General features: G+C 42.3%; 1 protein-coding gene across 2 annotated transcripts; it reads left to right on the forward strand.

Moving 5' to 3' along the window:
• The first annotated feature begins 27,313 nt into the window (after positions 1 to 27,313).
• On the forward strand, positions 27,314 to 110,176 carry ARHGAP12 (Rho GTPase activating protein 12). 2 transcript variants are annotated; one of them, XM_082498928.1, is made up of 18 exons: positions 33,566 to 34,249; positions 63,306 to 63,569; positions 70,494 to 70,634; positions 72,254 to 72,334; positions 80,770 to 80,895; positions 84,197 to 84,271; positions 87,035 to 87,096; positions 88,715 to 88,796; positions 91,409 to 91,531; positions 96,307 to 96,411; positions 96,759 to 96,857; positions 99,355 to 99,463; positions 100,480 to 100,599; positions 103,505 to 103,603; positions 105,760 to 105,837; positions 106,704 to 106,838; positions 107,121 to 107,223; positions 107,654 to 110,176. In XM_082498928.1, exons 1-18 carry the CDS (start codon positions 33,581 to 33,583, stop codon positions 107,826 to 107,828), a joined length of 2,646 nt encoding a protein of 881 aa, XP_082355054.1. In that variant the 5' UTR covers positions 33,566 to 33,580; the 3' UTR covers positions 107,829 to 110,176. The 2 variants fall into 2 exon arrangements, with proteins under 2 accessions (XP_082355053.1, XP_082355054.1); XM_082498927.1 differs by lacking the exons at positions 63,306 to 63,569; positions 70,494 to 70,634; positions 91,409 to 91,531 and adding an exon at positions 27,314 to 27,454 and having other exon boundaries at positions 33,496 to 34,249.
• Positions 110,177 to 144,179: the final 34,003 nt, after the last annotated feature.

Genomic DNA, 144,179 nt, shown 5'->3' on the forward strand with positions numbered 1-144,179 from the left:
GGAGAGTCATTTGAGCTGTTCACTCCTTTTAGTGTTCCATGATGAAGGTTGAAGGTGCAGAGGGCATCAGTCAGCTAGGCTATCCAGAGTAATGGGGAGAGGAAGAGTTACCTGAAGAAGAAAAATACATGCAAATGAGACTATTGTAATAGAGCGTATTTGGCCTGTTTACCTCTGAAAAGGAAAATAAGAAGATACAGGATGGCGTCTAGGCAGGTTTTGAATGACTCCAGAGTGGGAGAATCCACCACCTCTCTGGGCAGCCTGTTCCAGTGCTCTGCCACCCTCAAAGTAAAGAAGTTCCTTCAGCGGAAGAAATACAGGCCAGGCTGTGGAGTAATAAGAGTTTTCATGTTTGGCGAGTGGCACTTTCTAGGTCTGAGATTCTGTTTGTGATAAAAACCCAAAGACTTTCCTCTGTCATTGCTGGTGTCTTTCTGGCGGCTCTGGAAAGGGCTCTTTTGTCCACGAACCCGCGGGATGACGAGACAGCGTGAACCGTGCTTGGCGTGTCACTGCTTGGGGTCGTCAAACCAGGATTGCCCAGCGAGGGTTAAAATTTGAGCCGTGCACAGCTAGGTATGAACAACCGGAACGAACCCACCCAGTGCAAGCCCCTTCTGTGGGTGCCTTATTGACCGGAGACCTCCTGGATGTGAGAGGGAAAGGAGAGGGCAGCCGCGGGGGAGCGGGACCCGCCGCCCCGGGGACAGAGCCGTTGGGGCTGGCGAGTGACCAGAGCCCCGCTCTCGCCCTTGGGCCTACCTGCCGCCGCCGCCGCTCCGAGGCGCTGCCCGGGCCGCCCGCCCCTCGGCCCGCCCGGAGCCGGCGGCGGTGCCGGGTTCTGGGGCGGGGGCGGCCGCCGCCAGGGGGCGCGGCGGGGCTGAGTGGGGGGGACTCGTGGCTCGTTTGGGCTCTGCGGGCCTTAATCATGGCAAATGGCCGCGGGGGTCGCTTGAGTTTGGCAGCCCGGGGCTGCCGTGCCCGGCCGCCTACCCGCCGGCGGTTCTGTGGCTCTCTCCCTCACACACCAAAAAAAAGCTGCGTTGTCTCACACAGCCGTGCCGGCAGACAGGCCGCAGTGCGGCGCTCCTGGCAGAGGGCCGGCGCTTTACCGGCTTCCCTCAAGTTGCCGGGTGGTGTTCTTCCTCTGAACGCGCTTATGTTCGGTACGGGCCCTTCCCACCCCACAAACCGCCTCCCCGTCTCTGATTTCAGGGGGATGGCTTCACCAGGTAACAGAGAAATTGCCGTGGGCCGCCTCAGCGCCGAGCGCACCACGATGGTCGCTCGCTCCCCACCGTCTGCTGGCCCCGGCTTGCCCGCTGTGGCTGTTCGCCTTTTCCACGCGTTGTTGGCCCCCACAGAGCCCCGACGTGCCTGTCCGCAGGGAGCTCGGCTGCTTGGTTCCCGGCCCCTCCTGACCTACCTGTGAGGAGAAACCCCACGGGCGTCCCTCAGGCCTCAGGTGTCTGCGTGCTCCCCCGTGGCACGTCCTTTATCAAGCCGCTTAAACAAAACCTGCAGAATTCATACTTGTGCTAAGAACCCAACTCGCCTTACTGCTGTCCTGCAGAGCAAGGGCCATGTGTCACAAAGAAATGCACCGGGAGCAGATCCTGCGCGTGCCTTTCTGTATGGCGGTGACTGTAAAACCATTCTGTCCCACAGAGCTGCATACAATTGAATCCTGACATTAAAATATTGCATATTATATTTCTCAATAAGTACCAGAATATTCTCCTAGGAAATTTCCACTATTTATTTAAACTTTTTTTTTTTTTTTTTTGCAGGAAGACACTTGGAAATGTCACAAAATTTATTTGAACTGCAAAATAGCGATATAAGATGCAGAAAGTCAGACCTGTGCAGTGGGTGAATCATTATCGAATCCACTCATAGGTGAAGCTTTGAGACATTTTTGTATTTTTCTCTCATTTCCAGCTGACTTGTCTCCATTGATCCTCAGGCACATGAGCAGCACGAGAGAGGCGGGAAGAGTCATTCCTGATGAGAAATGGATTTTTTCCTCCCATGCTCATTATTGTAGAGGACCGTCAGTTTCCCTTGGCAGCCCGTACAATGGGCTTGCTCTCTAATAAACGCAGATAGCATTAAATTAATGTTTCATTCCCATGGTGACAAACAGTGGCATCCAGTTCCAGCGCAGGATAATTCAGTGACAATATGGCAGCAAACAAGTACCTCGCCTGTTATGGGCTAATCAGAGATGCAGAGTGTTCGAACTGGACTCAAAGCATCCGCATAGCTTGCAGTGCTTGGGAACCAATAATGAGACAATGTGCAAAAAAAAAAAAAGCCAAAGGACATAAAAATAAGCATTAAAGCATGATGAGTTTTAATAAATATTTTCCTTTTACTTTTCATCCAGCTCTAACCAGACCCTGTGCAGGAGCTGTCAGGGGAGGAAAACTGTATCCACACCCTAGTGCTGGAGTGTAAGTATGCATGGAGATAAAGAAGAAGATTCTTGGTTCATATGCTTGGTTGATGAAGCTGGTAGAGGTCGGGCTGGCAGCCTGGCAAATGGTGGAGTTTGGCCTTGTCATGATCTTTGGTTGGAGTTTGGCAACCTAGGATAAGGCAAGACTGTAGAGAACCAGACCCAGAGGTGTTTGGAAACCGTTGCATGAAGGAGCTCCAACAGCCAAGAGCAGATAATCCACAGCAGACAGACTCTAAGTGCCGTTGAAGCCTAAATGGTGACCTGAGCCCTTCAGCACTCTGCCATGCTGCGGGGAAGGGCAGACCTTGGGCAAGACCTGGCTCTAAGGCTCCTCTCTGTGCTTCTCCTCCATTGCTTTTGTCCCCTCCTGCTGAATGTATAGCTGTTGCACCTTCATTAGGCCCAACAGTGAATGCATCTTTCTTTTGAATTTATAATACATATGGGTAGACACTCTAGAGGGAACAAGATACTGAGATCTTGAGACAACTTGCAAAGAAGGAGAGATTTTGCAAGGACAGGGAATTCAGCCTGCATTATTACAGCTTGCCCCAGGGTTTTGTTCTGCACATCAGCGGTTCTGCAGGAGGGGAAGGACCGGCGTCAGCTTCTTAGAACAGAGGGTTCCCCTTTCACTTGCACTCAGCTGTACGTGCTGCATGTTTATGAAAGGCTGGTTTGCTGCATGTATTCTCAGTGACAGCAATGCTTCAGTTAGTGCTTGGGGTAAAATCTTACGGGTGCTAGCTGCTTTTTTCTTTTTGGCAGATTAGTTATTCAAAAGCATCTCATTCGTGTCCCCTAGAATTATTCTAAAGATTCTCATCACACTTGGGTTTTTTTTTATTAATGAAAGCTCTTGGAGCCACATCTGGCACGTTTTATTGATCATAATCTCATGGCTGGAAGCTCATCTTGGTAGCCATAGCAACAGAACTTTCTTTTTTCAAATGTCAACATAACTCCACAAAAAGTGGGGTAAGGGGGAGCAGATCATTTAAATTACTGAGCAGCTAATAACTCTTTTTTCTGTAACCAATTCTGAGTTTTTTAATTTAATACAGTAAATAATGGATAGGAACAAAATCTTTTGACAGCTACATCTGCTGTGGAAGCTCATGAAAGAGAATAACATGGATGCAGTTGGTGTCTCGAGAGTCCTTTTTGCTGGTCATGCATCGCTCCCATCCTCTGCTGGTCTGAAGGCATCCCAGGCAGGCTGAGGGCATGGACCCCAGAGGAGCAGCACCACAGAGCACGTATTTGCAGCCCTCCCTCTGCTACCCAGACAGGTAGGTGTCTCAAACAATTCCCACAGCAGCAGGGCTTGCTCCAGCTTTCGGGGGCAAGAGGTGCTCCCGAAATGTACCTAAGGTTAAGGTGAAATGATAGACTGAAATTATAGCTTTCTGTAAGTGCACTCTGGAAAGAAGAAAGTAGAATTGTCTCTGACCCTTGTGAGGCCAGCACCACCAAGTTCTTCTTATAATGGATTTTCTCAGGTATGTCTACTCTGACACAAGTCACCTCTGAACCAAGGGACCTGCAGGTAACCTGGCCAGCATCGTGGGATGGCTCTTCCCTCAGCTTCCAGCTCCGATGTTTGGCTCTGAGACCATTTGGAGCAGTGTTTCCTCATCCTGACTAATAGCAGCATCCTGCTAGCACTTGGATATGGTGGTGCTGGGACAGTTAAGTGAAACGGTGGGTGGATGCTGTTGCCTCCCTTGCTTTTCCTTAGGGCTTTGCAGCAAGGCAGGCGGAGAACCACCCTCAGCCTCCAGCCAGAGCAGAAAGGCAGATCCAGCTGTGGCTGACTGCCTTTTTCAGGTCAGCAAGAAACCACATATGGGTGTAAATGGTATTTCTAAAACATTTCTTGAGATTCAACCCTTGATATCATCTTTTCAACAGCTGAAAAAATTAGCCCTTTGGAAGTGCTGGAGAGCACAACCCTGAGAAAATCGCAGAGGGCGAAGGGCAGGGTCTTTCCCTGGGGCCCCCCACCGCTCCCCAGGTAGAGGCTGGACACTGTTCCCATCAGCTCCCTGGCTGGTGATCAGTGCGAAACACTTCAGTGGCCTCAACACGTTCCCCCAATTGGCGCTTGCGTTCCCCAGGTCCCACTCCTGGTGTGGGATGTCTCCCTGGGGTGCGCAGCCTTAGGCAGGGCTGAGGTTCTTGGCAGCACCCCTCAAAGGGCCTATATTTATTATTACTATTGAAATCAAAAGCGTAGCTGGAGGGCAAGTCACCCGGGTGCTCTGCCACTCTAAATATCACCTATTTGTCCCCCACCTCTGTGCGGTCCTCCTCCCCGCAGCCCCACCAGCAACGATGGTGCAAGGCTTTCCCTGCAGATGCCCTTTCCACTCAAGAAACCCCGTAGACCAGCCTCTTCTCTTCATCCTGCTCAAAACCCAGGGTGGGTTGGTTTTTTTTTGACAACGCCTTGCCTGGGTTATGTTATATCTCCATCCATCCCCGTGGGTGGCTGCGGTCGGGCATGAGTGGCCGGGGCAAAGGCGGATGCCTTTGCCCCGGCCACTCACGCCCGGCCACAGCCTCGGCATTTTTTCCCTGTGCAGACAGCGCAGCCGCTCATGCGTGTTAATCCCAGCGCCAGGTCACTGAGCGGGAACAAGGCGAGGATTGTTCCCCTGGAGTCCCATCGGAAAGCGGGAACGCAAGGGATGGGGAGGGGAGAGGAAAGACGCACCGCCCCATCCCAGACAGTGGCAGAAGGTGAATTGTGTCTCCATTTTGCTCTGGGTAATACCAAGGGCTGGTTGCTGGAAGAGATGCTGAGACCTTGTTGCTGCTGTATAAAAGGGTGAGTTGGCGCAGGTTGGCGCTGACTTGGTGGAACATGTTTCCCCTGTGCTGCACCCACAGAGCACCCCAAGTAAGGAGATAACCATCGGGAAAATATGTAGTTACAGCGCTGCCAGGGATTTGACGCAGCAAAATACTTCTGCCGTTATCGGTTTCTGCTGGTTGAAGCGTACCTCCCTGCCGGGGCAGGTCCCTCACTGCTTTAATGCTTAGAAATTTGGTGAGGCGAGGTGGTGAGTACAACGTCAGTGGGAAGGACCAGTCTGCCGCAGTTTAAGGATGGGCTTCGTGATGCCCTCCTTCAAGTTCAGCGAGTCGAGTGCATCACTGTGAGAAGTTTGCAGTTATATATGGTGAGAGCAGAAACGGAAGAGTAAAGTACGTCCATAGGAGTAGACAAAACCAATGTGGCTGGAGAATAGTTCAAAGAGAAGATGGCTTATGTGGCTGGGGGAAAGTCAAGGGCACTTCTTCAGAGAAGTGGGTGTTGTGTTGGGCTGGAAAGGAATGAAGGTTTATAAAGCTTTCCTTTCCTCAATTTCATTTCTTCCCCTGTCCCCACATTTCCTGAATGTTATCCCAGGATAAGGCTTTCACCTCAAGCAAATATTTTATTGTATTAGCATAGTTTAGGGCCTCTAGCAGAGCTGAGCTGCAAGAGTTTGCCTGCTGCTACTAGCAACGGGCAGCATCATTGGCAGGATCATCAACACAAAATCCAGCGCCCATAGGGAAGTTTTAGACTTGTATAGACCTCAGATATTTTAGAAAAGATTAATGAGACCACCTTTTATTTTAACTCCTGCTGTCTCTTTACAGCAGTGCAGGTTACGCAGCACCACACACATTTAAGATGAGCCTGAGACAACTTCAAAACCCACCATTTAGGTATACGCACAGCAACCTGCCCTAATCCTGTAAAGATCTAGTTCTGTTACCTCCTGCTTCTCCACACCCGAAGTCATCAAAGTCCCTACGTGTCAGTTGCCACAGTAGCATAGCTCTCCAGCGCTTGTGGGTGAAGCCTGGTGCCTCCCCGTGGCTCGTGCCAGACATTGTGTGGGTGTGAGGGCACATCTGGCAGGTTGTCTCACAGCTGGAGCTTCCCAGGCCACTGCAGCCAGGGAGAGGGGAGGTGCTGACCCCTCTTACACACAGGAAGCCTTGGTGGCAAGGAACATGCTGCAGGGAACATTTCAGTATTTGGTATTCAATAATTATAGGAGTGAGGATGAGAAAGGGCTTTTCCACCTCTGCTGATGAGTGGTGACCTTCAGACCAGAGACTCACACTGACTTGACCCAGTAAATACTTACGGCCAAAAAAGGGAGAGCTTCAGCAGGTGGAGCTGAGAGGGCAGCGAGAGCCTGCAACTGCCCTTGGGCAGGGGACGGGGCTGGACCAGGGTTTCCCACATCTTGGCTCACTGTTATAACCACTAAACCAGTGGGTGGAAGCAGCAGCAATGGAAACCAAACCCAGCACCTAAGTGAAGGAAACCGGAAAGTAATGATTCATGTAGGGGTATACAGAGAGGATTCCCTACTCCCACTTCCTTTATACCTTGAAAGAGCTCAAAACCCTCCCCTTTCTCTTTTCTAAAACATGGGATTAGAAAGAATATTTGCAAAGAGGTGTTTAAACCCTCGTGGGGGGCGGGGCTGGGCTCTACCCTCCCCAGGAGCTATTCCAGCGGCTGCCTGGGGCACGCTGCGCTGCCGCGCTGGCTTTTCACCTTGCGGGTAGCTATCTACCTCTTCCCTCCCCACCGTGTAATTGGGGCGCTAGGAATGCTAGCCGAAATGTTAAATATCACAGGGTGCTATTGCAGCCCAAATCATCCCTGTGACTCCAGTCTGTGTTTGTAGCTAGCTGGGTGTGATGATTGCAGCAGGATTGTTTTCTAGGCTTGGAGCCCAAAAATGCTGGATAGGGAAGGAGAGCAGGGCTGCGCGTTTAGCGAGTTAGGTTTATGTTCTATATCTATTACTGATACAAGCATTTACAGTTGACTCAGCATTCATTTAATACACATTCACTAATAAATACTCATTAAAGTCAGAGAGAAGCTGGCTGCTGTCTAATACCCCAAATACCTCAAGCTACTCACAGCACTGCACAATGTATGCAGTATTTATCCAGGTATAGATAAAAATGTTATTTCATTATTAATTAATTCCATATATAAAAATAAAAATATATAGATATATATACAGATAAATATGTATGTATGTGCACATACGCGTGTGTGAACGTAGGCATGCATATGTATGTTGGGATTTCTTACTCGAGACAGCTCTGGTCCGCTGCCCCTGTGACACAGAGGCAGCCGTGCAGATGCTCTCTGGTTGACATGACCTAATTCGGGTGACACCGTGAGCGTGGGGTCAGGCAGGGCCATCCCCCGCTGCGCACGCAGCCCCAGCCCATGCAGCCTGAAGTCACCGGCAGCCCCACCAGTGCCCGGGGAGGCTGCGGCTGGAGATCCTCCTGCTCCAGGGAGCAGAGCAGCCATGGCCGAGCATCCCTCTGGCCGGCGGGAAGGGAGCAGCTGCCCTGCCCCAGCAGGGCATTAGCTGCATAAACCGACTGGGCGCAGTCTGGGCCTGGTGCCAAGTGTCAGAAAATCTCACGTTTTATTTAATACGGCCACTTCCAAGGCAGAGCCGGAGTTGGCAGCAGTCCTGTGTTACAGGCTCCCACTCCATGGAGCGCAGCGAGCGTTCGGTGAGGAATGCACAGCGCCCTGAAAACGCAGCGTGTCATCCTAACGCTGTGGCTGGTCATGTTGCCACTGCTGGCGGCCACCACGCACTGGCTGCTCGTGCCGGGGCAGGCCGAGGGGGTGGCCAGCAGTTCAGACACCTTGCTGTGTGGTGGCATCGGTGGCTGCTGCCACATCTGCATCGGGGGGATGGCGGTAGGACGCTGCTTGCTGCCACCTCTCTTTCTCCACAAGCATCCCCAGAGCATCAATAAAGTGGATGATTTCGTCCTGTACTCTGATTTACTTGGAAAAAGATGTCACTAAATATTGACTCACCCTGCGATGAGACTCATACTTTCCAAACAGCTGCAGGTCTCTCCTACCCTCTGAAATATTCATGGAGGGGGGGTGACGTGGAATATGTTCCCCTCTAAAATGTTATTTTCATTTGATGTGTGTGCTAATGCATGTGCAATACTGTCACTGAGATTATCCCCACGCTGTCACGTGTTGGAGACTCTGCACAGTTTGTTACTATAATGGCACTTCTTACGGCTAAACATTTTAATTTATTTTTTTAAAAGTGAAAGGCAGACAAACAAATATTGGGAAAGTCTTGCTCGAGATGAGGAAAACAGCTCCTGGGGGAAAGCCATTTTTATTGCTCTTAGTTTATGAAACACTACACAGAGGTCAGACTTCTTTTCTGTGTAAAGATCGCATGTGGGGGTACAGAATGATTTTCTGAAAGTCTCAGAGTATGTTAGCAGCAGAGGTAGAATATCTGTTAATGATTAGGCATTGAGTAATTAATGTTAATAACTAAGATGCTGATGGAGGGGATGGAGCGGTGGGGCTGTGCTCAGACTAAAGCACTTTGCTCTTACTCTGCCTCTTAAACTGCTCTGAAGCGGATTTACACCATGTCTCACCTCTGCCTGTAGGATCCAGCTGCGCTAGCTGGGCTGCAGCCCGGCCCGCCCTGCCTCCCCTTGCAGGAGAGGGCAGGCCTTTGCCCACAGGAGAGGGAATTTAAAGAAAAAAAATACCACCCCAGCCCCCAAACCCCAGGAAAGGGCATTGGGCTTTGAAGGGAGCCAGCCCGCTCACTCGCTCCCCGGTGACTCACTTCCTTGGTGGCTGTGAACCTGAATCAGGATGCTGATGGATGCCATGGGCAGCCACGGGCATGTTGTGACCAGACGGGAGGTTGGGGTCTCGGGTAGCAGGGCTCCGGCACACATCGCCGCTCCTGTCGCAAAACAGGCACGTACCGGACTCAACACAGGCGCGTGGGGACACTGCGGTTGCTTTGCAGGCACTTTTCGAGCGCTCCCGGCTGTTTGTGACAGTGTCCAGGGTGTCACCTGTGCAAGAGCCATAACTTTAATTGCCCGATGGTTCGATGGTTGGGTGACTCCAGAGGTGCGGGAGGAGGAGGTGAGCAGGGAGGAGCCCCTGGCACCGGGGCGCTACAGGGAGCGGTGACTCAGCCGAGCGTGCTGCCGGCCCCGAGGCGCCCGGCCGCCGCCGAGCTGTGCCGCGGCAGGCGTGGGCACGCACTGGCCGCCACGCTCCTTCCTCCTGCCACCCTTCCTCTTTAAAAATGATGAAACTAGGTTGTTCGGAGGAGTGTTATTCATAGTCGTATTTCACTAGATAAACCTCGAAGTTGGGTGTGATGCCAGGCAAGGCGTGAGGTTAACAAGTCAGGGTGTCAAAATCCACTCTTCCTACTTGACGAAAGCGTGTATGGATTTCACTCTCACACCATGACACGGGCACGTGCCTCCAGCTGGTCCTCAGCCTTTTGCTGGCAACTACTTGCCTAAGATTCATTGTAATTTTATACTTCTTGAATGACTGGCTTGGATGGATCAAATCTTTGATGTATTCCTACCAACCCTGTGTGTGCGAACAGGAGGAAGTACAGAAGCACTCATCAGGACGACAGTAATTAGTTGCAACTTCCGAATTCAAATGCATAATTGATGCTGTGTCGCATGCCGAGTATCAGTCATGCAATGAGAGGGTTGTGACGGCAATTAGGAATTCCAGAGTTTCAGGGCAATTGCTGTGCCAAAAATCCCGCTCAGCTTGTAGAAATTGTCCTGGGCAGTATTACTGCACTGTGCAGCATCAGGCAGAGGGACTGTTTGCAACTCTCAGTAACTCTCCTGCAACCCGATCTCCAAAGAGATGGCAGTTCCTCTGTCCTGGAGCACATCTCTGGGTGAGAAAGTAACCCTGAGCCCAGGTGAGAGCCAGCTCTCTCCCTGCAAAAAACGGTCACTGAATACTGGAGGTCCTCCTGCTCACCTTTCCTTCCTTGAAGTCTTCTCCTATGCAACCTCCAAGAAGCCCCTACCTCCCTCATGAGCTTCTCCCCTTCCACACAGAGCGGGGAGCAGACATGCAACAGGAAGCCCAGGGCTCCCACCCATCGAAGAGGACAGTGGTAGCAGCGCCTGAGCAGCACTTCCCTCCACCACAGTCACCACCAGGCTATGTGAGTACTGCACACCCTGATGGTGAGTGTCTCTCCCTGACAGCACCTGGGAAGAGACCTCCTCACCTGTCCTTCAAACCCAGAGCACGGAGAGCCCTGTAGGTCCCATGCTCTGCTGTGCCCAAGGGGCTCGAAGCCTGAGAGCTTCACAAAATCATGTTTTCTTGCTCTTGGAGTCAAACACGGCCAGGTTTACAAATGCCAGGCCCCTTACCTGCTGCCTACCAGTTTGAGGAACAGATCTCGGATTTGCCTATGCCATTGGAGATGTGTGAACAAAACCAATCTGTGCCTGCCTCAGCGCCCGCGGCTCAGCGATGCCCTCCACTGAAACCACCGGGTCACGCAGTTTGTCTGTGGGTATCCTACCTTCATTATTGCACATCTAAAATACCTGTTCCAGATCTAAGGCACCTTTGCAATGACTAAGCTTGTGAGTCGCTTGCCATTTGCCATTGCAAACGACATTCCAAAGAACAGTACTGCCTGGCTGATGCCACCATGTTCATCCTCTGGTCCCATCAAAGGTTTCTGGCATCACAGGGGCACTGCCAGATGTGTTTGGTTTGGGAACTCAACCTGGGATTTCCTGGCGTTTGGGTTTTCTCAGTAAAGGTGAGTGAATGTTGGGGCATTTTCCTGGTCATTTCTGAATGCAGGGAAAGGCCAGACTAGCTTCCTCCTGAACACGGAGGGGACAAGCAAGCATTGTCATCACTGAAACTGAAGTTTAAAATCCCGCCTCTTTTAATATGCTAGGACACTTAATAAAAGAGGGAGCAGATGGCGCAGTGCCGCGTGCCTGTCAGAGGGAGGAGAGGGAAGGGGACGATGAGCTGCTCAGTTTCCCCATTAGTACCACTCTTTTTGAATTTCAAGAAAGCAAACTTGTTTTTTTTCACCAAATGCCTCCTGCCTCTATCCCCCAAACTCCTCATGGCCTCTTACTGTTTTTCCGAAGCATTTTGAACTGAATGCTGCTTTCAAACCTGCCCCCAAGCCCTGCGGGTACCGCCGGACCAGCTTGTTTAACCTTCTGCCCCTAACGGTCCCCTTACAATATTTACTGCTCCCACTTTGAATAGTGGAAGATTAATTTAATGCTGCATCTTTTTCACATAGTAATTGTATTAAAACTCTGAATCCTGACACAGTGTTATCAAGCAGCTTCTACCGCAGTAGGGCCTGATCCACAAACCACTGATTTCTTTTGTTTTGTGGAAGTCATACAGGACTCAAGAAGAACTAAATATTATATTCCCTGCAGACGTTCTACAGGTCACTAAACTGACGCCGGCAAGTGCCATTATTATTCTGAACAGGGAGGCAGCCCCATCCCAGCATTATGAACTGGTTTGAGAAAATGTTTTTTTTTCAGCTCAGCAGCTGAACCAAAATGTTAATAAAAGAGACAAAGAAACAAAGATCAGAGTGAACAGTATGCAAAATTTGCAGGTGTTTCTTTTAGGTTAAAAAAGCTTTGTCCACATAAAACATGCCACCTGACCCAAAGCAAAACATTTTCTGTCCCTGCATTTGTAAAAACAAAAATAAGGAGAGGCTCCATACGCAGGTCTGTTCCTACACACCCAAATTTGTCCCTCACCAATAGTACCTCATACAGCAGGTGGAAAAGATGGCAAAATAAGGGAAATTTAAACCCACATCTGCCATTTAGTGTCAGTGGACTTCCCTGGAGTGGGTTGGTCTAGAGGGGTTGGGGACAGGCACATATTTGGGGGCCAAATGCCGTGGGAGAGACAGTTGTTCCTCCAGCTCTTCTCCTCCCCCACAGCAGGTTTCCAGGAAATCATGTGAATAAAAGCCTTTGTAAGCAGAAAGGAGAGAAGGTCACGGAGACAAGCTGGAGAGGACGATGGCAGCCAGCGCCGCACTGACGAGTCCTCCTTCAGAAAGCAGCTGTGCCCCCATTGTGCTGGGTGAATGACAAGGCTCTGCCAGGATGTCACGCTGACCCAAAGCGTTCCTGCTGTGGCCAATTGACCAATAAATCATGTCTTGTTTGGGGATGCTCTCCTGAATAGCTGGGTAATCGCTGCTCCCAAATGGGTGAGGTTTCACTTGGGGTAGATGTGTGTCTCCAATGCCTAGGGGTGAGTGCTTTCCAGTGGTGCAAACTGGAAGAGCCTCTGAGCAGGGGCCAAGAGCATCCTGCAGCATCTCCCCTCCACAGTGGGCAGAATTGTCACCAACAATTAATCATGTTTTTGTTTGTTTTCCTAGAAATAACTATTTAGGTCAAATTTATGAAGAGTTTTGGGATGACTGGATAACTTTTTGGGGAGAATTTGCAATTTCCTTCTAAGAAACTGATGAGGTCTCCCTCTTAATTATTATTAGCAGCTCTGAGGATCCTTTGGGCAGGTTGAGACAATGTACAAGAGACAGAAGTGAGACAAAACATTTTCCAGGCAAAGATATAATTAGGGATTAGAGACACTGATCCTACTGCATAGTATAATTAGGAGATTATGGTGTGGCATTGGCCTGGATTAGACTTGACAGAAAAATCTCTACCCTGCTATATAAAACCTTCCAGGTTTTGAAATGGAAACCTGTGAACAAAAGGTCTTCACCCCCTTGAACCCATGTCCTACAGCAGCCTCACGCTGCTAAGGCTTGCATGTTGAGGAGTGAATGGAAACTTGTGTGGTCTCCTGGGTTAGAAGTAGAGAAACCTCTGATGGGAGGTGACCACCAGCTCCGTCTGCTGCTTCCCCTTTCCAACTGAGCCTCCTCTGGTGTCCCCAGCCCTCCCCGGCCAAGTCCTTCTCTGAGCCCCTCTCGGGTGTTGGCAGCATGGGGCAGTGGGCTTGAGGACCCCCTCCTCTGGCTTCTGGGCAGGTTCCTGCTCGGATCTCCCCTAGGATTTAGGAAGAAGGCTTGAAGGGTACCCACCAGCCCCCCCAGCCCTGGGCATCGCATGGGAGGACAGAACTGCTTCCCACACAGTAAGTGGGGCCAAGGAAGGCACCCGGTGGGCCGGTGGGCAGGGAGAGAGGGAGAAACCTGCCTGCACACAGGACTGCTATGGCAGAGCTCCGCATCAGCCAAGCCAGCCCCTAAATCAAATGAACACAAATAAAATTGTGAGAATCGGCTACACAAATTACATTCCCTTACCTCCTACCATAAAGCATTTCTAAAATCAATAACTCCCCCCCCCCCCCCAAATTAAATCATACCTCTAAATGGACCACCAGCAGGATTGGCTTGGTGGTCTCTTGGTACATTAATTGATTAATTCTTGCTAAAAGTCAATAAAACACTGCAGTGAAGTGTGCCCCAAATCAAGCAGTAAGACCAACGCTGCCGTTCAACCGCAGTATTTCGGTGGTGCCCAGAGCCGTAGACTCCCTGAGGAGAAGAGGGGAGTGGAGAAATGCAGTGCCCTCCCACAGCTCTGAGCACTTCACCAGGGGTTTCCTTGTCACACAGTATGTTCCCATGCCACCTTCTTCTCTACCCATACCACTTTTTTCTTTTATCTAATATTAATTCTTCAGCACAGAAGCCACCTTTTTAGTGTGTTCCATCTGTTACTTGCTCAGTATAGATTGTAAATGCAAACAACTCTGAGCACTTCCCTCATTATACACTCTCCAGCACACAGGTGGATAATAAAACAATATTCTGCATCTTATGGTCAATTAACAAGAATAAATCTGTGGATGAAACAGATGTGCCAAAAGCCCAGTGTGAGAAGGTGCTGCAGCCTCCCCAGGGCCATTCCCTCTTCCTCTTTCTGATGCTCAAAAATCAATGTATAGTAAAGTTTCCACAGCCTTCCTGTGTAACTGCCAGATAATAAGAGACATTCTTGACCAAATCAAAGGCTTCTTATACTTTGGGAGCATTGATTTTAACAAGGTCATTTGTCTTTGTCTTGCTGTGCAATCACAGAATGAAAAATTGCAGAATTTACAGAAAATAGATAGTCATCAGCACATCATCTTGTCAGCCTGTGATTTGTCTGGAGATGAATGACTGTCAGATTTCCTCAGCCTAGGAAGATAATCTGAACACTGTCTACGGTCTAGTAATTTTGCTAAACTTCCCAGCCCTCACACCAAGCCAAACATTCGGGATACTAAAATTAAGATATTTAAACATTTGATTTTAATTAAAAATTATTCCACAGCATGTGCTTGGATTCTCAGATCAATCCTCTTTTAAGGTATTATTTGGAATTGTTTTGCAATTTTATCCATAATATGAACTAAATCTTTGTGATACACCATAGGCTTGTTAGTAAATGTAATTGTCTTCCCTCTACATTGTATTTTCCTTGGTCAGGATTATTAACTCCTTGAGTGCCTTACTTAGCCTTTTGTTATCTGTCAACTCAATTAGAAAGTTATTTGAAGTTGTAAGCAAAGAAGTAAAGGAAGATTTAGAACTATAAAAACTTCTATAAAAGCAATTATCTGGGGGATATTAAACGACTGCAATGTACAGTCAGGAATAAAAGGTAACACAGCAAATTGGAGCTGTCATTTCATCTCCCATTAAGAGATTAATTGATTTTCCTTTGACAGTGATAGCAATTGAGCTTCAACATAACAACACATGATACAAAAGCATGAAAGCTTCTTTTAAAAGTGCATATTGATAGGCATTTGCTGGGATCCTACAAAGTACAGTAGCTTTTTCCCCCCACCTTTGGCCCAGTAGGACCATTAGGTGGTTCATCAGCGGCCACAGAAAGGCTCAGGAGCTCCTGAAATTGGAGTGCATCCCTAGTTCCAGAGTGGTTTTTCCTTTTTGTAAGATGTTGAAGATCTCTCTGTTCCTAAAATGCCTGCTTGCTTAGGGGAATTTTAAATGTGAATCTTCTCACCTGTGTTTGGGATTAATTAACCCTTGGGAGAAAAAAGTCTTCTTGTATATCTAACGAAATGACCTGAAAAGATCTGTATTTAAAAGAAAGCCTACCAACTGCGTGACAGCCTTGTTCTGTGTAACAATCCTGTGGCCGCTGCACGGTGGTTGCCTTGGGGATCACCCAGAGCCCCGGGTGTAACTGGTTCCCCCAACGCCCCCAAAGATGCCGCTTGTGCTGCAGCGAGCCCCAGCTCACAACTCAGCCACCCAATTTGAGGGGTCTGACTTTACTTCCAGGAACTGGGATGAGTTTCTCTGGCGGTCCACTCTGGTTTTCCAGCAGATGGCAATAACCCATAATGGGTGAACGGGAGGAGCGGGAACTTGTGCACCAGTGGGGCAGGAGCCTCCCCAGCAGCCCTGCTAAATCCCGGCAGCGGGAGAGAGGGGAAAAACAGGGAAGAGAGAGCAAGCCAATGAATAATAGATTACTAACATCTAGCCAGCTAGAAAGCGCATACACAGGAGAGGGGAAGAGTGCATAATTCATCTATAATTGCTTGGGGGGGATTTTAAATAAAGAAGAGGGATGGGTTGCACATTCCCTTTGTTTCTTTTTTAAGTTCTCCAGCGGTGGAAGTGTGTTCTTGTTCACCCACTGGGCCTTACAGCTCAAAGGTGACCCCGCTACAGTCCTGCCACCTGTCAGGTGATGCGGCTGGTCACACACGGGATGCCAAGGCGGGACTGAAGCATGACCTAAAAATGACTGTTGCCTGTAGCACTGCAGGGAAAAAGGGGTGAGCGTAGAGGATGCACCTTTAAAAAGACAGGGACAAAATCCTGGTACTGGCTTGTCGATGGCTACTTCATAGCTCCTGAAAATATTCTGCCTTGTGATTCACAATCATCCTGCTCACTTTGCAAACCATCAAATTTATGTGTTTTGTTACAACAAATGGAAACCTGTTTAATTTTCCTTTGTTTCTCCAGAACAAACAAGGGAACAGGAGAGAACAACACAGGCTGGCTAACCTGGAGTCTATAAAGGATGTTTCCTTGGGAATCGAGCATGTTTGTGTCTAGAAGTGATGATTTTACATGATAAACTTACAGCCTGCCTTTGTCAAGATTAAATGCCTCAAAATTCTTACTGGCATTACAGAAAGTAACGCAAATATAGACCCATGCTGTCAGCTTAGAGGTCTGCTTGTGCCGTCTCTAAAAGTCTAAAAAATCAAGTTCTCTTGGAGGAATAGCAAATGAGACAACATGCCCTGGTTTTCTCTTCACTGGGGGGAGGTACCAAAGGCTGCTCTGTGCTGTAAAACTTGAGCGTTTATAACCGCTGTTGTTCCCCAGCTACCTGCGTAGAGCTCCTTTTGTCTTCTCCTCTCGCTACACTCTTGGCCTCAGTGAAAGACTTCGGCAGCGAGTATCACGTTCCAGTTTGTGTGAAAAACTTTCTCACTTTCTACTTTGTAACATTTCTGTATCACTGAATGTTCTCTTCTTTTTTTCTTTTGTTTTTATGAAAAAGCGTAATTAGAAAATTTTAATCTGCGTTCTCCTTACCGTGATGTTACATTTTTGCTATCATGTTTCCAAAAATATTTTTTTTTCAATCTCTTAAAAAAAGACATAATAAAATGAGAAGAATGGACAATACCCACTCATAAATCATACAGAAAATTCCTGAGCTACTCTTATAAGAAAAGACAGTTCTTCCATTTTTATGTCTCCCTTATCCTCTTCCAAGAAGCAAATTAAAGGGGCCAAGGAAGATAATTATTTTGGGTGGGTATGTGATTGAGATCCTAATAATAACATAATTGAAACAGCAATAGTTGAAGACCTACATCTATTTAAAAATAGTAACTTTGTATTATTTACCCACCACTTCATCAGCAGAACTCTTAACTTCTGCTGGCACACGGCAGCTTCTCAGCCTCCACAGCAACGACCTATTTCATGATTATTTTTGAATTATTGTGTATTCAGCACCTAACGAGACACTCAGCATGCATGGAGGATGTGGTCCAGATTACCAGCTCTGTGTTTAATTTACTGTTTGGTAATGCCGAAGCTGATGCAGGCAGGTGAGCTCTAGCGTGTCATTCAGTGCCGGATGGACTGGCACAGAAAACCGCAGTTTGAGAGACCTGCTCAGAAGTAGCTATCCTGCGCTGTGTTTTCTGACCAAGAGACAAGATGCCTATAAATACCGCGTTGCTTTTAACGATAACTTGTAGTTATTAAAGCAGTAAATAATTTCCATTAAACAAGTAAAGAGTAGGAATGGATGATACATTTCCCGGTGAATAGCAAAATCACAACAAATACGGTCTCATTCATTCAAAAACTTCATAGATTTGATCTGAATGCATTTGAACGATGCTGCCTAGGGAGAGCAAAGGAAAAGCAATGTCACCGTATTCCCATCACGGAGCTGGGGGAGGGGGCCGCCGCTCTTTGAACATTCACTCTCAGACTGAAAGACGCAGGTTCAGCGCCTGCTTGAGGGGATTTAAGCCCCCTCCACCACCTCTTTCTTAGTCCTTCATCGCTAACTGCCGTGCCATTAGATATTCTGGGGTGCTTGCAATCCTGTTGCTGCTGTTCCACTTAGCATTAATAATTAAATCTTCACTGGCAGAGGGACTGGGCTTCAGATATCTTCCATCCTCGAGGAGTGCTCCAGGCTGAGAAGCATTCACGTCCTTTGTTGAAATGACTGGTTGTGTATTTTCCACACCCCAGAACGGTGCCAGCCAGAGGGGCTGAAGGTGCTCCACTTTAGAGTGACTGTCTCATGGTTAGGATGCTAATCTGGACGAGACGGTAAACATGATTTTAAATCCTGTTTCTGCTTCATTTGAACTAAACTACAAGGTCTTTGTTTTGTCACTAAAACTCTCACATTTAAATTTGTTTTGACCCAAGTCGGGGCCTGTTTTTAATTTTGTTTCCCCCCTTACTTTTTTTTTTTTTGTCTCCGCCTGAGAACTCTCCCTCCCTTTTCCTTAATTGCAAACATAGTGATAACAAAACTCTGAGCCAGCGAACACCTCTCACTTGGCTTTGGAGTTTATTCATCCCTAAGGTGTAGCTATTATTTCGTAATTGGAAGCACCTTCTAGGTATTCTTTTATCAGTACTATAATAGATACTTACAGCTCTGCTAATACTTCCTTGTGAACCTGCCTCGGTGGTAATAGCTTTTATCTTGGCTCAGCTGTTTGCAGCAGCTCTGGGGCTCCTCCCTTTCAGGACATAGTTTCATCCTGACCGAAACCATCATCCTACACAGAGTCACTCCGGCGCTCGGGCAGACAGGTGCTGCACCATATTTCCTCCCACTCTGCAGGAAGAGAGCATGAGTTATGTAAAACAGCGGATGGAACTCACATATTATGTACTGCTAAAGTCACGACCAAGGCTTCTAGACTTTCTAATTAGGAATTGAGCTAATTAGAAATGGCTAAAATGCCCGTATATCAGACTTGTTTTTATTTCACGGGCTTCAAAGGAGATACAAGCCTCTCCTCCTTCCAAAAATGTTTATACTTGCCATCAACATTTTCACTAAAAGATTTATTTGTTTGTTTATTTATTTATTTATTAGATTGAAACCTGACTTTTCAAATGAAGTCTGTGATTACAGGAATCAAAGGTTTTGATGAAAAATAAGAGTTTGGGGATTGACTTAAGGACAGCAACACAGGTCAGAAGTTTTCACGAAGGCTTTAGGGAGTGCCAGCGCAGTGAACGGCTCAGTCCAGGCGAAAAGCCATCAGACAACAGCTACGGTGGAGAGGTGCGACGCAGTGCCACAGCTAACACAGTCTTTCTTTTCCCCCTTTCTTTATCACAGAGCAATTGCAAAGTCAAGCTGTGATCTACCCGAAACATTCCAGTCCATCCTTCACAGCAGCTCGGGGTGTAAACCTATGCTGGTCCAGCCAAAACACTACAAATTTCCACTCTTTCTAATGACAAACCATTTTTACTATTTAAAAAAAAAACAACAAAAAACCAACATACAAATAATGAAGACCCAGCCAATCCCTTTTTATGAGTTTCTCCCATGGTTTGCTCTCTAGTGAAAAACTTGAATGACTCATTTCTGGCTGGAAGCAGCAGAGGCAACAGAACTAACGGCAGCATTGGCTATGTCACCTACAGCGTTATCGCTATGCCAGCCTCAGAGCAATGAAATACTTCGTAAGGGTTTCTTTTCCTTTTTCAATGGAAAACAATAGGGCGAACAGAACGAGCAAGGAAAGTCAGCACAGAAACTCGCAGGAAAGCAAACACAGGACAAAATGAGGATTCGGATTCCTGAAGATATCTCTATTTGAAGAAGGAGCAACGGGATTGGGAAGGGTTTGGTCCCTGAACTCCAGTGACTCCTTGGGAATGGCTATGATATGCTGAAATTACAAAGAACTCTGAGCCAGCACATAGTTTCCTTCATACCAGCCCACTCAGGGACTTGAAATAACTTTTTTGTCAGAAGCAAAACACAGAACTGGAAGAAAGGAACACAGCATGTCATGGAAATGTCATAACCTTTTACCTGACTCCTTCTGCAATAGCTATTGGCACAAAAGGTTTGTTTTCTCTCTTAGGGAGCAAAATTAAATAGAGAAGAGCTGGTGCAGGGCCTATAACAGAACAGAGGAACTGGAGAAGGAAGAATAAAAGGTGGCATCTGTACTAGTAAATTAAACATGGCCACAGGCACTGGAACTTGATCATCTGTACTGTGAAGCTGTTACAACAGTCTGTGCCGTGGTTTTGGTCAGAGGCTGGCTTGCTGTCTCCTACACACGTCCTGCGATGAGACCTTTCCCAATAGTAGTTTAGATGTGAACACCAAATTTTGAAGAATAAGAGCTCTATGGCTGTGGGCCCTTCTGGGCCGGTTGGCCTCACTGCCTGAGAGATGCTCGGTCCTGCTTAACTCCCTGGTGTAGGCACAGCCATAGAGAATTCAGGGACCTTCACATCCTTCTTCCTTTGACATAAGCAACCAAGTCACATCTTTTCTCTAAATGTATCTAACAGCATCTTGAAATGAGTTAGATTTTTCCTGATTCTAGTGCTCTGTCTGAAGTCATTCAAAATCTCCACTCTCCTGATGGCAAAAAGGTTGAAAAAAAAAAAAAAGTCCATTTGCATCTATTTTGCTTAGAGAGAAAAGCTCTGTTGGTGTTTTTCCTAATGTATTTATAGAGAGGGATCAAAATCTCTCTTCAGCTTTGTTATGTTCAACTAAATGCAAAATATGGAAATGGTTAGGGGCCTTGTGGAAGATGGAGTGCACTACTCACATATTTCAAATAGTCTCTTCCACGCTCAATGCTAAATAAAAGTGTATTTTACCCTTGCTGCTACTGGCTATTCCAATTCTTATTTCTGTTATGATTAGAAAGCACCTCCCAATTTCCAACTCACATCTATTCACAGCTGAAATAGGAGAGCCACCCTGCACATAGAGTATTTCGTGCAGCAGCAGCTTGCCCAGTCCCACAGCCAGCCCTGGACACTAAGGCTGTGCCTCTGCTAGTAAATAAAACAGGCGAAGGCTGTCCTCTGGCCCTGGTGAACTGGCAGCATCCGTCAGCTAAACTCCTTTACCCTCAAAACCGGGGTGGATGTATCCAAAGTGCCTAATGGGAACAGTCTCCGGTCCGTGCTAATTCTCAAACCGCTTGAACGTGGAGAGACTCAGTTTGGCCAAAATCATGTGCCAAAACCATGCCGGGGAACATGTGAACAATTTAACACGGTGGGTGGCCCTGTTTGTTTCCCAGCACAGCCATAGCCTGAAACTGGGGTTTGCAAGAATGTTTACTGAGTTGAATATCATAGTTACCAGGTGAAATATTTTTCTGAATCACCGGGATCCATAGAGTGAAACCTTTTCCTCCAGGATTGGTCTCTAGCTCTGTTGTCTTCAAGACCAATCCCAAGGTGACCAAGCACATCTTTAAGAGAAAATATCATGCTTATAGAACAAAAGATTCTAGAAAAAAATGAAATATAACACACATTTTTGTGACGATAGGTAGGATTAAATTCACTTTGGGCAGCTGAAAATTAAAATGCTAGTCCACTCATTTTTTTCTCATTAACTTGTCTAATTCTTTTGAATATAAAAATTTTGGCACTCACCGATTCCAGTAGCAATAATTTCCACTCTTTAACTACATCGGCTGACTCTAGAGTGCAATTGTTCTGATCGCATTTGGGAGCCTACTTTAAGATGATATGAATTATTCTTCAGATTCCTTTGACTGTAACAAATACAACTCCACTGATTCTCAAGGGAGCTTAGACATCTACCTTTGATGTGTATACATGCTAATAGACACCCAAAATACTTGGGCAGGATGAATCGCTCCCCTGACTTTTAGCTACACGTGTTAAGTGGAGATAGATCCCACCCAGTCTATCGGTTTCTGCTGTTCCTCAGAAACAGCATTCAGAATAAACTGGACAACCTCACACAACTTCACTTTGACCGTCCACTGGGAACCTTATTGGACCTTGAGACGCCCCTGTGGTTGCATGGGATTACTGACGCGCAGCGTGAGTTTGACCTTCTGGTTTCGGGAGCGAGCACGTTGCTCACTGAGCCACACTGGGCCCTTGCGCTGGGGTGAATTCTGAACTCGTGTGATTTGGGGAACCAGAAAGTCCCTCGTGTATCTTCTCTAAGCCCGGATTTTGTGCAGCGTAATAATGAATATGAATAAAACATTGAACATACAAGGTTTTATTTCATTCTTTTTGAACAGCTGTGTAATATCTTCATATATTTTTTCGATTCTGTTTATCAGTGGTTCATAAACACAATTCCTTTTCGATAGACAAAAAATAAGCTACTTAGAAATAAAAGACACTGGTGCAGGACCCTCTTTGATTCTCCAAGGTATAAGCAGACATTGACGTTGTGCTTTTTGAATATCAGTACCATTATAGGTTTATCCCAGGAAAGGGGTATTGTTGTTTAAAGGGTTAATTGTGCCTTCTGTATGTTTTGTCTGTTAGCTCAAACCACGGTGAGATAAAGACAGGACTAGTTGTGCAGAGCTGACTAAGATTTACCTTAGGCAAAGGTCTTAATTCAAGGTAGCACAACGAAATGTCCTCCTTCACCCGTTGCCTGCTTTAGCCATTCAGTCAGAAAATTGTTTGGTACCTTTCTCCACTGTTAAGTCTGTGCTGTGACTCAGAGGTATCTTTTCATGCTCAACGTAGAAGTGGCATCATTTGGAATACTACACTCAAGAGAAAAGAGACAAACAATTTAACTTCATAGGTAACTAGTGAGCCTGGTCTTAGCAAGAGTGGAATTAAAGGATCTGTTTCACCAAAACAAGTATTACTTTGTTCTTTGGTAATGCTTACAATCAGATAGCTGTAAAAAAATTGTTCTATACTTGCAAAGTGAGACTGCTAATACAAACAATAGGCACATTTGAATTTTTGTCACAGCTTCCCTTGGATGATCTGAGATACAAATGCTGAATACCACAATGACCATGTGGGCAAATGAATAGAACAAAGTGAAAAAGCGTGCGTTGACCACAGTCCATTCTGGCTAATATGATTTACAAAAAATCATCTGCTGGCAAGATGGAAAAATCTTACAAATTCCTCCCTGATTTTTCACAGTAAAACAAATTATCTCCTCCGAACTGTGGATAAAAGTTCCTCCTTAAGGCAGAGCACATTCCTTTGTAGTGTCACGGTGAAAGAAGTTCTTCACAGAACTTCTGAGAAATCTGGGTTCCTTTTTCTATATTCTTTACTTTCTTTGTTCCCTTTTCAATTGCTTTTCCTTATAATGCGCAGTTATATAAATAAAGATGGCTCATCTGTTAGTTGAGTCAGGAGATGGGGAGTAAATTGACAAGTTCATGCAAAAAGCCCACAGTATCTGCACTTTGTTAAAAAGTGCTTTTGTAGTAGTGAGAAAGAGCAGAAAGGAGGAATTGATTGTATGTATATGTGTAGGCGGTAAAAGTATTTTTAGATAGAGGTGAGAGGCTAGAAGCTGTCAAAAAACTGAGAGTAGGAGCAGAGGAGACAGGAGAGGCCCCAGGTAATGTGCTTTTACATCAGGCAAGTTGAACCATTTCATAAAATACACTTGTAAGTAGTATTTGAAGTAAAATAAAAATATTTTCTATTTATGTAAGAACTGCTTGCTTAATTAAGTGCATTTATTAGTCTAATTCAGAATAGTTTCTCTGGTGCATATCACTTCTGAGGTTATAAGACCAATGTCGTGGTTTGAGGTAAAACAAAACACATGGAACAAGTCTCTGAAAAAAGGAGCCAAAACCCAAGGAGACAGCAAAACGAGCAAGGTGGCTATTTGCAGTCTCTGCCTGTTAGACGTGAGAAAGCTTTTTCTATTTGCCTTTGCAGTCATTTCCGAAAGAAAGAATCAACAGAGTTCATAATGAGATTAGTCTGTTTGGTAAGGGGGGGTGGCAAACAATGAATAAACAACCCGGATTTAATAGTGATCGCGTTTTAAGCAGCGCATTTCTATTGGTTACCTAACATCAGTGCTGGCGTTATGAGTAACAGGACAGCAACGTCCAATCTCGGATTCGCTGTTCAAATTAATTAAAACATGACATGCATCTAGAATGACTGCGATTGAGGTATAAAATAAGGGACAGCTGAACTTGTAGAGATCTGAAATAGAGAACTCAGAAGAAAAAAAAAATAAAAAAAAATAAAATGGGGTTTTGCCCTTCAAGTTTAATAGGCTCAGACTATTATACACATGCCCCTGGTATTTCACAACTTTGAATCTAAGGAGAGAAAGCGTCCTTTCTATGTCTGCTTCAAACACCAAAAATGGATTTTTCCAAGAATGCATTTTCAGAACTATGAAACTTGTTTTCTACGGATTTGTGGTTTATGACAGATTTTAAGTATTGGGTCAACTTTTTCTCCACTGTTGCAGCATTTATAATGTCACTTTTTTTATGTGGCTTCTCCTGCACCTCTATATGGCTGCTTGCTTTCACAAAACTGGTGGGAGCTTAATTACCTTTGAGACAACTCCCTTTTGGCAAACGTAGTTAAATTTGGACAAAGGTTTTGAAAGTCTGGTGTAACAGGACAGACAGACACAGTTCAAACACTGCCTTTTCATAAGGAATCAGTTTACAAAGACAGAGGTGGATGTCTTTGTCTGTGCGTTAGGGTATAAAACGTTCAGAATGCAATGGACACATGAATTAAGATTCCTGTAGTTTCTACCACAGCTTACATAAACTACATAAAGCAATTGTAGTTGGCAATTTTTTCCATCTGAGATTCGTGAGGTCACTACATGTACCGGATCTTTCCACCTAACATATACATGTAGCCCCATCTGAGGTGTCAGTACGACAGCCATCCTTACATCTCCAGCAAAAACAAGTCACGGTGCGTAAAGGTTGCGAACTCTGGCTCTTTCTACTCCAGTGAAAGGATCGAGAAATCCTTCACAGGCAGAATACGCAAGAGATGCTAAAATTGGAACTTGGGCTGGACAGTTTATTTGTAATGTGGAATTTTTCATGACAGCACTTGGGCAGGGACTCAAAATTACATATCTTCTGGCACCTTCGGCTCTATTATGCACGTTGATATTATGTGGGACCATTGGTTCAACACTGACTCAGAGGGAAGAGTGCCTCAGACTGAATCACTAATGCCATATCCTGCAGCACTCCAGTGAAGCCTTGGCAGAAAGGAAGGATAATTACAATGTGGTTACTATGACTGATTTTTGAGATGCTTTTATGTATACCTCAGGCATGTCAGTAGGTACAATGCAGTCAGCCTGCTCAGAAATACCCAAGGGTCCTCAGTATACTATATTCCACCGCAAAACTGGGCATACAAATACAATCCTATTAGACAAAAACATCCAGCTGAACACCATGCCCTGAACTGCTCTGTATCTTCTTCACATAATTTACAAAAGAATAAGTATGAATACAAAACTACTGTCCTTTTACATGTTTCCTCTGCCTCTTAATGATAAATAATGGACATCTATATGCAAGACGTTGTTTCCTTTACAATGGGCATGCTAGACTCCAGTCTGTTTTTCCAGACTCTGTGAATAACTGCTGAATGAGTAGGTGTGACAATGGTACCGGCCTTACAACATCAACAGAATATTAATAATCACGTTTTCTGGACAGACAGCCCGAAGTCAAATGATCCTTGCTGTCAAGGGGATGTTCTCACAGGCTAAGATACACAGAAGCAAAGCTTTAAGATATTTGCAGTGTTTACTACTTGTCATGCATGTTGTCACATACCACCTGATATGAGGTATCGAGGAAATATCGTTATTGGAAATATCATTTAATATGAAAATGTGTCCACGTGTTCTGTCATACCTATTGACGCTATTTTTGTATTTTCCTCAAACAGAGTCTTTGTTTCACTCTGTCTCTTGGTTGCACTCCTCAGGTCCCTTCCCACTGTCTTTGTTTCCCTTCAGCAAACCTGTTCTTCCCACCTTTTGAGGATTTTACCGTCTCCTTCCTCCTTCCATGCCTGAAAATAATCAAAGAAAAAGTTAGGGCCAACATTAGCCTTGATTAGATGAACAGAGCGCCAGCAGTGCACACATGTCAGCACCATTGTTTCGGGATGTTTGCAGATTCATTCAGGTACCGCTGTATCAGTTACACCCAGTTCACGCTTTCAAGGTTATCTTCGCAACCATAAGGACTGAACACCATTTTTTTTAAAGAGAAAGATAAGATTACTTACAATTTGAAAATGCTGTGAAGGCTGCACAAATGTTCCCAAACTGCACGTTTGACAACTTTTACTAGTATAATAAGACATACCAAGCAAATTAACTCAGAGTAACTGAACAGGACTATTGGTTATTATTTCTTTTCGGTCAGACTGTTTAAAAATTGTGGTTTCTTCAGTCATCACCTATTGAAACACTCAGCCAAACCCCCAGTTGCCGCGAAGAATCATAGAATGGCTTAGGTTGGAAGGGACCTTGAAGATCATCGAGTTCCAACCCCCCTGCCATAGGCAGGGACACCTCCCACTAGACCAGGTTGCCCAAGGCCACGTCCAGCCTGGCCTTGAACACCTCCAGGGATGGGGCCTCAACAACCTCTCTGGGCAACCTCTTCCAGTGCCTTACCACCCTCAAAGTGAAAAACTTCTTCCTAATGTTCAATCTCAACCTGCCCTCTCCCAGTTTAAAGCCATTCCCCTCGTCCTATCGCTACATGCCCTGGTAAAAAGTCCTTCCCCAGCTCTCCTGTAGGCCCCCTTTAGGTACTGGAAGGCCGCAATAAGATCTCCCCAGAGCCTTCTCTTCTCCAGGCTGAACAGCCCCAACTCTTTCACCCTCTCCTCATAGGAGAGGTGCTCCAGCCCTCGGATCATCCTCGTGGCTCTCCTCTGGACACGCTCCAGCAGGTCCGTGTCCTTCTTATGTTGGGGGCTCCAGTTTTTGTTTTCCACCTGTTCTCTCTGTCAGGGGTGCAGAGGCCGAGGTACTTCGCATCCCCACGGGTACGGAAGGTGATGGTACCCCTCCGGCATCGGCGGGGCACCGCCTCGGCAGCCCATCACCCGCACGGACGGCGGAACGGGCGGACCGACCTGCGCGCTCGCCAGTGTCAGACCGGCAGCGACATCCCCCCGGGGGGCCGCACGCCCACCGCAGCGCTCCCCGGGGCCAGGGCCCAGCGCCGCCGGGCAGGACCCGACCGAACCGAACCGAACCGAACCGAACCGGACCGGACCGGACCGGAGAGGGGCGGCGGGAACCGGAGCGCGCTGCGCCCTCCCCCCCCACCGCCACACCCCCTCCCCCACCTCCGCCTGGCCCCGCCCCCGCGCGCCCCGCCCCCGGCACGTGACGGGGGAGCGGTGACGCCGCCGTGCCCCGGAGCTGACACTCGGTGCGGGGCGGGCGGGCGCGCGCAGGGGCCGCGGACGGTGGGGAGGGGGAAGCGGTGAGAGAGAGCAGCCGCCGCCGTAACCGGAGCGGGGCCCGGGCACGGCCGCGCCGCTGAGGCAGGTGAGGGGCCGCGCCTCTCGGCTTGGCGAAGGGGGGGGGGGGGGGGGGGGGGAGGGAGAAGGAGGAGGGGAAGGAGCGCGGCGCCGCCGCCGGGACAATCGGGCAGGGCAGGGTATGGGTGGCCCTGCGGCGGGCGGAGGGCAAGTCCGCGCCCGGGCCGGGGCCGGCTCACGGCCGCCGCCCGCCCTCCCGCGGGGCGCCGTCGGGGAGCGCCTCCCCTGCCTAGCCGGCCGGCGGGGGGTTTGGGCGGCGCCGCCCCGCCGTGCCCCCGTTGTGGCGGCGGCGGCTTCGTTCCCCAGGCGCCGCCGGGAGCGCCGAGTTGGCGGCGGCGGTGGGGGAGGCAGCCTCGCACCTGGGCGCTGCCGGTGGGCCCGCGGGGGCGGTGTCGGCGCGGAGGGCGGGCAGGGCCGCTCACCTGCCGGGGCCGCGGCCGGCAGGAGACAAAGGGAGGCGGCGGGCAGTGGCGGCCGTTCCCGGCCTCCCCCCCCCCCCCCCCCCGCCCCGATCCGGGGAGGGGGTATTTGCCGCCCTTGTGTTAACTTCAGCGCGGCAGCTCCGGGCGGTCTGGGCGGGGTGGGTCGGTGCGGGTTTGCTGCGCTGTTTATGGCCGGTGGTTGGGAGTCAACAACTTAACAAAAGCCCGCAGCGAGGGGGAGGGCCGGGGGGTGCGCTGGGGGCTCGGTAAGGTGCGGGGTGCTGCAGCGTGGCTTGGAAAGTTGTCCTGACAGTTGTTTAAAAGGCATCGCTTGTTCAGTACTTTGAGTCATAGGCAATTATTAAATGGTTACTTATTACGCCTTTAATTGTTAAGGAAGCGTGAGCTCTGAGAAGCTTGTTCACTTGGGAGTAGTGCTCGATATCTAACCTATGTTAGTAATCTCTGAGGAAACAGCAAAGGATTAAGCTTGTTTTCATCAAGCTTCTGAGTTGTCTGTGTTTTGTCTATATTTGTTGTTTACATTTGCATCTTTGCATCTATTTCTGTACAACTTTTGCATGCTGTAGATGTGCACTTTGCAGATGGTGGTTTTTACAGGCACTGGTGAGGAGGGCTGGTTGTCTGCGTGAAAATACCAGCTGAGGAGTTGTGCTGGATAAAGAGCGTTGCCCCTTGGGAAGAAAGATATAAATAGGGCTGAATCCTGATGAGGTTGTTGTGGGACCAGTCTCCCAAGCAGTGGTCATGCAGTACGGCTTGAACCCCTAAGAAAACTGCCCAGGAAGAAGCAGAATCACAGAATCTAGTGAGCTGTAGCCAGGGTATCTCATCTGTCTTGAACTGATAAGAATTTATCCTAATTTAGCTTCACTAATTGAGTTTATTTCTGTATCAGCACTGCGGAAGGTTTCATTTCAGTAGCGGGTGAAGTTTGATGCTGAAAATGGAAAAAGATTACACAAGTCAACTGCTGCTGCTTTGTAGGACACCATGAACAAGGTCACACCAAGAATTTTAAGGCGATCAGTTAATATCCTTAGTGGCATTTTTAATAACTTATCATCTGTTTGCGTTCTAAAGTAAGCAACAATTTCAAAGCCATGGTGAGTAAGGTTTGTTCCAAGAGGAAAATAAAAAGCAAAAAGTCTTTTTAGTATATCTCAAGTTTCAATTGCCTGGTTCTAGATGAGCAGAAGGAAATACTCTGTGCCTGGTAATTTCAAAAGAGAGGTATGAAACACCTATTGTGTATCTCCTGATTTTTATTCTTTTTTTGGTCTTGAGTGCTAGGATAATGGTGAAGTTAGGGGTGAGCATACCTAATATGATATATGATCATATTTTATACACATCGTGTATGATTTATACCTATACACGTGTGTCTGCGTGTTAGGACCATGTTTCTTTCAAGACCATTTGCATGTGCTTCAAGATCAGTTTAGTGAGCATCGTGCTGCAGTTAAGATTGATCGCTGTAAGGGTTGAGGTTGCCCTAGGAAAGGCACACTTGAAGCTCCCCAAACCCGGCCCCTCTGAGGCTGAAGCCGTCACTGCGGTTAACTCGGGGCTGATTCCAGAAGGTCCCGATTTGCGTGGATGTAGGTGAAGTCCAGCCAGAGGCAGGTGTGTGCAGGCAAACGCCCTGATGCGATGTTTGAATCCCCCGCCCTGGGGCAAGGCTGCCGGGGGGAAAGCGGTGCGGGCACCCCCCCGGGGGAGGCAGGAGAGGAGTGGGCCTTCCCTCCCCCGCCTTCCCCGGGGCAGGAGGGGAGCGGGCCGTGGTTCCCCTTCCCCGGGGCAGCAGCGGAGCGGGCTGTGCCGCCCGGGGCAGGGGCGCGGCGAGGAGGCCGGGGTTGGGGGGGGGAGGGGGCGGGGAAGGGAGGAGCTGACCTCTGCAAACACCGAAGGTTGCCAGCCTTACTCAGCCTTGGCTGAGTCAGAGGTGGGAACGGTTCCCATCGGAAATGGGAGCCCGCAGAGCTGGGTACCGAGTGAAGGATGCCCTGGCCCCTTGCTGGGCTGCTGCATCCCCGGGCCCTGTGTGTAATCACCCGTGTCCCCTCTCTTCCAGGCCGCCTGAACGCTTGTGAGAGGGTGGGGTGTGTTGTATCCCACGTGGGGATGTGGCCCACCTTAAATTAAGTACCCTGTAGCATTCAGGTTTGACTTTGCCAGAAGAAAAGTGTGGCCTGAGTCTGTTTCTTGGTATTCATGAGTAAGTTTTCTTAGGCCTTTGCTGTCAGTGGGGCCATTCATTGTTATTAATCTTTTAACGAGGCATTGAAGCTTTATTAAAGGTAATAAAGCTTACAGATGTCCTCTCTAGAAGTAAATAATTTTTCATGCTTATCATCCTCTAATTAAGGTTCTTCAACCTTTACCAAAGCGGGTGCCACCCAGCATTAATGATAAAGAAAAAAAAATACAGTGAGGTTGCACGGTCTGACGTGCTGTATTGCTTCAGTTGGTGACTAGTAGCACAATGAAGTCAGTACTCCGAATGTCGATATTGTGCATTCACATCTGAATTATTCTAAGCCTGTTAGAACAGAGGTTTTGCCAAGGCTTCCATGGCTCTTTAGCCTGAGTTCTACGAGAGAGATACATGGACCCCTGAAAGGACATCACAATTAGCTATCCCCTAGGCTGCACACAGGGGACGGGCAGTCTACCTTCTGTAGCGCAACGGCTGTGTTAAAAAATTAAAAAAAAAACCCCAAACCTAATGCATTTGGATCTGTGAAATAAGGCCATGGTAGTTATTTGCAGACCTGTAGACTTCATGTTGATATTTGTTAAACCTACTGAGAAAGACTTCCCACCTATACCAGAGGTATCTCTTGTTTCTCTCTGGGGTGGAGGAATAGAGCCTTGCTTGGTCCTGATGATGTGATCTGTTTATAAAACTGTTTTTGTGTTCTGGCCAAACACAGAACACAGCCTGTCTCTTTTTGATCGTATGTTCAACATTACCAAATGTTTGCTATTGACTTGATAATTTTGCAGCTTGGATGAAAGAACAAAAAAATTGTGCTGCTTTTTTTTTTTTTTTTTTGGAAGGGGATGAGGCTGCAAAACTGACTTCAAAAGTGGTTGCAGCTAATTTTGTAGCTGCTGTATTTTATTTAACTTGTATTTATCAAAATTCTTTTTTTTAAACATAAAATGTAACTTATTGAACCTATCTGTCTTGGAAAAAATGTTAAGCATGCATTCTCAATAAATAGTAATATGGAATTGGCAAAAGAGAATGAAAAATCCAAGCTTTTAAGTGCTTGGTAGCGCTGTGGGAAACCATAGGCTTATATTTTCTGTTTGGTTTCTGTATGGGAGAAGGAGAAACAGTCTGAATGGGTCTTCATCCTACATTTCAGCTTCCAAGGTAGCAGACCTTAGAGGTATACTGTAACTTGGAAACGCTTGCATTTTCCTGGTGTATGACCTTGAAGCCACGAAAGGGGTTGGTAGCAGCTTTGAAGAAATGTTGGGAGGAGTCAGGTTTAGTAACAAGGAAAAAATAACATTTGTATGGCAGAGTTTCCAAAACTAAGAGGAGAATGGGAATGGCTGCAATTTGTTCATGTTTACCTTCTGCGGTTGCTAAACAACTGCAGGGCTGCACTTAAAAATACCTATTTATGTAGAACAGCAGGTAAGCAAGTTGTTTTGTACGGAGGCTGTAAATAGACTGTAATGCTGTGAATTTCAGTGTACCATTTTGTGGCAGAGGGTAAACACCAGAATCCTAGCATTCTTTGCTGCTGCTTTGTGTTCCTACTGTCAGCTTCATTGAATGTGGTACCATCTTTCCTTCTGCCAAGTCCTCAATAAAATTTTAATTTTGGGGTCTTGTAAATGATGGTAGCTTTCAAGTTACTTTTAGGAAGTGCTTCCTGGAAGTAAAAGATGGACTGTGGGTGAGAGAACAACACAGTTTAAAGATGGGCACTTCTGTCTTGGCATCATACTTGAGCTTTTTACCTTCTTTTTCTACCAGTTATATCACTGTGTTTTGGTTTTTTTTTTTTTTTTTTTCTTCAAGGATTAGACCAAGTAGCAGAAATGATGAAAGAAAAGTTGAAGAACTGTTAGGGGTTTCTGCTTCAGCTCTCCCCAGAAGTCCTTTTTTTGTTGTTTCTGTCCTTAGTCCTGTTTAGGGTAACTGAGTTCTCCCTGCGTGTGTGTGCCTGCATGGAATTGCATTAGTTCCACTCTGTGGCAGGGTAACCGCTACGAATCTCACCACAAAGTCTTAACTTGCAGAGCTGCAAGTTTCTACATATTCTTTCTCATTTACGAGACATGTATTTTTTAAAAAAATACTTATTTGTTAATCTTTATAGGATTAAATGTGGCAGCATTTTACTTGAATTCTCCTACATTTATTTGAATGCTCCTTCCCCCTTACTTTCATGCTTTGATTTTCAAGCTTAAGAAATCATATCTTTCAGGTTAATTTACTATGTTGTGTTCAGTGTAAGCTGGCAAGACTGATGCTTATCCACTCATGAATTGTGACATTGATGCTACATGATTAAATAAAGAGAACTTGTAGTTCATGGGTGCGGATACAGTGGTGGTTGTCTGGATTATAAAATGCTAAAAGTTCTTTTCAAAATTGTCATGTATTACCTTCTCATTTATTACCCACTTTTGGTTTTGGTTCATAATCCTGTTTTGTTATTGTTGGGGTTTTTGTTTGTGTTTTCTGGTTTAGCCCTTAAACCTTTGGTTAGATCAGGTTTTCTCTAAGGTAAATAGCACAAAAAGCTCTCTTAACAGTGAAGTAACAGTGAAGGCGAATTTAAGCCACTGAAACCAAAGTATCTTGGAAATGTTAAATACTTTAATACTACCATGGTTATAGATGAAATTCTATGTTGTAGTTATACCAGCAATTTAAATAAATAAATGATTATACCACCTGTTTTATAGACAACAGCTAGATACAGAGGCAACATGGTCTGCAGCCTCAGCCAGCGTGTGTTGTGTAGCTCCCTTGCCTTCACCAGTTCGGTGAAGGTTAGCGGGCTCTGTAGAGCGTGCAGTGCACGTGGGTCAGGGATTGCCATCCCACGCTGAACCTAGTGACAGGAGTGTAGCACTGGAGGAAGATTTAAGGGGTCTCGTAAGGATTTTTTAAGCACTCTGAAGGAACTCTTGAACCGAAAGAGGAATTAAAATAAGCAAATAACAGTCGTCTTCTGAATGTTTTGGTTGAAACCAGTGTAGTAACACGGTTCCATGAAGCAATTAAGCCGGTGTGAAAGCAAGAGATTGACTCTGACTAGGCCCTCCACCAAGCCCCTGGTGATCAACATTATTCAGTAATAGAAACAACAGGCTTAATGAGCGACTCGATAGCAGGAGGTTTGTGTGAACAGGAGAGTTAAATTGGGGACTAAGTTGTTCTACCGACTTTCTGGTTTATCACTGAGAAGGGTATCTGAATGTCTTGCATTTTTCCATCAATTTATTTGTCTGAGGTTAACATAAATAGAATAGGCAGGGTTATTTTTGAAATTACTTTCCTCTGAAGTGCTCTTGGACAATTACTTTATTACATATACATGTTTGGGTTTTTTTTCTTTCTTTCTTACAGCTCTGATTGTTTACAGGAAAATAGCACTTCTTAAACAGAATGTGGCTTACCTTTTGCCTGAAAAGGTGAAATCTTTCAAATAGAAATGGCTGATAAAGGTGGGAAGATCCTTCCAGGACAATTGTACATTGAAGTGGAGTACGACTATGAGTATGAGGCTAAGGACAAGAAAATTGTGATTAAGCAAGGGGAGAAATACATCTTGGTGAAAAAGACTAATGATGATTGGTGGCAAGTCAAAAGAGATGAAAACTCTAAACCCTTTTATGTGCCAGCACAGTATGTGAAGGAAATACCACGAAAAGCGCTGATGCCACCTGTTAAGCAAGCAAGCGTGCTGCCAAATAACGCTTTGAAGTTGACACATGGATTACAGAGATCAACTGAAAATGTGAATAAGTCACCAGAGCTTTCTAGTTTTGGAAAATCTTCTCCAGTTCAAGTGTCTTGCTTAGTTCGAGATGCCAATCAAAATCTGGGACCGAACAATAGCCCCGGTCAAACTCTTGGTCTGAGTCTGGACCTTACCCAAAACAATGGAAAACTTAATAATGAGTTGCAATCTCCCAAGGTTTCCAATCAGTATAGAACCATCTCCATGGGTCATTTCCCATGTCCAGAGTTCTTGGAAATAGAGAAGACCAGCTTTTTGCATGAACAATCTTGTGATTCAGCAGGAGAAGGCTCAGAAAAAATTCACCAAGATTCAGAGTCTGGAGATGAACTCAGTAGCAGCTCCACAGAACAAGTGCAGGTAAGGTAAAAAATGACCTTTGTAGATTTGTGTGGTTTTGTTTTTGTTTTTATTTTTTTCCCCCTCCTTTTGTTTCCTTATTGCTGTTTCTTGGTGCTGTTTAGAGTTTAATTCCTGATAAATTCAGATTGTTTAAGTAAAAATGCTTTGCCTCAGTGTGAACTGGTTATTGAAGTTCAAACAGTTGATCTGTATAGCTTTATTCTTTGCAAAAATACTTTGCTTCGTGTATTAATTCTATTTGTTTTCCTGTGATTGAATGTTACACAAATGCTTTTGTTCTTTCTTTATTAAGATCATTTTGAGATGACACTGAATTTGGTTTATATCTTCTTCTAGAGGAAGGGAGCCTACTGCAGTAACTCCTCAGTTCTTGGCTTGTTGAAATAGTAGTGCTAGTTTCTGTCAGCTTTTCCTAAATACGTATATAGATAGTGTAAGAGCGGTAAAAAGATGTATTAGTGGGTTTAACAGTTTAAAAATGGTACACTTAAGATTTATATGGAGTTTAATTTCTGGCTTGATTATTTTATTTGTAGATTCTTTTTGTAATGAGTCAGCCTTGCCAATTCTGCTTCTCACAACTTTACTCTGGATTAAAACTCTAAACATGTGAGTTTGTTAATTAGTATGGAAGAACCTCAGGAATTATATACTCCCACTTCAGGCTAAAACTGAGCATTGATGACCTTTTTTCCTTAGTAAAGTGGTTTCTCTTGCTTATTTTTTTTTTTTTTTTTTTAATTCTTAGCAGGCCTCCCCCACCCCCAACAAAAGATTAGCGCTCTGACTTAGGTAATCAGGTCACTTCTCATATGGGTAGCCAAGTTAATTAGGCTATTGTAATTCCAGGTTTGTTCTTGAACCAGTGATGTATGCGTAGATACACGCATTTATGTATGTGTGTGTGTAGATAATACCCCCACCTCATGCCTCCATCTTTCTGTTGGGACATGTTAAATTATTTTAAAATTCTAAAGTTAAAAGCTCCCTACTCTTGAACTTTCGTACTCTGTAAAGTGAAACTGTTGCTTGGGTACAAACTGATCATTATAGTAAATCCCACTTGCCAGCATGTATTCAGAGTACCAAAGGAACTCACTCAAGTGTGGTATTCAAATAGAAGTTGATGCTAACTTTAGAAATAAAAATCTGGAGCTGTGAACCAGTACTTTGCTAATAAGACACAATTAAGACAAAGCTGCTTAGTTAATGAGTGAGTGTGGGAAGTTCTTAAAGATACAAGATTGATTGGGTGGTTTATGTAGTCTTGAACTGTATGAGCTCATATATATATTTATTGAAATGCTCCATATCAGTAGTTTTTCATTATCCTACTCTACTCTTGGCCTCATTCTTGAAATTCAGGGTTTCTCTAGTTATGGGACTTCATGCCTCCAATATTAGTATCTTTTATGACAATTTTATTTTAACTTTCCCCATCCTGCAAATAATAAGGAATAACTAGGATTAGTGAAATAAATTTCTTATTTTAGTAATTTCTTGCTTATGCAATGTGAATATTCATCAGTTTTCTTGCACTTTCTTTATGGTAGTGTCCTAGCTCACTGTAGTGAGCCACTTAAAACTTGGAAAGATAAAATATTTATTAGATATTTATTTTAGAAACGTGTAGTAGCCTATCTACTTCCATAGTAATCGATTGCCAAACAAATGATGAAAATACTAAGGAATGTTTAGAAAGTATATCCTACTTCAAATAGTTTACCACACTAAAGTTTATATTGTATGTTAAGACAGTTCCTTCTACTGTGTTGACTATAGTTTGATGCATCTCCTTAAGTGGATGAAATTAATGTTACGTGGGGGTCTTTTGACAAACAGTAAGAAATATGTGGCCTGCTGCTTGGTTTCCACTGGACTTTGACTGTTGATGCAGTGACACTTTGTCTTTTCACCTTTCTCCGCCTCTCCCACCCCCCCAAAATATATTTGACTCAATGCTACAACCTATTTAGTTCGGATTTGAGTGGGGCAGCTATGCATGTATTTGTGGATTTCACTGGGTTGTAGAAGGTCTGAAGATGGGAATTTTTCACAGTGGTTAAAAACTACAAATCCTAAAAATGGTACATTTTGGCGGGGGAAAAAGCGTAGCAGTTTCGGACTGGTGTTGCTGAAGAGCTTGTATTATTGCGGTCTTGGGCAGCAACAGTGCGGATGCCCCCTGCGCCTTGCAGTTGTCTTATTTTAAAACTGTGAAGTAACTTAATCTCATCGTGCGCAATCACAGGCTCTTTAAATACAATGAAAATATTTGACATTTAGTAGCCATGGGGATTAAAGCAGTAGTAGCATGATGTCACCGTTAGCTCAGTCTGGATATTCAGAGTGCCAGCCTTCTCACTGGAACAACCCCGTGCTTTTTTTTTTTTTTTTTAGAATTCTTTCAATAATGAGCATTGTTTGGTAGAAATCAGCTGTGCAGAAATTAATGGCTCAGAAAGCTGTTTTTATTGCTCTTAGTCTGTCGTGAGAACATCAAGTTCCCGGCTTTCACGCACAAACAGGATTTCAGTTCACAAGACTGACTGTGGTTCTCCCTCCCCGCCTGCTGTGGAGTTCAGCTTTATGCAGTCTGCATTATAATAAACTCTAAGCTACACGTATTTTCTCCTAAATTTGTAAGATTAGAAGCGAGAATAACTTTAGTAATACCTTTTGTGTAGGTGAGTTTTTGGGGTGATTGAGGTGATAGTATTCAGCCCTAGCCCAACCTTCAGTGTGTTTTCAGTATCCTGAATACGAATATATGAGTTGCAGAGGAATGTTTCTATTATGAGATTCCTTGGTTACATTATTCTTTGAAGATTATCCCCCTTTCCAGTAACGAAGTGCAGGTTCTGCAGCTGTACAGTCTCCAGCTCATAGGCTTGCTGGCCGTGGACATACCGGAATATCCAGAGTCTCCAAAGTACTGCATAAAAGAAGGAATTTTTTAGCAGCTGAAATACTATATGCAGTGGAGGATGGAGAGGTGACAGTGTGAGCAGGAGAATTTGCTAGTGAAGATGTCAAGAGAAAGATCAGGACTGGGTAACGAGTATTCTCGACATTTTATGCAAGGAAATTCCAACTGTTGGGTGCAATTCTGGTGCATAAGGCATTGTAAGAATCAGATGATAGTTTATGGACTTCAACTGTAGGAAGGCTGGAGGTAATTTGAGGAAGTAGGAATTGAGAGGAAACAAGCTCCAACTTAATGAGATTTAAATCTTTGGTGGAGATGGTAACTGCAGGTAGAATTGGAATTGAATGAAATGGTTCAGGAGCGCACAGCGAGGCATAAGAATCACTGACACCATGGTGGTGCCTGAAGCCATGAGAATTGATGAAATTCAATACAATTTTAGGAAAATGGTGTCAGGTGTGATGTCCTGATCCCACCAGGAAGGGCAGAAAATACTCCTCAGAGAGGCTAGAGATGGGGGTGGGGGAAGGAAAATTTTGAGAGGAGAATTCTGTAGCAGATGGACAGTAATTCAAAGAAGCAGATGGGAGAGGCCAGCAGTATGCAATAGAGCCCCAAGTAATTGTTCTGAAGACAAAAATTTACATGTTTAGGCATGCCTAAACAGGAAAGAAAAGTTGAAACAAAAATGGAAGACATTAAAAGTGGTCTTGAAGAGGAGCTTTGGGCAGTGTTTGCAGGGAAAATCTACTAACAAGTTTTGAGAGAGAAGGCGTGGAGACAGGGGAAGAGTTGGGGAAGTTCAGAGATCATGTAAAGAATGGTTAGGTGTTATCTTTATGAGGATGATGCTTTGGAGTAAAATCGTTACAAGCAAAAATTAAAATCTGCTCTCAGCAATGCTAAAGCATAACCTATGTGAAAGAACTTTTTGATGAATGTTACCTCCATTTCTATCATAGGAGACATAGAATATATTTAAGAGTAAAATACGTGCCCTGTCTTAATGTTACTTTTTATGCTCATTAAAAGTTACTTTTAGTAGCAGGCTGGTTTTAATCATTATAAATATAGACAGTGACCTATTTGTAAAGATTGTTCTGTCTTTCATCCTCTTTAGTAATTGACTATTGCATAAACTGTGAAGCACTAAGGGGGATTATCACTAGGATGGCTGTTTCGCTTTGATTAGTTCTGAGTAGTAAAGGTCTTGCAAAAAGATCTTTTTGTCTTACCTCTGAAACTTCTGTGGGATTGCTGTCACTTTTTTTTAACTGAGGAAACATTCTTTTGTGTTTCTGTAGAAGATGTGAGAGCGCGTCTTCTGGAGATCTTGGCATTCTTGACTTTGTCACTTGGTTGAAAGACTGGTGGCAAATCATTAGTGCTACGCTGCCTTGTTGGTCAAGTGTTAAACCTCTAAAATATATGGCTGTTGCTGGTTTTGTGGGGCCCAGAATTAATTTGCTTCTATTATAAGATATTTCATGCCGGTTTTTGTTTCATTTCTTTGCCCAAGGAATAAATAGTTTGACAGTATGAAGGAAGGACACTATAAACAAGAGGTTTTTTTCTTAATGAAACTGAGCACGTTTGCAGATTCTTGGTAGCATGTGTAATGTAATACTTTGAATTATATTTTAAGCACCATCTTTTGAATCTCTTAACTCCTTAAAATCAGCATTTGTTATTCTAATGATGTTAAATGCTGAAATATGCCCATTATAATGAAGTGAAGAATAACTTTCAATGACAAGGAACTAAAAGCTTTATAATTTAAGGAATTTTGTAAAACATTAAAACAAATTTTTGGTAGTTCCAGTAACTTCTGCTAGAACTTTGTAACCAGCTTGAAACGTTTCCTAAGTTATATCAGTAACTCTGAAGGTTTTCTATCCAGAACCTTTAAGGAACACTTTTCCTGGCTTCCGCCTCCTTCCCCCTCCAGGGACAACAGGTCTGGATACTTTGATACTTTTACTTTGCAGAGGTGCTGTTCGTGATCAGCTCTGTCTCAGTACTTTTAATATTTAACATCTGTGTAAGTCAGCTAGCAGGTGGTTATCCCTCTTGGTCCAAATGACTAATTCTGGATTTAGGTGCCCTGGAATAAGAAGGCGCTGTGTCCCACTAACACTACCACCTACAGCCTTTGTGCTCCTCTGAACTTCCCTGCTGCAAATCAGATTGACCTTCTTTAAAAAACAAACAAACAAACAAAAAAACCCCAAAAAACACACAAAAAAACAACCACAACAAAAAAAAAAAACCCAAACCCAACCAAAACACCCAAGTATTAACTATGTGAGGCAACTGTGGAAAAATCAGAACCTGGGAGACAAGTAGGCTTGTTCTAATATTAGTGTCTGAATGCTCAGCTGAGTAAGCTACAGATCTGCTTGGTACATGCAGTTTCATGTTGTGCTTTCAGAATTGAAATGGAGATCTAAAGCACTGTTAAAATTCTGCAAGTGCCACTACAGTCTTCTGAATTTCCACCTCTATTTATCTTAATTTCATGCAGAAAATGATAAAGTGGAACTTCCAAGGCATCAACTTGTATTCATAAACCTGTGCCTTTAATCCTCATTAGAACTACTTACTAGCTCAAATGAAGCTCAAGGTGCAGTGCTTAAGGAATAACAGTCATAATATGGAACTAGGTTTTCTGCTTTTTGTCTAGAAAAGTATAATTTCTAGTGTGCAGTGTGAGTTTTGCTGCTTGCTGTCCCACCTGCCTTTTCTTTTGAGGTAGTGCAAGATACCACCCTGGGCAGGGGTGACAGCAGAATCTGTATGGATGGCAGAGTAAATGCTTAGACAGAAAAGCCGTGCTAGGAAGAGGAGCGGGTGTTTTGTCTGTCTGCTGCCTGGGCTGAAAGTGGCTGGAGATACCAGGGACTTGCTTGTTCTTCGTTGGCAATGCTTCTGTTGGTTTTAAGTTGGGAACCTCCAGAAACAGAACAAACTCAAACTGCCTTGTAATAAACAAAAACCCCTTTGAGAATATTTGATCATATCTTGTTCTTGCACATAACTGAATATAAGCAATTGCATTTGGAATGTCTTTACCTAGTTACTATCTAGGCCGTTGTTTAATGTTGCAGTGCTTGCCTGTGGAACAAATGCGGTGTTATTTTGTAGAATTCTAAAGAAAGTATCATTTGTTTCACAGCAGTGTGACAAAATGGTAGGGAACGTATGACTCGGTAGAATAAAATGCAGAACACTTTTTTCTTTTTTTTAGGCAGCTCTCTCTGGAATAGTAGACATTTGTGCTTAAAAAAAAGGAGAGTAAAATCTGTGCGTATGTAGTACCCAAACAGCTGATATTCTCTGACGTGCCTTGCCAGATATGATTGATTTAAAAACGATAGAGAGAAACGGGTTTTGGGGCTTACGTGGGATTTGTTCTGATGCTAAAGGACAATATTTTTGAACAAAACAATCTTTCATGACAGTAAGAAATTGGAGATTTCAAGGACTGTCATGATGGTGAGTAATGGGGCAACATAGCTTTAGATTACATTTATCAATTTTGAATTTAGTCTGTCTTAGTATGGCTTCTGAGTTACTTCTTGGGAAAGATAGTAACTTTTTAGTAGATTGTTTTGTGAAAGTGCTAGGTTAATGCAGAGAAACAATCAAAAAAGTGTAGAGAATGCCAGTAGTAGGAAAAGGAGCAAAACAAAAATGCAGAACTCCAAATTCCATGGTACTTCTGTATTTTAAATAGTGTGCAGTGGCCAGGCCTCCCTCATCTTGAAAAGTACATAATAGTGCTGAAAATAGCATAGAAGAGGTGAAAGGTATGAGTAGAGATGTGAGATAGTTCATGTGTGGAGGCTTTGCAAAAACCTTGCATGCCAGTGGGTGCACATGTAGTACTGCATGCAGAGGACTCCTGATTTTTAAGTCAGTATTTTAGTTATTGATGCTGAAATGGCCGAGAGATTGTTGAGAAGTAAAGCAACCTTAACTTTGTGGGTTTTTTTCTTTTTCAAAATTTTATCTGTTTGTCCTGTCTCTTTTTTTTTTTTTTTTTTTTTTGTAAACTATTTTTACAGAGACTTAGAAGTTGTGTACAGTGATGCTCTGAAGACTGGTATAGTTGCTTGGAGTCTATATTTCAATTCATTCTAGTTCTCTGTCTGATAAAGCAGTTTTGTAAATGAAAGCTGAAAGTTGAGGAGCTGTCTGAATGGACAGAGCTTATTGCTTATGTTAGGTTTTGATGTTGCGTTATCTGGCTTCAACTTCTGCTTGTAATCAAATTTGTGATTAGAACTTACTGGCTCCTATCTTAAATCTGAAATTACATATTAAGTTTTGAATTTAATTAACATAGTTTTAATTGTTCCCTTTTAAATGGTTTGCCTGGGGCTGCTGGATGATCTTATCATACAGTTAAACAGAACACAGGGAAGCTACTTCATTTAAACACAGTGCTGAAGAGCAGAGTTTTACCTATGTTTTTGGGTGATGCCTAGCATACACAGTTGCCAACTTTTTTCTTGCTTTTGTGGATTATTGTTCAGTCGAATCACTTTGCTGCTCTAGTCACCACCTGGCTCCACAAATATTAATTGCCAGGACAGTGCTGAGATGCAGTGGTGCTGGCTTAAGTGGTGGTGTGATCAAGTATGTCAATAGCCCATACATACTTCTTTATTGCAACTTGAATAGTCATAAATGGTCTAGTGTGAAGTCTGCAAATCTGATGGATTGGAGGACACACCTACCTTTTTAGTGTCATTGTGATGGGACTTCTGCAACAAATGTAATAATGTAAAGAAATACTCTTAATAAAATATTATGTCTGATAAACACAAAAATACTGTTAACAAACTTTCTGGACTCTCAACTGGTTGTTCAATGTATCTAGTAGCGTTGTATACGCATTTCTTTTGTAGAGAGCTTGATAGATCACCAGTATATTGTTTAGAAATGATTCGTGCTAAACCAGAAGCTTTATATACTGTGTTGCACATAACCATTGCTTGTTCTTTATTTAGAAGAAGCTTTATCCTGTGGTAAAGTGTTGTAACACTAAATATGAGGTTCTTGAGTGACTTTGATTTGACTGCTTTTCCTGTTGAAACTGAATAAAGGTGCTTTCCCCCCTGCCAATGATCTGTCAACATACTTGGCACTGTCCATGTTAATTCCTGGTTAACTACATCCATTTCAAAGAGCTAATAGATGGCTGTCGTGCATAACTGCATTGTGCTTTAGACACAGGGAACTGTGTATGTGTGTATGCATATACATATTTTTTTTATATATATAATTATACAGAGAAAGGTATAAAAAATCAGGGGCCACTGTTCTGTTTCTTGATAGCACTTTGATCTTGATTTGCACCTCATATAGTGCAACAGCCAACTTTAAACTCCTTCACAAAAACTTCATGAGATGTACTCATCAGTATTGTCTTTTTTTTCTAAACATCCAAATTTGTTCTGGCTGTGACTTTGACATGATTGTCCCTCCCAGGTGCTGCACTCTAACTTTTAATGTCATCTTCATGCTACCCTGAGGCCCTGTACTTTTCATATCATAACCTGTGTTACTCCTTCCTGCTCAGGCCCACAAGCTATGTCAGAGGACTTCATCGCTTCCTCCCAGGCGTGTGTTTCACAGCCAGGCTCTGTGGCTGCCTTGCTTTAGGGGGATAGCTGGAGCCTGAGCTCCCCGGAGAAGAGGCAGTATGGCCCTGCCAGTGGCCCAGCTGTCACCCAGTGTGGTCCTTTGACCCTTTGCTCATCGCTCGCTCACTCGCTCAGCTCAGCCGTTTGCCCTTCTGCCCTTGGCAGACCCTAATCGGTCATCCACTGCTGCCTTCGCAGTAACAAGCTACAGCCTTCAGCTTCACTTGCTTTCCTTCCTCTTGCTTTTTCCAGTTTGAAGGTTACGTTCTTCATGTGACTGCCTGAGAAGAGAGGACATTTAGATTGAGGGAAGTAAAACTTCAGAGACTTTTTTTTTTTCTTGTTATTCTTCTATGTCCTTCTCACAAGGAGAGACCTGTCTCAGTTCCTTCTCTTCCCAAGTTTGAGAGCACTTGTTCCTATAGCAGGATGTGGGTTGTGATGCACCAAGATGTAAACTTTCCTTTAAGTTTGTCTACTTTTCAGTTAACTGTATGTAAAAAAAAAAACAAAAAAAAAAACAAAAAAAACCAACCAAACAAAAACAAACAAACAAAACACAAAAAAACCCCAACAAACAAACCCAGTATTGCATCCTTTTTTTGCTTTTTCCTAGTTCATAATTTGCTACTGTAACCATCAGTTGAGCAAAACCTGGATATGTTCTTGTGTTGTGTGTTGTTGTTTTTTTTTTTTTTTTATTGGAAAGCCAGAACAAACAAATCCCAAGTACTTTGCTAAAGTCTAGCCCTCAGACTTTGTCCGAACTTATGGTGTGATGATACTCCATATAGCATTTATGAGGGCTGTAAGACAGAGTACTCTCTACCTGCTACACGTGTTTGGCATACTGTTTATTAAAACAAAGAGAACATTGTGAGGTAAGAAGATGTTACACTGACAATTTATTTCTTTGCAATTGGTTTCTGAGAAAAGTTTTTTTTTTGACTGGAGCTTAAAGGGCTGTATTTAAATACTGCATCCATAGGTGGTCTCTGGAATTCTATATGCTTATCCTGCTCTTATGTCATCTTCTCCTGGTGCCTCCTTACTGTCTGTCCAGAAACTGCTACTACTTTGCTTCACTATGTATTATGTTGCAAACTGTGATTTGAGGGCTGAGGATCAGGCTTCTGTGTTGTCATCGGTATGGTTGGATCTGGGCTTGAGTGCAGCCTCAGAATTGTTGTAAAGTCAATACAATATCACAAACACGACATCTTTTTATATCTTCTTAACTACCATCTGAAAAAAAAAATATGCTGGTTTAGTACCTAATTTTATTGAAGTGGTGTTTGCAGACTTAATTTTGTGTTTCAACATTAGAACAGATGTTAAAATAAAGTTACAAAAGTATTTACTCTAGATACTGAATTGCCAAAATAGTCGTTCTTAAAAATGAAAGAAATTCTTGCTAGTGTAAGGAAAATAAAGGGGAAGAAGGACTGCAGAAATGCATGGCTGAGTTTCATGCTTTCTGCCCTGAAACTGGATGCCAACAAACTGTCTGCAAATACAGAGGACCACAGTAGGAAATACGGTCAAAGGATAAATATGTATATTTTTAGTTGTTGTAGGGGGGGAAAAAAGAGATGCAACGTAGTTAAGATTCCTACAAGAATTTTATTGCTTTGCTTAGTTCTGCTGTAGGCAGTGCGTATAGCCTGTTGCTGAGTATTTCTGGGACTTTGAGATAGTCTTTAACAGTACAATTGCATCCTTGCCTTTAGCATTTAAAAAAAAATCCACTCAAAAGTGGTCTTAAAAGAAACCCTCTAAGTTCTTGAAGTTATGCACTGGTTGTATTTCTAAAACTATTCATCCTACTATTTGGTATAGTTTTGCAAAATGGAATCACGATATTAAAATTAGCGAATGTAGCCTATTCTAGCTTAGTTAAAAGTTGAGAATTAAAAAAATATCTTAGAAGCACTGTGGCATAATTACTTACAGGCATTTTTGTGTGGTCTTAAACAGCTACTAAAGGAAATATTCCTAATTTGCTCAGATTTTGAAATAACTTGTATGAATGTGCCAACTACTAACACTTTGTTCATCCTACTGTGTCTTTTAATGCGGAGTTCTAAACTGAAGTCTTGACTTAAACTGTTGTGTGTGTATGTCTTGCCTGGCATGAGACTTGGCTTCTACTTTGTCCTTCATTACCAGAAGAAAATGTTATGCATGATGTAATACTAGATGTTCTTTGTCTTAAGTCACTAAAATACACGAGCTTGAACATGAGTTCAAGCAGCCCTAACAAAACTTAAAAGTTTTGATTGTGTGCTGGAACGCGTATATTGTGGAGGCAGCGTTATCCGAATTTAGAAAGACTTGTGACATTTTGTCTTAATTCTTCATATCTTCCCTCTCCCTACCCCCCCCAATGATGTAGGCTGATACTTGTGGGATTTTTATGGTTTATTTGGAAACTTTAACATGCAAAATAAACAGCTGAGTAAGTATGTATACTGGAGGTGACAATACATAAACAGCCAGCTTCTGGTCCTGTTCAGAGCCTGACTTGTAATGGGAATTTAATTTTAAAATGCTTTTCCAGTGGAGCTGTGAACTTCATTTCTGTGAGTGCCAAAATCAGAAGTATTTTTCCTGGCCAGAGGGGCTTTAAGCACAAAACGCATCTAAAGTATTGGATAAACAATATATTCATTTCAATGCCAAACATTTTTCCTTCTTTTGCTTTTTGCCTTAAGGTTTGTTTGCTTCATGCAGGCTGGGGAATGTCCCTTTCCACGGTGCTGGGAGACAGTGAGGATGTCAAAGAAATGCGGTAGCCTAAAATACCAAAGGCTCCTTTAGACATTAAATTGCAATCTCTGCTCTTAAGTTGTTCTATAGTAACTTTATCTTGCACGTTCTACAAAATCTTGCTGTCTGTCACGGAACCCACTAATTATATTCAGTGTTACACAGTAAGTGTGAAAGAGTACTGGATCTGAATGCAGATTGAGTAAAGGATGATCCAGTACAGGGACTGGTGGCTTTTAAAGACAGGAAAGTCTAATCTGTTCACTGTTGGTTGAAACCTGCCAGGTGAAGATGCGCTTTGATGTTAAAATAATGAAATTTTAGGTAATGACCCCAATGAATAAGTGGGAACTTAACATATAATTTTAATTTAACCATTCAAAAGTTTAATTGTTAGTTTAAATTATGTTTACCTATGTGAAAAATGATTAATACTGTGTGAAAACGGCTTTTTGTATAATCTGTAAACTTCAATGATGCTTGAGGGAAGGTTTATGTGGAAGAAGCAGCCTGTGGAAACAAGCTATCAAAAACATATCAAACAGCTGCTTGTTCCAAATCCTTTTCCAGTTGGGGGATCTTAGCACAATAAATTAATATGAAAAGCATCTCAATAAAGCTATCCTTTAGAACAAAAGTGACTTTTTTTTTAATGGATATTTATAACTTCTTGATGCTTCTAGATCTGTTTTGTTACGATATGCCAGTATGGCCAAAAGCTCTGTACTGCCTTGGCGAAAGGTGCCATAAAACTTCAGTGCCTGCTCAATATAGATGGTTCTGTATGCTAAAATGTAAAGCATGCACCTGTGTTCTTAGCAGAGTTTAGTAGTTTAACATCTTTCTGTAACTCTTCTTCTGCGTTTCTCTGGGAGGAACGTTGGCTGCAAGGCTCATCATACCTTAAGGCTTCATTGTAGGTTTTGTTATGATTGCTGGACTGTCCGTGCCGGACCATTTGCCCATCCTCTAATCCTCCATTTCAATGGCATTCCAGAAGGCACAGCTATTAATACTTCCAGTAACTGTTACTTAAAAGGTATAGCTAATCACCCTATATACTCAATTGCTGCTCTTGTGAAGAGAAAAGCATTTGGAGCCTAAATGTAGCCTAAAACCTATTCAGGTATTTAAAGCTTTCCAATAAGCTTTATGTTTTTAATATAGCAGTTGTACTGGATGTGACTGAAGGGCAGAGCCTTAAGTCATCAAGCCGAATAAGCTCTGTATATTGAGAGCAGCGTGGCGGAAGGCTCTCCGGGCAGCTGGCTGCTCTGCTGGCAGCACTGGCACTGTACGGACCCTCGTGGGACCTGGAACCTGGAGCTCCTACAAAGCCTGCGGTTGCCCGTAATTCACCTTTTTAGAGGAGCTCAATGGAAATGTCTCTAGAGAACAGCATGGAAATCGATGACACAGTATTCTTGTATACAGTAATTTTAAATACACTTGTTTGTCTGCTTTATTCGTGACAAATTATTGTTTTTTTCCCAGAAATAGTAATGCTTTAAATGCCACTTGTTTGTGATACTCTGCTGTAGCTAAATCATCAGACAAGTACCACTGACATCTAAAGGTGCATAATTTACTGATGACTGTAGTAGAAAAATAACACGCCCTTTACCCTTGTATGTATTTTTCTTGTAGGCTCCCAGAAAGTTCAGCTTCCATCCAACCTGTGCTTCCCACAGCTGAACAGCTGCTTTCTGCCAACTTTCAAGAACAGCTTTATGCGCTGAGCTTTGCTATATACTTTAGTGTAGAGATTTTTAATGCGTACATGTCCTTAAGAGCGTTTTTGTGGTGTGGTGTGTTTTGTTTTGTTCCCCCCCAGTAGCTTGGCAGACGTGCTGCGCTACTTTATTATACTTGTAGTTTCAATGAGAATGTTCTCCAAAGGCTGGTGGCTCCAGCTGATCCGCCGAATGCTGAGCATGGAGTTGGAATTGAGCAGCACGGGGGAGGGCTGGGTTTGCCGCAGCCAGCGGCCGGGCGCCGCTTACGGCGTGGTGCTTCATCAGCACGAAACTATTAGCAAATTCTTGCTGTCTCAGCTATAATGTACTGCTAATTGGTTTGCTTTATTGCATAGGGTAGTCAAAAAAGCTTGGAATGTTTTAGTAGTTTTAAGTAGCATAACATTCCTCTTAATGAAGTTCGACAGCATTTTCTAAACTCCCTCACATTGTATAACAAGAATACCATAAATGCATTCCTGTGTACAAAGTGCTGGTAACTTATTTGTATCTTTTCCTAATGGAAGTTTTCTTACATGAAAGCTTTTGACGTAATTTCTGATGTATTATATAAAATGGATTCCTGGCAATAAAAGTGTCCGTATAATTAGTCCATTTTAATGTACTCTCTTAATTTTTTTTCAAAGTTTTATATTTGTCAGAAGACTCTGTAAATCTTACTGCAGTCAACCCCCCCACCCCCCCCAAACTTTTGTGACTTTTTTTTTTAAATTACCCCCCATCTCCAGTATTTTAGGACATGCTTTGTAAGCTGGGATACCGAATGCCTGGGGGATTAGTGTGGCCTCTTTCACTTGGACCATCAGCACTATGTTTCAGAAAGGGTTAGTGCCAGATACCTGAATCTGACTTTTTCTTTTTCCTCTCTGCCTTTTGCTTTAGAGGCAGTATTAATTTTTTTTTTATGGTAGTTTAATAACTTCTTCATTTTACTGATAAATTGGAATTGATCTCTGATATCTAGGGATTGGGACAATTTTCATTTTTAGTTGTCAGCTGTGAAAAATGGTGTTGTATGGCAGAAAGCCAATTCAATTATGTCAGTTTATTTTACTACTTTTAATAATTTGTGAAACTGGTCACAGTTTTACAATCATGGGAGAAGCAGAAAGGGTCACTGTGTTTTCCTATTTCCCACCCTGGTAATGGGCAGACTGCACAGACGTGGCGAAGAACGCAGCTTCTTATTTTTATTGCAGAGTTTGGTTCACTTACAGCTGTGTTCGCTCGTTTCCTCTCATACATCTGAGGGTCTTATCTCGCTCCTGGAGCCAGACTTCCAGAGAGGTTTTTACAGTCTTAATCCAGCAGTGCCGCTCATAGTCAGGATGCCTCTAGTTTGGATGCAGTACCATACGTGGGAAGAGCAGATGCCATCTTTATCATCAGTGCATCTTCAGCAGACCCTGTCTGGGTTGGTCTGACTGTGACAGCAGGCCTTTGGAGTTGGAGCTTTTACTTGAAATATCAAAATGTTTAATCCCCCCCCCCCATTATTTCTGGCAGGCTGTACTTCTTTGTTTCAGCTCTTCAGAAGAGGTCTTTCATCCTATGAAAACTTTGCTTGAGAAGGACCTGCAAACAAGAAGGGGGATTTCTGTTAAACATTTAATTACGATTAGTTGCTGATACTTGTCTGAAAATCAGCACAGAAAGCTGGAATAAGTTGTGTTTTGTTTTGTTTTTTTCTTACTCTTTTCTGTCCTGTTACTTACACAGTTGGCTTCTATAGCAAACAGCATTTTATCTTGAACAGATAGTTCCAAGCCTTTATGTGAGAAAATTCAACTTAGTATGCCAGATGTTATGTAGTGGGGTAACTTCTTTTCTTTTTGAGTTATCCAAGAACTCAAAGATATCACAGTCAGGGATAATTGTGACTAATTTCATAGTCTGATTTATACTGAAAGTTGTAGAAAAAGTTACAGTGAAACAGGAAATATTTCTGTTGACCATGTTAATTGTCAGTCCAATCTATAAATGTTTTTACTTCAATATACCTCCCTAAAATGGGTGCTTAAAAAAATAAATCCTGAACCGTGTTGTGAAGAACTTGGCTGGCATGCTGTGCTGTTTAACCTTCCCGTGTTTCAGTTTTCGTACCAGTGTACAGCTGGAAGTACTGAAGTGGTGCTATTTCCTATTAAGTAGATCTGGGGAATCAGAAAATAAAACATACGTTTTATTTTGATTACTGAAAGCTTGATGAGATGCCAGTTCTCAAAGCACCTAATTTCTTTCTGGTAGCTTTTCTATGGAGGGGACCTGTGACCTCTTGGTTCTCATGGTGCTTGACCACTAATCGTAGGGCTGCCTGTTCAACAGTAGTCATACTAGTGTGGCAGTGGAGATAATTTTCAGTGTAGTTTTTTTTTTTTTTAATCTTTGTTATAATTTTTAGTTGAACGTTAAGGTTTGATTTATTTTTATTTTTTTAACTTGAATTGCTCAGTACATGTAGGACATAAGGGACCATTAGAACCTGTTCTGACATCTCTTTTGTGACACATACAAGTGAACATCATGCAACAGTTTTCTGTGTGAAACATATAACTGTTATGTTTAAGGAAGATTGTTGGAGGAAGGGAGATACTTGGATTTAGTTTTGGCTTTTGAGGGTGAATGGCTATGCTGAGCTTCTGGGGATAGGCTTAATCCATTGTTGAGGAATGCATTTATTATTATTGTTTGAATATTCTAGCATACAGTTTTTTTGTAAAAAGGTAAGTTTCTAGACCATGTGATGCTGCCTTAGAGTCCCATCACCAATTCTTTTATTTAAGATACAATAGACATGCTATAGGCTGTATGCTCTGATGCTATTTTGCGGTTCTTTCTCAATTACTGTAGCATGCAATCCACAGGTTTGTTTTTTTTTTTTTTTTTTTTTTTGTCCTAATGGCCACACTGAAATAATACTTAAACTGCAAAAATTAAAACTAACTGCTTCTGAACAAATCAATGTTGAAGTTTAGATTGCACTGCAGTTACCCAGAAGCTTAAAAAAAGCCCTAAAGCCAAGTTCACTTAGTTTACAAGACCTCTATTTTGTATTACAAAATCCAGCTAGTTTCATCATTTGCTTATTTGCAACTTCTTAGGGAAGACAAGTGACTTTAAATTTCCTGTCAGTGCTGCAGCTGTGAAAGCAAACCAGGAGGACATGGCCACAGGTCTCAGTAAAACTGCTCTTCATTAAACGTGGGGGGTTTGCCATCTAACGCATAACTCTTTTGGATTTTTTTTTTTTTCAAATTCTACCTGGGAATTGATTTAGCAGCTCCATTTCTGAGGACTGTGAAGTGACAATTCATAGTCAAGGAAGAATAATTGAAGCATAACCATTTCCAGTTGTCTGACACACCTCAGGATATTGCTTCGGGTGACTCAAATTCTGCACTGGAAAGCTTTTTAGTATAGAGATGATTTCACTGCCTTTGTGATCATCTTCCAACACAGAAGTGGGTTTATCCATTGTTGAATTTACCTGCTCTGAAAAATCTGTGTATTAATCCCACAAAGTATAACATTGTGTATATTTTCCCATCTGGTTTGGTTTGCATCTTATTAATATTTTGGTTTAACCAGTGAGCAGGACAGAAGTCAATATGGGGTTAATGTGACTGAATGAGTGAAGGGGGCATATCCTTATTTTTCTGAAATCTAAGAAGCTTGATTCTCCAAAACTCATCTCTTGGATATGTAGGAATGTCTGAAATTGGAAGCATGACTAGATCTGGTGGAAACTTCTTGTTTTATCCATGTCAGTTTTGCTACAGGTTGAAGAAAATTGTCCTCAGCTGTTTTATTGGGGGGAAATCTCCCTTTTCCTTCTGGTATGTTTCTGAATGTTTTATAATTCTTCTGGGTTCTAACTTTAAGTATTGGTATACCCTGGAGGTTTGCAGAGGAGAGGCAAATATAGCATCTTTTCTTGCTTAAGATCTTTCCACCATACCTGACCCAGGTTTTTCTACTAAAAATTAATATTAGTAATATTTTTTCTTTAATTTTGCAAGAAATGACTATAAGCACTCTGAACAATGTACTGTTCCTGTTTTTCTTAAAGAAAAATAAAAATTGACAGACAGCAGTCCAACATAGCTAAGACTATATATTAGTCCTTTGCCTGACTACACTTTCTATTCAATCTCATTTGATGACACCTGTGGAAAAAGTATCCCTTTTCTTTCTAATTCTGTAAGGTAATATATTAGATGCAGAGTGATAGGCATTTTCTTGTGCTTGTCCGCACACACTGGTGAAAAACCTTTAGCTGTGCCAGAATTGGTGAATGCCTCACTGGTAAGTGGGCAGCTCACACCCTAGTCTGTGCAACAGGTGAGTTCCCTAGATGTGCTTATGTTGCAGTTACCTTGGTTTACCTGTTGCCTGAGATCGTTATTACAAGTAAAGTTATTATCAAGTTTTATCTTGTAGGTGTATCAGCCATCACTATGATACCTTTTTCCTGTGGTCGGGAGGGATTGGGTGGCTGTAAGGAAAATATTTTACTTTATATATGCTATATAGAATATTGCATGTATTATATTTTATGTTAAAATAGTTTTTCTCAAAATACTAACAAAACCACTTTTTCAGAGATCAGTTTTTTCACTCCAAGTGGAGGAATTAATCTAGTGAGCAAAACTGTGTTTCCTCTCTTCACTCCTATTCATACGTAGTGTTAGTGTGCCCTGTACTCGGAGGTGATGGGAAGAGCTGTCTTTACTCAGCTTAAAAATCTTTGTTATTCTCTCTCTGGCCTCTTCTCCTTCAGGTATGTTCTTTAATGCTCTCATCACTGTGGTACTGTGTTGATAGTTCTTACAGGCTGTTGATTTTTCTTATGAAAAAATGAGGACTTAAGCCCAACATCAGTTGTGCATACTTGTACAATAAACCAGCTTCTTACTGTACATTTTTAATAGCTTGCTCCATTTGTTTCAACTTTGGATGTGAATGTGCCGCTTTTCAGGATGCGCAAAGCTATACAAAACCTTGTGAGAGTAAGAAAAACAGAAGAACCCCAACGTGGTTGTTACTGCGTAGGGACAGAAGCAAGAATACCAAAAGAACTATTGAAAGTTATTGACTAACCTGCACTTAAACCTTCAGGGAAAGTTCCCTATTTTCCTGATCAGGCTGTTGCATGGTTTCATTCCTTATACCTTGCTTCTCTCTATACATAAGTAACTTCTTTTAAATTTAGCCATTTTTTTTTTTTGCCATCCCTGGCAGAAATAGACAACTCTTTATTTAGTATTGTCTAACTGATTCCGTTTTAGATGTTTGAAGATAATTACTTCTCCCAGCCACGTTTGGGGTTTAATGATGCAGCGAAACCTCCCTAAGAGCTAACAGTTTCTGAAAGAGAAGGTCCTGCTCGCCTGTCTCCTCAGTCAGACACTTTAAAGGCATCTCTGACTGACCTTGCGGTGACCTGCAAACACCTAAAGGGGTCCAAATATGGGGGGGGAGGGGTTGTTTGTTTGCTTTTTTTTTTTAATTTTAAAAGTCTCAATGGGGTTAATTTACTGCCATTCTACTTTCTTCCATGAGCTTGCTGCAGGGTCACATCAGCATCACGAGGGCGGAGGGGAAGGGAGATGGGGTTGCGAGTAGACAGTAGACCAGCTTAACTATATCTTAAAACTGTGTCAGTAGTCTTTTATTTTCCGAAATAAATTTGTGCTTTCTTGTTTTCTAAACATTGCATTGTTGGCAGAGTCCTCTGAACTGTATGCTTTATTAATTTGGTGACAAACTGAATTAGCAAAAGCATTTGCTGAACTTTTGGTTTGAGCAGAAGTGTCAATGTGGCTTCTGCCTTTCTGCACAAAGGACATTCTTTGCTTGTGTGCATGGGGAGTTAGGGTAACTAACTCATTTAGAACAGCAAACTACTTTTCTCTTGGCTTCCCTTTCTGATAAGATAAGAAAACCAATTTTTGAGAGGAAAGAACAAAAAAGTTGTATATTTTTTAATAGTAGATATTCTGATGTGTTAAAAAGGATAGCTGTTGGAAAAACTTGCCTGAAATTAGAAATAAGGAAACAATCAGCCCTTTGCGTGTACAGAATTAAGAATAATTATATCCTGAGATTCATATTTCCCTCTGGCTTGACCCTGGCTCAATGCCAGGTGCCCGCCAAAGCTACTCTATCACTCCCCTCCTCAGCTGGACACGGGAGAGAAAATATAACAAAAGGCTCGTGGGTTGAGATAAGGACAGGGAGAGATCACTCACCAATTACTGTCACAGGCAAAACAGACTCGGTTTGGAGAAATTAATTTAATTTATTACCAATCAAATCAGAGGAGGATAATGAGAAATAAAACCAAATCTTAAAAACACCTTCCCCCACCCCTCCCTTCTTCCTAGGCTCAACTTCACTCAACTTCTCTCCCTCCTCCCACCCCAAGCAGTGCAGGGGGATGAGGAATGGGCTCAGTTCATCACAGGTTGTCTCTGCTGCTCTGTCCTCCTCAGGGGGAGGACTCCTCACACTCTTCCCCTTCTCCAGAGTGGGGTTCCTCCCACAGGAGATAGTCCTCCATGAACTTCTCCAGTGTGAGTCCTTTCCATGGCATGCAGTTCTTCACAAACTGCTCCTGCGTGGATGTCTTCCACAGGCTGCAGTTCTTCAGGAACAGACTGCTCCAGCGTGGGTCCCCCACAGGGTCACAAGTCCTGCCAGCAAGCCTGCTGCAGCGTGGGCTGCTCTTCACAGGTCCACAGTCCTGCCAGGAGCTTGCTCCAGTACAGGCTTCCTGTGGGGTCATAGCCTCCTTCAGGCACATCCATCTGCTCCCGCGTGGGGTCTTCCATGGGCTGGACGTGGATATCTGCTCCACCATTAACCTCCATGGACTGCAGGGGCACAGACTGCCTCGCTATGGTCTTTACCATGGGCTGCAGGGGAATCTCTGCTCTGGCACCTGGAGCATCTCCCCCTTCTCCCTTCTTCTTTTTCTAGGCTTTGGATGTATAATTTGATTTTTTGGTTTGTAGAGGTATAGAGATAGCATGACATTATTTAAAAAGTAGTTCTTCAAATCATATATTTTTGGAATTGTATAGCCAGTCAGGATCCCTAGAACGTACTTTTTAGATGTTGCTCTCAGTTTATAAATTGGGCAGTACTGAAACTTGTTTCTCAGGTTTTTAATATACTGTTTATGGAAGTTAGTGTGAATAGCTACACTGGCTATTTTCTGAAGGGATTGCCCGTTTCTTCCCAAGTGGGACATTCTAATCAAGGAAACTGCCCACTGGAGATTTGGAGCGCATATGTAGTGCAGTACCTTGGGAACAGTAGTTGCAAATAAACCCAGGGAAAGCTCTGAGAAGCAGATGTGGAGGGTAGCAGCTGCCCATTAAATGGTGTGAAGTACAGCTGCCTGGCTGCTCAGGAAAGGATGGAGCCTACCGGTCACACAACAGAATATATTCCTGTTAATATATTAGTAAGGCAAGTCAACAGAAATTATTCTGGTATCTGATTTTGTACTACACCATGGTTGTTTCCTAGGCCGGTTAGCTATGTTACTCGCTGGGGTTTGCCTCCTTAATTTATTCTCATAACATGTTTCCAGTATACCAGTATGTATACTGATACATTGGCATTTCTCATACTATTTGAATAGTTGTGATGTTCTGCAGCTGCATATGTTATTAAAAACTTGTAAAAATTGCAGTTCATAAGCTCAAGAAGGTATTTTGAAGTTATTCTAACACCTAACAAAGAAATACTAGCATGACAAACGTTTGCAGAATTTGCTGCCACAAGCAACATTAAGTGAAGCAGAGTTTCACACAAGTGAAATCTGCTTTTACAGCACAGTAAAAGGACAACAGCTGTAAATTGTGTGGGAGTTCTGCATTTTCTTGTCAAGTGTTTGGAATTAAATACCCTTTTTGACAGAACACAGATTTGATGACTGCTGTGTTATAGAACTGTCTCTTGCAAATTGTTCTTTTTTCTATTTAAAAAAACCCCACCTTAATATTTGGTAAGTGAGCCAGTAATGTACACATGTATAGTTTTAAAATTCTTAATAGCTCTAGCTTTTTCCTTCTCTTTCAAATAGTAGAATATTAGAACTTTTGTTCTGAGTCATGGGATTTTGGTAACTTGCATGGTAGTAGTTAGACTTCATTCTGTTTGATCAAATGGTACTTGAGCTATCTTTTAGGCTTTTGAGCTTGCCTAGTAATACAACTTCAGTAATTTTAGAGTAACTTGGGAATCTTATCGGAGGTGATGTTTACTTTCCCATCTTCACTTTCCATGGGTGCCCAGCTTCATGCGGCTTTGTGTAAGCACTGAACCCTCAAAAGTACACTTAAATGCTATGGGATCTGTACTTTTGGAAATGTAAAGTGTAGAAAAAAAAACTGAAATTCAGTTTGAAATGACTTAAAGTAATGGAAACTGTTTCTTCACCTTTAAGCTATTATGAGTTCAAATAACACCATTGCAACCCCCCCTATGATATATCATAGGAGCTAACATTTTAGATATGCTACGGTACTGTAATGGTGACAGCATAGAAGTATTCCATGAAGATGTTTATAATCTGTCTTAAAAATTACTTTAACTTCTGTGAGGCAAATGAGACGTACAATTATTCATTAAATCAGTTAAAACAGTAAATGGCTTGTTAAGTGAGGGTTCTCCAGTACTCCTGAAACTCTACGAGATTATTCTGCTGCATTGGTTATTCTGCTGTAACACTTCTAAAACAACTGAAGAATTTGTGCTCTGATGATACTGCCCTTCCAAAAAGCAGTAGCTGTTGGCGTATTACAGGACAGTTTTCCACTGGAGAAAGGAAGTTAGGTTTTTCTGCTGTTAGTGTATTTCGTTTTTATAAAAAATAATCCTTGAGAGACATCACAAGTGATTCCCAACAGCTTTATCCTTCACAAATCTGCATTCAGACATGTACTGCAGGTTCCCTAGAGGTCAAGAATTGACAGCAGTTAAACTAAAACACAGAATAAACTTGGTGTTTCTGCTACTATTGTTGAAACATCCTTTCTACAGAACCTACTTTGTACCACTTTCATGAAGGTGGGAGGAAAAATAAATGTGTAAATCTACTACTGCATGGCATGTCCAGGTTGTTCATGATGCCGGGTAAGCTTGTGAAATAGGTTACAGATCCTACATTAGGTTTGGTTGAAAGTATCACCGCTTTATATGGTGAAGTAGACAGAGTTAAAAAAGGAGTGAAGGAAATTTACTGGCTGACTTTTCAACATGATAAATTTGGCCATGCTTTCCTAATTGGGATAAGCTTTCTGTGTAAGCATGTATGAAGTAGTGTTTCATATGGTATTTAAACTTCCTACTATAGGCAAACCAGCTTTGTCTATATCCTTGGACAAAAGCTTTTTTATGGAAGGGAGAAGCTAGATTGTGCAAGTGGCAAAGTACAAGTACGGTAAACACTGTCATCTTTGTGCATGTTTTACAAAGGATCCCATTGTAAGATCTTATTTCCGTTTTTTAAAATATTTGACATCACTGTTGCAATCCTTCAATCAATCATATACTTTCTTTTATTGCTATAAACTTCCGAAGTTCATATGTAATAGTTTTGCTGGCTGAGATGGTCATAAGCACTAAACGCGAATGGGAAATCTGTAGAGTGTACAGGGGAAAAAAGGCTTTCCATCAATTTTCTTTGATCGGTCACTTATGATGGATGATCTGGGAGGGCTGTCTCTGGTACTCAGATACAGCCACTGCTCCCCGCTGCAGCAGGCCGGGGTGTACCAGAGAGCCCTCCTGCTGCAGCCGCTCTCCTCTCCTCTTCTCTTCGGAATTGCTTGTGCATGTGGCGGAAGAAGCCACCTCTTCAACTTTCCGTGCTGCAGGATTTTTGCAGTACAATTTAATGAATCATTGTCTTCATGAGTATGAAAATCATTTAAGTCGCTTATTGTGGGCTACCAAAAAAAAGGGAATGTATTTAGTTTGAAGCTTTTTGCTACACATGTAGGTTTTTTTTTTTTAATTGATAAGGCATTACGATATCACCAGGAAGATTTTTATATTTTCATCCACTCTGGGATTTTTTTTTTTTTCTGTGTTATGGGAGAGCTAAAGCAGAAGGGAACTTAAATGGCTCAAATAACGCAAGTGCTTTCTGGCAGAACATGGTGTCCTATGTACTAAGACTCTTTGTTTCATAATCTAATTTCATAAAACAAAATATTAATGGATGTATTTATATTAAAATGAATTGTATGTTAAAATCTCCAGAAATAGAAGAAAGTAATAGTTCAGCCTATAATTCAATGTAAGTAAAGTGCAAAATTGACCAAAGGATAGAATTAGCAAAAGTAAATAAGATGCTTAATTTTACTGTTTTCAATCTGATGGAAAGTTATTGGCTAGCCATTTTAAAAAAATCGCTTTGAGTGTATCTGCTTAATTTTCAAGTGGGACATTTTAAATAGTTAACTCTTGAATGGCCTTTACTAGACAAATATATTTGAATGATTTTTATGGCATTATTTTAGTTCTGCATTGCTTTGCAATGCGATTTATTTTTTCTTATCGCTTGATAACAGCAAATCAACTGAACATGAGAACTTCAGTGCAGTTAAATAATATTTGCACTACTATAGGTTGCCTGAAATTCATAGTAATCTATTAACAGGCTTATAATATTTAGTCTTCTTTTTATGTGTTCCTTAGACTTACAGAGTGAATTATCCAGTTAAGTGTTAGGTTGGAGAAGGTTAGTGCATAAAAAATTGTTTAAGTTCCCATTTCAACTTCGCTGTCTTCACCTCTGAGGTAGTAGAGGACTTGCTGAAAAAGCTCCCTCATGGAGTAATACCCAAAGAATCCAAGTTTTAAATATATGCCTGAATGCGTTAGAAAGAAAGTACGATCCAGAACATGTTTGTAAAAACATAAGCCAAGAGCAGAAAGAGGAAGGAGGAGATGAGCTAATTATTCCAGTTGAAGCTGTCACTTCGTGAAAATGAAACTGTAAGTGTTTTTGAGATTTCTTTTGTATCATTCCTGTTGAATAAAGCTGGTATTGAAGTCCCAGGCCTTCCTTAAAAGGACAGCGGCAATTCCTTGGCGAGAAGCTCTGTTGTTGAGGGAACTGGGATGCTTCGTTCCCTGTCTTGGGCTGCTGTGGGATGTGCCTCTTCTCCCTTCTTCAGCTTGCTGCTGCAAAGAGCTGGTATTCCCTCGTTTTCCTTCAGTGTAGTGCTGCTCTTTTGCATGAGTATGGACAATTGTTGCATGTAACTTCATAAAGAGTTTTAAGGCAAGATTTGCTTTCTTTTAATTTTTTTTTTTTTTTTTTTTTTTTCATTTTTAGCAGCTAGTTTAAGAATGCTGCTACTGAAATGGAAGCTTTTAATTTCAAGTTCATAACACGGAGAAAAGCTGAAAACGGAGGCAGGGCAACTAAAGAGATTTATTTGTAAAGGAGGAAAAATCCTCCTTTGTGTGGTAGGCCATACTTTGCAGGCTAGCATTGCAGTTGTTCTTTAAGCAGTTGTTACGTTCTAGAAGTTTTTGTCTGGGATTTAAGTGCTGTAAAAGGAAAAAGGTAATTGCCGGTTTCAAGGAAACTGTTTTCTGTCTTTTAATTGCTGACATCCTTCATGCAGTATGTTCTCATTGCACAAAAATAAAGAAAAAGCATTTTTAAGTGGTGGCTAGGGAAGAGATCCGTAGTCCGTTTTTGTCCCAGAACTTACCCTGTTGGAGTGCTCTGAACATTTTTTTTAAGTTTATTTTAATTTTGAACACTTAAACAAATATTGCTGTCTGAAAAAAGCCGTTTGTGTAAGGTAACCTTAAAATTTAAGGTATCCTCTGAGAAGCTGATACGCATTTTTGTAATGAAAAGTACCTTGTGAAGTATAGTAAGTTTGCTTTTTCATTGCACCCAGTTCAAGCGTTCAGAGGCCTGATAGCGTATCTTCGGCCTTTGTTGAAAATGTTGACTGTTCATTCGTGAATGATTAACAGGTTGTTTTATTTAAAGGCACGTATCTGCTTCCTACAGTGTCAGTAGAAAAACTGTGTTCTGAAAAAGCTGTGTGTACAGTCCCTGTTTGAAGAATGTTGTGTGTTGATCTCGGAAACTTTGTCCTGCCTGCATGAAACTCTCTTCCTTATCAATTTGCAAGGATTTAGTGCTAGCAGACTTTTCTGTGAGACTGAACTTAAATACGGCAGACTTTTAAAGTATTAAAATACGGAGCATTACTGAGCTCAGGGAGAGGTCCTTATATTCGTAAGGTTGCCCTAGCGCTTAATGGGCTGTACAATTTTCATTCAAGTTGTAGAAGTATTTCTGCCTTCTAATTTTTCTTCATAATTTTTCTAGCGAGAGTCCTTCACTGTGCTTAGCAGGAGAAAACAATGTGAAAAAGTCTGAAATCCATATCAAATAGCAAATTAATGTTGAAATGTTTTGAGTAGAAGGCATTTTGTGTGTGCGTGTGTGGGCATGTTGAAGGACATGTTCTTGTGATTTCTGATAGCGAGAAGACGAGGAGTCTTTTTTGGTAGATTTAATTCCATGTTTATGAGCATTCGGAGCTTGTTAGTACAAAAACAAAGCTCAGGGAGTGAAATTCTGGCTGGACGTCCCCATGTTCATACAGAGCTGTTTAGTGTTTGGTATATATTTGAGTTTCCCTTAACTGGGTATGTCTGGTTTTGGGAAAACAGCCAATGCTTTATCTATTTAATTTGCACGTTGGTAATGAGTAGTGGGTTTGGTAAATGAAAGGAACACAGTTAAATTAATATGTATTTTGGCTTGAAACTATTAAAGTTTTTTGCAGAACGCAGCATTGAACTTAAAACAGTCTCCTTCGTCTGGTGTGTCCTGCCTCTCTGCGGGACTCTGCTTCCCAAGGCTGGCGGGAGGATTGACCTTCCTGCCAATGCTGATGGAGAAAGTACACTGAAGTCAATTTCAGGCAACTTTGAGCTTTCTGAAAGCTGTTTTTTCTCATCAATAAATGAGAAATGCTTCACAAAGTTAGCCTTGATGAGGTTGGGTGCTGTTGAACTCAGCATTATTGTAGACGCAACAATACACCTCCTTGCGTGGCTCGAGGTATGAGGAAGTATTATCGTATGTCATGTGGTTATTTAAAATAGTTCCTGATAAGAAAGTTGTATCCCTCAAAGACATACTTATGAGCTAAGCTGTGTGTTGTAGTTAGACTGATGGCTTTGCATTTTTTCATGCTTCGTTGAAAGCAGTAGCTTACCAGGTGCCTTTCAAAAATCTTGCATTTCTCCTCAAAAAAATCTGTCGGAAGAGAGCGCAACAGGGAATGAAAGTAGCTGGAGGCTTGGTTGGCAGGACGGTTAGCTGTCTTGTTTGTTGTTCAGCACAAAAGTTCTGACTTTCCCTTGAAAACCAGAAATGGGTATAGTGAATTTGGAAGTACTAAGCATACAGAAGAAAACCCCTCATTACACTTTCATATCATGTTATTGTTTTAAACTGAACTAGTATGTGGCCCGAGTTATGCGGCAGTACGTTGGCTGTGAGCTCCCAGCATTGGCTCAGCGCATACATGTTGTGGAGTTGTTCTGGTTATAATGGTGAAACCATTGAAAATCTCAGTGTGAAACCTCTGAGCCGTATTCCTATGTGTTGCTTGAGGAAAATGTTCTCAAAACTATATCAAGCGTTCTGTGTCACAGCGTTTCTATTTGAGAAGCACTTTTAATAATACACAGAACTGTTCTTTTAATAATGGCACTCCATTGCCTGAATTAAGACCAAAAAAAAAAAAAAAAAGGCAGGCCAGACAGCAAAGACGCCCTCTCGTCTTGTGTGGAAGAGCAGTTTCAGGAGGACAGGGGTGTTGTGCAAGCCACCGGCCTCCCCCCGCAGCAGCCGGGGGTGCACGATGGTGCTGCTTTTGCCACTTCCTGGAAATAGAGGAAGAACCTGAAGCTTTGTGCATCCCCCGGTGCAGGTGTATGGTGTTGCTTCAAATGACAAGACATTAAAAAAAAAACCAAAAAACCCAAACCCAAAAAAAACCGCTTCAGTCTTGAATGAGGAGACCTTGGAAGGGCTTTGATCAACACCTGGAAGTCAATCAAGGTCACTCTCCCGCCATCCCAGGGAATCGGGATTCATCCCTGAAGAAAGAGGGGTGATGCTTTGTTCACACCAGCGTGCTTTAACACTGTTAGTGCTCTCAAGAACAACTTTACCAAAGCCAGCCATTTGAACCCCTTTTTTAAAATAAAAAAAAAATAATAGGAAAGGGGGAGACTTGGATAGTAGAAAAATAGTCTTTTACTGTTCATCAAGTTTGGTGACAGATTTTTTTCCCTTTGAATTGGGTAGAGCAGGATACTAATTGGTTTTGTCTCTCTGATTTTGTCAGTGCTGCAATTTTTTTTGCCCCTTGTGGTTTGCCTAAAGCACACAGTACTTGCTATATCTAGTAATCTGTGTTTTCTCTTTTAAAGGCGCACAAAACAAGTCCATGCCTGTTTTAATCCCATTAAGTTCCTCTCTAGCTATTTCCCCTTTTGGTTGTGGATATTGCCCATATTTGGTTCTAGCTATGGTGCAATCAGTTTATATCTGATTGTGTGGTACAATATGCTGTCTTGCCTGAGCAAACCCCAATAATTTATGATTAGATGTGGCCTAGATTAGCAGCTTATGATTTTAATGTTTAAAAGTGCATTATAAAAGATCTTTTATGTAATGCAATATGTTATTTTTTCCTGTGAAAGATGTAACGAGGCATAAGGACTTGCCTGCAGCAAAGCTCTGAATTAAAACCAAGCAGGGGGCAGGGATGGTATAAATTATATAGTTCCTTTGTTTAGAATGCCTAAATAATGTGCCCTCAAATACAGAGATGGCAGTGCATTACCACGAAACTACTCACTTTGGTTTGATAACAAGCTGCTTTCAGAATTTCATAATCACAGCTCTTGTGAAAACAGATGCTCTTATATTCTGCATAGTGTGTTTTATATACTTGTATTATACTTGAAAAATTAAACATCTGAAAGTGTATTTCTCTCCTAAACGCATCAGTGGCTTATTTGAAAGTACTTATGCTTTCAGTGAGTGCCATGGACTTTCAACCATGCTTTCTGCTGGCCTTTATTTTAGCAAACCATTTATTAATGAGAAATTGTCATTAGTGTTTTGCTTTCTTGTAGATTTTAGTTGTTTTACTTGTGTGCACGTATATGAATAAAGCTAGGTGGATAAGAATATCCACTTAATTTCTATAAGAAGGGCATGGTAATGAGAGCACTTGGTGATACTGCTTAAAATATTTTTAAATAAGCATCTATTTGGAAAGGCATACTGGTAAACCATCCAGGTGTTTTCCAGAGTTTCTTAGTCAGAATGTTGTGCTTGTCTTTCCAACTGAACTGTCTGTTTAGATCTTGCTGAGAAAAGTGCTGCTTTACATTCATCACCATCTGTATTAGCAGGAAGGGGGAAAGGCTGCAGAACCGTTTTTGCCTAACAAGTGGCATCTCAGAAATGCTACATTTTGTCTTGAACCAGATCACATTGCTTATGGTTCCTGAGCAATACTTCAACTGTAAAGCTGAAGTTTTTTGACAAGGCAAGCATATAATTATTTTGATGATGATGCCAGTGTATTTCAAATCCACTGTAAGACATAATTATCAGCTGTCATCTGGAGAAATGCTGAAAAATTGTTCCAGTATTAAATAAATACAGCTTGTGATATTTACCTTATAGTTAACAATCTAATGTTTTCATGCCCCAACATCTTGTGGCTGTCCTTTGTGCTTTTGTACTTAACAACAAAAAAGGGAGTTTGTTGGTTTGTTTTACTACTGTAATATGTTCTGGTTTGTAGGGGAGCATTCTAAAATTCATATGCTCTTTAACAATACATTTCTTTTCTCAATAGCCAACTACTCCACCAAGCCAAGGGAGGCCTGATTCACCAGTTTATGCTAATTTACAAGAACTGAAAATATCTCAGTCTGCACTTCCACCACTACCTACGAGTGCTCCAGTCCAAATAAATGGGGAATGGGAAACCCATAAAGATACGACAGGACGCTGTTATTACTACAACCGAGGATCACAGGAACGAACCTGGAAACCTCCGCGGTGGGCCCGAGATGCAAGCATTAATAAAGGGGATTCCCAGAGCCATGCAGATCATGAGGTAGTTCCTTCTGAGATCGCAAGCAATGAGACTGTAATGCATATGAATGCTGTTTTGCTGTGGAATATGGTATCGCTGAGTTTTGAGGTGTCAAGGGGTGTCTTCATTTGTCTCTCTGGTCATGTGTCTTGGTATGAAGTAGGAAACAATTTAGCTCTTCAGTTGCCTTTGTGTACCAGAAATGCGTACAGGAACTGTGTATGAGAGTATTAAGTTGTAAAAATGCCTTGCAGCCCCTCAGCAGGTATTGCAGCTTTTCTTTTAAAGGTAAAGGAAAACTAAGATATTTTGAAACTAATAGGACTATAAATGACAATAGAACAAGACAACCATCGTAACTTCTCTGACATGGAGTGTGTATTCTTTCTCAGTGTATTTGGCATATTTTTGTGGGAGAAGGGGAGGAAAAGGGGGGGGAGTGTGACAGTGCTTCTAGAAGCAGGATTTATGGGGATGTGTTGAGAAGATGCAAAGGGGAATTATTTTATCAATATCACTTAAATACACAATAAAAGAAAGGCAGGGCATGTGTAGGTGTTTGCTACTGATTGGTTAATGCTGTGGCAGTAAATTTAAATATGAGATTTTTTCTTATAGAGGAAAATATTTTCAAAGAGAGGAATTAATATGGATTTAGATATTAAGCTGGACGTAGAGAACTCCAGAGTTCTGGAGTCAAAACCAGACTTAATGGAGTTCCACAGCACCTTCCACCCACATGAAAAATGCTGACATAATTGAAGCTTCTATCATATTAAAATATACTGGTTTTTTTTACTTAGATTTATACATACTATTAATAATTCTATATATTCTATGATGCTTTAAAAATGTTTATTTTTTTTAAAAGGGGCATATGTGACTGTTCAAAGTCAAATTTTATTTAATTCATGAATTCTTAAAGATGTGGAATAATCATAGTGAAAATAGAAAGCAAGTTTAGCTGGATAACTTGTTGCAGCATTTTATTTAACCATTTGCTTAGGAGATTTGAATTTATACACTTGTGAATGATTTTTGTGTGGAGCCTTGGATAGCTGTAGAACAAACTAGGAGAAAGGACAGTTAAAGGAGCAATATTTTGTTATCAAACTGTGTTAATTTTGAGAAAATACTTTTCTTCATTCTGTGAATGTTATTCTAGAGAACTGAAGATGAGAACATTAAAATTACCATGCCAGAAGCTCTGCCTAATCAAGTGTTTAGGTCCAAGGGCAGCAAATGTTGATGGGAGGCGGAAATCCACCCCAGCTTTCAGCAATTGGCTATAGGAGCTCTTGAATAGATTACATTCAGTCCATAAACATATTCTGTAGATATATCAATGGATTTTTTTCATTATGCAAGCCTTTTGCTTTTGCAAAACCTTTTGGCAAAGCTGTGCTGCAGACTTTGCTTAGGAGAGTTGAAGCTTACTGTGAAGTTCTTTACAGAATCACAGAATGGTCAGGGTTGGAAGGGACCTCTGGAGATCATCTAGTCCAACCCCTCTGCCAGAGCAGGGTCATCTACAGCGATTGCACAGGATGGCGTCCAGGTGGGTTTTGAATGTCTCCAGTGTGGGAGACTCCACAGCCTTTCTGGGCAGCCTGTGCCAGCGCTCTGCCACCCTCAAAGTAAAGAAGTTCTGTCTCATGTTAAGATGGAACTCCCTATGCTCAGATTTGTGTTAAAAGGTGATTTGGGATAATACTGAGGTGCAGATATCTTCTGTTCAGCTGGTTGCTAGGGAGAGCCAGACAGTGGTGTGTGTTTATCTGAACTGCTGTGGTTCAGATAAAGCAAAGAAATAGTTGGGAGATGGATATTACTGTTTAAATATGCTTAAAATAGTGCTCTTGTGTTCAAACAGTACTTAGGTTAATCAGCTTCCTGGCTGGAAGAAAAAGCAAACATTTATCAGTAAATCTTCCACATATTTCACTTTTATATACCCTTTTCAAATATGTATAGTTTAGGTGGATCTCCTCCTGAGCTATTACATTGTTTAGTTTTAATTGTGGACTGCTCAGAAATTTTAGATTGCTGGAAGCCCTGTTGTAGCAATCTACCTCTGGGATGTTAGTGCCAGAAACAGGAGATAAAGCAAAAGGGGACCCTTTCATTGCCTTTGGCAATAGCCTTCATAGCAGCTGTGAAGCCTGCAAGCATTTAAACAGCCACATTTTCTTGCCACAAGCTAGTGGCAGCAACAGGTAAACGGGTGAAATGTTGTGGCTCTTGCTTTGGTATCTCTGATGATGGCCTATGAATTTCTTATTGGTTGTCCATTTGCTGGATAGGACTCTGGTTTTAGTCTGGATAAGGTCATTGCTTTTTTTGAGTAGTAACTCTCCTTGTACTAAGTGTAATTGATTTTCTGTTGTCATCGTTCTTCCTTTTCTTTGGAAGAACTTACAATAATTTTTTCTTCCTCCCCACCTGCAAATGATCCCTCTGACTCTCACTCATACCTCTGTGCCATGACTTCAGCACATGGTTGCATGTTTAGAAAGCTTGATTTCCTTAATTTTTTTTTATTGCCCATGACTCACTTCAGCTCAGCTCTTCTGTTTATTTGTGGTGCTTGAGGTATCACAGATTGGCCTTCAGACAGTTATGTCTATCAAGTTTTAGTCTTTGTAAGGTCAATGGATGATACATATTTGATTAATTTTTAACTAGACAGAAGTTTGTTTCCAGTAGCACAACCTCCTTAAGTAATTTGTGTCCTCTCTGACGGGGTTATCGAAGTTTGAGCTGCGGAGATAGATGTTGCAAGGTCATGTCAATCGTCTTTCCAGCAGTCGTGATGATTTTGAAGCTGCCCCCCCTTTTTTTTTTTTTTTTTTTTTATTCCTTTCTTTTCTGCTCTGTGTTTGGGAGTGTACTTCACACTCCACTGTTCGTGTTCACCTTTTTGTTTATAACCTCTGAGTACTTAAACCAAAATACTTACAGTAATGGTTGAGATTTGAGGCTAAGCTACAGTAAAATATAGGACACTCCAAATTTTGTCTGATTATGAGGACAGAGCAAATATGTCTTAATTAGTGAAACCAGGATTAATTTATTATAATGAAGTTAAGTTGGCTTTTACACACTAGTCTGAGTTATGCTTATTCCCTTCAGGTTTAGTAATAAAAGAGCATATGCAGGAATGTTAAATGCTAGTTGTGTGTCTACTAGAGAAGCTTGTATTGTATTAGGTAGCAACATGGCAAGATGATGTAAAAATGACAACTGTGAATGATCATATATTCTAATATATGTGTAATATATTAGAACATGAAATAGCTTATAGTTGGTCCTAGAAATTTGTGATTAGGAAATCGAATTTAATTGGATAATTAGAAACGGGCAAAATTGTACTTAATTTGTCAAAGAAGTTGGTAACAGATATGGCACACAGAAGGCAGTTGTAGTTTATGGCAGTTATTTGGATGGGGTGAGGGGAAGCAGTGAAGTCTATTGACAAGCCTCTAGGAAAGTGTACAAGATTTTGGAATCACAGATAAAATTTATCAGAGGTAGTGACTTGTTAATGTATTTGAGGAAGTGCTTAACAGTAACTGGGAGAAATTTGTCAGACAGGACGGTAAAAGGAGTGAGGTGTCATGTCAGAAAAAGGCAAACCTCTAATACCTAGCTAAGAGACCATAATATGAAGTAGAGACAACAAATTAACCAGCAAGCTGTAGAAAAGCAACAGGATTGTAATGAAAATAGGAATTGGTTTAAATTGAAAACTACATTTTAAAGCATGTGGCCAAGATGTAATTTCATTCCCTGTTTTTTGTTTCACAATAAACGAAGTGTAATAAAGGGATGCTAGCTTCTTTAATTACTCAGTATACTTTCTTCTTATTTTGATTTTTAGAAGTAGTAGTAACTTTCAAAACTAGACTGGTTAAGTGATAGAAGAGAGGCTGTAACTGTTCCTTGTTTTTATTAAATGCATGATGATGAACTGGTCTCTGCCCTCAAGAATTTTCCATGTAAATGGAAAAAAGCCAAGAAAGACGGTGATATGGGTGATCTTTTCTGTAATTCCCATTGATGTCACAGCAAGTTCTCAGAAGGTCTAAGGGTGGGCAGCTGTCCGCTTTAGATGGCTTTATTTAAATGTGGCATAGTATAATTGGGGATGGGACTCTGAGAGAACGTATGGATGGTATGAAAAAAGCATTTAGGCAGTTAATACTGAAAGTGTTGAAAGTTAAATTGAAGGGTGCTGAACGTGGTTTGGCTACTGTTCTCTAACCCCCGTTGATGCAGCTTTAGCAGTTGTTCGTACTAGCGGAGGGACAAGGAATGCCTTGCCTTGGTAAACTTTGTAACAACTTTAGAATTTCATTTAAGTTTAGGTCTGCAAAGGCTAAATTCCTACTTTGCATGGTATGTGAGATTAGTTAAACCTTGAAGCATCAAGACAGCCAGATGAATATGAGCCAACATGTGCCCAGGTGGCCAAGAAGGCCAACAGCATCCTGGCTTGTATCAGAAACAGTGTGGCCAGTGGGACTTGGGCAGTGATTGTCCCCCTGTACTCGGCACTGGTGAGGTCCCACCTCGAATACTGTGTTCAGTTTTGGGCCCCTCACTACAAGAAAGACATTGAGATTCTGGAGCGTGTCCAGAGAAGGGCAATGAAGCTGGTGAGGGGTCCAGAGCACAAGTCTGATGAGGAGCGGCTGAGGGAACTGGGGTTGTTCAGCCTGGAGAAGAGGAGGCTGAGGGGAGACCTTATCGCTCTCTACAACTACCTGAAAGGAGGTTGCAGCCAGGTGGGGGTTGGTCTTTTCTCCCAAGTAACAGGTGATAGGACAAGAGGAAATGGCCTCAAGTTGCTCCAGGGGATGTTTAGATTGGATATTGGGAAAAATTTCTTCACAGAAAGGGTTGTCAAGCGTTGGAACAGGCTGCCTGGGGAAGTGGTTGAGTTGCCATCCCTGGAGCTATTTAAAAGACCTGTAGACATGGTGCTTAGAGACTTGGTTTAGTGGTGGATTTGGCAGAATTAGGTTGATGGTTGGACTTGATGATCTTAGGGGTCTTTTCTAACCTAAATGATTCTATGATTCTATGACTGTTATTATATGGGTGCCTTACAGATAGACACATTAACAGTCATTCTTATTGAACAACAGTGTTTTTTCCTGGAGAATATTAATTTTTAAGTCTTCTGTTTAGTTTTACGTATTTATAGTATTTCCTCAGTATCAGGCGTTGCTTGGAAGAGGCAAATACAAATGCATTATATTATTCAGTCATAATTCCTGTTAATAGTAATAATAACAATGTCCAAAGTCTACTACTTTGATTGAACAAATGTCAATGCACTTAATATTTAACCATTAAAACATAATGGAAGCTTAAATATGTATATGTAGTATAGCTATCTTACAAAACAGTATTTCAAATGGGGCCAATAGCATTCTTATCAGCTCCTTAGTCGTAACTCTTAAAGTGTAAAAATGGGACTGAAGGCTTTTTTTTGCCTTGTTTTTGTTTAGAAACTGGCACTTCAGAATTTTGTGTTACTGCACGTGCAAGACAGGTAGCATTGTGTAATCCATAGCTTAGATGCTCAAATTCTGTAGGCTGTAGAGGATGCCTACATTTTGCATGTTATTTTATTAATGACCCGAAAATTTCCTATGGGTTTTGCTGTGCTTGGTAAGCTGGCTTGTGTCAGCGTAGGGAGTTTGTGTTGCACAAATGGTAAGGTACTTACAAAGGTAACACCAAAACCTGATGTGATGACCATTTGGACATGTCACTAAACACATAGTCTCTAAAAACACTGAATTTTAAAAACTGGTGAGTTTCTGATACCTGGATATTTTTTTGGTAAGATTTAAGCTTTTTCAAGAGAGGTATTTGCCTTGTTTAAAATTGAAATTCTGCATTTCTCCTGCTTTTTATAGTTTTCCTCAAAACCCTTGTGTTTGTGTTATTGAACCTTAGTCAATATTTAACTATCATTATTTCTGAATAGCAGAAAGGCGTAAGTGTTATGCCTCCTACTAGCCGAGCTTCCAAGGTAGTGTGAAAGGAAATCTGTGCTGAATTCCTCAGGAGACTGTGGCATAGATTGTTGTGAGAGATGAATGCAGGGAGATTTTGTTTTGTTTGATCCATGGAATGGGTGCTTTGAATAATAACTGCAATATGTTAGCAAGTTGTATGAGGGAACAGAAATTGTTTTACGCGTGTGTGCAAAATCTCTTTTCTACTTTACACGTCAAACTTGTTCCTTACATGATAACTCACTTCTGGCTTCAGAAAATAATCGTACACCTCAGGTAGCTATGCCTGATAGAAAGCCTTGCTTTGCATGGCTCATTGTCGCACGCATCAGAGTTGGGAAGAGGAGAGAGGAAATTCCTAATATTTTAGGATGCATTGCACGAGTACTGTGAAGTGCTGGGACCTAGAAAGGTGCAACTGGAGTTACAAATTGTCTTTATGATTATTGGGTTTCCAGATAGTATTTGGGAAGGGAAGAAAAGGATTTAGGTATGGAAGTTGGGATGTTGCCAGCAAACCGAGGTAGCAGGTCTCCCAAGTTTTTTTTGAGGCAATGAAGATTACTAAAGCTAACTCTCTTCTTCTTTCAGTAATGTAAATTAGTGGGAATAAAATTTAGATCAGCAAAAAAATTGGAGTTTAACTTTGAGTAGCTGAAATCTGGTATAGTAGAATTAAAAAAAAGAAGCATCGCTGTAAACCAGTTGTTCTGAAAATACTTTGAATTGCCTAGCAAACATCAAATATTTCTGTACTGTAAAAATGCATCTCTTATTCTCTGATGTAAGATATAAAAATGTGAACTCCCTGAATTTATTACTATTCTCTTTCTAGTCAAATAATCTTTGATCTTTCAGATTTCAAAGTGCTTTCATTCTCAAAACTGCCTTGTATGTTTCTGACTACTTGTAGCATCTTTCATCAGAAGAAAACGACCACAGTTCTTGTTACAGCCAGTCAGATAGTCAGTATGGTTCTCCTCCAAAGGGTTGGTCAGAAGAGTTGGATGAACATGGTCAAACCTTATATACCAATGACTATACTAATGAAAAGGTACTTTTTCCTTCTTCTCATCACGTGTTCTAAATCTTTTCTACTAATTCACTGTTAGAAATGCAGATTTAGTCTCTAGAAGTGAAAAGCATACTGCAGCAGTAAGCAGTATCTCCTTTTGTTTTTTAAATATGCACGAAACTTTAGCAACTGAACTGACATTTTCCCCCCTCTTTCTTTACTATCCAGAATAAGTTTTCTTATTTCCAGTTGGGTATCAGATTATATTAAATGAATGTATCACATAATTTTTTTTTTTTTTTTAACACCTGCCTTCCCCCATCCTCTTGGTTACACTTCAGGAATGAACTTCATACCAATACTGTTTTTCTTACTGTCTTTTAAGAGCTATTCTTATCTACATAGGCCTTCCAGATAGGATGGTTTCAAACTGAAAATAATGCTGCTTTATCATTTTCATTCTTTACTTTACTAGAGATTTTCAGCACTGCTTTCAGGTTTAGACAACCTTCTTTAAACTACACCTGTATCAGCAGATTTATGTTCTATTCTAATTATCTAATTTCTACTGACAATTTACTGTGATTCTGGGCGTGTCATAAAAACTCTCCCATGTAGGATAAATGACAATATTTGTTTATACCTGTAAAGCAGTCCATTTTATTAATTGTTCACTAAAGTTGCATTTTTTTTAAACTTCAAAAAGTGTTCATTGAAACAGTAATTTGTTTACTGTATTGTAGCACCACCTCTTCTCCAGTTGGTGTATGTGAGGTTTTTTTGAAAGAAGTTCTTGAATAATTGAGTTTTATGTCAGTTTTGGAATTTTATCCTGCTTGATCTATTTTTGCTAAACATCTGTAGAGCACCTACCTGTGTTTTGGCAAATATGCAAACTTTTTTTTTTTTAAATTGTACTGGGACTGATAGAAAACTGTGTTTCCTGTCATAAACAGTTTATTGGAAGGCAGTCTTGTGAAACCTGCTTGGCCCAAGAGCCTTCTTGTGAGTGTTTCCGTGCATATTTTTTTGCGATCTTCTTGTAGACTTTTACTCATGACAATTCTTTCCTTTCTGCATAACTAGTCATAGTTGTTGTAGTTTTACCCCCTTGATTGTGGGAGTTGATCTCTATAGAGGTTACAGAAATTATATTATCTTCATCATGATTTATTTAGGAACTGCACCTCATGTTCCTGTTGATGTTTTAAAAACAGAGTTGTTCAACAAGTGCAATTATGTCTTAAATTATCAGCAGTTGCTGGTTGGGCTTCTTGTATTTCTGTAGTTTTATGTATAAAACCCTTACGCAGATCTGATGCAAAGAGTGTGCCTCAAACTGACACTGTAATGTTGATAAGAGTGAGATATGCCATCTTCGAAAATCTGTTTCTCACCCTCTCTTGTGTGATATTGCAGGGCTATTTTCTGAGGAGTTATAGAAGGAAAAAAACATTAGTGAACCCAATTCAGGAAGCTGAAAACTGTGTTGCTCTCATTGGTAACTAACCTTGGTTAGTTAATGGAGGTGGTGCACTCGACACTGCTGAAGTGGATGGCACTTTATTAAAAATTAACTTTAAATCCCAAGTATGAGAGATTTACTGTTACGACTGTCACTCTGATTACATTTCCTATCATCACGTTTCTTTCTACAGTGGATAAAACATGCAGATGAACAAGGCAGACCATACTACTACAGTGCGGATGGTTCCCGATCAGAATGGGAATTACCCAAGGTGAGTGACCTAAGAAAGAAACTTTGACAACTTGGGGGTTTCCCTTTCTCCTGAAAAAAATGTTCTATGGGACCTTTAATTCACAACAAGAGGACTTGCATATTGCATTTGGTTATTTCTTGCATTTTTGTGGAATTTCTGATTGTGAAGAGAAAAAAATATACTCAAGGACATGAAAAATGGATGTATGTAACTATTCAGATGTCAAAGAAGATCTTGTATTTTTGCTGAGATGAGCTTTTCATTCAAGGCTGCATAATAATATCTGTGATTTTGCTGTGATAAAGAAAACCTCTATAGGAAAAATGATTTTTTTTTTTTTTTTTTAACTAGTCTATTTTTAATACCCTCCAAAACACTTATACAGACAGGTGTTGAAAAACAGAAGTTTTGTGGTATTTTTGAGGATGACACAGTTTCACCAGAAGTGTGTTCTGGTATTTATTGATTTTGTAATGAAAATAGGTATTTGTAGGAGCGTGACAGAGCTAGAGACACTTGGTAGTCTGAGGACATACCTAGTACTATTTAATTTTCATTTTCACTTTGAAAAACTATAGGACATTTGTCATAATGATGTAGCGGTACACATTTTTCCTGCTGTTAGGATGTTTGTTCAATCTCATGTAGTAAGGTGACCATAAAAAAAAAGTTTTACACAGAATTGTGTGTGTAAGTTATGAAAGAGCATGTTTCTCAATTATTGTTTCATCAGTCAAAAAATTGATGTCTTAAGTCACTTCCACTTAGAAAGGAGAAACCTTAGCAGACAGTGCTTTCATAATATTTGTGAAAAAAATATTTACATCGAAATTTATGAATGAAGCTATATAGTATACTGTTTTGACACGTCAGTAAAAGAGTTTGCATCTGAGTCACCGGAGAGTTGAATTCTGAGGAGCTGAATTCTCCTATGTTGGTCTGATGTGTGAGACAACTTAAATTTTGTAACATACATAAACCTAACAATGTAATCTGTAACTATTGTGTTTAAAAGCTACGTAGTTATTGATTAGCTATTAGCTTAATTAGAAGTCTGAAAATATGCTAGACCAGGTTTTACCAGAAGCAATTGTTAGTTCAGTATGTATAAGTGCAGTTAATTTTGGGAATAAAGTCTTAGGTACTTCATTCTATGACTTCTGTAGTGCAGAAAGTTTTGACTGTGGAGAAATTGCTTTCTACTAAAATACATTGGGTTTGGATTTGAACTGAATAGCAAATTAAATTGCTTTAACCCAACTGCAATGTCACAAAGATAATCCAGAACTGTTACCTGAGGCGTACTAGCGTAGAGGGATGGAGTCTAGTATGCGCGTGATATTCTAGGGGTTCTAAACAAACATCTGAGCTCCACTGCATTAGTAGCCACCTACAGAATGAAATGTAGCCTCTGTTTTGGAGTTTGTGATCTGATATGCTTTAGTTCTTGCTTCTATTAAAATTAATACATGTTGCTGTTACAAATTTTCCTTGAAACTTATTTCTCATGAGCCGTTTGGGCAGAATGTACTCTTTAATTCCTTCTTGAGACTAGTAAATTTTGTGGGGCAGCAAGTGTAAGGTTAACAGAAGTAAATGAGCAATTGGCTCTTGGATTCACAATCCCGGAGCCCATGTACTTCCAGAAATACTTAGCTTTTATCTTTAAATGCTGTGGAATTGATTAAATATTTCAGCAAAAGATTTAGCTAGTTTCTATAACTATATATGTGAAGAACATACAGCAGAGATGTTACACTTGTGAGTAATTGAAGCATGATTGAAGATTAGTCTCAAAAATCTTACTGAAGCTGGTTCCAGTGCTTAGGAACAACTGAATGGGAAAGACAACGTAGACTGCAGAACTGCTTTGAAGAAAAATAATCTAGACTGAAAAAACCTCATGGGTAGTGGGAGAAAATTGTAGAAAGACTATGGCATTGCAACGCTTGCTTAAATGAAAATTAAGTTACTAGGGAAAAAACCTACTCTTAGTCATTTTTTTCCCAAGTGTGTTTAGTTCATATATTGCCTCACAAAATTTGTTGTGGAATGAAGTGATGGAATAGCATGGTCATGAAGTGCTGTTAAACCAGAAAGAGAAGAAAATCCTTTTATTAGATGGTTCTTAATAATCTGGACTTTATTAGAAGTAAAAATCGTCTAGAGGTTTCTGGAAATAGCACATTAGCTGAACTAATACCATAATATTAAAAATTTTCTCTGTTATAGCATTAACTGTAAACGTGAATGTGCTTGGGAATAACACTTTCAGTATTCTTTAAGTGTTTTAAACATTGTGAGGGTATATGTTTGGGGGGGGCAGTTACAAAACTAATTACTTTAGACAGTCTCATAGAAAGCCCTCCAGTCATGTATATTTAAATAACATCTAGGAATAGCTGAATGCCTCTGGCTAAAAATGATGTCTCTGATGGAGTAGCTTTGACAACTGCTGAAAAATCTATTAAGGCTCACGATGAGTGTGACCCAGCTTTTTGCAGGGGAAGAGAACATACAGGATTGTTCTTTAAAATGGATAATAATCTTTAACCATAATTTGCACTAGATCTTGCAAGAGACTTTGAGTTTTGTCCTATGCCTATGCATTCTGCTGTATTCAGTTGCTGGTTCTTGCCAATTCTTTAAAAAAAAAACAAACCAAAACAAACACCAAAAAAACCCAAACAAACCCCCAAACATGAAAAAACCCAAACCACCAAAAACCCCACAACCCAGCAAATGAAAGTTAATTTCTTTGTAGATCACTATGATAAAATATCTTTATTTCCTGTTTAGTGAATGAATAGTATCTAAGTCATGTTGAGAAAGGCTACAACCTTATTCTAGAAACCTAGTTTTCTAATAAGAGTTTTATAATTTAAGCAATTGCGAAATCTCTAATAAGGGGAGGAAAAATTAAATTGATCTCAGGAATGAGAACTCTCTGATTTCTATAGTTTAAAAAAGGTAATCTATCAAAATGACAAAAAAAAGTGAGGGGAAAACTATGTAATAAATATTGAATAAGTAGCTCAAAGGGGAGGTAGAGAGGACAACCTAATAAAAATTAGAGATTAATAGTCTCTCAGATTTTCAAAATGCGTTCCGAGGCTGCTATCCGGCATAACAGCACGATGCTTGACCATCCTCTGCCTGACCTCTCTGATCCAGGAGCAGACTTTGAAAGTAAACGCGTATACTATCAGCCTCTGGAGTGATTTTGGTGTTAATATTTATAGATCCTGATACTGCAATTACGCTTTCTCTTCTCAGAAATTCCTGCCGCATTAGCTCCCCTCGCTGTATCCCCAGAGGAAGCACTAGGTAGAGGAGGTTAATTTTTGGCAATCTTAATAGATTAACAGCAGTCTGTTAACTCACTCTGTGCACTATCAACGTCGAGTGTGGGCTCAGGGGCCTCTGTTCTGATACTCAGGTGAATGATTTTCCTGCTGGAGACCCAAATGCTGTCAAACAGAGCATGCTTTCTGAAAAATTACAATTAAACACAATACAGGTAATATCAGGAAGATATGCAATCAAATGGTGAAAGAAAATAAAGATGGGAACGTGTAAACAGGGCCCGGTTATCTTATGGTAAATTTGTCCTGTTCTGAGCTGTGCTACTTGATTTGAGGTAACATACCATGTGCGTTGGCATTTGTATCTACTCTAAATCAATGCACTAAACAGTATCATTAGCAATAGTGAATCATCTTCACATCCTTGTCATAAAATTTGGGATTGCTTGGCAAAAGTTGAGACCGTCTCAGCCGATGTGAGGATCTAGGTGGATTTTCAGGACAAAAGTGCAACTGATAAGACAAACCTGAGATAAGTTTGAGAAGGCAGTCAGATTTTTTTTTTTTTTTTAATTTCTCTTTAATGTGTATATTTGTATTCAAGAGGCCTGGTCTGATCTTCCTCATTTGTCCTGGTGCTTGGTGGTTTCCAACCCCCTCCCCTCCCGCCAAATAAGAGCGAGGAAAAAGTGCCCCCAGCTTTTGCTTGGGCAAGCAGCAGGACCTGTGGCAATCAGAGGTGACTTGGAGCTCTTCAAAAATCAGCAGTCTTAGTGATTCTGAGGGTTAGAATGTGAAGCAGTGGACATCCAAGGCAGCAAAGTGAATGAAGTGGGTTATCCAGAGGTGTCTTTCAGTCACTTGTATGTTTGAGATAGAGCTGCTTGTCCCAGTGGTCTCCTTGTTGTGCATAGGTTCTGTTCCTTCAGTGCGGCTGATACCTCCAACTGCTGCAACCCAGGGGTCCTATGGCAGAGAACGAGGATTATTCTTTCCCTAGAGAAAGAAAGGGAATGAAGTCCTTAAAAAGATGAAAATTATTCTTTATTTATGTAGGTTTAATAAAAATGTGTTACTGATATAGTTTATAAGAAAAGCAAAAGCTGTAACATAAGTCTTATGTCCATTGCAGCACCAAAAAAGTTTATTCAAAGCCAACAACAGTAGTAGCACTAAAGAGTGGGTTTGCTCTGAGGCAACATTGAATTAAAAAAAAAAATCTTCGATTTCAGACAGTCTGTTGGGACAACTGCAAATAATATGGTAAATAATATGGCAAATAATAAGGCTAAAGGGTACTAGGATATCAGAATATTTTAAAATGCTGCTGTTTTGATCTCTGATCGCAAGAAAGTAGAGTAAAAGGCTTAACTTCAGGTCTTTACTGACTTTGTTGCTTCCCACTCTTTTCTCCCTTCACCCACCCAGTTCCTATCATCTGGCTGAGGATGTTCAAGCAAACCAAGAAGAATCTTTTTTTTCCTGTTTCTTAAAGCTGACATATCTGTGTCATCTCCGTAAGAATGGGGACAACTGCTACAAATAACTCGGAGGTGTTACATTTATTTCAGTCACAATTAGGCTAGGACAGAGCCTTGAGCCATGCCACAGATCAGGTTAAAATGAAATATAAATCACTCGGCCAGTTGAGAGGGTTAGAAAATTTTATTCCAAGGCAAAGAAAGATTTAAAAAGCTGGTGAAAGCATTGAAGAAATTCAGCAATGAAAACAACCCTGTGTGACCTACATTTACACTGCTGGTGTCCTTACCCTACACCAAGAGCTGTTATAACAAGACGTCTGTGTTACCTGGTGCGTGCAGTTGGAGTATGAACAACTTGCTCCTGTCCCCCCTTCTTGATAGGGGATTTTCCCAATAAAATGGGGAACAAACAAAGATGATGTGCCAGAGGGGTTAATGTAACGGGACAAGTTTGAGTTTGTGGAGGATTTTCAAGGAGCAGTACTGTGTATATTTGGAGTTGTGTGCTACATTATCAAAAGCTTTCGAATTAAGAAAATAACATTGCACCCTAAGAAGATGCTATTGAGGCACATGGTGTAGCAGACATTGTCCTACCAGGCCGTGTGTAATCTTGAATGGGTCACTTTTATTGCAATATATGGCCCTTGCGTGATCTCTGTCTTCAAGATTACGCAAAGGCTTAGGCAGGCATAGAAAGCCTGCTTAGCGTTATGTAAAAATAAGATTTTGCACGAGGCAAGGAGAGCCCTACCTAGTTGCTTGTCATTGCTGATACCAGTGGGAAATATCATTGTAAAAACCTGTAGGAGAGGCAACAGCTCTGCAGGTGGGAGTCCTATAGAGTGTTCATAAGTGAACCTGACCTGAAACTGCTGCAAGGCTTTTTGACTAGGAGGACCGGGGAGAGAAGCGGTGCTGATGGGGCAGACAAAAGAGTAGCAGGGGTGTAGGAATCTGACCTGGCCACTGAAAACTCTGGCTGCTTCTCTTCAGCCAGTGGGCTCGACCTGATCTAGAGCATGGTTGGGTCGGTTGGATAGCACAGAGTCTGAAACAGTATCTGTTTCTCACTGTGATTCTCTTTGGTCATCACAGATCAGTCCATTTAAAGTGGAGGGTTGTCTTGAGCCCAGAAATACACAAGCTTTTTCTTTTTTCCCTTTAGTAGTGCGTTCTACTATTTGTAATGACTAAAACAAACACACACCTTCCTTCCCCCAACCCCATAAATGCTTGAACAAAAAATGTTTACTTGACACCTGTAATGTGAGAAAATGCGGCAAAAATGTCAAATGTTCCCTTTAAAGACCTGTTAGTTTACTAATGCTGTCTATATCACCAATGCAAATTATTTAAGCTGCTAAGATACATGGCTCAGTGTTCTGAGTCATTAGCAGTGTTTTGTTAACGAGCTCCACATACTGTTCCTTTGCTTTCTTGTTAAATATTTTGTAAAACTAGAATTTCATATTACTTTACAGGTCTGTTCTCCTTCAAGATGAGGTTGTCTGTTAGCTAAATTGACTCCTGGTGGCTTGTGATGGTATCAAAGGCACCTTTTAAATGTAGATCATATGTAATTGAGCTTGTGCCTGTATCCCAACTCTTAAGGTAGATTTAAATTCAAGGAAAACTACTTTAAAATAAGTCTTTGACTGTTTAAACTTAAATTCTTCGAGTTACTCAAATGGAAAGTGCATGAGGGATTTCCATAAATAATATTCACCACTGTCACCGAAATGTGTATATATATTTCTGAAATAAATCGTTCTGTTTCATAGCAAGAAATATATTTGAATTGCTCACTTAAATGTTTTGGAACTGCTGCAAGGAATGGAGCTTGTGGCAACCTGCTGTTTAGACATAGTTTAATTGAAAATTGTTTAGATTTTGGTTGTAATATGGGCACTTTTGCTGCATATTGCTTAGCTTGCAGACACAGTTTGAGTTGTAGGAGCATCTGCTGAGTGGATACTTCCATAACAAGACCGTAAGCTGGTATTAGATTCCCTGCAGCATGAATGATGGTTCAGCTTTGATTTAACAAGGGGACAAACTGAGAGTTGCTTAAACCTCACCATTGTAAGGAGATAGTTGTTGTGTGAATGTAAATGTGCTGAACCCAATACAAAGTCAGTGCAATCTCAGAAGTGAATCTCTACAGTGACAACTAATTCATTTCTGTCTGTACATGAACTACCAAATTTTATTTTCAGTACTGCAAGATCCGTTTACTTGGGAGTATTTTACTACTGTTGTACATATTGAAATAATTTAACGAAACACACAAGTTATAATTTACCTTTTAAGCATCTATTGGCTTACTGGAGCATGAACTCTATTCATAGTAAAATACAAAGCTAATGCAAACATAGTGTCTGCCATGGGACTAGTAATGCTGGTTCTTTATTTGGGCAATAAATGTAACTGCGTTGTACAATTTAGCTCAAACTTAGCACTTATGTTATTTAGGTTAAATCTTGCTATGCTTTGTTGGTATGCGTAGGTATAGATTATTCTGTCTTTGAAGACCTGAGGCTTCAAGCTTACAGAAGGAATCGGTAGCAAAACTATACAATTCAGTGTGCTTGCAAAGATGATTACTTTAGCCTTTTTCAATAAAAAGGGCACTTGGTTTTCCTTTGTTACTTCATACCCAGTGGATTTAGTACTTTACATGATTCTACAAATGCTGCTTTGTGTTTCTTCCTGTATGCAGATTTTAGTCTTCTGACACTTACTAAAAATCTCATTATTTCTATTGACTTTTTAAAAAAAAAAACACATTGATGTCTTTTCTTGTTTATGTTTTCAGTATTAAACTTTGTTTGAAATATTTTTATAGTTCTTTATAATGCTACCTCAGTGCTGCTGATGACTTAAAATAGCAATGCTACTGATAAGTATGCAGCAATGCTGAGATCTAATTAAATGCTGGGTCTTTCTCATGGCCTTCACATTTTTCTCAGGCTGTGCATCTTTGGACGCTCTTGAGTTTTTAGAAAACCTATGTTGTGATAAATCCATTCTCTCCTTGGCTATTACAGCTCTGCTGAGTCTTAAAATTATTTTCTGCTAAATATTTATTTGCTGTACTTATGTATGTTCCACACCAGCAAATCCTTTTATAATTAATTTGATGTGATTATTTTGAAAAAGCAAGTCCTAACCCCTGTGTTTCCTCTCCTAGGCATCCTAAACCTCTGGGTCAAAGGGGGTTGTATCCAGGCAATCATAACTCTTAATCTAAAAATGCCTTACTGGAGGATAACAGGGTCTTCCTTTGCTTACACAAGAGCTGGACAGGTAGCATCGTACTGTCAGTTTAAATCTTGTATTTATTCTAATTCCTTTGTGGTTCTCAATATGCTGGTTGGTGGCAAAACCAGCAGTAAACTGTTGCACAAGGAATCAAACATCTGTCTGCCAATGGAGAGTATTATCGCAACAGGCCAGTCTTAGTTACTGCCTCGGAGGGGACTACAGCAGAAAGGACAGTTCTGAAAACTAAATGCAAAATAAAACCAAGGCTATTTTCACACCCTTGGGTGACATGAGGAATCTGAAAGTTTGCACTGCTAAGGTGTGCGAGTGGTGACATGTCCAAGTCTTGTTTGCATGGATTAGATTCTACTTACAGTTTGATTTTTCTCTTCTTTAGTATAATGCTTCACCACAGCAGCAGAGAGATATAATAAAGAGTAGGAGTCTGGACAGGAGGCTACAAGAACCAATAGTTTTAACAAAATGGAGGCACAGCACAATTGTATTGGACACCAACGATAAGGTAGGAGCAAGTTAAACAGCATTCTGGAGTACCAGCTGTTTCTGATCTGTGAAGTATTTAATCTAACAAAAAAATCAGTATGCATGAATTTCTGAAATCTCTTTTTTCTTATGTTCTGTTGTATGATTGTGTATAACATTCAGCAAAACCAAAGGCCGTTCAATAACTTTACTACCATTACTTTGTGAGTAGTAGCTCTTTTCTTGTTGTCCTTGAAGTATTTTAACTAGTGTTAGTTCAGGGTTTGGTGTGTACAGCCATTTTACTTATAATTGGGAATCTCCCAATTCAGTTAAGGCTATGGAATGTAATTAAGGTTTGAATTCAAGAATTATGGATGTGTGTGAGGTTCTCAGGTAAGGTATAGTGATATTTCACACCTGAATGTCTTAATTGTAGGAGACACCAGGTAGGAATACGCTTGAAAGACTGCAGGTGAACAATTGAAATATTCATAGAATTGAAATTTTCTTAGGGCATGTTCTTGATAGTCTGTTTTGGGCTGTACAGTCACAGATGCTGTTCACGCCAACAAGGAGACAGAGACTCTCCCTTGCTCTCCCTCCGGTTTGATTTTTGTCCCAGCCGTTACGGCTTGTGCGGGACCTTCTGCTCGTGGGTGAGGAGAGCCGATGTGAGCTGAGCAGGGAGGAACTGAAACGGGTGTTGTAGGGTGGTGACTTGCTGGTTTCTGTAACTTCGCAGCAGCCCATCCCAAGATTCATGGAAACGGAAATACTTTGTAATGCTGAAATCCTAGCACCAGACTGCTCAGAATGAGATACCAGGAAACGGCATTGTAAGCTCCCCTTTTCTATGGGGGATTAATTAAATGACTAGATTTGGGAGTATGGAGAAAAGCATATAAGCGGGCCTGTGTAATTGCAGGTGTCAAAGACAAATGGGCAAAATACAGTAGTTGTAATTAAAATGGATCTGCTTCGCAGAATGTTAACTTGTTCAACCTGTTGTTTCCAGTATGTTTTAATGGCTTTCCGTGTTGAAATGGAGCATAGGAGAGTGGGTTGTCATGAGTTGACTTAGTTCCTCAGAATAGGATTTATTGGATTTGATCTTAAGCTTTTGAGCTGTCAGTTTAGAATATATCATGTGTGGTGCTGAGGAGGCAGCGGACTGTGCTTGGCTGGAGACTTTGCACCTGCGCGCGTTAGTTTAGCTCGAGCGATCTGAGGTCCCCCTACTGCTCCTTTCCCCTCCCTCCACCTCTGTACCCGTCCTTCTGTACCGAGCGTGGCGTGGCACTGCATGAGAGACAGCCTAGGTGGAGTCCTGATCAATCAAAGCTGAGTGGACACTTGTAGCCTCCTGTGCAGTTTACGCTTCACAGGTATGAACGATTCTGTTGGAGATAGCTTAAAGTTTTGGCCTCGCTTTTAAAGGATGACTTCCCTTTTAATTTTTTGGCATAAAGATACATTTTTGGTTTGGAACGACCTTTATGTAGTACTGCACTAAATGAAAAAGCTCTTGTAAAATATTGAATAAGTGGAGTTGTTTACTTTTCTTCAAGATCCAATGTTCAAATACCAAGACCTTAAACCTGGTGAAGCAAACGTGAAAGTGTACAAATACCTAGTGTAATAACCAAAAGAAAGTGTATATATGAGCCACATTTCTAAAGTCTAAGTCAGTAGCTTAAATTTCCTTTAATAGCTTCCAAACATGGAAGCAGCATGCATTTTTTAATGGTAAGGAGATGGTATAGTTCATATAGAGCACAATGTTAATGCTTTGAGAAAATTAAAAATGTGTAGTGGAGCAATAAACTAGTGTTTTGTGGAAAGAAAAAAAATTTTTAGTGCATTGATGCACCTATTTTATTACCACCGGCAGGCACACTGTTATATATTCTGCTTTAAATTAGTATGTGGAAAGGGAATAGTTCATGACCATAAATACTGGATTTCTTGTTCCAGAGTTGCTTAGTGTATGAAGGCTGTCTCAAATTCAGAATGAAACAAAGAAAAAAAACTGCTATCTGGCTGGATAGGCACATCAACCCCAAGTTAGCTTTTTAGTTGACTCCTAGGGAAGCTATTTTCTTTTTATTTTCCTTTTTTTTTTTTTTTTTTTTTTTTCTCCTGGAAAAACGACACAATTCTATGAAAAGAAACCAGTCAAAAGAGTGCTTGAAATGTGTCATAGTGGAAGTATGGGTTGCCATGGCTGACAGAATTTGATATCAGATGTACTTGTTAATTGCTTAATGGCTGTGGCACGTACCTGTTTATAGCCATCATCTAAAAAAATTGGTAAGCAGAGGAAAAAATACCTTCCTGGGAGGGACAATGTTGATTTCCTTAAGTTGAACATTATTTTTTTTCCCCTGCAGACATCAGAAAATATGGAACACATAGGCTGTTTTTAGGATTGCTAATGTTCTCTGTTATTATGCTGCTAAAAGAACTAGTGGGCCACTTCTGTAGGTAGACTTACAAGTGGATTTTAAAGCACGGGTGTACAGAGTGTTATGTAATGCTGGAAAAGCAAACTGAATTTGGGAGAGCTATCAAGGGAATTAAAGATAGGGAGGGGGAGAAATGTGTTAACAGTAACCGAGGACAAGTGATGTTTTTCTTCTGTTTGAAATTCTTTCCCAGGTTTTCAAGCAGTATATTTGTGCAAAGCAATCATTACTTCAGAAGAAATGCACGTATCTTTTTTGTTCCAGACAGGCAATTTTTCTAGTTTTCAGAGATTTAGTACTTTCATTTGGTCTGTAGTTAGCATCTAGTTTAAAACAAAAACTGAGTCTCTAGAAATTTTCTGTGCTTGATTATAACGAAATTAATGATCGTGACTCAGAAAAATTAAAAGAGCTGGTATATGCTTTTCTACGTCTACAACAATTTTACATACTAATCTTATATTTACTAACCACACAGAAACATAATCTGTTCTTTAAAATCTTAGTATTTATTTTATGGTGCCCTGTAATAAGTTAGTATTATAAATATGCTTCATAATTTGCTAGCAATGTCATACAAAAAGTCTGCCCATTGATACTCATGGAAGCTTTGCTGTAAGCTGATACAACAGGTATTGACTTTTTTTTCAAATGGATGTATGCTAATTAACCCAGTTTGAGTGTTCTCTGTAAATCTTAAAAGCATTGTTTAATAAGCAGATTTATAATATAACTATCTGAGAATATCACAAAAGCTTAAAACCAGTACATTTTTTGTAACGTGTGAGTGTGTATAAATAGGTTAGGGATAACAAAAAATAAAAAGAACTCTAAGAAAGATAATAACTTATGTTGCCTATTTGAATTTTGTAGGAATCATCAACTGCTTCTAAGGCCAGTTTTCCTGAAAATGAGTCCTCTCCTTCTTCACCAAAGCATCAAGCCACAGTCAGTATGCAAAGTGTTTAAATAGATAAGTAGATGTTGTAGAAACTGGGCTATTCATGATTAGAGAATTGAGGGTAAGCCTGCTTGTTATCAAGAAAAATAACGGGATAAAACTATTTGAAGGCTTTACATTTTAAAAGGAATGCATTGCATCCAACTGTGCTTTCAGAAAATATGTAAATATCTTTGGTTTAAATACAGCTTAGTGATAGGAGATTAAGTTAAAAAATCACTGTGGAATAAAGTCATGTCAAATTATGTAGAACTCATTTTACATCTTCCAACAGTCATATCTCCTCACCTAGCAACTTGAAAGGTAAAAGCAGAAACAAACTCCTCTGCCCACAATCTCTCACTGTCAGTAGTCAGTAATAGTTTGTAGTATTTGATATCTTTATTTTTTACTTGTGTTTTAGTCTCCTTGAAAAGGACCTGGCATAAATAAGCTAAGTCTTTTTGATTTAGAATAACTACTGGGAGGAAAACTTAAACTTGTTAAGCTCGTTATGAATGTTTAACAGATTTTTTGCTTCAGTTTTTATTTTAAATGTGACCATTGCTTTTTAAACAGTGTGAAATAATTAAATGAAGTTTTTATCCTTTTTGTAATTTTGGAACTGTACTACAGTAGCATTGTAATATGTGCCTTGATCGATTTTAGTAGCCCTTTAGTACGTAGTTCAGGGCATTAAAGGTACAACTTCTCCTGTTTGATTCTTACTCTGCACACAGGGGAATGGTTCTCTGGCTTATTCACGCTAATCCATTCTTACAACACTTCAGTTTTCCACAATAAAATAAACATTCTTTATTAAGCAAGCGTAGTTGATAGCCTTACATTCAAGCAATTATTGCTGCATGTATTCTCATTTCTTTAAATATGGCTCAGACCTTCAGACCTTGAATTATTAAACTTGTATTCTGTAGAACTCGCTGCTGCTTTAGATAACAGAAAAAAATAATCTGCATTTTCTTTAGCTGTCCCATGGGATTTAAATATTACAAAGAAAGCTGGTGAATTTTTGTGTATTCTGATTCTTAACTTGCTTTCCACTTCCTTTTCCCCGATTACATTAATTTTCCCAGTACTACCCCCTAGTGTTGCTGCTAAGTAGGGCATTATGATACTTTTTCTGAATAATTCTTCTTTGGAGCATTCCCATTGTTTCCCCCATGAGTAGTTTATTAAAACCATAATTTATTTGAGAAAGTGGGCATGAGTTGCTCAGTCACTGTGAAAGATGGCGACAGCCCATTCCACTTACTAAAGCCAAAGGTTTGTTGGAAGGGTGCAATGCGTAGGGCTCTTAGTGGTGGTCTGCATGGATCACAGTGATCTAAAGAATGAGCTACTTTTTTTGTTTGGTTTTGGAGGGTGGGTGAGGAAAGTGACTCATTTCTGCTATGAAAGTATCAGTTTTGGAAAATAATGTGTCTATCACTGGCTTGGGAGAGCATTCCAGCCCAATGGAGATGTTTGTTAGAGTAAGAGTAGCAGTTACTATTGGACTGAAATAACATCTGAACCACCAGCTAAACACTGTTATCCTTAAAAACATGTCTTTTTTGTATTTTGTGTGCTGTGCTTGAAACATGTAGGTAAAATTTTTAAGGTTCGTGAAAAACAGATCTATGTCTTTGGTAAGAGTGTCATCACAGTATTCCAGCAACAAATTTCTCTTTGATATTGTATTCTGCAGTTATGGTCCACTTAAATTTGAGATTTAGAGGAGAATGCTGAAGAGGATATATCTTCTGTTTTCATTGGACCTAGAGTTGAAGACATTTTTGTTATACTAAAACTAATTTGGATGCCTTCCCTAGTTTATTGTTGCAACTAATAGCTTAGTTCTTAAATTAGGAACTCTTATAAGCTGTTTCTGAAAAGGAATTGATTAAAAAAATAATTTAACATTCCTTTAGAACCATTCACTAGTAGGACAAGGCTGGGGTGAGGAGAGAAAATGATAGAATTTGTTACCTCATCTTCAGAGTCACAAATGGTATAAATCAATGGTTTTCCTTTTTATTCTAGAATATTTTCTCAAACATTTTTTATACCTTTTTTTTTATAGAAACTAGAAATATTCACTCCAAATATTTGAAACTTGCAAACACCCTTCTTGTTCACCGATGTTCTTTTTCCACTGTTCACTGACTGATCTTCAAATTTGTACAGAGGCATACCAATATAAATGATTTTCATCAACAAGACATAACTAAGTAGTTTAAAATTCTAATGTTTTGCTCGGGGGTAGGAAAAAATAGGACATCAAAGAAATGTTTCACTCATCTGTTTTTGAAATGAATATGTTAATATTTTTATGCATTTCAGCCATGTTTTATTTAAAATATGCAATTATGTTAAAATAACTTGGAAGAATTTTGTCAGAGAATTTAGGCTGTTTGTTTGTCAGCTGTCTCCTTTTTTTAGTAAGAGATACAAACACAAATGTGCTATTACACAAATAATTATAAATTTACCTTTAAAATTTCCACTGTTTAGTTTGGCTTGTCCAAAGAACCTAGGCCTTGAAGAAGGAAAGCTTTTTACCCTCTGAATGCTAACGAGTACTTTCGCAGAAGAATTTTGATTTTGCTGATCTCTGCATATTTAAATATACTTAAGACAGTTTCTTGAAGTTATAACATGGGCAAAGATGGCTCATCGCCAGAAATTATTTGGGGGACTGCATTCAGTGCTGTGATGGCAATAGAAGCACATTTTCTTTTATATTTGTTATGTCTTACTCAATCTTACAGGGTCAAGAGAAGTACGGGTTATTGAATGTGACAAAAATTACAGAAAATGGGAAGAAAGTTCGGTAAGTCTTGGACTTATTGAAGTACATGTGCATAAGGGTTTGTATAGGCCATCTGACTTTTATATTAGGATAGCATTCTTACTTTTTGTCTGAATTTGCTTCAGAGTTTTTCCTATAGGACACAGTGTTTCCTTATCCCAAAGTATGTGTTTCTCCCAGTGAGCTAAAGATAATGGACTTCAGAGAGCCAGAGACTCATGTATGCCAGGGCTCCACACAGGGCAGTGATTTCATGACAGTGTACTGATGAGAGACAGCTTTTTAAAATGGGATTGATTGATTTATTTGAGAGAAAATCTGTATAGGTTATAGCCTGTCTTGTTCCTTGGATAGAATCAGTTGTAAGAGGGGCTTTCAGACTTCCACTTCGTCTCCTCTAATTTCCAAGGAGCATACATGTCATGTGGTCCCTTATTCTTCCTTCGCTCTGCTAGTGAAGCATTTGAAGCAGAATGTATTGCCCAACGTTGGTGTCTTTGTAGGTGATGAATGACCTAATTTCTAACTTCCTTTCTTTGCCTCACAGGCAGGCCATTTACACTCTAAATCATAATGTATAATCAAGTAATGCTCTCTAACTTATATTTCTGGTGTTTTGCAAGGAATCAGTGTTAAACACTGCGTAAGTGTGGCACATCCTCAGATTTAATTTAGGTTTAATTTTTACTTTTTTTACTTTTAATTTTTTTAATTTAATCTTTTAGGTCTAATACTGTGTTATCTAAGTCAGTGTTTCCCAGACCTTTGGTACGTGAAGCACACTTTTCTTGAGGATTAAATTATCAGCACCCACCTGATCTTCCAGAGCCACCCTGACCTAGTCCAGTGCATCTGGGCAGCAATCTGACCCCCAGTTTGGGTCCTCAGAGCTGCTCCTAAGAGCTTGGTAGGAGAGGGTGGACAATGGCTTCTTGTAAGCTGCTACTGGTACAGTATACTCTCACCTCTTACATTGCATCTGTTGGAATCATTGCTCTGCACTACTGGGCAGCTATACAGAAAGATGCAACATGGCCATCCTGTCACTTTGAGAGCTGTTGAATAACAATTCATGTTTGGGCAATGGGAATAGATTGTCAGGGCTTGTCAAAATTTTTATTTTTTTAATCTCAGGAGGACAGGTACTCATGCATCAAGTCAAATAGACAGCTGGAACAACTCATTTGTTCTTTTTCTGCATTTTTTAGTTGTGTAGCAAGTATCTTATTGCCAGTGTAAATGAGCTTATTACATAAACGTGAGACACTTGCAGCCCAGTTAGATATGATCAATCAATTTCAGAATTATGCAGTACTTTGGCATAATCTGCTAAATACACTGTAGGCTGAGTGTTCCAGATTAGCCCCTTTGAAATTGTAATTGTATGGTGTTTCTCCTGGTGAACTGCTTCCACTACTAATTAGCTTTGTTTGATTTAGACTTTGATGGTCAGGCTGGGACTGTTAACATATGGTCCCTTCTACAAATATGATAGCAATTAAGACTTACTGATGGCACTAATGACCATATATATGGTTAAGTATATTAACATACGTGTCAGCTGGGCAACAATGATCAACAGTTTAAATGTCTGCTTTCAAAGATAATTTATCTTATGTTTGTTTACAAATATTTACAGAAAGAATTGGATGTCATCATGGGCAGTGTTACAAGGTTCATCACTGCTGTTCACTAAAACCCAAGGAAGTGGAACTGGCTGGGTAAGCTCAAAAACAACCCTCATCCTCATTTAACTGTTAATCACGTAAAGCACAATAAATTAAAGCCCTCTTATTGGTAGGGCTTAAATACCAATATGCATGCATAATTTAGAAAAAATAAGTGTGTGTAAGTGAGCAGGAAAAGAGTTTAATGTAACAATTATGGTGGAGAATGAGAAAAAAACAAGTAGTACTTTCTTATATTTCTGAAAATTTTTTATATTTCATAAGTAAGAAACTAATAAAGAGGTATTCAGGTGCCCTGTAAGTTTGAAGTTTTTTGCTTCTGACCAAATATTTTTGTGTTCCTTACTAATGTGTTTGTCTAAACTGTTTGTTTTACCATTCTTGGATATTTTTTCCTAAACTCCAGCTAATGTTGAATGGGATACATGTAATAAAGAAAATAGTCCGACACTTGGCTTGTTGCATTGGACTGTTTGAATAATGTAGTACCGTTGTTTTATCATTTGGATTCCATATTTTTTTTTTGTATCTGCACAGTGCATGACAAGTATTTGTATCTATTTTGATGTCTGGTGAAGACCTAAAGAGACATATTACACTGCCTAAAGAGAAACATTACACTGAAGATGATGATTATTCAATTTTTATATCGTCTCTAGTTTAATAGCACTATAGTTAAATTGGCTATATTTATCCAGCTGCATTCCTACATTAATAGGTATAGGTGTATATATATATATATAGGTATATAATGGTTCTTTATCTATGGCTTACCTACTTTTGGAGGTCTGACGTTAAACTGTGTGGATCTCCTATAATACCTAAAGAGAGGTCAGATTCAGTATTTGTTATTCCAGTGTATTATCCTGCAAATTCCAGCAAAATTGCATCTTACGGTTATATGTTATCTTGCTGCGCTTCGCTGATCTTTCTACTTGGCTCGCTTTCTCCTGCTGTGCTTCTTTGAGTAGTGTATTGGTATTGATAATTCTTTTCTAAAGCATTGAGTTAATTTCAGAGCTGTAAACATCATTTTTTTTCCCTTTCTGTTGCTGTAGAAGGGGTGGTTGGGAAAAAAAAAGCGGTGGTTGGGAAAAAAAAAAGCGTGAGGATGGATAAATATCATTTGGGGTAGAAAAGAACAGAAAGAGTAAAGTTGGACAAGATGGTCAAGTAGAAGGAAAAGAGAAGGGAAGGAAAAAGAGTAAATATTAAAGGCATGAGATTAGGTAAATTATGCTGTCTGGTAGGAAGTGGACATGGTGATCTATGGAGGTCTGCCCGCACCGTATGTAGGGAGGGGAAGAGAATGTGATGTGCATCAGAGACAAAGCACAGAAAAAGGTATAGAAACAGGTATATATCTGAAAGTTACTGACTTTCCCTGTAAATGTTGGGGCACCAGGTAAATGAAGTTACCATTATTCATCAGTGAGAAAAATATTGCCAATAAGAAATTGAAGAGAACTTGTGAATTTTTTTTAATGTAACTTCTATAACAAAGTACGTTGAAGAAATATTGAAGAACCTTAAAAGGTGAGCTTTGAAGCAGGAAGTACTGGAAGGATTTTGGAAGGCTTTAAAACTCATTCCCCTACCTTCCTTCATGCGCTTCAGCATTCAGTCTATTGTTTAGTCAAGTTCAATTTGATCACCCTACTTCATAAAATGGAAAATTCCTAGCCATGCTGAGGTGAGCTTTGATACTAATCTCAATGCACAAAGAATACTATTATTTTTGCAACAGACTAATATTAATGATGGAAACTGATAACTTCTGCAATTTACTTTTATAGTTAAGCATCCAAAACCTGCTTTAGTTTCATGAGGTATAAATATACATGTTTGGAAAGTAAAACATTTCACCTGAGTAACTAATCAAGTTCCAAAAACTCTATTACAGCTACTAATGCTCTTAATCCACATGTAGCTGTAGATCAAACCCCCATTTTAACTATATGTTGATATCATTAAAACATGCAGTGCTAAGCTAAGATACTGTTTATGAATGTATGATACTGTTATGAATGAATGTGTGCCCAAATGAATTATCCACAAAAAATAATCATACAACTCTGCTTATTGCTTAGGAATACTAGTGTAAATTGTGTTACACCTTCCAAATGCAGTCATTTGGTGGGGGGGAAAAAAAGGCATAATTTCTTTTGATAATTTAAGTGAAGCAAAACCATCATAGTCAACAATATTTCTGTGCGACAGTCAGGTATGTGTACTGTCAAGTGTTGGAGTAGGGTCAGCAAAATAAATGTCAACAGTATAAACAGGATAAAGTGAAGCTGGAAATATTAAAGGAGAATCTCTTTCAAAGACTTTGTGTTGTATATCTGCATACTCACAGTTGGCTTTGTAAATGTGGAATTAAATATTCAGCGCACACTCTTTTTGCTCTCTGAATTTTTTGGTGGGGTGTTAAATTCTACCTCACCTCGCAAACTTTGATCTGTGTCAGTATTTTAGTAAGGTGAAGTCAAGTCTAGCAGTTTGACATACAAGAATTACATTTCTTCTTCGTCTTAAGAGAAGAATATTTGTTTAGAATTCGTCTAGTGATTGATATAACCATATCTTTTTTTTCTGTGCATTGCTTTGTGACTTCATCACTTTTCTTCCTTTTTCTCATCAAGTCATTTTGCCAAGGGGGCTCAATTCCTGAGCTCTTGCTCTCGCTGCTTTCTTCTTGGAAAAATGCTCTCAGTCGTCGACCTGCTGTCACCTATGTAAACTCTGACCAAGTTTCAGCTATCACTGTATGTGTTCTTGTTGCATGCCTCTTGTCACTGTAAGGCTATTTGCCACTAATCTTGAAAGTAAATTTGAATTTTTCCAAGGTTTAAGTTTTGTCACGTCATATAACACTTTGTGTATCCTGTTTGCTGAAAGTCATCCAAGGTGCAAATTAACCCAAGTGTATTGCAATAATCCTGTAAGTGTTCTAATGGAACAAAGTAGAAAGAGTATCTGGTTCATCAGTGCCAGAATTATAATCCCAAATTTGCCTATTTCTACCACTAGTATCTTGACTAATAAACAGCATGATATGGTCAGTTTTTTAACAGATATTTTATGTCTAATTCTTTCTAACACAACTAATTTAGGATGTTTGTAAGATGCCTATGATGCCTTTGATACAATGATGTACGTGTTGTTGGTTAATTCTAGGTATAATTGGAATACCCATAAATGTAAATGTTAAGCATAAAAAGCTGGAAGAAAAAGAGCTCAAGGATGTTCTGGCTATATGCCACATACAGAAAGCTGATGTAAATTTGTAGGACTCTTTTATATATAATTTAAGTGTCTGTAGTTAGTCGTGTTTTGACGTGTAGATGCCAAGCACAGAAGTGCTGCTTATCAGAAATTGATAAAGTGTTGGTAGCTAATATGGTAGCTTGTTGGTTGCTCAAGGTGGATGAGGAGAAATTTAGATAACCATACTAGTATTAAAAGATACAAACAAGCTTTACTGGTTGCATAACTGGTTTTTAATATCCCTTTCTCAGCACTATTACCAGAATCAAAAACTAAACCTTTCTTGGAAAAAAAATATCATATGCTGAAGACATTAAAAGCAATGTTTCAATAATTTGACGACTTGAGGATTTTCAAGTGTTGGTGGTGCTTAAAACTATTTTGGTATCTTGGTTTGTATTACCTGAAGAGTAGAGAGAGAGCGCTATATGTTTTGAGTTTAGTTAAGGTGCCTGATACTTCCAGAATGACTGTTTTGATGTCCGGTACCTTAATTTTTTTTCCTGTAAGGAGGGCTAATTGTAGGCTTATTCTTATTAACCTTGTGCTAAAAATGATGCAACTGCTTTTTCTTTGTCAAATTCATTGCTACATATGTGGAAGCCTGGAACAGATAATTTTACACAGTATGGTATTCTTTAAAATGCTTCTTTCTATAAGGAAATCTGGGGATTTTTTAATATGTCTTTTCACAGAAATTTAATTTTTCAACTGTTAGAAGAAGGTGTGTCTCAACTTTTGGTGTAAATGAGTTGTAATAGCTATTGCCAGATTTTATCGATGGGGCTTCATAAAACACAGCAAGTAGTAACTGCTTAGAAGGATTTATCTGTCAACCTTCTGTAATGGCTGCTCGTCCTCAGTATCAAGTACAGTGGTGGTTAACCAAAAGTGGGTAAACTTCTCAAACATCAGGGAAATAAGTGCTCTGCAAGGTTCGTCTGGGTGCAAAATCTTGTCCACTGTGTTTATAGCCAAGGATGTTATATGCACAGTTCATCAGAATTGCACAGCTGATTACACAGGAGCTCAGACGAATATCATGAAAACTATTTGGAATGCAAATACTCCTGGCAGAGTCTGGTTTTGAAAAACTTCCATCATTTTGCTATGACAATAAGGAATATCTTTATATTTTTCTTTTTTGTTTGGTTTTTTTTTTTTTGTTAAAGCAGTAAATTCTGAAGCTCCCTTACCAGTCACAAAGGAGCATCAGTCTCCTCAGTTGTATTTCTGCAGTCCATCCATGGGTGAGGAGGACTTGGAACTAAAATGTTCTACCCAACTCTAATCAGAAACAGAATTACAAGAATGGCAGGTGTCACTTGTACATCCAAAGTCTTTCCATAAGTAACATCCAGTTCTACAGTTCTATTTCCAAACAATGCTGGAATATGTCACGATGTGGGCTGTGTGGCTTGTCCTGTGGAGGCTTCCAGAACTTGGAGAAAACTCCTGAAAAGATTGAAAAGGCCTTCTATTTATTGACGTAGCACACGTTTTTAAGGCAGTCCTTGTGCTACACAGCATCTACTATGTCTAAAGCAAAAAACCCACAAACCTATTATTTCAAAAAAGTAGAAGTTCTCTCTGACATATAACTAGCATGAACACATCCCATGACTATGCTTTTTTCCTAGCGAAAGCTGTCCGAAGTGACTCTAGGACAGCTGGCAGCACCATGTATAGACCTTTCCCTCTTTCTGCCATTCCAAACTTCCCAGACAGATCAAAAGAGAAATCCAGTAAGAATAAAGTGTCTTCTCAGTAAGAGCTGAATTTATCCTGACTAGTGCTGACTTGGTAGCGCAGTCTGTTTTGAGGGAGCAGGCTTTATGTCTAGGTGGCAGCAGATGCTAAAGGGAAAGGTTTTCTTTTTACTGCTCTCAACAAAACCTGCTTGCTTCAGGAGGGTTCGATTGCCTTTAGCGAACCTTTGTATGCAGAGCACCCGAGCAGCCCTCTCCAGGACTTGCTCCTGGAAGCTTTCAAGGAGGGAAATGGCTGCTGGCATCTCGTTTTCATGTGCTCAAGGAGCAGAAAAGAAGCTTGACAGGAAAGCTCACGGGAGAGCCGGCATGCTAAACTTAAAATTTCCTTGAATAAAGGAATTAAGTTTGTCATGAGTATATAGTGTATTGGTATATCAGAGGAGCTTTGCAGAGAGGCTGGATTATTTGCCTGGGTTTCCCCATCCTTGGATCGCACGTAGCAGCTGTGGCACTGCTTGGGTAAAGGAGCAGGGAGAGACTTTTTTTTTCCCCGCTCTGAGAAATTTAGCTTCTAGTTTCTTGTTTGTTCTGTGCTTCTCTGAAAGGCTGAAGGGAGTCGGGCCAAAAAGATGGGGAGTGCAAAGGTGTTTGAGGTAGTAGTGCCATCTGTCAGGTGGGGAGTTCAGCAAGGTAATGTATTGGAGGGCTTTCCTTTGTGTCAAAACAGCAGTGGCTGTTGCATTTTATTGTTGTTGTTGTTATTTGTCGATTTCACCTGTAGCAGGTCATCCCTCCTGCTTCTGAGAATCATCTAGGTAGTGTTTTAAACAGATTATCCCCTTGATCTTGCAGAGGTCTTTGGCACTCGGCTCCTGCTCTCTTCAGTGCCAAACTCTAAAAATTGATTTTGTATTTTTATTTTCCCCCCAACACGCAGCAAGATTGATCTAAGCTGTCAGGAAATGTGTGGCTGGGACGCTTTGGTTGTATGTGAAGCAGTTACGTGAATCTCTCTGAACCAGGCAGGTGCTGCACAGCCGCCCACAACTGCAAGAGCCATAATGGCCCGGGGATTGTTCCCGTTCCTGCGGTCTCCGCTGCTGAGCTGGGCCTCTCTCAAAAGCTCTGCTGTAATTAATAAGAAATGTTCTTGGATGAGGGATCTGACAATTAAGTTAGTGAGTGGAAGGTTTGGGGTATTTTTCCCAAGTGCTAGTTGGCACTGGGTAAATTAGAAGTATTCTCCTATTCCGATATTTCAAGGGTAAAATAAAGAAGTTAAGATGCTACTTTCCATTCAACACTTAATTGCCGTTAGGACTTGAGGCAGGGAGATTTTTCCAGTGGTAAACAGCCTTTCTGAAACACAATTAGCATTAATTAACATCCATGCTGGGAATTTAATCAGAAGCAGCAGATTAGTTCTGTTTTCTGAACCATTTTTTCTCCCCTTGGATATGGCTGCTGTTGTACATGCTGGAAACTTGTGTTCGCAGCACGGAGCTTGTCCTGGGGCTTACGTCCCCCAGGGCTGTCACACGAACAGCAGTCGCACATCAAAGACTTTTGAAAGAAATAAAAAAGAACCTTTCTGACGGATCAGATGCTACAAGCTTCCCCTAGAACTGCATTCTGCGCTACAACCAAGCGACTTACAGCTTTTGCTGTTCTGTGTTTTACTTATTTTTACTCTCAATTAGAGCTTTTTGTTTGTACGGGTCACTGAATTGTTTTCCTTGAGGAATGATATTTCAAAGCTATGTGGTGTAGGTTGAAACCCTAGTAAAAGTACTTTATTTTAAAAAATTGTGGTACCTAGTATAAATGTAAAAGTAGTAGGTAAACATAGCTCCCTGATGTTTTTCCTCCAAATTGTTTGAAGGGTTACTTGGGGGTTAAATGCTTTTTTATTACTTCGGTTATTTGCTGTTTGTTTAGTAGCTAGACAGTGAAATTGAGTTCTGTTTGCTTGCTGGGGTATGCTCCAGTATTGCAATATAAGCACGACAGAAAAATGTAAAATAAAATGAAAAGCATTGTTGGGAAAAAAATATATACACAAAATATATATATATATTACGAAAATCTGGAAGTGTTTTTTCAGTGCAGGAGCAATGTGACCCCTATCTAGCAAAGCTACTATTTGGTTTTGGGTTTATTTACAACCATTGATTAGCTGACAGAATGGTTTTTTTGTTCAGTTACTTATTAGCTACTTTTGTTTAAAGCTTGGGACTGTCTTGACTAAAATCAAGCTGCAATCAGTGTATGGACTTCTACCATTTGCGATAGGAAAAAAAGCTCTGCTGGAATCTGGTTGGCATTTACAGTTAGGGAATTTTAAGGGCTTTAGAGCAGCTTTAGAGCAGTTTTAAAGGGTGTTTTGTGTGTGGCTTTTGTTTTCCTGGTATCATGCCTGTGATTTGTGGCAAAGTACTGTATTTGGGTTAAGTTGTATAGACTGTAAATAATGTATGGTATATTTAGAGGATTGCAAGACTGTGTACCTGTTAGGAGTTTCTTTGTTTTTAAGTTTGTCATCATTGTTCCTTTTTTTCCAGAAGTTTGGTGTCAATCAGTCTAAGCCAGAATTTACAGTGGATCTCAAAGGGGCATTGATTGACTGGGCTTCAAAGGACAAATCCAGCAAAAAGAATGTTATTGAGGTGACTTATTTTATTTAAATGCAGAATTATGTGTACTTTAATGACTTAAGAAATTTTCTTTAAACTTAAAATCAAAAACTTTGAATTGTCTACATTTATTCCTGCTCAAATGTAGATGTATCTTAGTACCTGCAAGAAATGTCTGGTTTTAATATATCTGTATGGGATATGCTTTTAAATTTTCGGCAGGCTGTTATTTACTGTTTTCGCTGGTAGTTGTTCTTGAGTGGCTATATATTATCTAAAAGGTATGCTGGGTAGAAGTTTAATTTGCTTTAGGTAATTTCACTTTTGAATTCCAGTGCGTTTAACAATTCTGATGATACCTGTTTTTTATTTCTTTAAAGCTAAAAACCCGCCAAGGAACTGAGCTCTTAATTCAATCTGATAATGACAGCTTTATTAATGAATGGTATAAGGTTCTTAACTATACCATCAACAATCAGGTATGTGTTTGAATCATGAAGGCTCTATTTTCAAGGTCATGTTATTTAGTAAAATAATTGATGTAACAACTGCTAGTGCTTCATGTACAGCTTCATTTCCTGATTTTCTTGAGTGTGGGCAGGAGGTCAAGGATATGGCAGTTCCTGGCGGATGGTCCACTGGATTAAGAACCAGGAGATGTGGGCTGACCTCCAGCTCAGGAATGGGCTTCCTTCTGCGGCCAAATACTTGCTCTGTCTCAGTGACCTGAAAGGTTTGGATAGAGAGGGGGTAAAGGGGAACAAACAGCCAAGGGAGTGCTTCATAACATACATTAATCAGCATTTGATACTGCTATTCACTTAAGGCTGCACTAAAGTGCAAATTAAAAGGCCTGGCAAAATACTGTATTATCTCTTCTTATCAGACAGCATAATGCCAACTATTTAATCAACAGGAAAGTGATCAAGCGTTTGCTCTTGATATTGCCAAACAAAATTTACCATCTTTGAATTCAGAAGATGGAGGAGATCTTGGAGAAAATATTCCTGTTATATCAAGTTGACTTCACGTGTATTCTTAATTTTTATGGTTACAGGCCTGGCTGCTGCCCGTAAGCTGCATTTATGTTGCTTTCAATGTTAGTCAGTGGCCTTTATTTCTCGTAGCTCTGATAGTGTTCCCCATGTGGGTCTTTTCCACCTAAACACAGCAGGCTAGTATGAATGGTTTAGGTTTTTTCTGGGTGCTCATGGTTTAGGCTCCTATTCTTCTGCTCTGTCCTGGTGTGAAAATGTCATGACCCTTAATAACCAGGCAAGGCGGTCACTCAGTGATACCCTTCTGCTGTCTGCCCCGTGTAATGCAACTGAGGCCACTTCTTCCCTGCTTAAATATAAGCGACGGTGGAAAGGCTGAGATGCTGAGATGAGGGAGGGGTATTACGTGGTAGGTTGAGGAGGTGAATGGTGGAATATGGAGAGTTTATCAGCACTCTGGAGGAAACGGTCATATATTGCTGCTGGGAGCTGGTAGCCAAGAGACTTAAGGTTACAAGGGAAAAGTTCAAAAACTACATTATTAGACTACCTGATAATTTGGAGCACTGAAGATCTGAAGCAAACTTTTAATTTTGGGAACTTTATCGTATAGTGGCTGTTACTCTTTCCCAGGACAGAGGTGCTAGTTCTAGTGCGATGAGATCTTTGTCGAAAGAGGGTACAGACTAGATTCTGGTCTCTTTGCTCCTTCAGGCTGCTGTTGTGGTAATATGCTGTACAAGAGAAATAGCTACCTGCAGGGGATGTGGCTGCTCTTTTTTACATACCGAAATTTCCAAGTTATTAGATTAGACTTGTTCTATAGTGCAGACTAGATTCCAGGTGTTTTTTCTTCTGAAGCAGTTAATGGTTTTAAAATTTATCAGTCCTGAAAAACTTTGAGGCCTCTTGAAGAGAGCGCTGTCCAAATGGTCTCAGTGGCAGAGGGATCCTTAACGGGGACGTTAATTGGGTAGTTGAGTATATTGATCTTTGTGTAAAAAGGCTGTCCAAAGCCTTTTTGACAGGAATGAGGGGGTTTAAAGCTAACATCTACCCTTCAAGTTAAAGTGCAACTTAGTCAATAAAGTCATACTTGTGCTCTTTCAGTGCTCTGCAGTGCGCAACCTTGCCTTATTTTTAAAGTGTCCCTTGTAAGAAAAGACACTGTACAGTCAGATTTTTGTAGCTGCATAGAAGTAAAGTTCACTTTAGTATAAGTGAAGTAGGAAATACGTGGTTTTGGAAGGGATTATGTTGCACTGAGACCAGAGGAATTTTCTTTTTCTGTTTTCTGATATGTGTGTACATACATGTGTGTAGCATAGGTACGAGGCTACAGGTGGGCAGTTTAACAGACTCTGGCATCTGCCTCCGCACTGCAACATGAGCTGTATTTTCACTTGACTGTGAGAATATGCTGAGAGACCAATAACACAGGGCAAGAACTCTAGGAACTGGTATACTTACTTTTTTCAGAGTGAATTCAGTGTATGTTTTGACAGTGGTGAAATTTTCCAACTGGCAGTATTATTTTCTATTAAGAAAATTTTAATTACAGAGATCAGAAATAGGGTAAATGCTCTAGAAATGTTTTTTAGACTGCTTCTGTAGCAGACCATGAAATAACTCATGTTTGTCTACTGGGTTTGAAAAAACCCGTCACACTTCTATTGTTTATTGGTTGATGTAATGAAGTGTTATCATGAAAGGCTGGTTGTACTTTTTTTAGCATCCAGCAAAACTTCTTTATTGGGTCTTATGATCAAATAGTGTTTCTCAAAGTTATTCAATCTGCCAGTGAGAATGTATCATGTCTGGAGATATTTTTACCATGTAGAGTTCCGGAAAGAACCAACTGAATATCATTATAGGGCAAGAAATCTATATTATAGAATTGTCTATGGAAATGTGTGTGTTAATGCTATATTCTATGAACTGGCAAACTGATCACTGTATATCTTCTCAAATCTAATAGGTAGTAGAGTCTGATGAAGCATTAGAAGATGATGTACCAGATTCCCCTGGGGTGGAAAAACAAGACAAAGAAAAAGAGAAAGAGAATAAAGACTCTAAGAAACTTCGTTGTAAGTTGAAATATTCCATGAATTGATTTTAGCAATGCCAATTTTTTATTTTTTGCATCTTCAGTATTACGTGTAAACAGGGAAGAATTCAAAAGGACAGCTAGAAATGAAACTACTCAAGTTTGGAAAAAGGCTTTGGTATAGTTTGTTCTACATCTTGGTCAGTGCCAGATAGTAGATTTTCTTCTGTGTTTTATTAATCTTACTTAAAAAAAAGTAAGAAAATAAATGTTAAAAAAAATTTTAAAAAAAGGTACCAAATGTCTTTAGCGCTTGCTGTATGGCACATGAGAAATAAGAGAAAATAGGTGGTGGTGAAATTGATTATTTTCAAGGTGTTGTTATATGCACAGAAGTAATCAGCTTTTACATGTTCAAAATTGATTAGAATTGTTTTTCTTGTTTTTTTTTTTTTTTTTTTTCCTGTGGTACAGCATCTGTAAATATTTGCACTATTAACTTAAACTGCGATTTCGCTAATTTGCTAATGATGTTATACTGGCTCATTTAGGGAATCCAAACATTTTTAATTACACCTTCAGAATTCTAGAACTGAATTTCTTTTAGCCACAGAAATTTCTTCCTATGCACAGAAATATATTAATTAGGCAGACTATTTTCTGTCTTTTACATCCAGGCCTTATATGTAATTTGCAAGAAAGTATTTATTTATTTCAAAATAGTTAACTTAATGAAAAGTACTACCAGTTTTGAAATATATATTTAAAATTCCACCTCAGTTCCATATGTAAGCTACCGTTTAGTTGGTTTAACAGGCAGCATTTGATTTTACAAGTTTTTTTTTGTGACAGGGCTGTATCTTGGTGGTTTGAAAAATGGATGTTATTTACGAGGAGTTCAAGAAAGTTAAGGAAAAGAATGTGGATGTGTTGCAAATTTGAAGAGGGTTTTTATGTGCTTTTGAGCTTAATTTTTTTTTTAAATGTAGGTTCCTTAGCAGATAAATGCAGTGTTGGTTCTTCACGTATTCATGCTAAATACATTTCTCTTTTCAGCAGTGAAAGCACCTAGCAATATAGATTCCACAGATCAGAAAAAGACCAAAACGAAGCTCAAGAAGTTTCTTACGCGGCGCCCTACGTTGCAAGCTGTCCGTGAAAAAGGCTACATTAAGGGTAAATGAACCTTTTTAACAAAGGAAATAATTTGCAAAGCTGAATTTAGTAGTTCATGTGTAAAATGGGGTTAAAATGGTCCAGTTTTAGAGTAAAACACATGTGTATAGCTGGTTTAAGAAAAGTCATGGATGTATAGTGGAACTGGTGATTGATTGTTATTTGTCTGAGCAGTGCTATTAGCCACTAAACTTCGTGGAGGATGTCCTTTCCTTCAGCTCATTACTGGCCAAACTGCAGTGAAATTGGAGGGCTCAAGAGCCTGTTTGGACTTGGAATGCTTCTTAGCTAGAGAATCCATTTGGTCTGCTGTTCTGAGCTGGAAACTTCAGACAGCTATTAATCAATTGTGCATACAAGGGAAAAAGAAGCCCTTCGGGTACAGAGCTGAATGCGTGCGTGCATCTGTTTCACAAGGGTATTTTAGTCTGAGTGGAACCAGACCAACCATGTGCCATCGCACATGTATTTAGGCAAACCAGGATGAGGCTAAAGGAATCTTAACTTAAACATCTTTTTTCGATAATCTTCTTTGAATGTATGCATTTTTAAAAATGTTTCACAAACTATGAGTCTTACAGATACTGTTGATTCAAAATGCTGAAAGAATTGATAATTTAATATATACTTCCATTTGTCACACTTGTAGAAACTTTGAGAGAACAGTATTCGCACAGGTTTAAGTTAATGTGTTTGTGTAAATTATTGACTTCATACCCACTGTAAAACTTCATTTGTTTGCATGCTTTAGCAGGACTTGTAGGTGGTGCTCTACTAGGGTCCAAATAGCATATGGGTAGGCAAGTAACAGACCAAATCCTACTGTGATTTGCCTAACTACATACTTTAGCAGGTGTGCTTCTGTTGCATGTGGCGTTTGATATATTTGTGTATCTGCAAATATAATTTAACTGTAAATGATGAAATTTTTGTTTGGGATAAGGAGGCATTACTCCCAGACTTGGACGTTTTGCTCTGCTTTACAGCTTAGTATTCATGTCATGCCTCAGTGACGTAACTTCTGACATTGGCAACAGTGAATGCTAAGCCAAGTTTAATTTGTACACATGCGTGCTGATGGTTGGATTTTTTAATAAAGACATTAAGGAATGGAGAGTTTGTTTTTATTTAAAAGCATGGTGTAAATTTTTCAAGTTGGATCCGCACTGTACAGTTTTATGTTTACTGTATGAATGAAAAATACAGAAGTCTTTATTTAAAAGCCCAGTGTACTTTGGTGGCTGCTACAGAACAAGCTTAGTAAACGGAAAACTTGGCAAACCCAGTGTAAGCAGAAAAAATAATGAAAAGTTCTAGGGGAAAAAAAACCAAAACCAAACCACTTGAAACAGCATGCACTAAGCAGAGAAGTAACTGTGCTAAAGTTTTGTTAGATGGAAAAACAAAATTACAAAAGTTACTTTAAGATGGGAAGAAAAAAGTAATTACTGTATATGTGGAAATTATTGAAGTCAGAGGCAATTGTAGCAAAGCAATTTGTTACACGCTATTTTCTTGTGCTACCTAATCTGCCTTGCTTTACCTGCTACAGCTGCATGCCAGCCTGGCTTTCTACTGTGTGGGCTTTTTCAATCCCTTGCTACTGATTCTGCTTATACACCTGGCTGCGTGAGTAGCAGCAGCGGGACTGAGGTGTTTTGGGGCAACAGCCTTGTACGCATACAGCTAATAATACCTTTATATGCCAGTTTTCATACTGCATGATTGGTTTGGTGTGCTGTTTGGGTTTCCCAAAGCACTATTCAGATGCAAGTGTTGTTAATGAATCTGCTTAAATTACTAAATGTGAAAAGTGGGCTAGATGCTGTGGATGATGCAAATGCAAGAGCAGTTTCTCTTTTGCATAAGCTCTGACGTAATATCTACTAGATACTGTGAAGACAGCCGCTTACATACCTTATTTAACAGGTTAAAAAAAACCCAACTTTCATCCCTTTAAGAGTGTGAGCTTTGCCTCTCTATCTCAAGACCCTATCAAGATCCTCTGTCAGATGCAAGTCTCATGCATCTGAACAGGGAAGGCATCTTTGATGAAAACCGTAGAAATGGGTCTGAGGGATTTTGGTGATAACATAACCTGAACAAGAGGAATTAACGTGTTGCTGAAATACACAAAGACATTACAAGAATCTGTTCTCTGCCCAAGCTGAATTTCGTCTTTGCTCCAGTTTATGATAGAAACCACTCCCTCTGGCTTATGTAGTTCTGAAAACAAGATTCAAAATAACCTTTGCCCATAAGTATCTGTATTTAGAGTCCAACCTTGCAGCCAGGTTGCCTATGCATAGTCATACTTGTTTCCATTCAGAGCTCTATGATATACAGGTCTGTCATTTACAAGTCCATGTCAGCACTGAAAAATGTTGGAAGTTAAAGATGCTACATGAAAGTAAATTAATATGTAATGCTGGGTTAAACAATAGGAGCAATGAAAGATGAAATTTTACAGGGGTTTTCCCCAAGCAATGCCAAAAGCTTTCATTTTGGTTAGTTCAGATTTTTAACAAAGATTACAGTAAATGTATTTTGAACTCAGAACAGGAATGGAGTGTAACAGGGCCATTTGACTCCTTTAAATTTCTCATTACAGTAATGACTATGAGACTCTTTCAAGTATCTCCTGATGGATTAAAATGATTTCAGTAGCAAAAGTTCCTTACTCAGAGACTCACGTTTGTGTAACTGCCGACATTCATTCTTACGGGGAGCTTTTTCTTGCTGAGAGCTGCTGAGAGCTCTTTTCAAAACTTTCCTGTTTTCACTCTAATACTGCGACAATTGTATCCAGTAGTCTTTGCCCTTTGTAGAGGTTTGTTTTAACCTGAACTAGTTCTGTCACTTGAATCCTGTTCCACTGTAAATCAGTCTCTTTACTTGGTTCCAGATCAAGTGTTTGGTTCCAATCTCACCAGCTTGTGTCAAAGAGAAAACAGCACGGTGCCAAAGTTCGTGAAGCTGTGCATTGAGCATGTTGAGGAACATGGTATGGTTGAAGTTTTTTGTTTCCGAATCTCTCTTGCTCACCACACTATCTAATTTTGAACGTTTTAATCCTTAAAATGCTGTAAAGTTATTTGGGGAAAAAAACACCCTGAAACTTGTATCTGTAGTAAGCAATGAGTTTTCACCGGGGTGGGGGGGTAGGGGGGGAGAGGTCGGTGGGATCCAAAATGGGGAGAGGGGATGAAATCTTAGATCTGAGAAACTAATCTGCTTCAGTGTATTTCAAGCTGAGGAGAAGGCAGGGCAGCCTCCTGGCAGCAAGGCTCGAAGGAAAGAGCGATTGCAAGAAGTAATAAGAGAGCTCAGCCCATCAAGGTTTTTTTCAGATGAAAAGAGAGAGACTGTCAAAATGCAACCATTCCTTTTTTGAAAGGTTTAAGCATGCTAACAATCATTTGTATTAAAACTTTCTTGAAACAAACTTTGGGGAAAAAGTTATGCTTCTGCTCTGTATGTGTATATGTGTTGACTGCCAGAAGACAACTCTTTTCGGTTTGATGCCCTTCAGCCAGTTACACTGACCACTGTGTGAGGTTTTATGCAATTCTAGAGATTATGGGTGTCCGCATATTGACTCAATTTTTATTTGCTTTCATTGAAAATAGGTCTCTCCTATCTAATAACTAAGAAAATTAAGTGTGTGAAAGCTACATGTGACATTCTGGGTTGTCTGATGTAAAGGACATCTTCACGTGGTTGTTGGAAATATGTTGGTTGTGCCTTCTGACTTGGCTGTAGCCTGTGCTAGTTTTCTTGCTTGTTTCTTGCTGTTGTTGTTGCCCTATCTCTTGGAAGAGATGACTGAGAGGGGATTATGGAATCTCCATAATCATCATTCAAATACATGCCAGTCTGTTAATCTGGGAACGTTCTCTTGAAAATCAGGGTAAGTGGTACAGGGGAATACTATGTGTGAATTTTAAGGCCTCTTCTATGGGAACTTGATTTAGGACTTTGTTGCAGCCTGTAGTCCTCTTTCAATGCTGCTATCTTATGGCGTGGGAGGGGAAAAATAACTGCTTCCATTGCCTTATTCCTGTTCAACAAACTGCCACCTTGCTTGTAACAGCAGGCTTTATTCCATTTGCGATCTGCAGTTTGTGAGAAAGGGGTTGTTTTGCTTTGTTCTTTTTTTATTTCTTTTTTATTTTAAAGACAGGACTGCAGTGAAGATAGTGGTGAAGTTTTCCTTTTTTAAATACCTGAGGGGAAGCTGACAGAAATGAACAGCTTTTTTTCCCCACTTCTCCAACTCTTCTTCCTACTGCCAATACACTTCAAATCAGTTCTTTCTGTAAAGGAATGACTAGTGGATTATGGGGAAAAGGGATATGTCAGATGGTGCTGGTAACTGTGCTGTGTTGCATCAGACAACTCCTTGAGGAGCTACAGGGACTTGCAGGTATTCTGGCAACACTCACCCTTCTCAGTGGCACTGACTCACATGCTGCATTCAAGTGGCGTTTCAATTAAATTCTTTACCTCCTAATCACTTCTGAGTAACTGCAGTAGCAACCACAGAGACACAGTTTTCTTCTTTTCTGGTGGAGTGTGCAATGCTGTAAAGGCAAGGGCTACCCATTTTAGTTTTGTAGGCTGTCGGGTAGTGATGAGTGTGCATGCACATCGTTCCTTCTCCATGCGAACCTGGTCACTTGACAACTTTGAGATGCTCTCTATGCATGACTTGATTTGATTTTTCTTAACCGTACATTAAAAAAATTGAACATTCACAAAATACTTGATTCTTGCATGTTGGACTCCTGTATACCCCCTGCCCACCCACCAAGAGCATCTTAGACGGGACACCTGGTCCCATTGGGGAAACTTGGAGCTATTGCCTCATTGCTACTGTTCTACTGCATAGGAAGTTTTAGAGATTATTTTGAGCTTGATGCTACCAAACCTGTGTCAACAAAACCAAAGCTCCTCTGATATGCCCTGCCCGTCAAAAAAGCTAGTTTAACTTCTTTTTTGTTGTTGTTGTTGTTTTTTTGTTGAACCAAGTGTTCTTTGTTACAAGGTGGGTTTCTTTTGTTTTTAATTTTGCTGAGTAAACATATAAAGAAGCAGCCTAATGATTGCAGTATTCGTACGTGTGTAAGGTATTAAAATAGATTTATCCCTTTGTTTTAGGATTAGATGTTGATGGCTTATACCGAGTTAGTGGCAATCTTGCAGTGATACAGAAGCTAAGATTTGCAGTCAATCATGGTAAGCTTCCTTCAACTGTATTACAATTGTGTATATTTTCAGATTGTTGAGGTTCATAGAAAGCTCAGGAAAAAAAATTCTTAGTGTATAACTGCAGTCTTTCATGAGAAATTGTTGTCATCTCCAAAGTAAAATTACTTCAGAATTGCAGAATTTAGTGTGCAATATACATAATTTGAAAAACATAGCGTCCTGGAGGCTTGGTTTTATGTGGAGCATAGAGGAATTGCTAGAACATAATTATAAAGAAAGATAGTAATAGAATTTGGGTTAGGGGAATTACTTCAAACAAAATAACTTGATACCTTATGAAAAAACAGTAAGCATATTAAGCTTCCACTAGCTTTAAAATTGTAAGGTAACGCTTTTTAGCGAGATTTCCTACTCGCTTTTAGTGTGGGGGTGCTTAGCTCCTCTTCACCATACTCTGTATAAAACCGGTTCATGTGGTTCTCTCTGTGTTCTATTCAGTGGGAATCAGTAGGCAGCGTGCAACTAGGAAGAGGACAGTAGCCCATCTGCAATCTCACCTCTCATTTCCTCATCGACAGGGTCTAACAGTGGATTTTGTGTTATCTCAGCAGCTCCTGTTCCTCTCTGGAAGATGCCCTTGGTGTAGGGGAGCTGCCTGTAGTGCAGTAGGCAGAGTTTGGACATCTCTTTCTGTAGTGGCTGAGATTTTTCTGTATGCCCTTTTACACTGCTGCAGCTCTATATCCCAGCAGAGAATGGGCTAAAGTGGAGTACGAGTATTCACTGCTTTAAAAGCAATAACTGCAGAAGAGTATTGAGTTTATTTAAAACAAAAAAAAAAACAACTTTTATAGTTAAACTATAACATTAATTATTCATTTTTTCTCTCTCAGATGAAAAACTAGACTTGAATGACAGTAAATGGGAAGATATACATGTCATCACAGGAGCTCTAAAGATGTTTTTCAGAGAATTGCCAGAGCCGCTGTTCACTTATAATCACTTCAATGACTTTGTCAATGCAATTAGTAAGTCTGGAAAACATGCGTGTGCTTTTTGGATAAGTTCTGCTCACTATGTACAATTCATGTAATTATTTGAAAGTAAAAAGAATGTTTTCGGTTATGAAGGTCTGTAAGGCTGACCTGCAACTGCCTGTCAGTAATGCACGGTCCGGTCAGGAGGTGGCAGTATTTTATCTCATATTAGCACTGAAAAACGTTCGCTTTTATTGCCAGTCTGTTAAATTTTGGGCTAAAGTTTTAAACAAAAATACTGAATTTTTGTTTCTACACCTCATTCTTTTGCAGAACAAGAACCAAGGCAGCGTGTCCATGCTGTTAAAGACTTAATCAAACAGTTGCCAAAACCAAATCAGGACACCATGCAGGTACTCTTTAGACACCTGAAGAGGTACGTAGCAGAAGGAAAGGCTTTGTATTGCTGATCCTCCCTTAAAGCTAAATAATCCAACTAAAAGTACAAAGTGACTGTTGCCATTGCATTTTTCTTGCCTATATTGGACTTGATGAAAAGAATGTATCAGTCTGTATTTATAAAAGCTTGCAGAGCACCAAACAGACTTTAGACGGTATGTGTCGTAGTTCGGATGTTTATTGCCAGGTCCTTACATTTAAGGGATTGTGACAGGGTCAGGAATAGTGCTTCAAATCAAAACTCTTCCATAGAGAGGGGAATCACAGCAGCTCTATGTCCTAATAACAAGACTATTCATTAAATAAATACTGTGAATAGCCATTTGCTTTGGACTGTCTTTTTCCTGTCATCCTCTTACTCTAACACTGATAAGTCTCTTTTTTTGTGTATTTTTTTTCCCTTTCAGAGTTGTAGAAAATGGAGAAAAGAACCGAATGACCTATCAAAGCGTAGCAATAGTTTTTGGTCCAACATTATTAAAACCAGAGAAAGAGACTGGTAACATCGCAGTCCACACAGTATACCAGAATCAGATTGTAGAATTAATTCTACTGGAATTGAATTCCATCTTTGGACGCTGACATTTTTCTTGGAATAGAAACTGGAAGTGATGGGTTGGCAGCAGTACTCCATCAGAAGGAAAATCTCTCGCTGTACATGGTGGATTATGTTTGTGGACCAAGCAGCAACTTGTTTTTTGCACTTTTGGGGAGGGGAGAAACAGGAGAAATGTTTGACCACTTTAATGCGAATTAAAGACAACACTTTGGATTTCTTTGAGAAGTTCAATGTAAAAAAGTGAATTGAGAAGTTTATAGTTTGCCTTTTTTAAAGTAGCATTGGAAAAATGTAATATAGGTTCATACACTGGATTTCTTGGAGAGTAAAGATATTAATCTTAAACTGGATAATCTGGAATTTAATCTTAAAATTCTTCCACTTGCTAGGGAAAAGTCCTACCAACCGGTATGGAAAAAATCCGTGAAGTTACATCTTAAGCTTGTGTATTACAACCTACTCAGATCTGTATGACACTTTTCCAAGGGCTTTCTGCATGCAGTGGCTGTCTTAAACTTGTGCTAACAGTTTGGTTTAGTTATTCAAATCTAATTCCTCAACTTGATATGTGCTGTCCTCTTTCTTTTTTTCTTTTTTTTCTCCCTCTTTCTTTCTTTCTTTCTTTCTTTCTTTCTTTCTTTCTTTCTTTCTTTCTTTCTTTCATTCCTTTTTTCCCCCAGCAACCATTCTGCAATTTCTTAGTTGCTTTATGGAACAGCACACTATTTCAAACACTGAGCTTGTAAAAATATCCAGCAATGGATATTTGTCTTGTGGCATAACAGACGTCATATTTAATAAACATGTTTATTTTTTTCAGGGTATTTCCAGAGCTAAGTTTTGTGTTATACTGATTTAAAGCTAAAATCCTAAGTAAATACCAACTGTAACACTGTGTTGAGTACTTGGTATAATGCTGTGGTAGTGGAAGTTTCTTGATGTAAATACAGGCTGTCCTTTTGATTCTTGTATATAATTCAGTTCCTGTATAGTTTAAGAACACTTTAGTCACACATTTCTAATCCTGGGTAGATTAGCCACAGTAGCATAATGTTTCCAGTGGACGTCTGGGTTTCAGCAGGGAAACAGGTTATGGGGAGGGAGGGGGGACCTAACTGTGTGCACTTTTAGATGTTAATTACATTTGCGGGCAAATAACTGTAATGCAAATGGTACTGGAGAAATACTGAGTGTGCTTGCTAAATTGTTAATGCACTACAAGAGGAGCCTTTTAGGTTATTTAATATGTACAGGATACATTAGAAAAATGTATTATGAATTCTAACATCAACAAATAGTGAAACTCATGTTTTGATAGATAGATGTTTGATGGAATCCATGATGCTAAATTTAAGATTTTCTTTTTACATTAATGTAGAATAATTTGTAAAATTGGTTTTGAAAGATTTTGTTACAGGGAGCATGGTCTGCTGAAGATTTTTTTAAATGTATTTTTCTAGACTAACTGCTGTATCTGACATATTTGTTATGTCTAACCTGAATAAAGAAAACTGTTAGTTCTTTTAGAGTTTGCCATTCCCGCTTCAGACAACATGAACCCCCTTTAAACAGTAAGACGGATGTATTTTGCTACTTAGCGTGGATGCTACTTGTGGCAAAGAGTTGTCATGCTGGATTAAAAGATGAATGCTTACGCTATAACCTGACAATTTTAGCAACTTTCCAGTCCCTTTCTTTAACAACTTCAGTTCTAGCATAAAGTTCAGAGAGGGCAGAAGTAATTTATGGATATAAATTTGTGGTCTTTAAAAGATATCCCCACTTACTTGGAACCCACTGTATAGAAAGCAGGTTCATTAGGGCAATAATTGTATTTCACCTTTGAGCTGTTGTATGCCTTTTGCAACACAGTTCCGGCTTACAGCAAAGGGGATGTGTGGTGAAGTACTGAGGTGTAATCAGATGAACGGTACGCGAATTTCATGAGCGTAGGGCTTGCATGAAAAGTCTTCAGAGATAAAAGAGAAGATGAGTTACCTTGTGGCTTTCTCACTGTCTTCTTGTGGTAATGGTGAAGTCTTGTGGTTTGTTGCAAAGCGACCTGGGTGAGAATTGTGACAGCTCTATCTCAGCATTGTGTTCTCAGCCTCCTGGTAGGCTGTCAAACCGGAGCAGTGCCGAGTGGCAGGTGTGCCCCAAGCTACTAGAAAATATCAACAAAGTTTAAATCTGTTGCTGTAGATTATTCAAATCCCAACTTCAGCTGTAAAATAAAAAAGAATTCCCACTGCTAAAAGAGAGGGCTTATCCACAGGTCACCTTTTCTGTACGAGTGTTACGTTTTTCAAAGAAAGAATGCCTTTTTGATAATGCGGACGTCACACTTTTCCCTGTATTCCCCCAAAATAAAGCATTTTGTTATTACAATATATAGTATGGTTTTGTGCGGTGAAGATTTCATATGGTTTAATGTTCTCATTTTTAGTTTGGGGAGGGTATTCTTTTTGTATGAAAGAAGTGTAGCTAAACACTCAAAACATTCAGGAAGAGGAGGCTGTCCAAGCTGACGGTGTCCTTGTCGTGACCAACGTGAAGCTGTGCGTCAGCACATTGGGTTTCTTCACTACTTGAAACACCTTGTCTTGTTCCTGCAGTTAGCTTTCTTTTAAAAAACCAAAACCAGATTTTTGCCCAAACGCAGCAGGGGAAAGCTATTTCTGTTAGATGAAACATAATTAAATTTATATATTCCTCAGTTTGGGCTTTAAATCTGATTTGGTTCTGGCTTAAAACCAATTTAAAAACTGAATATAAACTTTTGCAGCCGTAACCTCTCAAAGGCAGTGGAGGTCCAATATTATATATCGGTGCCAGCTGAGGTTTTGTTCCAGCACTAGAGCTGTGTTCAGCTACGCAGCGTTGGTACCAAGCGGCTCTCAGATGTGCGCGGTCTACACCAGTTATGGGCTGCTTCGCTTTAAAGCTGGAGAGAAAAGCGGGCGCAAAAAAGACAAGGCAAATGTACACAGTCATTTCATGTAAGCTAATTCTTAAAAATCAGAATTGCATGTAAATAAAGCTTGCTGCATGCAAGCGGACAGGTCACGCTTACTGCCCAGGCTCAGGCTTTCCTCCCCATCTTCGCAGAAAGCCGGGATAAACTCCCTTTGTACTGAACCCATTGTACCCTGGCAAGTGCATCCTCCACGTGCAGCGTGAGAGAGAAGGGAGTTTTTAGGTAATACGGTATCAGTTATGGCTATGTGAGCCCTGACTTTTCCCCCTTAAAGGGAACAGCTTTATGTAGCCCCAAAGTAATGATAATTTCAGAATCAATTGGTTAATTCATAAGCCATAACGTAACCCAGGCATACAGTGGGGTATTCTGCTGGGTGAAGGGGGAGGTACAGCATGTCTAATGAGGCCTCCTGCAACCGCCGGCGAGAGGAGAGCTCCTCTGAAGAATCTTAATTAGCCTCCACAATTGCAAAGTTTTGTGGGCAAGCAGCTGGTAGGACTGGATCAGACCATTACAAAAATAGCCCTATGTGATTGTGGGACTTAAATGAACATTTTTTTTCCCCCCCGCCATAGCATTCTTGTAAACAGAGCACTTGTAAAACAAGATCACACTGTGTAACAAACCGACATGAAAGACATTCAGAGGCGACTTGGCCTCTCGGTCCTTTTTATTGCCTTGATAATTAAATGGCAGCTCTAATATTAGAGTTTCCTACATCTTCCCCGAACGGATTCGAGTTTGTTTGTTAGTACTTCGCTACCATTTTCTTTCAAAAGAAGAAATCGGTGTTGCACTGAGCAAACTCAGAACTGTGAAGTGGAAGAAGCGGGGACCGCTTTGGGTTTGTTTCTCATAGAACCTCATCTTCCAGTGTAGTTGGCTGGGGAAGGGGAGAGCGGGTCCTTGGTGGGGGACTAAGCAAATGCATAACACTGAGGGCAGCCCGACAAAGCAGGTGTGATGGACGAGCAAGACAGCACAGAAACAGTCACTTGGAAAATCTGCAGGAACCCAGGCCAGAGACCTGGGAGAAAGCCAGGCTGCCAAGAGTGTCGTTTGTTTTATTTTGGCTTTTTCTCTTTTTCTTCTTTTTTCACTTCATACAATACAGCTGAAGGCCTGGCAATGTTTTGTAAGGGTAAGTTGCTCTGTAAACAGGTGGAAGTTCAAGTGTCATTGCAAGGTGGCAGTGCCCACCTTTCTCCGGGCTTTTCTGGAGCAGCTTCTACGTGTCTGCTCATCAGTGATGAGCTTGTGGCCCGGTTCACTTGACACAAACACCTGAGTGCTAATGACAGTCAAGAACTATGTTCCTTCGATGTAATCGTGAATGCACAACCAGCACCTGTGCGATACAAACCCAAACTTGTTCGCAGTTTGGCAGCATTATTCTGGTGGCACTGAGTGCCCCATCTGAGATCCGAACCTTGCGGCACCCGATCCTGGAGCACACAGGTATAGCCCTGTCTGTTGCAATCTCAGCACACCAGAAGAAAGAAATGTACAAAGCTGAAAACTGGGAGTATGGAGAAAAAAAAACACAACCAAACCCCTAAGCTGAACTATCTTCTCAACCAGTTCAGATTTGCATGTAGGGTACGAATCTGCTCAGAATAGTTCGTTAATTCATAGCATGAAAGAAACAGCTGTCCCCCCCAAAAATAAATACCGTCATTAAAAGCTGTCATTTGTTAAATCAGCCATTGGAAGATAAATGTTAAACATTGGCCAGCTTGTCTAGTTCGTCATGTGCTGCAGCCAAATGGCTGGAATCAAACCGCTGGCCACCGACGTGCCAGTGCTCCCTGCATTTCTTTACCAAGAGGGGGATGCTGAGCCGGTGGTGGATTGTTGGCTTTCTGCACGCCGGTGTCCTGCCTAGTTACTCGTTTTGGTAAAAGGAGGTACCTAACCTAGAAACAGAACTGAAAACCACCTTTTTCCAAGAAAAACTTTCCTATCGGCCCGGGCTGGGCAGCGCTTTGTCCACAGGCACTTGGGTTGCACAGCGCTGCCGCCAGGCAGGGGATGCTCTCCCCCGGGGACGGAGCGAGCGCGTCGCCTGCGGGTGCTGGCCGCGGCAAGGCCCCTGCCAACATGCCCGTGTGACCTGCTCAGCTTCACAGCTGGCTTCTGTGAAGAAAAACGGAGACATGGTTGTGCAAGGCGTAGAGCCTATCCTCTGGCACTCCCTTAGAGCTTTAGGTACAACAAAGGATGCCACCGTATTTCCTGCTGCGGAATAGCTGTTTCATAGCTGAAGTGCTGTTCTAGCAGAGACACTAGCCCTGCTCTGAGTTTTCCTTTTGAAGTTTTAAAGATAAGACGACTTTTCCTAATAATCTCTCCTTTTCCTGCATCCACCCACCTGCTATTGCTGCTGCACTGAAAGTCAATCCCACTCAGACCGTTTGCTTCCTTATTTGTCCAACAGCCTGGAGCCCGGGGGGGGGGCTGGAATGTGCTGTGCTCTGCCCACAGCGCTGCGTCGCCTGCGGAGGCTCAGGCGCTGACCGCTCAGCCATAGGCACTTCATTAAAAAGCAGTCGTCAGCGGTAATGCTAAATGGTAATGTAAACAAAAAAAAAAAAAAGAAAAAAGAAAGAAAAAGGGGGAAAAGAAGCACAGACTAGAAGAATAAAAAAATGGTCCTTTCCAGGTAATAGTTAAAGCAGGCTGCGTGCTGCTCCCCGGTTTCCCAGCGTGCCCGTTCTTCTCCTGTGTTGCAGAAATGTACATAAGCAAAGCAATTAGGTATTATAATTGGCACAAGACTGAGGGAAAGCGATGTAATTCCATGCAACCATTGAATCACCATCCGTATCGCTTGTGCAGGCTGAGCTGTGAGCCAGCTGTCAAGGGGGCTGCACAATCTTCAGGTTTGCATTAAAACACTGCGGCTATAGGCCGGCATCACAATTATCCTTTTTTTTTTTTTTTTTTTTTTTTTGTTTTTGCCAGAGCTTCCCAGCCTGCCCCATTCAAATGCATAAAACTAAATAACTTTCTGTCCACCTTTCCTATTTGTGGCGTACAGCAGCTCCGCACGGCACACCAAGTGCTCAGGGTGTCCGTGGGTACAGCTTCTTCCCCTGTATATACACAATGTAGTTAAGGGGGGGGGGGAAGACAATTTATTATAAACATTGAACAGTGGGCGGCATCATTAGCTCTTAAAAATCATAACTAACTCCCCAGGCGGTTGTCCTAATGCGTTCTGGGCTTTCTTTGCATCCCTGAGATAAAAAGGAAGCCTGAGCACGTGAGGGCAGGATGCAGCGCAAGGCAGCAGTGCCCGCGCTGTACGAGCCCCAGGTGGGGACTAGCGCCTGTCCGTCCTTCCTGCTGCCTTTCCAATTTGCTACGTCATCAGCTACGGCTTGGGGCATGTTGCAGGCCAGACAGCACCGTTATAATGGTCCTCTCTGGTGTTAAAGGATCTGTGAACAAAGCTGGCATGTAGCCTTCCATTGAGCCATTGGCTTCCTTGTTCCTACTTGACCATTCATGCCCTGCATCAAAGGAAAGCCCTTCTCCTGCCCAAAGCTTCAGCCCCATTTCTCTCCTAAAGGGGCGCTGCTCCATTGAGCAAACCTGTCTCGTTCCCCACGGCAGCACTCGCAGCCCCCCTGTGCCGGAGCGTTCCTGAGAATTGGGATGGCTGTGGTGGCACCAGGTACTGCCACTGTCCCCACTGGTGACCGTGAGTTCAATAAAGTCCCGTTAAAGTTACTCTTTCTTCACCGCAACCCAAAATATAAGAGTTGGGTGCTCGCAGCCACAAAAACTTCCCTCTCCCACCAGAGACAAAGAAGTCCTCAACGCCATGAGCTGCTGCCAGGTGGTACAAACGCTCAGTTACTGCCACTCTGCCACCATGCAGCAGAGCCAGGCGCAGTCCTGCCGTGGGACGTGGCACCCAGCACCGCAGCCTCTCCCCCAGCCCAGCAAGGGAAGCCTCTCCGGGAAAAACCAGGCAAAACGAGCCAGCAGACAGCCTGCTGGAGCGCCCGGTGCTCCTGCCCATCCCTGCCCGCGCACAGCCCGGTCGTAGGCAGCGGCACCGAAGGCAACCGCAGGCACAGGAGCTGGGGCTGGGAGACACAGAGCTGTGTTTCTCCCAGGCCCAGCAACAGTTTTGGGCTCTTAAAGACCTCCACTGATGGAGAGGGTAGGCTCTCCCAGACAGTCTTATCTAGCACGTAATTCTCATCCCACTCAAAAAGTTTTTCTTTTTGCTTGTCTAAGTAGCCCGTGCTGCAGTTTACTTTCATCTTTTTCCTTGCTCTGTCCGTATCCGTTGCTTTTATCCCATTCTACAATGTATATGGCGAGCTGTTTTTCTCTGCGTCTCTATGCCTGCAATGGTGGTCCATGAAACTACAGAAGGTTACTGCATCTCATTTCTCCCTTCTCTAGACTAAGCAAACTCAATCCTCTTAATCTTTCCTTGGGTGTCACACAGCCGGCTGCTTCAAGCGTGGGACAGGGAAGTGGGAGCTCACATCCCCCTCAAGGAGATGCCTTCAGCACTCACCTATTAAATAAAAATAAGATGCAGACTATTCTTCATGTCCCCTTCACCCTTTGATATCCACCCTTCAGGCCACCCCCAACCTTTGCTGTATGGGGCTTGTCCAACCCCGGTGGTGTGTCCCAGAAAATCCCACTGTCGGCTGACGCAGAAGCTCTGGCCTGGGTGTCCCTGAATCCATCCCTGATTTCCAACCACTTCTGAGACCGGAGACCTTACAACCTCCGGAGCTACGCAGCAATCAAGGAGCATTTTGCTTCCTGAAGCAATTAGCCCCCACTTTGGCACCTATGCCCTGTTTTACATCTAGCAACGTGGCTTAAGGGCAAGTGCTGTAGCTGCCGTGGGGAGCACTCACTGCAGGCTGGGGTTCCACACCTGCCCTCGTAGGGTTTTGAGGGAGAAAGGTGTGCAAACCTGTCTGCTTGACACCTGCAGGGACACGTCCTTGGAAGGAGCAAAAAAAAACAACAAAAAAACCCCAAAAAAGTGCTCCAAAATTCACACATCTACCCAGAAGCGCTGGCAAGGAAAACTGGCGTTAACTGAATAACCGGGGGGAAAGCGAAAACCATCGTGGGCGGCTGCAGCGGGGCTGTGCAGCTGAGGTGTTTACTCCTATTCCTTTCCAGAATGACAGGTTTGGGACGTATCACCACCCAGGTAACTGCAACTCTTGGTGTCCGTGCGAACACAAGCGCTGCCGAAGCACCGGGGACCAGAGCACGGGTAGAAAGCGCCGCTGCGAGGGCCGGGCTGTGGGCGAGGGCCACGTACCCTGGAGCAGCACTAGCACGCTGCCCTCCCGGCTGTCACCAGGGCACTGCAGAGGGATGTACCAACCTCCAAAATACTGCTGCAGCCGAGCTGCAGCGTCGGCTGCCCACCAGGGAGGCAAGGAAAAGCTGGAATTACATTTCTACTCATGGCGTGAAAGCCAACGCTTGAAGGACAGTGTGGTTAGCTACGTTGTGGCAGCCGGAAGTGGTTTTTGGAGACGGAAATACCGAACGTATTTAGCTTGATTATCATTTTCAAGACAAAGCTTGTTGTGACAACAAATTATTTAACTTGAAGAGATTCTCAGCATCTTAGAATTATGTACAAAAAGCCAAGGCTCTGAATGTTAAGGACCAAGGTTAAAGAAAAAATAAGGTACTAGCAGATTTGGCCTACTCTAGCAGATTTGTACGAAAAATTAAAAGTATGTACTTCTGTATTACTGTTTCACCTGAGCTGGTGATCAGCACTACACCTGCATCACTGGGAAGAGCATGGAAAAGCCTCAATTTCCTTTTATTTCCAGGCACCCACGAAAAGGCTGCACACTAGTGAAAAGCTGTGATTTAAACCCTGAAAAGAAAACATTGTAAAGCCATGCAGTGGTTGTCTGGGGGCTAGTAATGATTTCCCCCTGGTGCGTTGCTGTGTGGAAGATGTGCCCAAATCCCTGACAGATAGAGAGCTCAAGGCCTGCAAGGTAGAGCCTTCCATTCCCTTTTTATTCACACAAAGTGCTCTCCGATCAAGCCACAAAACTCTGGGTGAAGTCGGAAGAGCTGGAAATTATCACCCAGGGCAGAGCAGATGGCGGAGTCACAGTGATTGAGTTACTGCTCCTTTGATACCACCATCTGCGCCCCCTCCCACCTGCCCTGCAAACAAACCCTGGCAAAGTTGGTCGGCCTCCCCCAAAGCCCCGTTCCCCACCAAGCTGGCCGACAGCATCTCGCGCTACTGCACAGAGTCACTTTTTGCAGTTAAAGCGCTGAAAAGAGAGGCAACACGTAATTGGGAGGACTCTACTCCTCTTTTTGCAACCATAACCCTGCTCCTGTTTCAGGCTGGCAAAACAGAGCTGTCACCCTCCCCCGGGATAAAGAACGGGGGTCTGTCAGACTCGTTCCTCGGGAGGTGAAATATCTAGCAAATTCTGGCCCCTGTTACCCATTAACCACAAATCGCTTCAGAATTGCCTTGACCTCTTCCCATCAGTCGCCCTTGGTCCTGGTCATCCTCCTCGTTACCTCTCCTCGGCAGGGCACGCTCACCAACGCTACCAGGCTGCAAAATTTCCCCCTTCTTATCCTGCTCCTTGAGTTGCACGGCATAGGCAGGAGGGCCCCGGCTCCTCGCCGAGGCGGCTGCCACAGCCTGCGGCACAGCTCCCGGGGCGGCCACGGCTCACCCCACCGTGGCCACGCCGCTCTGGGCACAAGCAGGAGGCACCAGCCCGGGCCAAGGTTGGGCTGGACCCTCCGGCTGCAGAATGCCTCAGAGAAGACAGGCGATGCTCACCAGCCCAGGGACAGGCGGGTTTTCCAGGGAAATTTTGGCCAAGTCCTCTCCTTGCCTGAGACCTCACACTCTTTTTCTGTTTGTTTGACTGTCTTGCGGGGCTTGGCTACCGGCAGAATTAAGGTCACAGCTCCGCTTTTTTAAAAATACCAATCCAATTACGTGTTGGGCCATGTCTATCCTTTATTTTCCTGGCTGCAGGTAGTCCTGGAAGACACAGGACCCCTCACCTCAATGAAGCCAGCCGGTCTGGGCATATGGTCTTTTCATTCTCCCCTGCTTTCTCCCAAAAAGTGCCGCGCGAGGGCTCTGATCTCCCTTTCAAAGGGGTCTCGTAGCCTTCCCTTTGAGAGTGCTGCGAGGTCTCCGCCACGCAGCAATCTGTTCACAGCATAATTATTCTCCGTTAAGGCCTCAGAGACCGCGAGGCTCCTGACATTTTTCATTGCCTGGAGAGGGGTAATTTTTCATTGCTTTCCTGAGGACTCTTACACTTCCCAACAGTAATGGAGCACCCAGCTACACGGAGCTGCAGCCTACAGTCTATTTTTATCTCTTGATGGACGTAAGCTGAAGGACTTCTGGCTAAGATTGGGAAAATGGGGAAATGTAAGCAAAGCTATTAAGCAAACTATTTCAGAAGTTCATAGCAAACTACAGAGTCTTTCATGGTGGATGTAACACGATTTTGAAATTGTACAATAACAAGAAGATGCGCTTTAGCAAATACTAAGCTATAAGTAAAAAGCAGCGGGAGAGAAGGGATCTCCGGTTACGCTAAAATAAATAAACTCTCAAATACAATCGGCAATATCATCTATGCCTCTAACTTTGTCTCCAGCTACGGATCTAGAGGCCAGATCCCCGCTGCAGCCGGTATGGGATTGTGTCAGTTGAGCTGCTGATGGAGGAAAGACATCATTTCATCTCTGGGATATACACGAAGAAAAACACAGCCTCAACACTGTCCTTTGGCAGGATCTGCACATCTCCAGCTAGTTATTGCATTTTTTCCCGTAGTCTGTTTAAAAGAAAGTAATTGTAACAGAAACCGCCCTTGCAAGCAGCTGGTAAACAAACAAAGCAGAAAGGGCTGAAATTTTAGTCTGGATTTGAAATGCTGTTGCACGCAAGAAGTGTTTTCAAATACTTCTGAAATCTAACATCTAATTTAACTTAGCAAAACAGATGAGCAACAACCTACAAGCCTGAAAAATAAAACCATCTGAGTTTTGCCAAACCTTCCCAGTGATTTGCCAAAGAAGAAGTATTTTAGTTTCAAGCTCTTAAAGGGAATTAGCTCTGAGAATGAAACGGTAAGGCAAAAGATAAATTTTCTTTTCGTTTATTTTTCTGGTAGCATTCCCAGTGGTGCTGAAGAAACGCAAGCGGGCTGGGCTGCCTCCTCCCCCTTACGGAGAGTACAGGGGGGCTGGGGGGGCACAAAGAGGGCTAAGGGACTGCCCCGGGCAGGGCAAATCCCTGATCCCCAGTCAACCGAACGCCTTTCCGCCCTGCAATTACTTCTCTCTTACATTAGACAAACCACACTTAAGTCACAGAGTAGAAGTCAGTTGATTTTCTTCAGCACAGTCTAAGGGAAAAATGAGTACGACGCGGCTTTGCTCCAGACAGGGGGCTTTTTTTCTTTTTAAACCCAACCCTAAAATTCAAATTAGCCTCCAGCTCAAAGCCTTTACCACCAGGGCATGAATGCTAAATAGCCTGCTCCCGGTCCAATCTGTTCACTGCCTGGCTAATGATTATTCTCCATAGAAACCCTACCAGAGTCAGTTATTATTCTCTCCTCATGCACTTGTATCTCTCTTGTATTTATATAAGATTAAGTAGCCCTGTTAGGTTTTTACCTCTCTGATTGGAGCTTATTTTAACCTCAATTAAGCCATCAGCCCAGCTTTCTGAAGGCAGAGCAATAGCTTAGCCATTATCATTCTCTCCACCTTTTGTATGAAAATGATGTTGAGGATTGGTTGCTTTGGGGATTGCTCTGTGGCAGGTAACCAACGCCGAGAGTCAGGGAGGATAAATGGTGCCAGACTCCCAGAGGTGCCGTGGCACTGTGTAATTATTGTTCCAGACAGCTGAAAGCAGCAGGGTTTCTGGTTCCCCTGCTTAGTTTCAGTCTGCCATGATTGCTGGCACAGAAAGATGCTGATTATAAGTAAACATTAATTATGCCCTGCTACCCCACTGCTAGCATCGCTGGGCTTGCAAGCAACAGAAGCACAGCGCTGCGCTTGGCTCCCACGACTGAAGAATCATCTATACAGATTTCAACGTCCAGATTTTCATCTCGCTTGGTCAGAGGACGTTGCTCCTAAATACCATCCTCATGCATAGCTAGAGTTATGGCGCTTTTTGTACCACTGCTTATGTGCTGTACTTCAACGTTGGTGCTAAAATAATGACTAATATACTTATTCTCTGAAGAAGGTGAGCTCAGGTGATGCAGCAAGATATTCTGTTATCTGCTCTGGAGCAGAGGAATCATTTCAGTCTCTTCAAAGGAAAAAAAAAACCAAAGCAAATAAAACTTATCAATCATCCTATATGTCAAGATAATTTTTTTTTCAGATGATGCGCTTTTTGTAAATGGCAGCCTATTCCTTCTTCTTTTTTAAGTGGCTTTGAGATTTCTTTTTTTCTTTGCTAAAGGAGGCTTAAAAATGCAGAGCCCACAGTGTCGCAGACAGTAAACACTGCTCCTCAAGTCGCGCGGACAGTTACAAAGTGATTTCCGTGGCATTCGAAATGCAGCCTCCAACGCTGATGGAATTTCACTGCGCCGTGATTGCACCGCACTGCAGTGAAATAGGTTCAATTTGATTATCTGGCTATTCCATTTCGCCTATATTTACAACCTGCCTGACCTCTGGGGGAAGGGGAGGAGAGGCAGCCAATCATGCCGGAGACATTTCAAAAGGTCAAAGCAATACAACGTTTACCACTATAATTCACAGGCTCTACAATCCGGAGACTGTGCTCTCATGACAAAAATTGGCAGAAGAACATAGTTAATGTGAAATATTTGTCCATTCCCAGAGCAAACATGGAAAATGGAGAATGTTTTAAAAATTCACCCCTTTCTCCTTTTGGCACATGGTGATGTGCAAGTGCATAAAAGCAGCGCATGGACAACACCGCATTTTTTAAAAGTTAGTTACCTTGGCTGGTGCCAAAAGGTTTGTGTTGGACTGGCTACCTGGGAGCTGCCCCCCCCGGGACGCAGCCTCAGCTCTGATGTTAACAGATTTACAGCCCCTCAGGGATGCTTTTGAGCGTGCTGCTGCCACCGCTCCCAGATGGGTGTTACCCCCCCGCACCTCGTCTCCGCCATCCCCGGTCGGCAGCGAGGCCGCGCCGCCCCTCCTATGTCGCACCGGCGGCTCGGGGGGGGGGGGGGGGCTCAAGGGCAGAAAGCACTTTGCACATTTTAATTAAGCTTCACATGCAGTCCTCCCATTCTGAAGCATAGATTCATTAAGGGCGTAAACAACCGCCACCCGTTCCAACTGGTTAGCTAATAAAATAGTGTGATGAATGCAAAGCGTTATTTTTAAAATCTTGTATACTTGAAAGGCCCCAAAATTCAGGAGGGAAGAAAAGCAGCTTCAGACTCACGCGGGTCAGTGCAGCTACCCAGTTCTGGTTTTTCCATCCCCCCCAAGCCCGGGTCCCGGGTCTGCATGGCCACACAACGGGGGTCCACGTTTTATACCTCTTGTGTGTTTGTATTTAAACACTGTTTATAGTCTCAAATCTCCACTGAAGTCGGGCTTGCCAGAGCTCCTGGGGTCAGAGGCCCTATGAGTTATAACAGTTTCATTTTGAAAACTGCGCTGGGTTTTGTTTGTTTTAAAGCAACACTTTGTATGACATCTCCTGAGAACTCCCATCTATCATCTTACATGTTATTGGATTAATACAGTAGAGAGTGGAGTCTGAAAGGCAGCTGTAAGACCTACTTCTTAGCATCTTTTATCTTTGCTGGGAAGATCTGTTTGAAGGGCAGCATAACAGAGCAGACCTGCTCGAAATAAGGTACTGCATCAGCTGCACGAGTCAGCACAGATCAGAAACACGAAGTGGTTCTTATAGGGAAGCATTTCATTTAGATGCTGCATCAAGTTCCAAAAGGATCATTTGAGGCTCGTGCTGCCTCTCCCCACAGCTGTCACGAGCTCCTGGTCCTCTTCTTTGTCCCTAACAGAGGTCTCTGGTGACACCCCGCCACTGCGCAGAGCTGAGCAGTTGCGGTTTCTGTCTGGGCCAGGGGTGAGCACTGGCTTGACTAGTGCTGCTCGGACTGTTTCAGGCAGAAAATACTTTGTTCACGTAGCTCCCTGCGCTCCAGTCAGCAACACGCGGCACCACCGCCTTCTGCCCAGTCTTAGCAGGGGCATTTGATGAGACACCAAAATAATAGCAGCTTGCAGGGAGGGGAAGAAGAGGAAATAAGACCCGTGCGTGGTTGAACATGATAAGCCAAAAGATCAAGGAGGAAAAAAGGGGTGTACCGGAGACACAGACCACGCTTGTGAAGCACGTTTGAGTCTCACACACAGAGCATCTTCCCTGCGTCCCAGCTCACCCTCGCAGAAGGAAGCACTCAGCCTGGGCCAAGGAGCAGCTATCTGGCTAGAAGGTGGTTGAAAGCAGATTCTGCTCACATACACAGCTTAAAATGAGCTTTGCACCAGAGGTAGGTGAAGTGCTTTAGGGGCATTTCAGCTAAGATCAACCATTGCCACCGGTTTGGGTTTTTTTCATACATGGAAAAGGCTACAATTTGCCTTCACCTTCAGTTCTTTTTAATCATTCTTGGTTTTGCCAATCTCCTTCCATTTCTTTTTCCTCACTCTTCATTTTGTGTTTCCCATCCTTCAGCAAGAATCACTCACCTTCCTCCACCCCTTTCCCGAAGCATCTCAGTACTTATAAACTGTTTAGGTTGTCCAAAATCCTTTAATACAAGACCATTTTCCAGTGGATTATAGAACCATCAAAAGTGGAAAAGTTTGGCAGGGTTTGCTATGTGGTATTTCTGCTTTGGTTCATAACCTTTGAGAGAAGCCGCCACAAAACCTGCCCAGAGAAGCCTCAGGAGGAGCTCAGGGGAAGACCCTGAGGTGACAGACCCTTCGGTAGGGAGGACTAGCACATCTATTGTTCGAGGCAGAAATTTAGAAACCTGCTGAGAGACTATCCCTATGTTAGTGATGGGCCGTTGCCATCTCCATGCGGCCTGACCAAATTGGGCCAATTTTTAAGTCTCTGAAAACTCTCAGGCTGCACACAGGCAATAAATGCCGGCTGGAGGTTGTCAGCTAGAATATCTCTGCACTCAGTGTGCTCCAGCTGAGGGGCAGTGAGAAGCTAACTGGGCTCCCCACACCTCCCATCGCGGGGCACAAGCAGTGGGGAGTGAAGGCTGGGGTGCCAGCTGCGGGAAGGGGAACCAAGGGCAGGGGTGGCAGCGATGCCACGGAGCACCGGGGATGAAGCTATGTGCTCAAGAGCATCTTCATTCTTCAGTTGTGTTTGTTGGCGCCTGGGGTGAACGGGTGGTTGTACCAAAAAGACATGACTGTGCCGTTAGTAAGACTAGATTAGTCAGTAAGGGACCACATTAAAGTTGTTTTAGCAACCTTCATTTTAGAGTTCCTTTTCCTTTAGTGCTTAACAACCCTACTCGAAGCTGTGTGGATAGACAAGATAAAGATTCCCGCTGTAACTGGGCCACCAGAGAAGTGAATATTCACTGTATTCAAAGTGTGCAAAAATTAAGGCTTCTGTGAGAAATACACTCACGGCATCAAAAATGTCAGAGGTGTGTCTTCTTCATTGTTTGTCAAAATAATTGTTTAATTATTCATAACTCCACACTGCATTGCTGAGATTTACACACCTGTTCAAATAACAGAATTGCTTAAAAGAGCAAGACGATGTCTTCATGGAAAAAGCCTGTGTAATTGGCATAACCTCATCTTGGCTGGGCTCTGCCATAGATTGTCTGTAATATTGAATTACCAGGATACAGAGTTAAAAGAAGATAAGCGCGGCAGGCTAAGGCTGGGGGTGGGGGATGCCGAGAAGGGTGAGAGACAGCATCTGCAGAAGCAAGCTTCTCCCCGCGAGCAGTCTGGAAACCGGGCTCAGCAAAACCTTTGTAAAAGTGAAACAAGGGATAAAAATAGCAAGACAAAAAAAAAAAAAAAAGAAAAAGAAAAAGAAAAAAGTAAACAAAACAAAAATACCCACACCAGGAAACGAACCTATCTCCAATGCAGGATGAGAGAGTAACTCAGGAAATGTTTCTGCAGAGAAGACAGCTCAGTAAAAAACCCCAACCTCTCCACCCCCCAACCCATGCATTGATCATGGGAGGATGGCATTTTCCGTGCCGTCAGCCGCAGCGAACCAAGGTGAGAGAAGGGCACTGTGCTGCTTTTACAGCTTACAGAGACCACGACTGCAGCAAAAATTGGCCGGCAGAAAAGGGTCAAAATGCACACAACTCTGCCAAAGCTGTCATCTGAAGTGTCAGGCACATGCGCATTGAGTGGAGCCAACGAAAGGCAGCCGGGGAGCGGTGGGATGAGGGGGAGCCGCAGCCTCCGGGTGTGAGGAGCAGCCAGGAGCCAGCCAGGCCAGGTAAAGAAACGCCCTTAAGCAACACGAAGAAATGTTGTACAATTAACACAGGGCTACTTATAGAAAGCCTACAAAGGAAGAAATATTCTGTTGTGCTTCTTGCTAGCAAGGCTCTTTTCCTAATTTGTTTCTATTTAATTCCAACAGTGAGCAGAAGGAAAAGCTTTAAGAAGAAAGAGGAGAAACCTCTAACCCAGCAGAGTCCTCCAAGCCGTTTACAGTCCTCCAAACAACTACAGCTACGCAGCCTTGACATTCCTGATCTTTTGCAACAAACTGGGCATTGAAACAAGATTTTCCATGTTTGCTTTCTTCACGTTACAAAAATTAGAAAGGAACAAAAAATTACAGGCTGCACTGAAACACACAGGCCCAGAGGGACATTCCTGAATGTCTGCCCTGCATCTAACCCCGGGCTGGCACATTTAACTTGAGCTGCTCTGGAAAGGCCAGCCGTGCCGACGGCCATCATGAAGCCTTCCTGCCATGGCTGTAACTCGGGCAGCAGGTTGGTGAAGAGCCACAGATGCATTACAGAAGCCCTGTGGTCCAAATGGGCAGTCAGTGCCACCATCCCTCAGACACACCGGCATCCGGGGCTTTAAGGTCCCTGGAGCTTTGCCCTGCTGGAAACAGAGTCAGAATCACACAGAATCACAGAAGGTTTAAGGTTGGAAGGGTCCTCTGGAGGTCATCTGGTCCACTCCCCCTGCTCAAGCAGGGACACCTAGAGCAGGCTGCCCAGGATGTCCAGATGGCTTTTGAATATCTCCAAGGATGGAGACTCCATCCCCTGCCTGGGCAACCTGTGCCAGTGCTTGGTCACCCTCACAGTGAAAAATGTTTCTTGATGTTCAGAGCGAACCTTCTGTGTTTCAGTCTATGCCCATTGCTTCTGGTCCTGTCGCTGGGCACCACTGAGAGCCTGTCTCTGTTCTCTTTGTACCCTCCCGTCAGGTATTTATATACCTTGACAAGACCCCCCCGAGCCTTCTCTTCTCCAGGCTGAATAGTCCCAGCTCTCTCAGCCTTTCCTCATAGGAGAGGTCCTCCTGTCCCTTAATCATCTTTTGTGGCCTTTTATTGGACTCTCTCCAACATGTCCATATCTGTCTGTTACTGGGAAGCCCAGAACTGGACACAGCACTCCAGGTATGGCCTCACCAGTACTGAGTAGAGAGGAAGGATCACCTCTCAGCCTGATAGCAATGAGTTGCCTAATGCAGCCCAGGACACCAGTGGCCACCTTTGCCACAAGAGCACGTTGCTGGCTCATGTTCAACTTGGTGATCACCAGGACCTTCAGGTCCTTTTCTGACAAGCTGCTTTCCAGCTGGATGGCCCCGGGCATATACTGATGCATGGGATTGTTCCTCCCCAGGTGTAGGATTTTGCACTTCTTTTGAACTTCATGACACCCCAGGCTGGCCTGAACAGAACTTGTAGCCTTAGATAACCTAACCTGAAGGCCCGAATCTGGCATTCCCCCTCTCCACCTGCTGCTCCTCAGAAATGCGATCCTAAGCCTCCTAAGGCTTGGTCTATACTCAGTTGAGACCCTACAGAAAACACATCAGTATTTGAAAGTCCCCTTTCCCACCAAATAAGTACTTCATGGCGGTATCAGTGCTGCTGGTACCTCCCTCCTCTTTCCTCCAGCTTCGCCATCAGGGCACTCATGCAGCATGGATGAGCCCAGCATTCAGGTCCTTGCCTGGCTCAGAAGGTACCAGCAGCCCCCACGCTGTGGATGCTCTCCACTTGCTGATTATGTGATGGCCACAGACACAGGGACAGTGCTCTGTCACAGGCCACCCACACAGCCCAGCATCTCTGCTTGCTCCTTGTCCCTCCATGGGGGCTCTTCCTCTGGGGTTGGGGCAACTTGACAGGAGAGCACAGCCACACCACGGGCTTGGGATGGACCAGAGTTCAGGGGAGCAACAGCAGCCACCCAGGATGGGGGGAATTATCATTCAAACCCCACTTCTTTAACCGGTGCTAGTCCCACCAGGAGGGTGGCTCTGGAGCCATACTGTCTTCCTCTGGCCAGGTCTGGAAAGAAAAGCCTGTTCTCTCAGCCCATCCTCAATGACTGCTTCAGGAAAAGGTCCAGGCAATGATCGCCCCAAATGGCAGGACCTACGGCCCTAAGCAATACACCTCCTGGGTGCCAGGTCATGCATCCCCCCTTTGGATTATCCTTTCCTATGGGGACCGCATGCCCATCATAGGGAAAGCAGAAGGGCTTTACATTATGGATGGCTAAAGACCGGGCTCTGTAAGGGGTGGCATTGCAGCACCCAAAACTTTTTGAGCACTTAAGCTTTAGGTTCTTGCAGAGAAGCGGCAGCAGCAGGGAATAAACCCCAACCTGCCAGGGCTTCCTCGGTGGCTGGCAGGCGGCGAGTCTCCAGCCTCCTCCCTTCCCATCGCAGGTTTATTGACTCCTGGAATCGTGGCTGTACCCACTGCCAAAACAAAATGAACATTCGTGCCCAAATTGTTAACAGATGTTGCGAAAGGCTCAGAAAATACATAAAGCCCTAAATTGGTCTTTCACTGCGAGATTAATATTATAATGTTATCCTGGCACAGTGCTGCTCACAGAAATCTGCCAAGCCAAAGAAAGTAATTAACAAAGTTAAGACTGCGCTGTAAGTCCAAATAAGGGAAGAGGAAAATGGAAGTTTATCTTAAGCTATCCTTAGCTCACCTTACTGTGTCTACACGTGGCAGGTTGTCAGAGAACTGTCTAAGCGCCTTGGGAGTGGGTATGCAGCAGACCAAGTTCTTCAGCTCCCAGCCGAGCAAGACGTGACTGATGCTTGCAGACTGGAGCTCACTGGAAACCTCGGCAAAGCACAGTTGGATTTTAAGCCTGTGTTTTTCAGCCTTCTGGTGTATCGAAGCACAGGGTGAATTTGGAAACAAAACCAGCATAACAAGTCTTATGCAGAAAGGTGTGAGACTTTTGCTACTCTCTCACTATCTCTTCTGGGCATTTTGGAAGGGTCTGAAGAACATCTCGCTAGAGACACCTCCACAGAGCATCCTGCCTCCTGTTACCTGATTTAAAAAAGGAAGACAGTTAAGCGTCAGCATAAGGGCAAGACAAAACCCATGAAATTTTGCACTGGCTATGATCTAACACTGCAAACTCCCTACAGGTACAGAAAAACTACCCTCAAGGGAGGAAGATCACGTGGGATGAGAGGGGGAAGATGGGTTGTGGATTCAACAATTTTTACAGGAAACAAACATACCCAAAGAAAAGGGCTACTAACACTGGACTATTCACCCTACTGCTCGGCTAAGAAGGGTGTAGTCTTCTCCTGTGTGCTGGTGCTCTTTGAAACTATGTTGGTGCAAAAGAACTCGCCTGAGACACGGGGTTTTAAAAAAGGCTTTGAAAGGTTTTGCCTTAGAAATTAGTACCTAAGATGCAGTAATAGAAGGAGATCGAGGTGGGCAAGAGCTGGTTACAAAGAAGGAAAAAGGCAAAAGCCAAATGGAGCTGGGAAGGGTCAATAAGTGTGAGCGGAGAGCGAAGTAGACTATAGCAATTACACTGTCATTTTGCCAGTACTGTAGTTTGAAAACACAATGTTTTTCTGTTCCCTGCAGCATAACCCACAAAGTCGCAGGCTTGCTGTGCCAAAAAACCTTCAAGTTAACATGCTGTATATTTATATCATTAAAGAAGTAAGAGGCCACTTCATTCATGGTATTTAAGCCTATATATTTCAAGATCTAAACAGGTTTTGAGTGACAAGGCTTAGGAAGGTTATTCCGTAATTACCTACTATGAAATTCCTCTAAAGCCTTTGACTGACTGACTGCTGCTACAGACACGTTATGGCATAACCAGACCACTTAGTACAGCAAACTCACTCCCCTGCAAGTCTCCGTATTTGCGCACACATCCGTACGCTCACCCCATCCCTATCTGAGATCAAAGACGCTGCCATGTCCTGGTTCACAGCACGGCAGGAGCTGAAACTGGAAGTGACATATTTAGAGAGTGGTCATTTAGCACTAGCACAGGCTTCATGAGTTTCCACTCCCCTTGATATTAAACAGGTGTTAAACAGTAGGCAATTTTATAAGTTTCTTTTAACTGGAAACTGTCTTGAAAGCAACAAAAACCTCACAGAGGAGGTTTTGTGAAATGTCAGAAGGAAACATCTGTTATTTGAAAACCTAATAGGAGGAAAGCACTCCAGTTAGAAATTTCTCTTTTGCACATTTTTCCCATGCTGGGAAGTGCTCCTCCGGGAGTCTCGCCTGCCTAGAGCTTTGCTGGTCGAAGGCTTGCTTGCAAGAGCGGTAGGATGTAGAGCTGCTAGTGATTCAGTTAGTACCCAAGCCACCAGAGAGCAGCTGGGGTGAGGCAGCTCAGCGTCCCACAAGCCCTTCCAGGCGTGCAAGGCTGTGCAACAGCTTAGCACCCTTTTGCCTCTTTAATTTGCTACGCTGCTGATAACACCTGACTTGTAAGCACTGCTGGTGTGCATCAAATTGTGTTGCTTAGCAGAAAAAAAGATGATTTCGGGGCCAGTCCTTTAACTGAACTTTATTGAGGACATCAAGGAGGACTTCAAATACAGGGAATAATAGGTAACAGGTAGGAACAAATGATGAGCACTTATAATATAGACAGGATCATCATATTCCTCCTCTTAGCATCTACTGTTGGCCATAAGCCACAGGCATCTTAGACAGGGATTATCCTGAGGGATAAATTTGAGATGGCTCCTGAAAAGCTGCTGTTTCTGTTGCCGACGCAGCCCTGGATGCTCTGCTGGGGCTGAGGGAGGGAAAATGATACTTTTCAGAGCATTATGCAACTGGTGTTTCAGCCTCCCCTGACATCCTCTCCTTTGCTGCCTGAACCTCAGGCACGAGGATGGTGTGGGTCCCCAGTTTCTCACAACCTCAGAGACTCCTGACGAGAGCAGTTCAGTGGTGATGCAGTGGGTCTAGAGAGAGCAAAGGGGTTGCTTTTCTATCTAGACCTGGGGCTCGGGGTATGATCTGAGTCTGATGGCACCTCGATATTATTCATATGCAAAACCAGGAGATCTGAAGTAGGTCAGCAAGACAACATACTCAGGTTCTTGTTTCTACAGTCATTTCTTCATTCTTCAGCTCAGCCTGAGAGCAACAGAGGTTGGTATGCTCCCAAGTAAGGGGAGAGAGGTTAGAAAGGGGAACCACAAAGTTTTCCTCTCGGTCCCATGATCAGGTGATGGCCAAAGCAGAAAACAAACCTGGTCCTGGGGGACAATTGTTTTAGCTTCATTCAGCTTAGGGCAGACTGTCAGAGCCAAAGACACTGGTTGTTTACTGTTTACTGTCAGCTTTAAACTACTCAGTGTGACTGTTTGGGGTAGAATAAATAGCTTTTGTTTCACTCCTCCGCTGTCTCGCTCCTGCATGTACTGGTTTATTGGATTAAAACACACAGATTAAGGGGATAAGCTAATCAACAAACAGGCATTGAACTGCGCAAGGCTAGAGCAGATGGTGGTGCAGAGCATACCGCCAGCTCAGCCTCGACACCTGGGAGCATTGGTCCTCCCAGGGCAAGCCACTGTTGGTGTAGAGATGGGTTTGCCTTAGCCATCGCTGGGGCATCGCATTCATGGGTGACCACCACTGCACACACCCAGATGAGAAGTCACGTCCACAGCCTGTTCACCTGGACTCACCTTCTTCTGTGTTTGTGTGGTCCTGTTTGGTCTGTGTCTGAACCTGAGTTGAGATGTCCTGGCATGATTTTAGACCCTGACCCAGTACTTGCAATGTCTATCCTGGCAAAAGCCTCAGGCAAACTCATCCCAGGGCCTGTGACACAAAACCCTATAAATAGGACATGTAGGCATTAGTTAGTCACACAGTTTCATGGGGCCCTATTTAGCCAACAACAGAGGACTGGCACAGGACAGAGCTTACGTATGAGGCGAACCCTTACCAGGCATCCCTGCGCTGATTTACTCGGGCACGAAGACCATGTGCTAGCACGCAGGCTACCGGCAACATCAGGGGTGCTGGCTGACGCTCTTTTTTAGAACCCCCCAACCTTTAAACAACCCTACCCCCCCCCAAAAAAAAAAATCAACCCCAAACAACAAACCAACACCCTTTTTTGAGAGGGAAGGGAAAGAGTGACACACATATACACATAAGGACTTTTTTTTTTGTCCAGGCGTGAGATCAGCCAGATACAGTCTTTTTTCTTTTTCCTCTGTGTAATCTCCAGACACACCACATTTGAATTGTCCTGGCTCTTCTCACAGGCTCTTTGTTGCTGTGTTACATCCCCACGTTTTTCGCCATAAGTTGTGCTCCTAAAAGGCTTAGCGTGAAGTCCCTTTTGAGAAAGTTATTTGACAGTCATCTGCTGCTCAGTTCCAGAGAATGTTACCTGGGATGGGCTGCAAAGTTATGATGTAAATACATGTAACTTTACTTTACAGATGTATATCAGCCCCGCCTGGGGACCCACCACTGAGCCTGCAGGGAAAACCCAGCAAACACCTCTGCAGCCCTCCTGCAAAACGCTCCGTCCTCCCTGGCAAAAGCAAGACTGCTATTTTGGCAGACGGTCGAACCCCGTGCCTCACACTTCACAGCTAGTGCAGTGCCGCAGCCACCTCCCTGCTGCGAGATGCACAATCACAGCTATCCTGACTACCTTTTCATGTGGCCATTGCAGTCACCCTCTCCCCCCCTTCACCCGCTCCCTCGCAGTCCTCTTTCCCATGTCTTAGTGGTGTCGTTGCACGTGCATCCATAATCTATCCGCATGCTGGCTGTAAAAGAAGCACTTCTGAGGCACAGCCATCAGCTCACAGGGCAGGCATAGCCTCCCGCACAGTGGATTAACTTCAATAGATACATGAGAGAGAGTTGGGGTTGTTCAATCTGGAGAAGGGAAGGGAAGGGAAGGGAAGGGAAGGGAAGGGAAGGGAAGGGAAGGGAAGGGAAGGGAAGGGAAGGGAAGGGAAGGGAAGGGAAGGGAAGGGAAGGGAAGGGAAGGGAAGGGAAGGGAAGGGAAGGGAAGGGAAGGGAAGGGAAGGGAAGGGAAGGGAAGGGAAGGGAAGGGAAGGGAAGGGAAGGGAAGGGAAGGGAAGGGAAGGGAAGGGAAGGGAAGGGAAGGGAAGGGAAGGGAAGGGAAGGGAAGGGAAGGGAAGGGAAGGGAAGGGAAGGGAAGGGAAGGGAAGGGAAGGGAAGGGAAGGGAAGGGAAGGGAAGGGAAGGGAAGGGAAGGGAAGGGAAGGGAAGGGAAGGGAAGGGAAGGGAAGGGAAGGGAAGGGAAGGGAAGGGAAGGGAAGGGAAGGGAAGGGAAGGGAAGGGAAGGGAAGGGAAGGGAAGGGAAGGGAAGGGAAGGGAAGGGAAGGGAAGGGAAGGGAAGGGAAGGGAAGGGAAGGGAAGGGAAGGGAAGGGAAGGGAAGGGAAGGGAAGGGAAGGGAAGGGAAGGGAAGGGAAGGGAAGGGAAGGGAAGGGAAGGGAAGGGAAGGGAAGGGAAGGGAAGGGAAGGGAAGGGAAGGGAAGGGAAGGGAAGGGAAGGGAAGGGAAGGGAAGGGAAGGGAAGGGAAGGGAAGGGAAGGGAAGGGAAGGGAAGGGAAGGGAAGGGAAAGGAAAAGAAGGCTCTGGGGAGATCTTACAGCAGTCTTCCAGTATCTGAACGGGACCTACAAGAAGGCTGGAGAAGGACTTTTACAAGGGCATGTAGGAATGAAAGGTAATGGCTTCAAATTGGAAGAGGGTAGATTTAGACTAGATATCAGGCAGAAATTTTTCACTATGAGTGTGGTGAGGCACTGGAACAGGTTGCCCAGAGAAGTTGTGGAGGCCCCATCCCTGGAAATGTTCAAGGTCAGGCTGGACGGGGGCTTTGAGCAACCTGGTCTAGTGGGAGGGGTCCCTGGCCATGGCAGGGGGGGTGGAACTCGATGGTCTTTAGAGTCCTTTCCAACATAAACCATTCTATGATTCTATGAAAATAAGAATAACCATCCCATTTTCATTATTATTCTAAAAACTCAGAATAGAGCAGGAAACCTGACGTCCATAATTGCCTTCACCTCCAGGGCAGAAAACATATGAAATAAAAAGGAGCCAGCTTCTCACCCAAAGGCACACTTTTAACCTCCTACGAACACACAAAGGCGATGTAATGGCCCATATTTTATCTGCAAAGGCCGTATTGGGCTAAGACAGTACAGGCTGACTCAGCCTGGGTTCTAGAAGCAAATAATGTGTCCTGAAACACTATTTCAGCATGTGTTCCTATTAGAAATATGGCCAAACAAAAATTCTAGGTGCACCAGTGGACAACTGTTTCATGTCTAAGGGAAGTCGAGACTGCTCTTTCCAGAGCCACAGCCACTGCTGCACAAACTTAAAAGCCCCAACCCATTCCTACCTGTGCTGTGTCCCTGCCCCATTTGTCTCCTTTCAATTGCCTTGATTTCGTGGACTGAAACATATGGACACTTACTGCAGGAGTCTTTTCCCTTACAAAACCCCCAAGTCTTGAGTGAAGTCACGAGCTTTGTGTGAACGGCTTAACCTTCACTAATTAGGAGCCCCCTTTTTAACGATATATTTTTTAGGCTATACTGACATCTGCAGGTGCACCATAATGGATTTTGGAAATTAGACATGCTATGGTTGAAAAATCAGCCTCCAGGTCTGCAAAAAAAAAAAAAAGATGATTGCACTGCTCTGTCTGAAGGCAGTAGAGGAGCAGTGTGAGTTCCCACGAGAGGGTGCTATGCATTTCAGTGGCCAAGCTCTGCAACCAAACCTGTGCTGATGCTGTAAGAGCAGACTTAATCACTCCTTGCTCATGAAATTGTTCTCAAGCCAGTAAATCACATCAGGCCAACACATTAAAGCACCGGCAAGCTGCAGCTCCTCAGGATTAGCAGAGTTGCATTTAAGTGTGTTTTTGCTGGTATTCAAACCTATGTTGACCAATGTTGGCCTTAATTTATTGTTATTTACTTTAACAATCACCAGAGATATCTACATGTAGGAAAATATGGAAAATTGTAGGTGAGAATGAGCGTCAAATTAACTAAGGTCATTGTTACTTGAACTTAGAAACACCCATTGAAATTATATTCAGCCAGAATATAATGTGCTTTACAAATATTCCCAATTTTCTACAGTTCTGCTGTTATAGTGAAGAAGGGCTACATTTCTGCTTGCTTGCAATACTGCAGCAAGATGTCGTGTGTTCTTCAAAATCAAGAAGGACTCACAGTCTCTTGCCTTTAGTGAAGCTGTACACAAAATACCCATGAGAGATGAACTTGAAGCAGTTGAAAGAGAAAGTGAAGCCCAGGAGCCAAGACAGGCCAGCATTTCTGCAGCCTGACACACGCCTGGAAGTTACAAAACTGAAAGAAATTGGCTGAAGCTTAACTACCCATGGCAGTAGTATAGTATAACAGTTTTGCAAAGATGACTTGTTCATAATTTCTTCATAAAGCAAACACACACACAGGATTATCCTCATTTTCCCCCCAAAGATTTTTCTGGCTTCTAAAAGTATTCTATTACCAACACAAGACTTTCTGCTTTATCTCGTCCTCAAAGTATTTCAAGGTATCAGGAATTGGATAGCCATTGAGTTACTTCTAGGTATTCTTGAAAAAGAATAAATCCATGAAAGCAACACACAATCCTTTCACTTTAAACAGAGAAACTTCCAGTGTCTAAGCTGTGATTCATTTGTCTCACATCAGATTAAAATTTGGGCTCTTTGCCCACTGCCTAATGGGCCTCAACAGACACCTGGGCACACCTGAGCGCAGGAGCCCCAAAGGAGGGGGTTGCAGGGAGACAATCTGCACCTTCTCCTCCGCTAACCACCCTTGTGCTGTCTCAGCCCACACCGCTGAGCCCACTGCACACCCGGCAACTCATGCTAGAGGCAGCGGGGACTGAGCCTGGAAGCTCTTACTTCTTAAGATGAGATTGGCACGGTTTACAACCAAAGAGGAATTATGTGACATGCAAATGAACCCTGTCAGATGACACACAGAACAGCAGGAGAAAGCCGGGGATTAAGACGCCCCTGTCCCTTACGTCAAAGGCCACACTCTGCTCACTTTGTCTTCCAGATACTCCCTCAGAAGTCAAAGCAGCTACTGCAGCAAGAATAGAGAAAGGAGTTGGACCATAGGTTTGCTAATGTTAGATCTTTCCTCCTCCACAGCTAAGATACGACATCTGAGCTGCCTTTGACTGCGCTGTTCCTGAGACCTGATCAATCCGGCGGGTGCACGGAGCAGACAAGTTACCGTCTCTCCTGTGAGCAGAATGGGGAAGGACTCAGGAAGCCTCCTCTTGTGCTGAGGACTAAGTGCCCCAATCACAGCGTACAAGAGGAGGCAAGTCAGCTGACACAGCTGTCCTCTGCACCGTGCCTGGAAGAAGCACCCCAGCGTCAGACTGATGCCTTGGAACAACTCTCAGAAAATTGCAGTGGAGCTTAAAAATGACCCCAGTGTGAGTGAGTGCAGAGTGCTAGCTATGGATCAGGAGCGTGCAAGCACGAATAACGAACACCTACCAACATCATGCACTCCATACACATCTCTCAGGGCTAGATTCACAAAAATGGGTTTTAAGACTGTAACCATACACTAGCACCCATCACTCTGAGTTACATGCCTAAGTCCTCTACACACTCTATGACCGCAGGGAGCCAACCACTCATGAAAAAGGAGTGATGAAAACCAAGCTGCAGGGTGAGGAGTTACCCTACACAGCAATTTGGAAACACTCAGGACAGGTCCATCTTGCACACCTCCTTGTGTACCCAGGATAAGGTATGGAAATCCTGTGGTAAGAGCAGTGGCTTATCTCCAGCTGAGATTCACAGTCTTGGAGCTACAGTCTATATCCTTCCAGGCACATGTCTGCACCCTTTTATAAATCCTCATTCATAGAATCATAGAATTGCTGAGGTTGGAAGGAACCTTTAAGATCATCAAGTCCAACCATTAACCTACCCTGACAAAACCACTTTTAAACCATGTCCTTAAGTACCACATCTACCCTTTTTTATAAACATCTCCAGGGGTGGTGGATCCACCACTTCCCTGGGCAGCCTATTCCAATGTTTAATAACTCTTTGAGTGAAAAAAATTTTCCTAATATCCAATCAAAACCTCCCCTGACATAACTTGAACCCATTTCCTCTCGTCCTATCACTTGTCACCAGGGAGAAGAGGTCAGCCTCCACCTCTCTACAACCTCCTTTCAGGTAGTTGTAGAGGGTGATAAGGTGTCCCCTCAGCCTCCTCTTCTCCAGGCTAAACAATGCCAGTTCCCTCAGTCGTTCCTCATAAGATTTGTCCTCCAGACTCCTCACCAGCTTTATAGCCCTTCTCTGGACACTCTCCAACACCTCAATGTCCTTCTTTTAGTGAGGGACCCAAAACTGAATGCAGTACTTGAGGTGGGGCCTCATCAGTGCTGAGTACAGGGAGGTGATCACTTCCCTAGTCCTGCTCACCACACTATTCCTGATACAAGCCAAGATGCTGTTGGCTTTCTTGGCCACCTGGGCACACTGCTGGCTCATATTCAGCCCGCTGTCCACCAACACCCCCAGGTCCTTTTCTGCCGGGCAGCTTTCCAGCCACTCCGCCCCAATCCTGTAGTGCTGCATGGGGTTGTTGTGACTCAAGTGCAGGACCCGGCACTTGGCCTTGTTGAACCCCATACCATTGGCCTTGGCCCATCGGTCCAGCCTGTCCAGATCCCTCTGCAGAGCCATCCTACTCTCAAGCAGATCAACATGCCCACCTACCTTAGTGTCATCTGTGAACTTACTGAGGGTGCATTCTATCCCCTCATCCAGATCATTAATAAAGATATTCAAGAGAACTGGCCCTAGCACCGAGCCCTGGGGGACACCACTCGTGACCGGACACCAACTGGGTTTAACTCCATTCACCACCACTTGCTGGGCACGGCCATCCAGCCAGATTTTTACCCAGCGAAGAGTACCTCTGTCCAGGCCATGAGCAGCCAGTTTCTCCAGGAGAATGCTGTGGGAAACGGTGTCAAAAGCTTTGCAAAAATCCAGGTAGATAACATCCACAGCTTTTCCCTCATCCACTAAGTGGGTCACCTTACCATAGAAGGAGATCAGGTTTGTCAGGCATGACCTGCCTTTCACAAACCCATGCTGACTGGGCCTGATCACCCTGTTCTCCTGCATGTGCTGTGTAATGGCACTGAGGATGATCTGTTCCATGACCTTCCCAGGCACTGAGGTCAGACTGACTGGCCTGTAGTTCCATGGATCCTCCTTCCGGCCCTTCTTGTGGATGGGTGTCACATTTGCCAACCTCCAGTCAGCTGGGACCTCCCTGGTTATCCAGGACTGTTCATAAATGATGCACAGTGGGCCGGTGAGCACTTCCGCCAGCTCCTTCAGTACCCTTGGGTGGATCCCATCCGGCCCCATAGATTTGTGCACATCCAGGTGCTGAGCAGGTCCCTCACCATTTCCCTTTGGATTACAGGGGCTTCATTCCGCTCCCCATCCCTGTCTTCTAGCTCAGGGGTCTGGGTACTCAGGGAACGAATGGTCTTACTGCTGAAGACTGAGGCAAAGACATCATTAAGTACCTCAGCCTTTTCCTCATCCTTGGTCACTATGTTACCAGCCCCATCTACTAAAGGACAGAGATTATCCTTAGTCCTCTTTTTATTGCTAATATATTTATAGAAACTTTTTTTGTTGTCCTTGACACCAGAAGCCAGGTTTAGTTCTAGCTGGGCTTTGGCCCTCCTGATTTTTTCCTTACATAGCCTCACTACCTCTTTGTAGTCCTCTTGAGTGGCCTGCCCTTCCTTCCAAAGGCCATAAATCCTCTTTTTTTCCTTAAGTTGCAACCCTAGCTCTCTGTTCAGCCAGGCCGGTCTTTTTCCCCGATGGCTTGCCTTTCGGCACATGGGGACAGCCTGCTCCTGTGCCTTTAAGACTTCCTTCTTGAAAAACAACCAGGCTTCCTGGGCTCCTTTGCCCTGGAGGACTGCCTCCCAGGGGACTTTGTCAACCAGGCTCCTGAAAAGCCCAAAGTCCGCCCTCCGGAAGTCCATGGTAGCAGTTCTGCTGACCCCCCTCCTTGCTTCTCCAAGAATCAAAAACCCTATCATTTCATGATCACTGTTCCCAAGACAGCCTCCAACCATCACATCCCCTACAAGACCTTCCCTGATTACAAACACCAGATCCAGCAGGGCACCTTCCCTAGTTGGCTCTCTCACCAGCTGTGTCAGGAAGTTATCCCTGGTACATTCCAGGAACCTTCTAGACTGTTCCCTCCCTGCTGTATTGTATTCCCAGCAGATATCCAGCAAATTGAAGTCCCTCATGAGGACAAGAGCTTGCAATCTTGAGACTTCTCCCAGCCATTTGTAGAATATTTTATCCGCCTCCTCATCCTGGTTGGGCGGTCTGTAACAGACTCCTACTACGATATCTGCCTTGTTAGCCCTCCCCTTGATTCTTACCCATAAACACTCAACCCCATTATCACCATCATTTGGTTCAAAACATTCATAACACTCCCTGATATACAGGGCCACCACCCCACCCCCCACACCCCTTGCTTGCTTATCCTTCTTGAAGAGCCTATAGCCATCCATGGCAGCGCTATAGCTATGTGAGTCATCCCACCACGTTTCTGTGATGGCGTCTACATCTTAATTATCCTGCTGTACAATGGCTTCCAGCTCCTCCTGTTTGTTGCCTGTCCTACGTGCATTAGTGTATAAGCACTTCAGCTGGGCTATTGGTCCTTTCTCCTTTTTACTGGAGGGAGCCGAAATTCTGCCACCCCCAGACTTATTCCTACGGAGCCTGGTTACGTCCCCTACCTTTTCCAAGTCTAGTGCCAGCATGCCGCTTTCAGGCTTTTTGCTAGCAAGCCCAGATCTATCCCCATCCCCCTCCAAATCTAGTTTAAAGCTCTGTCAATGAGCCTTGTCAACTCCTGCCCGAAAACCCTTTTCCCCCTCTGAGACAGACTTTTACCGTCTGTTGCCAGCAGGCCTGGTGCCTTGAAAAGCAGCCCATGATCAAAGAACCCGAAGTCCTGCCGATGACACCAGTCTCTGAGCCAGGCACTGATCAGCTGGCATTTCCTGTTAATCTTCTCATCAATCTTAGCAACTGTTGGGATAGAAGCAAACACTACTTGTGCTCCTGATCCCTTAACCAGCCGTCCCAGGGCCCTGAAATCTTTCTTCATTGCCCTCAGGCTTCTTCCTGAAATTTCATCATTGTCTAACTGAAAAATCAATTCTCTGCTCATTCTCTGACGAAGCTCTCCCCTGCCACAATGGCTTCGGGCATACAGCTCCTGGCCCCTGGTGCTCTCGCAATGAGGGTTCAAGGTGGAGGCAATGTGGCTTTTCTAGCCTCTCTAGCAGGAGTCACTCCTTCTGCAGCACAAGAACAGGACAAGGCTGGAGAGGTGGAGCCAAAGTGGATCAAAGACACAGAGAAACTCCCTCAGCAAGTCAGGCACGCCAGTTCTGCAGAGGTTGCACTGAGAGGGAACTGAGCTTCTTTTCTCCATCCATTTAACTACCACAATGAAAAGCCTCATCTGGGGAAAAGCTGGTCCTTCTGATTTATCTGTGCTGGGAGAAGAGGCTTTCAAACATTCTGTAGAGAAGATGGAGGCTGAAACCACTTGAATATCAACAGATCTTCATTGCCTTCTCTCAGTTTATATTGGGCATCCAGACATACAGAGATCTTGGCCATAAGTGTGAGCTGTGGAGCAGCTCAGCAGCCCACAGGACATATCCCAGAAGTCCTCAGCAGCACAACATCTCCCAGGAGTTCATCGCTTGGCCATAGCTTTGCTGTGTGGATGGTCACATCCTTGTGGCCAAATTCAACAATACAAGCAGCACACTCTCAAACCAAGCAAACCAGCCATGAACCCCTCATTTCTGTCATGGCTTTATATATCTAGAGAGAAAACAAATCTCAGCGTTCTTTGTTTCCACGAGACAAGCCCTGGCACAGGTAAGCCCTGCAGTACACCTGCCATATGTTGCGTGCAGAACAGCCGACAGGCGTGAACACAAGACAGCCATCAAACAGATGAGGAGGAGAGGATGGGTCCAGTTCTTATACTGTCATTGCAGCAATGGCAAAGATCTTGGAAAGATGTCTCTACAGGAGAAGGACACCAAAGGCCAACTACTTACTTCTCTGTATCAGAGGGTTGTAGGACAAATCACCTAACAGATGGAAGCAAGGTCTTAAAAGCCATGTCCATAAAAGCCAGGGTGAGCCTTCCTCTTCTTCTGGACATGAAGACTGGACATTTAATAAACCAGGAAAAATATCCCCGTGTGTAAGACCCACTGAAGTCCCTGTGCTGAGGACCTTGCTCACTTGCTGACCTGACACAGCTTTAGTTCAGCAAAGAGCAACACGAGAGCAGATAAAGTCCTCATTCAAGCCCTACTTGCTGAAAGTGATGAGGAGAGGAGAAAGGAAAACAAACCTGATCCAGGACCCAGAATGTATATTTTAGTTTGTGTTTTGCGATGGTCTAAATCTGAAGTCTGATCTGAGAGCTTCTGAAATGCACGGAATTCAAATTCAGGTCCAGATTTCATATTTGAATCCATTCCAAGTAAAACCAATAAGGATGAAGTCTTCTGCTGTCTGAAGATTAGACACCTTTATTTGCCAAACTGTCTGTTAACAAGCAGGAGTTTAGCACAATAAAAAAAAAAAAGAAAGAAAAAAAGAGAGGGTGCTGTGGATTGCATTTATCTGATTTTTAAGCAGTGAATAAATAGTCTAGAACTGAAAATGCCACCTATGAGGAAATAAGACACTAGCCCAGCTCTGAAGCTGGGAGTTCTCCAAACCATTAAAAAAATGTGTAACACATTGTCAAAACAAGCTATAAGTAAACAAGCATACAACAGGTGAAAAATGTGACTGCAAGGGGTGCGATGACAGTTCTGTTTGCACAATGCATTAATTTCAAGGTACTTGAGCATCTGTTATGTGTTTAGTTCCTTTCTGCTAAAGACAATAAAGCAGGTGAGCATCACTTACACCTAAGAGACCATATGTTTGTGAGATGCTGGGAGGTGCCCTCAGCAGAGAGAAATGCTTTCACTTCAGGAGAGAGCAAAGCAGACTGAATTTCTTCTTTGCACAAACTGCTTTTTATTACCATAAAGTTATTAATGCAACTGATTTAAAATCATGTACACAGAATACAGCACCTGGGCTAAAATCCTCCTCTTCCTCGCTCCCAAGACAGTAAACAAGAGTCCTACTTTGGGTTTTGTGGACAAATAAAGTATAGAAAGGAAAGTTAAAAGTGTCTGCTTTCTTCTATACTTTTTAATCCATCCTCTCCTAAATTGTCAGGAGGAGACATTGGAGATGAAAAGATGGCTCCCAGGCAGGTTGCTGCTACAGCTCCCAAGTGCTTCGCTTAAAGCCTCAGCTGGAGGCAGGAAAGGAATAAGCAACTTTGTTTTAAAAATTCCTGTTTACGACATTCCTATTTCCAAAACCACAATGATGGCTGCTCTTGCTCCCACTATTTGAGGTACGTTCTCATGTTTTGAGGAAGCATCAGACTGAGGAAAGTGGTGACTCCACTTTATTCAGCATGTGTGAGGCCATACTGGCAGTACCATGTCTAGTTTTGTACTCTCAACTACAAGACAGACTGATTCACTGCATCATGCCCCACCAAGGTGATTGGAGCCTGGTGCACATGATGCACCAGGAGAGGTTGAGAGGGCTGAGCTTGCCCACCCTGGTGACAGACAGCTGTCATGGCTCCTACAACTACCCAGTGGGAGGGAATAGGGAAGATGGAGCCAGACTGTTCTTGGTGATGCACAGCAAGAGGCAATGAACACAAACAGGAACATGAGAAATTCCAGTTATCTAGTAAGTTGGAAGTTATCTACTATGAGTAGGCTCTGGGTGAGATGTCCTCCCGACATCCCTTCCAATCTGTGTCATTATGTGCTTCTACAATTGGGTACTCCTCCATGGAGGAACCATCCACCTTCTTCACACTTCAGGTTTTGATGGGAAAGGCAAAGAAAGGGAGAGAAACCACGTGCAAGAGAAGATGGATTTTTATTTGACTACATGGCTTCCAGGACAATTCAGCTAGAAGGCCCCAAGTAACAAGATGCCCGCCTCAGCCTGGAGAGAGGTTATAAATGTAGAAATTAAATTCAGCTGTGTGCACTAACTGGCCAAATGATTTGGTATCAGTGTAGGTGCAAAAAGTAGAGCTTCAGAGGAGGTTCACTGCAGCTGAGGAGGCTGCTCAGGTCATAACAGCTGTAAAGATCCCCAGACTGCTTGCTGAAAGGGTTTTGAAGTGTTTAGAAAACAAATAAGACGATGCTTTTCTTTTCCAAGTCTAAGGGATTCAGGTGCTACACTACAAATTATGGTTGTGCTACAAAGACAGAAAAATTATCTCTGAAAGACATTGAGAGGAGACCATGTTTATATGTGCGTACTGAAGTACAAAATTGCAAGTGTTATGGTGTAACCTTGCATAATGAGTATGTGTAATGGTAACAAAGGGGAAATTCTGTATGAAAAAAGCCAACGGATTTACTGCTTGGATGGGTTTTGTTTAAAAGTGAAACACCGGTATTCCAAATAGTACTTCAAGTGGGTTTTTTTTAATGTATTAAATGTTTGTTTATTAAGGAACCGTACAGTTTTCTCTTGTTGATGTTAGCAGGGACTATTGACACCTTCAGCCAATAACTAAGATCCAGGTGATGTTTTCTGGAAGGACAGAATTGAAGCCTGCATTTCAGGAAAGGGTTAAACAGAGACCTCCAGTAAAGGAGAGCTCGATGGTTATAAATTAAGCAAACCTGCCAGTGTTTTAGGGCTGGCAATTTACGGGTGTCCTTTTAGCATCCCCAGATCACCAGGGACGAGAAGCAGTCAGGCCTGGGAGCCATTTCTCTGGACCAAGGGGCTGGTCCCTGCCCGGGCTCCTCGCTTTCCCTTGTCCCAGTGCTCCCAGCAAGGCAGCACTGGCAGCAGGGGGAGCATCCCTGGGGGGACACATGGCCGCCAGGCTGCTGGAGTAACACATTTCGTCAGCCTGGGGCATTTGGTGGGTAGCAACTGAGCTGTATGAACTCCCTGGCGGACAGCCAACACTGTGCCCTCCTGCTCTCCTGCCGCCTCCTCCTCAGGGTGTCCCAGAGCCCTCAGCCTCCCACTTATTCATTTCTCCCGTAAAGATGAGCCCGGAGCATTTCGCCTTTCATCCCTTCCTGCGCCCTGGAGGGAGGAGGTAATGGAAGACCTGGCAGGAGACACACGTGCCCATCAGCCTGGGGGTCCTCCCACCGCCTTTGGAGAACTCCCCAGCAGGAGGCTCCAGCCCCCGGAGCGGACCACACCGGCATCAATAAACATTTACCAGCGCTGCCATCATTAATCCATATGCTTTTTAAAATAAAGAACGTGAACCTAAATAAAGCCAAGGAAAGCATATATAAAAACAGCAGGAAACATGGGAGACTTGGAGTAGCATCTTTCCTATACTGGGGGGTTTCCTTCGGCATAAACACACCAATAAATAACAAGTGCTTCAACCAACAGCTATAAATAGCATCTTGTGCTCACACTCAGATGATTTACATGCTTGCCCTGGAGTGATTGGGCTGGAATGAGTTGCAGCCTGTTCCTCTTCCGACATGGCAGGAGTTCTCCCATTACCTAAGCTTCATTGTTTTTACACTTTTTATTCCAGGGCTTCACGCATGGCTTGTTTGCTGCTCAGTTCCTTCCCGTGTCCAGCTTCCCTCCTTGCCAGCATTTCCAGCGACGGAGATGACACCTGATGGTGAGCTGATCAATGGCTGGTTTCCTTCCTCTGAACTCACCCCGTCCCACACACACCACAGCCCATCAGCTTCCCAGATGTTCCCACTTGTTTTGCTTTCATAGGATGTTTGAAAACATTTCAAATCCACCAACGGCTGGATGAAAATAATCCAGGCCTCAAGCAACTGTGCTGACTTTAATCATATGTCCTGGTCAAGAGGGGATACACACACATAATGTACACACTCTTTTCACACACGTGCAGTATATATGTTTTCTGATGCAAATAACGTGTTTCTTCTATTGGTTACTCTTGGTATGAAACAGTATCTTTTGAGACAGAAAATATTGCATAGGACCGACGAGGAGTTTGTATTATTTGGATTGTTATGGCAAAAGCACTGATGGAAATTTCCCTTGGGAAAATACATAGCACCTGAGATTTTTCCTTACATTCATGAACATATATAAATGAGTCTTGATTGTATGAATTGCTAATTGCAAAGATTAACTCCCTTGGCTGTCTTGACTTCATAGCTATGAATTGCATTTGCCTTCTTTAAAGCTTTCCCACCTTCTCGACTAAACAGAGTCCAGAAAAAGGAAACTACCTCAGTAAAATACACCACTGTCCCAGAACAGGGGTTGACAAACTTTTTATCTCATGTGCCAACTCAGCCTTTTGAACTACAGCTCCGCAGATGAATGCCATCTCCTCTGCAACCCACATGTTGCTGGAGGTGGTTCAAAGACATATGGAGAGTGAGAGCCTGTTACAAGGAGAAGACAGCACCACTTCTGCTGAAGGCAGGAAACAAGCCAACGGAACGCTTGCGATGCAGAGATGAAGTCAAGATTGTGCTTGCTTAGCCCACTGCTCTGTCAGCCTTGGCAACTCCCACAGGCCACCGCAGAGTCACAGTCACCAACTGAGAACTGTTGGCCCGGGAGAAGCCATCCGTTGCTTTG

Source organism: Vanellus vanellus (assembly GCF_965231255.1).
Source record: "Vanellus vanellus genome assembly, chromosome: 2".
NCBI classification, from domain to species: Eukaryota; Metazoa; Chordata; class Aves; order Charadriiformes; family Charadriidae; genus Vanellus; species Vanellus vanellus.

Bases quoted from the DNA above. Each gene is read 5' to 3' on its own strand.
- ARHGAP12 (XM_082498928.1), top strand. From the start codon at position 33,581: ATGGCTGATAAAGGTGGGAAGATCCTTCCAGGACAATTGTACATTGAA. The intron at 80,896-84,196 runs GTAGGAGCAAGT...TGAATTTTGTAG, and splicing joins TATTGGACACCAACGATAAG to GAATCATCAACTGCTTCTAA. The intron at 96,412-96,758 runs GTGACTTATTTT...ATTTCTTTAAAG, and splicing joins GCAAAAAGAATGTTATTGAG to CTAAAAACCCGCCAAGGAAC.